The sequence below is a fragment of the Girardinichthys multiradiatus genome, chromosome 6 (genome assembly GCF_021462225.1).
Source record: "Girardinichthys multiradiatus isolate DD_20200921_A chromosome 6, DD_fGirMul_XY1, whole genome shotgun sequence".
Classification (NCBI taxonomy): domain Eukaryota; kingdom Metazoa; phylum Chordata; class Actinopteri; order Cyprinodontiformes; family Goodeidae; genus Girardinichthys; species Girardinichthys multiradiatus.
This window is the reverse complement of record NC_061799.1, coordinates 31,954,510-32,098,688: the sequence shown is the minus strand read 5'-3', so window position 1 is coordinate 32,098,688 and position 144,179 is coordinate 31,954,510. Positions and strand designations below refer to the sequence as shown.

At 38.3% G+C, this 144,179-nt stretch overlaps 2 protein-coding genes across 9 annotated transcripts in view; both read left to right on the top strand.

Moving 5' to 3' along the window:
* The first annotated feature begins 36,765 nt into the window (after positions 1–36,765).
* Positions 36,766–121,300, top strand: LOC124869290 (RNA-binding Raly-like protein). Of its 6 annotated transcripts, none has more exons than XM_047367059.1 (10): positions 36,767–36,915; positions 73,880–74,154; positions 104,335–104,410; positions 111,221–111,268; positions 111,822–112,015; positions 112,137–112,196; positions 114,139–114,252; positions 114,524–114,681; positions 116,743–116,780; positions 120,564–121,300. In XM_047367059.1, the coding sequence occupies exons 2-9, from the start codon at positions 73,899–73,901 to the stop codon at positions 116,773–116,775; spliced, it is 939 nt and encodes a 312-aa protein (XP_047223015.1). In that variant the 5' UTR covers positions 36,767–36,915; positions 73,880–73,898; the 3' UTR covers positions 116,776–116,780; positions 120,564–121,300. The 6 variants fall into 6 exon arrangements, with proteins under 6 accessions (XP_047223020.1, XP_047223015.1, XP_047223019.1 ...); XM_047367063.1 differs by having other exon boundaries at positions 120,561–121,300; XM_047367062.1 differs by having other exon boundaries at positions 36,786–36,915; positions 73,877–74,154.
* Positions 121,301–125,162: 3,862 nt separating this feature from the next.
* lrrcc1 (leucine rich repeat and coiled-coil centrosomal protein 1) overlaps positions 125,163–144,179 on the top strand; it is a 23,723-nt gene continuing 4,706 nt past the window's right edge. Inside the window, exons 1-12 of one of the 3 annotated variants that reach the window (XM_047369370.1) lie at positions 125,163–125,593; positions 126,788–126,993; positions 127,117–127,182; positions 127,284–127,451; positions 129,881–130,050; positions 131,040–131,261; positions 133,117–133,316; positions 133,900–134,074; positions 138,064–138,212; positions 140,261–140,465; positions 140,917–141,056; positions 142,387–142,588. In XM_047369370.1, the coding sequence (XP_047225326.1) occupies positions 125,550–125,593; positions 126,788–126,993; positions 127,117–127,182; positions 127,284–127,451; positions 129,881–130,050; positions 131,040–131,261; positions 133,117–133,316; positions 133,900–134,074; positions 138,064–138,212; positions 140,261–140,465; positions 140,917–141,056; positions 142,387–142,588 (1,947 nt within the window). In that variant the 5' untranslated portion in view covers positions 125,163–125,549. The remainder of the gene's footprint in view (positions 125,594–126,787; positions 126,994–127,116; positions 127,183–127,283; positions 127,452–129,880; positions 130,051–131,039; positions 131,262–133,116; positions 133,317–133,899; positions 134,075–138,063; positions 138,213–140,260; positions 140,466–140,916; positions 141,057–142,386; positions 142,589–144,179) is intronic. The other 2 variants (XM_047369369.1, XM_047369368.1) reach the window with 2 other exon arrangements.

The window sequence follows — 144,179 nt, the reverse complement described above, 5'->3', positions numbered from 1 at the left end:
AGAAATATCTTTCATGAATCCGGTATTTTGTCATATTTTACATTAGAATGCGATTTACCAGAATAATAAGCTAGACTCTCATCTCTTCAGGAAGCCTGACTTTTTGGGTCCAGCAGAGTGAGCATCCATTGTTTTATATCAGTGATAAAAAAAAAGTATAAATAAACACGACGTGTTTGGTGGCTGGCTGATGTCCGTCAGGTTAAAGTGAACATGACACAAGTTGGAAAAGACATGGATTCTTTCGCTGAAACAACATGAAGCTGTGCAAAAACAACCTCACAAGACCAGGTTCAATTTGTATTTATAAAAATTTTTGTCTAGGAGCTGTTGATTTAAAAAGTAAAGTAACAACCTTGACATGAATACGTTTCGTCGTTTTACCGACAAATCGATCAGAAAAGCTGTGAAGACGGTCAGAGTCCGCCTCTCTGGCTGCAGTGCGAGCTCCCGACACAGAGGGAACAGAATATTTCAGGGGAACAGAATTTCGCACAACACTGGAGTTTGGATGATTTCTGTGGACTTCACTGACTATCCGGTCCAACTCCTCATCAGATAAACTTGAATAAAGATCTGCATTTCTATGGGGACAAAACAACAACATTATATTAAACTTTACCAATAAACGTTGTGAATAAGTTTCCATTGACGCCAGCTAATAAAGAGCAGTGAATTAAAAATACCTCAGGCCGGTTTCCCTCAGTCGACGCCTGATGGTCCTCATTGAAACACCAAACCTCGCCGCTATTTCGGGAGCCCGAAGTCCAGAGAGCACATAATCCTCCAGAACAAAAGACGGAATATCAAGAGCTGTCCGTCCTGGACCGGGTGTGTGTTGTTGGGTTGTTTTTTTTACTAGAAACGAGTTGGAGAGCCTCTTGAAAAATGGCAATTACTCTCTGCTCAAAATCTTGGTCAAAAAGAGCAGAATTAACTCCAAGAGCATCTATAATTTCTTCAATTCTTCCTGCCACATAGTCTGGAAGAGCGTCACCCACTTCTAATTGTGTGGTGAGGTTCAAAATATCTCTTCAAATCATTAGAAACTTCACTCAATTCCTCCTCAATGGGCGCCGCCATGTTTCAACTTCAGACCAGAGCACCTATTCTTCCTCGATTGGCCTAAACTCTGCCGCTCTGACTTTGATGGGTGTGTGACAGTTTAAATTAATTAATGATGTTCTTCAGCACAGGAACATGAAATAATTTATTAAATCGTGAAATAATTGTTAATGCTTTTTAAAATTAAATCAATATAGTTATTGAGGCACATATAATTAATTCTATATTTAATAAATTATTGGTGTATTTATTTCCAGTTTTATTCAATTAACGAAACATTTAAGTAATTATTTCATGACTTATTTATTTATTGTGATTTGGCACTCTGAACCCTCCATAAATCAGGGACCATTATAGCAAATGTAATACGTACATCTAAGAGATAGATTTTAATTTATTTATTTATTCTAATTTAATCTAAGAGTTAAATAGTAGACATTCTCCTGGCGCCAAGAAGATATAGCGGGTAAAGGTAAGCCATTCATTGGCCTGTTCTGCTTAGATAAAATGGTGTCAAGTAAAGTTTTAACTTTTTCATCTGAAGTTTAGGAAAATTTCAAAATGTGTGGCACTGGTATTATAGGCCATTATATTCAGAAATTTTATCTTGGACCCCACACTATACACAGTAAAAAAAATAAAATAAAATAAACATTTCAGGAGGGCACTTTTTTGTCCATAGGATAAAAGGGCAGGTGCTCTAGCACCACCTTGTGTTTATCTGTGCACGTCCCTGAATACAAATCTAAAAAGGGTTGTGTGCATTTGAATAAAAATCTGATACCTTTAAGAAAATCTATTTGTCTACCTAATTGTCTTTCGAAGACTCCTAACTAATTAAGTCCACCTGTGGGTAATCTTATGTCAGTATAAGGCCTCAGAGGGTTGTCAGAGAGCGCTGGTGAAAAAACAGCATCTTAAAGATCAAGGAACACAGCAGACAAGTCAGTGATAAAGATGCGGAGAGGTTGACAGTAGGGTTAGGACATAAAACAATATCTCAAGCTTTGGACAACTCACTGTTCCAACCATCATGTGGAAATGGATTATAGCACAAGAAGCCAAGAGGCCCACTCCAACTCTAGAGGAGCTGCATGGATCCACATCTCAGGTGGCTCTCTACTAGTGTGGCTTTTATGAAAGAACTGCTAGAAGAAATTGTTTTGCAAGGCAGTGTAGGTCAGAAGCCATGCTTCTTTTGAATGTTCCACTGTCTGTAAACTGAAATACAAGAATAAAAGTGGAATAAACATCAGTCATTGTCATACAGCAGGGTTTCAAGCTGTGAGTAACAGGTTAGCTGGTACAGCTATTCAGTTGCTACTTGCCCCCAACATTTTTCTGAAGAAATTTTTAAAATCTTTTAATCTCTTAATTTTCTATATTATAAAAAGTATTCAATGACAAATCTATGAGTCAGTTTGCTCAATTAAACAAACAAAAATCTGAACACAAATCTAATTTTATTTAAAAATGTCCACATACTCCGGCACAATAGATGCAGTAAAAACTATGTGAGCAACTTCTGCTTGGGAATATATTTGTGCATTTTTTGCAGATCATGAGCCATTGTTGCGCAGTATTAACCTCTAAAAAGCATAGGTTTCCAGCACCCTCCTCTAGCACCCATACAAGCACCAGTTCTGAACTGTGTTCCTGCCAGATCATTTAGTCATCATAGTCAGTCAATCATCACCTGTCTGATTAGAGGACAGTTTTACTATGTTTTGGAAATACAATAAAAGAGGATAACATCTCCTCATGCAAAACTAAGACATTATATTCTGTATTGCAGCTGTTATCAAAAAAAAAACAACAGGTTTTGTTTCTTGTTTATCGGCCAGCGTTTTAGCAGCTCCTGCATACAGTAGGCAAACAGATCTGACAGTTTTAAAGAGAGAAAACCAACAACCACATGACAACATAAAGACGAGCAGACCAGAAAGCCCCATATGTTGCTAACTTCACCTGCCAGTCTAATAAAGCTTGAACTGGAGCTCTTCTGCTATAGCAAAATTAAAATTCTTTGAGCAAATGAGGTAAGGGTTATCCCTTTGTTACTTGTGGAGAGGGCGTTGTCTTTTCACAATCACAATTATTGTGTTTACAAATTGCTTTAGCTTTAGTTCTAAATGGCAGTTTTCAAAAGATTATGAGAAATAACCATTTTCTGTACATTTTTGATGCATTTTGCAGGAAAAAATTGTGAAATATTCTATAGCCTGTCACTGCAAGCCATTAAACTTTAATGACCCAAGAAATCCTGAAACTTTAGTGTTGTCCCAATAAATTATATTTACTGTGCCATTATTATGCTGCACCACGCAGATCTACCATTACAGTTTGCCATTTATGTCTGAATTATACCTCATTTAAATTTTATTTTTGCACTGTCTAAATAAAAAAAAATTATTGTAGTCTTCAGAATAGGGTGAAAAGTTACATTAAAGAAAAGTTTGAAGATAGTTTTCTACATATGTTTTTGACACAAAAGTCATTTTATTACAGAAGATACAATTAGTTAGTAAGAGTTTCTGTGACAAAATAAATAATAAATAGAAATATATTTTTTTTATTCAACAACACTTTGTTCCTTTGCCTTTTTGTAGAACTTTTATTTTGAAACAATTTTGATGTTGATGATTAAATCACTGAACAGAATTATGGTCATTGCAAATCAATGTATGTCCTAATTTGTTCCAGAGAAACAGATTAATTTAGAGGTAGGAACTGATATGACCTAAAAGGATGGATTATTCACGTAAACAGGGAAGCTAGTGCTGTCATTTTGTTTTTGATCATCCCAACCACTTCTGAGTTCAGATGGATGCAACAGCAATCAACAAAAATGTGGTTCTGCTTTGAAACCTATATCCTAATAATTTTATTCCAACTTTATACCCTCTGTCCCAGTGCTTTTTCCATTTTAACAGATTTTCACAACTCAAAAATGCTCACTATTAATGATATGGGAAGAAATGTATGCTCTTCCACTGACCATTGTCCTCTGGAATCAGCCAGATCTTCTCAACAGTCTCGGCTGGTTTAAAGACATGGAATTGTGGCCTCTGTGCTTGTGTCAACCTTGCACTGGCTTTCTGTTAAATAATAGTACTCAAAATGTAATCCCTTAATGGGCATTTCTCTATAATACAACTCAGATCTGTTGATCTCGTATCTATACCCACCAAATACTTTGGATTTGCCAACTCTTTCCAATATCAAAGAGAGACTGGGCCTTTTCTGTATTAACCTGAGGTGAATGGAACAATTTTTTAGCCGAATTCAAGCCCAACAATTCTCTGTCCGATTCAGATTACTTCGTTAATCTGTTTAAAAATATTTAGTACATTGAATATCAATTAGGAACTTTAAGGTTGTGTTTATGTCTCTTTTTGTGAAGCCCTTTTTAATAATGAAGTTTTTCATTTTGTTGAACAGCAACTTTTGCCAAGGTGATTTGTTCCTGACCTTGAAACAAATACACTGCTCAAAAAAATAAAGGGAACACTCAAATAACACATCCTAGATCTGAATGAATGAAATATTCTCATTGAATACTTTGTTCTGTGCGGCCCTCCAAAGAAATGCCACCCAACACCATTACTGACCCACTGGCAAACCGGTCATGCTGAAGGATGTTGCAGGCAGCAGATCTCTCTCCACGGTGTCTCCAGACTCTTTCACGTCTGTCACATGTGCTCAGTGTGAACCTGCTTTCATCTGTGAAGAGCACAGGGCGCCAGTGGCGAATTTGCCAAACCTGGTGTTCTCTGGCAAATGCCAAGCGTCCTGCAACCCCCATTTGTGGGCCCTCGTACCCTCCTCATGGTGTCGGTCTCTAACCGTTTGTGCAGACACGTGCATATTTGTGGCCTGCTGGAGGTCATTTTGCAGGGCTCTGGCAGTGCTCCTCCTGTTCCTCCTTGCACAAAGGCGGAGGTAGCAGTCCTGCTGCTGGGTTGTTGCCCTCCTACGGCCTCCTCCACATCTCCTGGTGTACTGGCCTGTCTCCTGGTATCACCACCAGGCTCTGGACACTATACTGACAGACACAGCAAACCGTCTTGCCACAGCTCACATTGATGTGCCATCCTGGATGAGCTGCACTACCTGATCCACTTGTGTGGGTTGTAGAGTCCGTCTCATGCTACCACGATTGTGAAAGCACCACCAACATTCAAAAGTGACCAAAACATCAGCCAGAAAGCATAGGTACTGAGAAGTGGTCTGTGGTCCCCACCTGCAGAACCACACCTTTATTGAGTGTCTTGCTAATCACCAAAGATTTCCTCCTGTTGTCTATTCCATTGCACAACAGCTGTGAAATTGATTGTCAATCAGTGCTGCTTCCTAAGTGGACAGTTTGATTTCACAGAAGTTTGATCCACTTGGAGTTATATTGTGTTGTTTAAGTGTTCCCTTTATTTTTTTGAGCAGTGTACAATCCAGTAATTCAATAATTGTGCAAAGGGAGAACTGATGCAACTAATGATCTTCTTAGTTCTTTTCATTTTAAATGCAAACACATAATTTATAATTTATCTGTCTTCTTAGGTTATAACTAGAAAATAATTCCACAGAAACAACGTAGATAATTATATCTGTGTTTTCAGTTCATTTTGGAGCTTCAGACTTCATGTTTCCATGCAGCTTCCAGCAGGTGGTGATCTCAGAGTTCATGCTCTCTTGTCTACCATCTGTGTAACTAAATGTGGCACACCTTCACACTCTGATTGTCATGTCTGTTTTAATAAAAAAGTAAATCAGTCGGTAAACATCTCTCTTTTAATCAAGTAATTTACCCAGTGCTGGCTGTATCACCAGAATGCCTCTTCAGTGATATGAGCGAAAAACACCTCATAATCCGAGCTGCACACAATAGTATTATTATAGATGAAACTCTGATATCTTTAGGTGAAAAATTGAATTTTTATTGAAGGTCGTCTTGGGGAGCAAAGATCAAACCGTGTGTGGAGGAGAAAAAGAAAATGTTTGGAATCAATTTCATGCCTCTGTGAAGAATAATTGCGGTGGATTTCAAGCGCTATCATATTAAGATAAGCGCCTTTCAGTCTGTCGCAGTGGAACGCATTTAGTCTAGTGGTTTATCACGGTTGTCTGCTTTGTGTTAATTACTGAATAAATGATGAACTTATCTGCCATGAAAACACCCTGCTACTGTTTGTTTTGATAGATAGATAGATAGATAGATAGATAGATAGATAGATAGATAGATAGATAGATAGATAGATAGATAGATAGATAGATAGATAGATAGATAGATAGATAGATAGATAGATAGATAGATAGATAGATAGATAGATAGATAGATAGATAGATAGATAGATAGATAGATAGATAGATAGATAGATAGATAGATAGATAGATAGATAGAAGAAATGTGTAAAAGGCCTAACACTTTTTTTTACAGCTCTGTACTTCAGCAGGTGAAGTCACATACTAACAGCAGCCGGAAAGCATGAGATAGAGTTCAGTTTGAAGGGAAGTATCTTGAGGTTTTAATATCATCATTTATGATGATTTAATATTAGAACTAGTGCCACAAGATCTCATTACACTATTAACGGTAACCAGGGAACCAACCTACCTGCTGGTGAATTTTTACAAAGATTACAACATGTAGTAAAAGGAAAGTTCTTGCATAATTGTCTCAATAGATTATGTTAATGAGAATTTAATGACTTCTCTTTGTTTGTTTACTGCTAATTTTAATTCTTCATAATTTTGTCCTTATGCAGTTTTGGGCTTTTTAAGCTGTTTGTCATGAGATGCTTCATACCAAGCATGCATCAGTTCATTTTCACCTTGGGGATATTTTGTGCCTAAATTAATTAATTATAACAAGTAGTAATTTCTGGTTTGGTGACCTTAACAAATAGTATTAACCAGCAGGTTTCTAGCTATTTTGTAGATATTTTTCATAGTTATTTTGGCTATATCAGGAGTCATAATGGGTTATAGTTGCCTGTTATGGGCAGGGACCAGAACCACAATCAGTGGAAATGCTGAGGTTAATAATGAAGGTAGAAATTGTCAAAAGGGAAACTGGGCTGTTTTTTTCTCCCTTTGCTCTAGTGGTAAAATATGGACAAAGGTATTTCATTCAGCAGTAGGGTAGAGTCCAAGGTCAGATTTAATATAAAGGACACAGTTTGTCTTCTACAAAGAGGCTTTACTGTCACAAAGCAAACAGTTCATCCTCTGTCTCAACTCCTCCTGAGATTTATATTCTGAAACCATCTTTTTTTATTCAGAGGTACGCTGACCAACCTAATGGACATACTTATTAATAACTCACTGGCAAATGCACTTTTCAGCTTACCAGATCTGAAGTGGTGTTTTAAGTGGGTTCCCGAGCTGAAGCAGAGATTGTGTTGGCTTTGCTGCAAGCTGTTTGAAGTTAGTGGCCTTTTTTGAGCTGAATTAAATAAAAAAAATGGACGCATGTAATGTGGGATTTCCTTTTATTTATTGTTTTTGCCACCATTTGCTGCTTGAATGAGAGGGGCAATAATTGAAAAGGTATAGTGTAGCTATAAACTGACGAGGGCTTGCATTTCAGCAGTCTGCTGGGACCGCCACACTTGTCCTACAGACTCGGATTATGTTTCATGGATCTCTCTGTTTTCTGCAGTGTAATGGCGTTTGGAAGGGCGATGGGAAATGCATGTTAGCAGTGTGGGAGACAAAACTGCATCTGAGAAAATGAGTGTGACAGGCCAGAGGAGTGAGTCATTTAAGAGGTCAGCACTGCTACAGTGGTGTGTTTTTGAATTAATTAACTTCCTGCATATAGATTTGTTTTATACTGCTGGCTGATTCAAATCAGTAACCAGTTGGCCAGAAAAAAATGTTGTCCAATTCTGATTAATTTATGGTTCCTAATTTATTTAAATGAAAATATGCCTGTACTGGTCTTAACTTTATTATTCTTGGAGGCAGACACATTTTCAGCAGTGTTTGGAAAATAATCTGATTGTTCTCTCAACACATGAGCTTTTTATGCCACTTTAAGTCCGCAGTAGGTTTCACAAAGAGATCCAAAAATGTTTGGCACAACTTCACCAACTTCAGAGGTGCATAAAGAGGGTCAACGAACTGGTAAGGTGAAAACCTTAGCAACACTTAAGTACTTGGAACAAACTTTATTAGCAGACCAACGCGTTTTGGCTTGTGGCCTTCTTCAGGGTCATTACAAATCACCACAGACGTTGTATTTAAATAAAAAGTACAATCCAGAAAAATTCCAATAAACCAGTCATATGTACACCATAAACCAAATGACCAATCATCATACTGACTGGTTAAACCAGTGCCCAATTCGGCTCTTGCTGAAAACACTTTGCCTTAAAAGGGGACATCCCACACTTACAACAGCACCACGTTCTCAGAAATGCACAGTAAATTCAAACAATCAAAAGCCACACATTGCACCCATAAGAACACTAAAAACAATAGTATTATGCTAAAAAAATGTCAACTTGATAACAGCACTAAGCAACACCATTATACGTTTATTTCTACATATAGATACTATTATATCAGAATAAGAAAATCTAAAAAATCAAACTAATAAAAAAACATATTTGTAACAATGGGGTCAGTCACAGAAGCTCATTAATAAATAGATCCTCATTCATTCCTGTGGAAGCTAACCTCTTTAGGTAAAATATCCAGAACGCTGCTCTCTTTTTCCTGATAAGATTAATAATACCCCCTCTTTTGCTGGGTTTGATGGCTTCGATGCCTATAAAAAATAGTAACAATGAAGGTGAGCTGCAATGTTTTTCATTACGGTAGTCCTTTGCATGATCAGATTTAATTCTTTTTTATAGAAGGTTGGAGTTTCTAATTGTCTTAAAATGTCCTTCTCATATTTACATGTATCCATTACCACGACAGCACCTCCTTTATCAGCTGCTTTAATGACAGTAGATTTATTATGCTGAAGTTCCACCAGTGCTTTCTGTTGATAATTTGTTACATTTTGTGAGGTAATTGTCTTCTGTTTAAAACAGTTCTCAAATTCAAGTTCTGTAAGTCTACAGTATGTGTCTATGAAATGATTTCTGTTCTTAGAGGGACAAAAATTACTTATTGAAGACATTTCTAAATTTCATGAAAAATTATTTGCGTCTTACCTCTGAACACGTTTTGCAAGTCTAAAAAGAGTTCAAATGGACTTACAGATGGAGTTGGTACAAAGGAAAGACCAAGTCCAAGCACCTCAAGTTGTGCAGGGGTCAAAGCAATGCTGCTCAGGTTGAGACTCAGGTTCACGGTCAGTTGAATGGATCTTTTCCTTTTTTCCCGTCGTGTGTGCTTACCTTTGGACCTCTCCTGGATTGGGGTTCCAAGGGAGGGAACTCTGTCTCCTCCAAAAAAGGACGTCCGGTGTAACTGGAGAATTTAGGTTGTGCCCTCTTTTTGTTCTGAGTGGTTGAGGGAAATCTTTGCCTTGAATGAGTGTCTCTGAACCGAACTTTTTGTTGTGTTAGGTGTGGCTCAGCGGTGGTTGAACTATTGGTGGTCCAGTTGTGAACGTCTTTAGACCAGGGATATATGAATCCCTTTTTATAGTCCTGCTTATCTCTTAGTATTTTTTTTTTTTAGGCTTTTTATTTCATTTTCATATTCTGTTAATCTAATATCAATTTTCTCCACTTGTTTTAGTACATCGTTGTTATCTCTTGTCAACACCTCCAGGTGCTGTTCATTCTTTAATGTCTCATTTTGGATCTTACTTTCTTCCTCATTCAGGTAGTGTATAATGATGGCCAGGTAAGTTTCATAAGCACAACAAATAAGGAAGAGAACACCCACTGAGACAATCTGGTGTTAAAAAAGTGCTGCTTCTGTACTGCAAAAACAACAAAGAAGATTTTGCTGAAAAATAGATTTTCACAGAAAAAGCAAACAACTTTGTAATGAAAATAAGATGCTGTAGAGTTTTTTCTTTATGAGACCAGGTTCCTGGGCCTGGTTTATCTTAGAAGAATTTTAAAAAGAGCTATTTTTTTGTTTTGATCCAATTAACAAAAATGTTTTTTTGTTGTTTCTACAGAACGAGAGAGAAAAATAAATAGGTGGTAGCTGCTGTCAGACATATTATTAGATCTTCAACATAGTGACATTCACAGTACCTTGTACTACAAACTTAAAAATTGATTTATTTGGAATTGTTATGATTTGGGGTTGTTTGGTTTTTGGCTGTGGGTTTTTCCTCATATGTTTCTCACAGTTAAGGCCTGAATCATGCTTCTGTTTATTATTTTCCTGGTCATGCTTTAGTTTTTATCTCCTAGTTCATGTTTTGTCAAGTTAGGATTTTTGGATCTGGTTATGCTTTAGTTTCATGTTTTTCTAGTTATATTTCTATTAGTTTGTATCCTTGATTTTCGTTCTGCTCTAGCCACGTTTTGTTTTCTCCTGTCAATTAACTTTATTCGGTTCACCTGCACCTAGCTAATCTGTCTCCTTGCTTCACCTGGTTCACCCTCCATAAATACACACTTGTTTTGTTACTCATCGCGGAAACATTTTTGGATCACCATCTCTGTTCATGTCTTGTTTTTCGGATTATGCCACCCTGGTTACGGCTCACGCTATGCATGTCTTGCCTGTTTATTTGTTTTGGTTCCTGCCTCCTCCTGTGAGTGAGTTTTTGTTTTTTGTTCATTAAATCTTTTTCACCTACCGTTATGCTACTTGCTCGTCTGCATTCTGGGGTCCGCCGTTACACCACACCTCACAGGAATTTATGTGACAGACTAACACAAAGTAGTGCATAAATTTAAAGTGGAAGGAAAATTACACATTTGTTTTTATTTTTTTTTTACAAAAATAAAAACAAACATCTGAAAAGAGTGGCATGCATTTGCATTCGGTCCTTTTACTCTGTTACCCTAAATTAAATTTAGTGTAACTAACTTCAGAAGTCACCTAGTTAGTAAATGTACTGCATGTGTGTATAATTTAACCTCATTGTAAAACTGTTTGTGAAGGCCTCATCGTTTTGTTAAAGAACATCAGTGAACGAACAGGATCATGAAGACTAAGGAACACAGTGTACAGGTCAGGGATAAGGTTGTGCAGGTTTTAAGCAGGTTTAGATTAAAGAACAATATCCCAAGTTTTGAACGTCTTGCAGAGCACTATTTACTTAAACTCAAAGTAAAACAGTAAACTATAAACCTACCAAGGCATGGCCATCCACCTAAACTCACCATTGTGTCAATGAGAGCTGCCAAGAGGCCTATGGCTGTGGAGGAGCTGCAGAGACAAAACAACTCTATTGGGAAACTCTGTCAATAGCACAACTAGCAGGGGTACCCAATCTAGCCTTTATGGAAGAGTGGTAAGTATAAAGCCACAACGATACAAAAGCTCCTGCATGCAGTTTCCCACAAGCCCTGTAGGAGACACAGCAAACATGTGGTAGAAGGTGCCGTGGTGAAAAAGCTGTGTGACAAAAAACTAACACTGCACATAATCCTGGACACACCATCGTAGACATATGGGGAAACATAGTGGTGGCAGCATCATGCTCTGGGGATGCTTTTCTTCAGCAGGGACAGGAGTTGATAAAAACATGGATGGGACAAAGAACACAAACATACAACCAGTGCTACAACATTTCATGTTTTCTCCCTTTTTTTAATAATAGTTCTCACTGTGGTTCTTAGAAATGCCTTTGTAACATGATTCAGACTAATAGCTTGCAATGATTTGGTTTCTCCTCTGTTCCTGAATCTCTGCAATGCATAATATGGTCCTCTTATAGACCTTTTAGCCTACTTCATGTTGTCATATAGGTTCGGATTAACCATTTTTTTTTATTCTGCAGGATTAGCAGTAATCAGACCTCAGTGGGGCTAGTGCAATCTAACTTCGTGTTCCAAAAGATGATATTAATCACAGTTAATGCATGATTTTGGGGGTAATTACTTTTTTACATAGGGCTGGTTGTTTTAGATAGCTTATACCTTTAAACTATGTTATTATTCTTTTAAAACTGCATTTGTGTTGAGCCAAGTCTGTGTCTGAAATCAAAACAAGTTTGATGGTATAAAACAAGGCAAAAAACAAGGCAGATAAAATCTGCATGAGGGCAAATGCCTTTCATAGCACTACTCAGCCCACTCCAAGAAGTCTTACACTCGTTGTTACCATGAAAAGAAAGCCTAACGAGAAATATGAGAAATAAACAGTTCAGATACCTTCATCTGTGAGGAAAAAAAGCTAAATAAATGTTACTTTTGGTATTTTTCACCTCAGTTGGCATTTTAGGGTCCAGTGCACATCCACAAATACAAATAATGGGAAAAAAACATAAAACTGTTGAATATCACACTAAATCCAACAATGGTACACACTGTAAGAAGGCACTGAGTGAAATAAATGCTAACAGATATACTGGGTTTCAATGTTTGTTGAACTATTTATACCTGAGATTACCCAGGAGTATAAAGTTAACTTTGATGTTCAGCATTCTAAGTCTGTGTGTGGCAACGGCTCCATGTAGACTCAACAGAAGTGCTTTGTTCCTGCATTAAACTTTTACTTTTAAAAGTATTTCAAGAGCAAAAGAAGTGTTTGAAAACACTGATATAGATTGATCTTCCAAGCTGCTTTTTAAACATCAAGAATGAAACTAAAAAGAAAGCATGTGTTTGATCTAATTTTATCTGCTCCTCAGGTGTGGAGGTGACGGAAATGATATAAATGAAATCAAGAGTAAAGGGGTCAACATAATTTCAACTAGGCAGTGATTAAATCTCTCAACAATCAGTTCATTTACTCCTGAATACTCATAAAAAAGGAAAATATTGCTTGTTGTCAGCTGCTCTGATCAATGTTGGCTGGCTGCGTCTTTAATCCATTAACCACATGGTGCACGGGCTTTCAGAGCCAATCTAGCTTTGAGTAACGGTGAGCTGCACTGACAGAATTTGTCATCGATATGTCGCAGCTCGCCGGACCTGCCAGGAGACATTGAATCTTTGGGTAAACCTGGAGACGCCAGCTGCTGGGGGGCATTGACTCACACTGAGAAGGACATGGATGGGAGGAATGGCTGAAGCTGAGGTTTATGTGGGGTATTTGCACAGAGATGCAGTCGGCAGAGAAAGTGGACTCTAGGGACACAGACAGACAAACACACATGGAGAGATGGAGACTTAAAGAAAAGCTGACAGAAATGAAACAGAAACTGAGAAATGGAAGTTGGCAGACGCACAGATAAGCAAACTGTAGTTGGGGTCAGAAGCAGCTTTGGGAGGACTGCTCCATTCTTGTAATTCAGCTGGCTTTTCTACAGGACTCGTAGACAGGGAGTTTAGCTGACTCGATACAAACACGGCTTCGTGCTAAGTCCTCGCCTTAGAGGACATGGTAGGAGTTTTCTCTACTGCAGGTTTCAGCACGGTCTGGGTGTTTGGTGACGGCGCCTCGGCAGAGTCTCAACAACACCCTCCTTTTGGGAGCAGGAGAATATCATTGCCTTCAATCAAGCCTGCAGCCTTTGGATGGAAATTAGGATGAAAAGAATGAAAAAAACTTCAATGACTAAGCCATTTGAAATTAGCCATGTCCCCACTCAGTATAGCAAGAATATATATGACTTTAGGAGGGGAAGATAATTGGAAATGTCGAAATTAAGCACAAACAAAATGCCCTGCAAAAGAGTTTTAACACCTGGAAGTTTTGTCATATTATAACCACAAACTTCAATGTATTTGATCTCGGATTTTGATTTGTAGACCAACAGAAATTTGTGCATGATTATAAATTGGAAGTAAAATCAATGCTGCTTATTCTTCTTTGCACAATATCCCAAGCTCAGTCAGGTTGGATGGAGAGCAAATGTGAACATCATCTTTCAAGTTTTTCCACAGATTTGAGATTGCAATTATGTCTGGTCTTTGACTAGGCCACATGAATATGCTTCAATCCAAGCATCCCATTGTAGCTTAGGCTAAATGTTTAGGCTATTGTCTTGCTGGAATGTGAATCCCCACCACGGTTTTAGATTTTTTGCCCCCTCAGGCTTTGACAGGATTTCCCCCAGGATTGTCCTGTATTTAGCTCCATCCATATTCACATCAACTCTGACCAACTTTTCTGTCTCCACTTAAGGAAAAAATTCTCACAGCATTTTTATTTTCTGAGAATGGACTGCAAACTACTCAGATATACAAAATGTACAATATTGTTTTGTAACCGAACTTGAAGTAAACTTCTCTGCATGCCACAACCCAAGTCAGAGGACTTTGTGGAGTTATGATTGTGTTTCTGGGGGACGGGCCTCCAATCCTGCCTTCGGAGTGACCTCAAGCCCCCCTTCATGGGTTCATCAGGCCTTCGTGCCCCATCTCCATAGCCTCATCGTAGATTCCTGCCACCAAAAAAACGTCTTCGTGGGTTCTCCATGCCACCAGGCCGACTTCTCGAACTGTTTTGTTTTTCAGGCCCTCCTATAAAGTCCCGCCAAGTTTCGATTTTTCTTTTTTGCCTCATTCTTTTGTCTGCCATTGTCCTGCTCCCATTTGGGTATTCATTAACAAACCACAATTATGACATTAACAGAATATCAGAATGTATAATAAAGTTAAATTGGGTGACTTCTGAAAGGCAATTGGCTGCACGGGATTTTATTTAGTGGTATAAAAGTAAATACAAATTCCCACCATGTTTTTCAGATTTTATTAGAAAAAAGTGTTTTCCTTCCACTTTACAATTACGCCCTACCTTCTGTTGGACGTTCAAATTAAACCCCAATAAAATTTGTTTAAGTTTGTGGTTGCAATGACAGAAAATATGAAAGGTTCAAGAGGTATGAATATTTTTTCATGCCACTATCCTTCTCTTTTAAAGTTGAGATTTAACCAGCCACACAACTTTAGCTGAATTTTACATGTACCAAGACAGAAAACAAAACCTGTGCAGAGTATCACTGTTTTTCTTAAATAGCTACGGAGTTATTAGCAACAACAGAGAGTTTGTTTTTTGACAAACACTTTTAAAAGACAGAAAAAGTTATAGTTTATCACGATAAACCAGACTGTACAGAAATCTACTTTATTTAAGAGAACAAGACTGTGGAGCCAGAAAGATTCATGCCTGTTGAGAGCAGCTGTCAAATTTTCCAGAAGGATTTGAAGGAAAATTCCCTCAGCAAAAGACATCAAACCCAGTCTTTCAAATTTTTAAACAAAATACAGATGAACATAACATGGCAACTTCAAATATTTTATGAAAAATGGGACACTTCTTTCAAGTCTCTTGAATGATTTCTGTTTTATTCTATCGTCAAAAACAAATGTTTATTTGTGTTGAAAAGCAGCCATGCTGCGGGTGTGCTCCTCTGCCTCACAGTTTATTCATTATTTAATATTTTCCCTACTTTAAACAATGGAATCTAAACTTCTAATTCTTCTTTTTTAATTCCACAGACACCAAAACAAACACAAAAGCCAGAGATTGTAATAAAATGTGAAAATTTGAAGGTGGGTTGCAAAAACAAATTTTCTGTTCTTTCTTAGTTTTTAGCTAGAGATGTTTTTTCTGACCTTTAATGTTTGTTTTATTACAGCTTCTCTTGTTCTTTTGTGCTTTAAGCATTTTAAAAGCATCTGAGGACCTAAACAGACTTGGAGTCCCTTGGAGATGAATAGGATTGACCACATTATGGATTAAAAACTAGACACAGTCACATTCACTCAGATATACAATGTTTGGGTTTTGCTTTGATTAGCTCTCAAGAGAAGTACAGGGGTTGGATAATGAAACTGAAACACCTGTCATTTTAGTGTGGGAGGTTTCATGGCTAAATTGGACCAGCCTGGTAGCCAGTCTTCATTGATTGCACATTGCACCAGTAAGAGCAGAGTGTGAAGGTTCAATTAGCAGGGTAAGAGCACAGTTTTGCTCAAAATATTGAAATGCACACAACATTATGGGTGACATACCAGAGTTCAAAAGAGGACAAATTGTTGGTGCAAATCTTGCTGGCACATCTGTGACCAAGACAGCAAGTCTTTGAGATGTATCAAGAGCCACGGTATCCAGGGTAATGTCAGCATACCACCAAGAAGGACGAACCACATCCAACAGGATTAACTGTGGACGCAAGAGGAAGCTGTCTGAAAGGGATGTTCGGGTGCTAACCCGGATTGTATCCAAAAAACATAAAACCACGGCTGCCCAAATCACGGCAGAATTAAATGTACACCTCAACTCTCCTGTTTCCACCAGAACTGTCCGTCGGGAGCTCCACAGGGTCAATATACACGGCCGGGCTGCTATAGCCAAACCTTTGGTCACTCATGCCAATGCCAAACGTCGGTTTCATTGGTGCAAGGAGCGCAAATCTTGGACAATGTGAAACATGTATTGTTCTCTGATTAGTCCACCTTTACTGTTTTCCCCACATCCAAGAGAGTTACAGTGTGGAGAAGCCCAGAAGAAGTGTACCACCCAGACTGTTGCATGCCCAGAGTGAAGCATGGGGGTGGATCAGTGATGGTTTGGGCTGCCATATCATGGCATTCCCTTGGCCCAATACTTGTGCTAGATGGGCGCGTCACTGCCAAGGACTACCGAACCATTCTTGAGGACCATGTGCATCCAATGGTTCAAACATTGTATCCTGAAGGCGGTGCCATGTATCAGGATGACAATGAACCAATACACACAGCAAGACTGGTGAAAGATTGGTTTGATGAACATGAAAGTTAAGTTGAACATCTCCCATGGCCTGCACAGTCACCAGATCTAAATATTATTGAGCCACTTTGGGGTGTTTTGGAGGAGCGAGTCAGGAAACGTTTTCCTCCACCAGTATCACGTAGTGACCTGGCCACTATCCTGCAAGAAAAATGGCTTAAAATCCCTCTGACCACTGTGCAGGACTTGTATATGTCATTCCCAAGATGAATTGACGCTGTATTGGCCGCAAAAGGAGGCCCTACACCATACTAATAAATTATTGTGGTGTAAAACCAGGTGTTTCAGTTTCATTGTCCAACTCCTGTACATGGTGGGACAAATTGCAACAATTTCACCACTATTTCAATTAGCTTTTCTTAAAGGCTTTCCTATTAAATATATTTGAAGTGTTACAGGAAAATAAAAAAAAGACAAAAATTTTAACTACATTTTAAAGGAACAATTCACATATTATTTCAGTCAGTATAAACACCTTGCATGTTATTGTTTTAATTCCAAATGCTTGTGAATGCGCAGCACTGGATAGCAAAAAAAACAAAAAAAAAACTTTCATGGACCACTGTGTGATCAGCACTGAGAAGAACCTTAAATAAAATATCTAATTTAAACAGCTTTTCTTTTCAGGTATTTTGATGAATAAACTATTTGAGATGATACATTCCCAGACTTCCCAGAAGTATTGGGATGGTGCCATTAAAAAAAAGTTCTATATCCGTATAGTTACTTACTTTATTGGCTTTCTTTGACTCTGGAGGGGGAATAAATCTGGTGGATAATTGCAATTTATTTTGGACAGGATGTGCTATTTTCTCAGGTGTAGAAAAGGACTCACTTGTTTGTGAAAATGATGGTGACCCCTTCTCAGAGGGTCTCTAAGCCTCATGAACAATGAATCTTCCATCCATCCATCCATCCATCCATCCATCCATCCATCCATCCATCCATCCATCGTCTTGTACCTGTCCAAGATTGGGTCACAGGGATAACAGGTCCATGAAGTACACCCAGACTCAACCACCTAAACTGAGTCCTTTTGATGTCAATCTCCAACATCCGTATGGCCATAGGTGAGGGTCCTAAATCTGGAGCGAGCAATCCACTATTTTCTAGTTAACAACCATAAACTCAGAATTAGCAAAGTTGACTATAATCCTGGCACCTTCACACTTGACTGTGCAGAAGTGCAGGCTGAAGATTATGGCCTAAGCACACCAGCAGAACAACATCATCTGCCGAAAGGAAAGATGAGACCCTCACACACAGGAGTTGATATTGGTGCTGTTAATTTAAAATCCATTCTACCTATACCTCTCCACAGAGTTTACAGTAGCAATCCATGGCTTTTGAACTATAATCACCAGGCTCTCTCATCCCTGAGAACTAAGAAGCATCCTTACTCCTGTACCATGTTGTTTAGAAAGGCTGTCAATAAAATCAACTAGCGAAGGTGGACAGTGCAGAAATTTCATTGGGGAAAGACTTTTAAAAAAAATTTTCACATTTTGAATATTGACTGGAAGGTATTTACCACAATTATTATTTTTTGGGGGTTTTAGAGGTTAGGACTAAAGATATGCCGGATTCATCACAACCCAAAAGCAAACCAATTATCTCCATTTCAGACTTTCAGAAGTGTCATTATTATCCTGTATCTTTTGAAATCGTATTAAAGATGGACAATGTATTTTACTGTGTGATGACATTCTTAAGCAGAAATATGTGAGTACTAACACATGTAACCTTTAAAGCGGGGCTTTTAAGAAGTTTTGTCATGGCTCATACTTTTCAAGCAGTTGCATTTTGTGGGAGACTTTGTAAACAAAAACACACAGATACACTTTTCATTAAGAATAAACAGTTATGTGCGTCATTATTTTTTATTTTTATTCTTTTCACAAATACCTCAGCTACACTGTGAAAGTACAAAATGGAAATTTCTACAACTGTGCAGAAAGTATTTTGCCATTCAGGAATATATTGCAGTATGCCTCTCGTTAGCAAAGAACAAAAGATAAAGTAGCTCATGGGGAACTGAATAAGTCATCCAGCTGTGAGTGAAAGAGAATGAAAACACACTGGGAGTCTGTTCCTCCAAGGCTACTGCCAGAGAGTTGTGGAAAGCAAGTTTGAACCATTTGGCCAGTTCTTCGTTCACAAAGCTGATAGTGTGTTGCTTTCACAGACAAAGAATGTGTCATCCTGCCTCTGGTCTCCTTTCTCTTCCAGTCTGCTGCAGCAAATGACTGACCTTCAATAAATATGCTGCTAACGTCACAAAGCAGAAGTAAAGGACATGAGGCTATATTAGGTCTTTGTTGCTGGCCTTAATCCTACACAGGAACGGTTTTTGTCTTATTCAAGTGTTTTGTCTTTTTTCATATTCAACAGAAAAGAAAGAAAAATAAACTCCCACAGTATTAAAATAAATTTTTTTTTGTAAAACTAAAGATAAAAAGAAATACCCTCTTTAACTTTTTTAACGGTTTTACTTATTGTTCTTTGCAAAATAGCTCTGGTGCACTCAAATTCGATGGGGCACATCTGCGAACAGTAATTTGCAGCAAAACACCCACACAACAGACTGCTTCCATCTCCGTGCTTCTGAGTGGGATGGTGTTCTCAGATATGCAAGATTGGCCCATTTCCCTCCAGATGTCATTATAGTCAAACACATTTGTGTTAGTTTCAGCAGACCACAGGACTAAAAAAATTAAGGGCTTTGTCCTTGAGTGCATTTGCAAACTGTAATTTGGATTTTTATGTTGCTTTTGAAGTAATTCTTCTTCGGTTCTGAGCAATTTTTCCAGCTATTGTCAGTCATTTTACTGTGAAAGATAACACTCTCTTATCATCTTCTCCCAAAATCTATCTTAGGTCTCTTGCTTTTGTTTTAGGGTTGATTCAAACCTTTGGCATCATAACATTTTCATCCCATCTTCTTTGGGCTTTCCCAAATAGTGCAAAGTTGTTGTAATCTTAGTGTGTGTACTGCTAAACTTGAAGAAAGTTTCTCAAACATTCTGTCATTATTTTGCCATTTAGCGAAATAGAAATCATTTTGATAATCCTAACTGACCCAAAACAGGAAATGTTTAGTCTAATTTAATGTCAGATATTGAGAAAAAATAGCTTATATGTATTTGTATTTGTATTTAGTGTATGAAAATATCTGGTTGCAACTGTACCCTGGGACATGTTCCCAGTAATATTTGTCTGACAGTACCTATGGTGTGGACCGGGCCTTAATAATAGGTTTGTCATTCCACATTCTCAAAAACAGTAACAAAATTGTTCTGTACCTTCTTGAAAATGCAAGGACAACACTGTAGTGCTCTCTATATTCAGTGAGAAAGCAATGTTCTCAATAATGTCTTCCAACAACTCAATTCAGTTAATCAGGTAATTGCAGAAAATACAAACTGTTCCTGTTATCAAGGTTAGTGACAAACAATCTTGATCATAGCCAGATATAACTGAACTTATAGCAGTGACAAACTACACGCATGTCAGAATCTGCAGGTGACAGCCAAAAGTTGTGATGTTCAAAAGAATATGTTCATAGTTCCTGGAGAGTTGAGAAACACTTGTTTTGAGTGGCCAAGAGGTGTTTTTCACCATCTTAAAAACAGTGCCTTTCTTCTTCATCATGGCTAGAAACAAAATAAGAAATTCAGGATAATCTGCTATTTCCACATTCTGCAGCTTCCTAATATCTTTTACTGCTTCAATGGAGTCACAGTGGAAATCACAGTGGAAGTTAGCATAACAGATGTTACCATTAACATATTAGCTAATGCTCTTGTAATACTTAGCATCAACATCTATGTTCACTGTTGTTATCTAAAATGCTATTAGCTACTGTTAGCATATTAGTGCATAATGTTAGCACATTAAATTATCCATCCATCCATCCATCCATCTGTCCATCCTATTTTCTATACCAGCTTGTGGCTGGCTGGTGCTTATCACCGGCAGTCATTGGGTGGGAGGTGCAGTCCATCTAATACTACCAGTTACCTTATACTAGCATATTAATTAATGAAAGCTTCTCTGGGGATTCAATAGGATTTAAATGTTTAAACTGGGCGGCAAGGTGGCGCAGTTGGTAGCACTGTTGCCTTGCAGCAAGAAGGTGCTGGGTTCAACTTCTGGCCAGGGGTCTTTCTGCATGGAGTTTGCATGTTCTCCCCGTGCATGTGTGGGTTCTCACCGGGTACTTAAGCTTCCTCTCACAGAAACGTGACGGTTAGGTAAATTGATCTCTCTAAATTGCCCTTAGGTGTGAATGAGTGTGTGCATAGTTGCTTGTCCTGTGTGTCTCTGTGTTGCCCTGCGATGGACTGGCGACCTGTCCAAGGTGTACCCCGCCTGTTGCCCGTAGACTGCTGGAGATAGGCACCAGATCCCCTGTGACCCATTATGGAATAAGTGGTATAGAAGATGAAGGAATGTTTAAACCTACACTAGTTGAACAGCATTTTAACAGATTTCTTTTCTCTCCTGATGTTTCCTCTGACTTGTACAATTCAACATTTGCTTCTACTTCATTTCAGCTCCCTTGGTAAAACAGTTCACACTTTCAGCTTACAGCTATTTTTTCTGGTTGAGTGCTATCAGTCTTCCTATGATACTTGTAAAGGTTTTCCCATTTGGTCAAAAAAGTACTTTTAAATCCAATGGGAGTGACATGACAAGCCATAAAAATTCTCAATCTTTTCTGTCAAGCAGAGAAACATCTTGACAGCTTTTCTAATGTATATCTGCTTAAATGCTAAAGCTTTCTTTTCTCCCTGCACGTTTTTCTTCCCATAACTCTAGTTTGCCTATTATTTATTCTTAAAAAATAAATTGATCATTATCACTGCAGCACAGCCTTTTACCTTGAAGGTTACGTGGTTTTTATGTATTCTGTCTCTAAAGCATATAACTGACCGGAGCTCGGTGCTCTGATGAAACAGATGCTTCGCAGATGTCAAGGTTAACACGTGCATGGAGGAATTCACTTTTTGTTTAACAAGCTGTTGAGAACATGCCTCAGAGCTGCTGCCTTTGGAAGTGTCTGTCTGTGTATTATACTGTAGACTTTAAATCCTTGCAGTCAGAGCCCCATAGTTTCTTTGGGTTTTAAGATTGAATTCAATGAGAAGTGTCTCGAGGAAACAGTGACAAAGTACACATGATCAAGAACCGATATGACTCTTGATGCTCTTGAGTTCAGATTGAAGGCAGCTGCCAGCCACGAAGAAGATGATTTCTCAAGATATAGTTAAAGAGTGAGCAGCAGGGGCGCCGCCAGAGATACTGGGCCCCATGAAAAGAAATCTTACTGGGCCCCCCATAGTCAGCCACCAGGCCAGCGGAAAATTTTGATACTGTTTTACATAAAACTATGCATTTGGCAGACGGTTGCTGCAGCTCTTGATGTGTCTGTTTGGAACATCCGTCATTTTAGAAGAGCAGTTTGCTTGTTTGCCTGCATTATTAAATTAACTAAAACAGCAGTAAAATGTATAAATCCAGAGTTTTCTTCAGAAATATGAGAAGAAACGTGAGCTAGCAACGGGTTAATGATCCAGAACTTACTATTAAATGAACCACTAACACACCCACCTTGGCTGTGACAGAATTGGGTGACTGTGAAAAGTTGTTTGCGACTTTCTGATGGATGACTAAACCATTTCTCTTTAACAGTGAGATGTGTGTGTAAATTTAAAGTTACCAATACATTGTAAATAAAATATATATGTAATTGTAAGTTTATTACTGAGTGCCATATTATTCCGTCAGTATTAAAATTGTATTAGGGGCCTCTCTGGGCCCCTAGAATCCATCCTTCTCCTTATTCTCCCCTTTCCGGCGCCCATGGGGAGCAGTACTGACTTTTGGGGCCGATAAAAAAGACACACCTCTTCTTTTTACAGTTAACTGGAGAGAAGCACAAAAAGGCAGTAAAGGAAAAGTAGATTACTTGCCGTAAAATGTCCGAAAACTACACTAGTGATCAAAAGTTTTAGAATGCCTTTCTTATTTATTGGTTTTCATACATTGTACATAGATCTCCACTGAAGACATCAAAACTGTGAAAGAACACATATGGAATTATGTAGCAGTATAAAATAACAATGAATATGGTTTTTATTTTAAATTCCTAGAAGTAGCCGCTCTTTACTGTGATAAAGACTTCCCAGAGTCTCTCAATGAGCCTCTGGGAAGTTTTTTTAAGACTCTTTTAAAAAACCATTTTAGGTGACCACCTCATGAAGCTCGTGGAGAGAATGCAAAGAGAGCAAAGCAGTAATCAAAGCAAAGGGTGGCTATTTTGGAGAATCTAAAATATAAAATAGTTTAGAGTTATTTCACGCTTGTTGTTTACTACATAACTCCATGTGTGTTCATCCACAGTTTTGTTGCCTTGGGTGAGAATATTCAATTTAAATAGTCTTGAAAATAAAGAGACACGTTAAGTGAGAAAGTGTATCTAAGAGCTTTGACCAGTAGTGTATTTAAATTATTTTCTCTGCTGCCATCTTCAGAACCAGGACTTAGGATATGCCTTTGTCTCTTTTATTTGGGAATGATGAACATCAGAAGGGATCAGAGTGATATTTGGTGTAATCATGAGGAAAAGACAGGACAAGCTTAAAGGAAATTCACTTTGGGAGAATCCTGTGAGTGATGCTTAAAGTTTTATGGCAGTGAGGAGACGAAGAGGAAGCAGCCGCTGCTTTTTCATATTTGACAGTAACAGCTTCTCAGCAGAACAGCCCTCCCATTAGAGACAGGCCTTCCATTGCCTCGAAGCTATTCTTGCATGTACATACTGGTCTGTTTGGAGGAGAGCAAGCAAGTCTGTTTGGGTTTGTACTACACCTTTATGTGAAAGCTGGCTTTTTAAATTATTCTCTGCATCTTTTGTAGCTTGATTCTTGTGCATACTCGAAGCTGCTTTATGAAATTTAACAAGGCTGCCTCTTTGTTATGGAGAGGCTGGAGTGGGTAGAAAATTACCTTGCTGAACACGGCACACACTAAGCGTTTGTTCTTTTGCTCTTTGGGCATTTGATAATCAGCTGCAGAAACAATAAGAATTGGAAACAAGATGCCATAGAAATGCATGCCTTTGAAATAAAAAAATACATATAATAATCTCTTCTTCTAACCCTGTGCATACACTACTCTGCTAAAAGTTAGATACAATGGATAATTAATAATGTGCTCTCGCTAATATCCCCGCAGTCCTGTCTTGTATTGTCTGGTCTGCAGGGAGAAAGCTTCAGTCACACTGCATCAGCTTCCTGCTACTTTGGGTCGCCGTCAGGTCAGTCCAACAGAACCTGTTCAATAATTCAAGAGCGGCACTGGAGGCCTGAGACCCACATATCGTGCACAATGAGAGAGCACATGACACTAAACTTCAGCCGGGTGCTCACAAATCATCATCAGCTGCTGACGCGTCATGAACCTAAATGACCTGAGATGAGCTTAGAGAGATAAATTAGGTCTGAGGGTGAGGGGAGTGAGAACCGAAGATATTTAGTTTGAGGATGGCAAAGCTATTTTTATCAAATGTTTAAGCAGTGTTCCAACAATCAAAGGAAAAGTTGGGAAAATTGGTCCATGAGAAATATTACTTCCAACACTGTTTTACTTATAATTTTTGTGTTGGTCTGAAATAACTGATGTTAGCAAAAAGTAAATAAATAATAGTCTAAATGCCGCACTTGCTGTGAGAAACACTTCACTGCTCATTATGGGGTCCAGCATTTCATACGCAGCAGCACACTTTCTTTAATCATTCTGTTGAGCACCCCATACAGGCCATGGGCACAAACAAATGCTGCTGTTTATGGAAAATTAATAATCATTTATAACAAGGCTGCTTATTTTATTTATTTTTTTGTTCTCTATTAAATATCAAGAGATGCCTGGTAAAAAGATCCTACCAAAACATTGTTGACCTTAGCAGATTTTCAGAAGATAATATATCTGCAAAAGCACAACACCTGAAAACAATGTATACAAACATCAGTTTAAAAAAAAAAATCCCCAAAAAGTTCAACGCAAACTCAAATACATGTTTTGTAAATGTAACGAAGCAGACACACCTCTGATGACTTTGACCTGTCACTGTCTTTTGCAGGTCACATCAGATGACTTTGTAGGACCATAGGTTATGTGAAAGCAAATGCTTATCCATGTAGGTGGCAGCCTGGTATGTGTCAAAGAGCTTGTTACGTTGTTAGTGTATGCCACTATATTCTAACCAAACCAAATGTTTACTCACACTGTACAGAAAGACACATAACCGCTTTTAGTAACTCTGACATTAAATTAATTAAATCAGAATTAAGTTTTCCTGTCTTATGTACATTTTCCATGGGACTCAAATCAGTGATTTGTTATGTCCTCTCCAAAACTTTGCCTTTGTTATTTTTAAGCCACTTGGTAGCTAGTTCAGTGGGATGCTTAGGGTCATTGTCCATTTGGAAGATCAATATGTGCACAAGAAGTTCCTGACTGGTGTCTTGCAATATTCCTGTAATATTTCTACGTTATGTCCTTGCCTACGATGTTACCTATTTTGTGCACCAGTCCTTCCTGAAGCAAAACACCCACCGCCATCCTTCACAGTTGTGTTGTTGTTGGTTTAAGGCTTGCGACTTTCTCCTCTTTTACTTGAAATGTAATGATGGTCATTATGCCAAACATATCAATAATAAATACTGAAGGTCATTGTCCCTGTGGACATTTGCAAACTGTAATCTGGTAATTATGTTCAATTCAGTTTAATTCAATTCAGTTTTATTCATATAGCGCCAATTCACAACACATACCGTCTCAAGGTACTTCACAAACTCGAATCATACAGATTTCAGGTCAGGTACATACATTCCAATTAATCCTAACTATCGAACAGTGGAGTCAGATTCAGTTATTTATTCAAATTGGTTAAAACGTTTTTCTATCTAAGGAAACCTCTTCATGGAGAGAATGCCAAGAGTGCAAAGCAGTAATTAAAGCAAAGGGTTGCTATTTTGAAGAATCTAAAATATACAAATGTTTAGAGTAATTTCACACTTTTTGTTTACTACATAACTCCATGTGTGTCATAGCTTTGTTTGGTGAGAATCTACAATGTAAATAGTCATAAAAATAAAGACACCCATGAAGTGAGAAAGTGTATGTAAAACCTTTGACTGGTAGTAAAAAAGTTTCAAACGTTTTAGGCAGGTGTGAAAAAAATCCTGTAAACAAAGAATGCTTTCAGAAATATAAATGATGATTGTTCATATATATACATATATATATATATGTCAGTCAGTCATTTTCTACCGCTTATTCCATAGTGGGTCACGGGGAAGATGGTGCCTATCTCCAGCAGTCTATGGGCGAGAGGCAGGGTACACCCTGGACAGGTCGCCAGTCCATCGCAGGGCAACACACAAACAACCATGCACACACTCATTCATACACCTAAGGGCAATTTAGAGTGGCCAATTAACCTAACAGTCATGTTTTTGGACTGTGGGAGGAAGCCGGAGTACCCGGTGAGAACATGCAAACTCCATGCAAAAAGACCCCAGGCTGGGAATCGGACATATGCATATATATACATTCTCTCGATGAAGAGGTTTCCTTAGATAGAAAAACTTTTTAACCAATTTGAATAAATAACTGAATCTGACTCCACTGTTCAATAATCAGGATTAATTGGAATGTATGTACCTGACTTGAAATCTGTATGATTCGATTGAATTGACTTTGTGAAGTACCTTGAGACGGTATGTGTTGTGAATGGGCGCTATATAAATAAAACTGAATTGAATTAAACTGAATTGAACATAATTACCAGATTACAGTTTGCAAGCTGGACCATCTTTTATCTGTAAAACAATAAATGACCTAATAAACTTACCAAAACCTGTAACTCAAGAGCTCAGTAAAGCAGTTAAAAAATATAATATTATGAGAGTTTCAAGAGGGCTGGGAGCTGATTTTAGTACCATAAAGCAGAACCACATGTCCTGCTTTCACATTTTGGCTATGCTAAACTAAGCTAAAAGCTAGCTGTTTAATGTGCAAACACCTTATTTTAGTGTCAGAACATTTTAACCCATCCAAACTCATAACATATTTCATTTAGCTACTTTTTGTACTCAGAGAGGAGAGTAAACAAGCATAGCTACTGAGGATATTTAGCTATGTCTTTTCCTTTCAATGCTTCTTGTAAGTGCTCATGAGTATGCGTTAAAAGGTTTTCACAACTTCTGAACGTTTTACAAACCTACGGGAGGCTTAATAATCCCCCTGTTGCTTTTTAATGGACATGGGAGGACAATGAACACAAGCATCTAACTCCTGCCTCATTTGAACTAATCAGGTGCATCAGAGTGCTTTTCAGCACACAGGCTAGCATAATATCTAATGAGTGAGAGTTAGAGAACACTATGTCCCTTCTTTAACTTTAAACACTTGAAAAACAGAAAGAGAGAGAAGGAAAAATAGCACTGTGTACTCTTCAGCGGAAGTTAAGGCTGGAGTCTTACAAAGAGATGAAGTCCCAGCGTAGCTAACATTGCAAATACAGTTTTTCACTGGAATGAGAGTGAGTATAAATATCCAAGATCCACAGATCAAATTATGTTTTAAGTGGATTTGCCGAGTCTCAGGTTTATTCTTCTAGAATGAACTTTGTCATTGCGCAGAAAGGCCTTGCGTTGTTCAGCAGGCAGTTATTCCCAGGTGCCCTTTAACACATCACACAGTTTGCAAAGTAGGCAAGTTCATAGGTCTGCATTTGCAATTCAAAGCGGCTTCCCTCACACGTCCGCTGCGGAGTAATAGACTGCTGTCACTGATGAGTCCCTGAGGTGCACACAGTGAATCCTCTCTCACATCCTTATTGATTGGCCTGAGAGTCCGACCTGATTTACATTGACAAGAGAATCGGAGCCCAAATGAAAGTAAGCATGTTTTCCAAGCTGGAAACACGAGGGAAACATCGCTTCTCAAACAGGCAGCTGGGAAGGTAAACACTGTGGATTGAACGCTGGTGAAGACAGCTGACTGAGCGTCTTTTGTTGACAATTTACTTAAAATATGTGCTCATTCTGTGAGTGCCTTTTTCCATGGGACGTCTTATAGTTCTGTATTTGCTTGCATTGTTCTTGTTTAACTTTATTGCAAAGTTGACAGTATTTTACGTGTTTTAAGTTTAATTGAAATACCTACACCAACAGATATCGGTTCAACATGAAATTGCATTAGGTTTTGTAAGCTCTTTTGTGGATTCTAAAGTTACTAATAAATATTTTCACTGTTCTGGTTTGTCTGTTGCTGAAAAAACAAGACTGTTTTGTCCCCTTGCAGTTTGGCTGTGTGCTACTGAAAAACTGCCCCCTGCTGGAAGTGTAAGAAACAGCAGAAGGTCAATAACAGTTGAAACATTAATTCAGTAAATTATGCATTGAGCACATTTTAAAGGCACCGCATGATCTTCCAGTGTCCCTCTGATCTGAGGAATAGATTATTCAGCAGAATTGGATGTAGATAACCCTATGAGGGTGATCCATACCAACTTTTCTTGTATTTAAAGCATGGAAAAATTTTTAAAAGCCGGCATGAGAATGGGACACTTCGCCTTATGGGATGGGGATGTTCTTTTGGTAAGGTTCAGTGTTCAGTGTCAAACCTACCTTTTGTAATTATGGCCAAATGTAGCAGTTTGGTTTCATAACACCAAACCACATACTACAACAATGTTTTACGAGATTTGCACATAATAACCAACCACATCGTTTGACCTTTCGACAGATTTGTTTGTTTTCAATTAGATAACAAAGGTTTTATGTCACATTAAAAGAGGAAAAAATAAATAAATAATTTATTCAGATCTTTTTTACGTCATAAATGCCTGACATTTTATATCCAATGTGTAGTCCACTTTAAAACATGTATAATTTTGATTTATATGAAGCATCTGGCTCTTATGCTAGATATGGCTAGATAATCCAAGGTTTGCTTTTTAGTCACAGTTTAATAAATAATTTAAACCTCACCTCAGAATAGGTTTATGGAACTTGTGTAGGCAGGAGCAATTCCCTCCAGTAAATGTTTTGTTACCAATTATATGTTTGCACAGATTATTAATACATAAAAGTGAATTGGTGATTTTGCCAGGTCAACTCACAATGTGAGGCCGAGACAGTCAACATGTGGTTGACCATGTTCAGAATCTAAATTAAACAGATGGATTAAAGCCACAGCCTTTTAGATGTCAGAGCTCATTTAGGAGTCAGTATCAAAAGTAATGGATGCTGCCTCTAAGGTTTAGGAAAATGCACCCGGAGAAGTTTGAGGAGTTTTTCAGAGCAAGATCTTGAACTTCACACAAAGACTTCAGGAAAGAAGAGTTCAAATATGCATAAAAGCAGAGGAACAATTTGTTTCCAGGCAGAAATATTAATGCAGAATTTGACAGAGGCAGATGAGGCACTGATGTAATTATGTCGTTGACGTTAGCCTTGCTTGGCATGAGCGCTGACAGAGCCGTCAGCTCGGGGAAATATGAGTCTGAAGAATGTCAAGGGTTTTAGTTTCAGCGCAGAATACAACAGATCTCTGGAAATGTCACTCTGTAAACACATTAAAAGGTTACGCTTCATCAGTCACATGAATGTTGACAAGAGGACGGGAAGGATCTGATGCTTGCTCGTAGACATACATACGAAAAATACACACAATTGTTGCTGCACACAGAAACATGCACAGAGGCTGCACCAGTAAATGACCTTTTCTTTAATCATTGCTTTATAGTAAACGGTGTTATCTTCTTGAATCCCATAGCAGACACCTAAATTACTTTCTTTGCATCATAATTTCTGTTAGAAATGGCAGCAAATGCAAAGCAAGGCTGCAGAAATGAGATGTGAGTAAAAAAAAACAACAACTGAGCAATAGAAAAAAAGAAGAGAGGAAAGCACTCAGTTTTTTCTCTCTCAGAGCTGTAATTTTAACTCCATTAAAATGCTTTTCTCCCCTCTAAAGAATCCAGAGTAATGCGGGCTGTATTACAACAGAACAAAGCTTATGTGGTGCACAAAGATGCATCACTCAGCCACCCGCTTCCACTTCCATTTCTGCATATCCTAAATTGTATTTAATAGCTTCAATCAGAATGAGGGGAGAGAATCCCCGCTGCTAATGCACTATTTGTGTTTGAAGAGGGGACATTGTGGGTGAACCATCAGTCCCTTTGCCATCAATGTTGCATTATATGTACTTTTACCCCATTATAATTACAGCTCAGCTCTGCCAGAGCTCAGACTCATGTCTCGACCTGATGCCAGGAACAAATCCAGTCTATCAGTCTATCAGGTGGTTGGGGACAGGACTGTCCAGCCATCCTCTCTTCCCTGTGCAGGATGGCTCAGCACTGGGAGAGCTAGCCAGTGTATCAGCTGCAGAAGATGAGCTGTGTGCCAGATATTGTTGGACCATCGGCTCAGGGTTCGGGTTGCCGGCCAGAGAATTACCATGCACCACGGGATAGAGGAGGGTGGAGGCAGATAAATGGGAGACAGAGCTGTTTGGTCAAACTGTGCCGGAGTGCCATTTGCTCTGAGGTTTATGTGTGGCACTTAGCAGATCAGAGTGGGGAGCTGTTTCCTTTGTGCTGAATACTCGGAACACTCAGATGTGTTGTTCTGGGAGCAGCAGACAACATGTTTTTATAATAGGAGGAGGATGATAAAATCAGCCTCAACTGTTCTTGTTGACATGTATAAAACTTTAGGTCATTAAAGAACAACCCATGAACCTTATTACAATCTGTGTCCACTTTTGAAGTCTTTAACGAGATCAAAAAATAAATCCTGCTGTTAATAAAATTTTATAGTAGGTAGAAAACAGTTGAATAAAAACATACAATAGTTTTTAAAAGTAAAGTTATGCTTAATTTCTGAAGAAGTTTAGTGCTCTATACAAAGGCTATTTTTGTTTTCAAGTAGTCAGATAATTATAGAATTAATCTAAAAAATTGTTTGGGCGACCATTCTTCTGGAAGCATTCTACGCATGCTCAGGTTAATTAATCTTCATCAGTATAGACAAAGAGTCTGCATAGCAGAGCATGGGACTGAGTAATGGCATTATCAGTACATTATCAGTGCTGTGTAGCATTTTGGTAAATTATGCAGCTGTGACGCTAACATGCTGAATATGTTAGTGTCACAGCTAGGAGCACTGTGATGCTCATGCAAGGCAAATTTTGACATGTCAAAACTCTGCGGCAGTCTGTCCTAGCTGAAGATTAAGTTATGTATGCTTGGGTATCAGATGCATAATAAAGGTGCTGTTGCTGACTTAGAATATTGTCATGTACCATTATAACATAAGGCAGATACACAATAGTCTTGTGGAGGTATAAGTGTCAAAGGGTCTTAAACGTTTCCTTATTATGCTGCTTTAGGAAGATAAACTTAAGTGAAGGTTTTGAAATGTCTTTTTTGAGCTCTTATGCCTTTTGAATGTGACTCAACTGAAATTATATTTATTGTCTGACCTATTGCACTCTGTAAAATACTGTTCTACATACCTCTTAGTTATTTTCATTACTTTAAGTTTGTTGTGTAAATCGTTAACTTTATATGTAAAACTGTGAAGATTTATTCCAGCAGAAAAGCTGTGCTGAAAGAATAGCAGCTTTTAGTTACTGACAACAGAGTTGTTACCACAGCAACTCATGCAGACAGGTAGGTGATTTCTGGTATTAGAGCTGAGGTCACCTTCATGTAACTGTGAGGACATTGTGTTATAAAGATTTGATCTGAGTAATTAATCAGAACTTAACAAAGATCTGTAGTCCCACTTTGCTCAGGGAGTAGCCTAAACCCATGGGTCATGGCTGTGCGGATGAGGATCAATAGTCTGTGAAGCTACTATTTTACATACCCCTGAAACCTTCAAAGAGCAGTCGTTTTTATACCGAATTTAAACTCCACATCTGATATTTCTTTTTTACTAATAAGGTGACTTCTGAAGGCAGTTGATTGCACCAAGTGAATATCAATGCATGGCACACTTTTCAGATTTTTGTTTGCAAATCAATAAAAGACCATTATTTGCCTTCCAGTTCATACTTATGCTATGCATTGTGTTAGGCAGTCACTTGAAATCCACCCAGAATATTGTGAAGTTTATAGTTGTAACATGACACAGTGTGGAAAAGTTAAAGTTGTGTGAATACTTGTGTAAGCTGCTGTAGATCCATATAAATTTTTAAAATGTAATTTGCGGCATTAAGTATTTGTAGCTTATTCCCAGGTAAACATTTGTTCTGAAGAAGAAGATTTCTAAATAAGATCAGTTTGCCAACTCAAACCTCCTTGCACTTTCTCATTAAAAACGACTTTAAGGATTAATCAAGTGAGCTTGCATTGGGTCTTATGAGAATATTGATGATCAATGAGGATGTCAACACCTGCCGTTCTCTAACAAAGTTTAAAGCTCGATTCATGTCTACAGCCCTCAGGTGAGACACAATATTGATTCAGCGTTTTCCAGATCATTAAGGTAGCTCCAGGACATGAAAAGGTGCTTCTTTGGTTTAAGCTAAAAAAAAAAAACTTTGGCTTCAGCCTGTCATCATGTTTCATTTGATCCGGCTCTGTAAGGTTGACAGCTCCTGGGATTCTACCCTTTCTTTGGAAACACAAGTGGTCATGCTGTCAGGGAGGAGCAGAAGTCCTTGTTGTTGCTGAAGCGTCTGCCAGGCATGAGAATAAAGGGTCTTTATGGATCAATTACTTCTCAAGGGGTTGATAAGCAGAAGCAGGCAGATGCAGGGGCAGTAAGATCTCTGTGTTTGGCTTTCCCAAAGTCAAATTATCTGATAGATTCTGACACAATATACAAGAGCAATTCTTCATCAGACAGTTTTGTGTGGGAATGTTTTTGGGTTGTTTGATTTGGGAAGTTGGTAAAATCTCAGCATTTGTTTTTTCCTGAGACAGACTAGTGACATGCTGCTTGGAAAAACAGTATATTGTAAAATGTCTTTCAAGACTGTCAAGCACTTAATACTTGGTAGCTGATAGGTTAAACCCTGACACTAACTTTAACTGGTAAAATACATTGCTGTGCCCCCCTTACAGATGTCTCCCGTTTTTACTCTTTTGTCAAACTTGACTGTTTCAGATTATCAACCTATTTTCATATTTGAAAAAGATAATTTGACTAAATACAAAATGCTATTTTCAAATAAAGAATTTATTTATTAGGGGGGAAAATCCAGGCCTAATTACTGTCGGACCTGTAGAATCAATAAATTACTTAAGCAGAACCTGTCTAGTAACATGATGTAGGCTAAAGGATCTAAGAGCAACATGTCATGCTCTGATCCCTGGGACACCAGCAAACAGCAGAAAGAGCAATTATCCACAACTGGAGAAAACATAGAAGATAGGTGAACATTTCGAGGTGAGGGTGACCAACCAAAATTAGTCTAAGAGGACATCAACAACTGTTCCAGGAGGTAACAAAGGACACTGCAGGCCTCAATTGCCTTGCTCAAGGTCTGTGTTCATTTTTCAACAATAGGAGGAGACTGGGAAAATGTCATTTGACTGAGAGTATGAAACCACTGCTGGCCAAATAAATCCCCAAAAATGCTCATCTTAACATTTGCCAAAAAAATCTTGATGATCCCCAAAGCCTATGGCAAAATATTACATGGGTTGACAAGACAAAAGCAGTACTTTTTGGAAGGTGTGCTCCCTGTTAGATCAGGAGTAAAACTAGCAGAAAAATAAAATCATACTTACTGTTAGATTTGGTGGTAGTAATATGGTGATCTGGGGTTTCGAGTGGCCTCATCAAAGTCTGGAATTCCAATTGAGATACTGAAACCTTTAGCAAAACTCTCCAGTTCACTTCCGAACCCTTCAATTCTGAAAAGAAGAGTGGGCTAAAATTCCTCAACAGCAAAGTGAAAGACTCATTATCATTTATTGCAAATACTTAACGGCAGCAGTGGGTGCCAAGGGTTGCAACTGGTCATTTGACTTAGAGGGCAATTACTTTTTATAAAGGGTCAGAAAGGTTTGGATTGCTTTTTCCCTTGATAAATGAAACCATCATTTGGAAGCTGGACTTTTTAATTATTCAGGTTATCTTTGTCTGAGATTTAAATTTGGTTGACAAACTGAAACATTTAGGAGTAAATAAAAATAGCAAAAACACAAGAAATATGTAAGGGGACAAAAAAATTTTATGCAGCACTGCAAATTAAGCACTACCAGTGATTCTAGGTTCTACAGAAATCATCAGGAGATGAAACATTTATTTTCACAGTCAGGAAAAGCCTTACATGTTGGTCTTTTTCTTTAGAGGAGAACTTCTTCTGTGCAGATATAATTAATGGATTTTTAAAACTTGCACTCACCTCTGCAGGAGCAGCTATTCTTGACTGTGATCACTTCTAAAGCCTGCTCTCAGGTACAGCTAAATCAGGCTCAATGGTCCTTACTTCTGATGCAACTGCTTGAAAATGTGGTTCTTTAGACTTGGTAATAAAACTTCTACTCACACAATTAAATTAATACCACATTGACTTCTCAGACTTCAAACTTTAATAAGAACTTTAATGAGACGTCAAACTTAATTCCCGAACCAAGGCTTTTTATTCAGCCTGATCATCTCTCCAGGTGTCTTACCCTCCATCACAATTTTTGTGATGTATTTTTTCAGAAGACCTGTAGCTTTGTCTATTAATAAAATAAATAATAAGAAAATTTATGAATTCCTTGTCTATTTGGCACCTAAATATACTGGTTTTGAATTTTATTTTTAAAAGCCAAGGCAGATGAAGCAAGCATTGAACAAAAAAGTTGTTGAGCTACAGCATTTTGGGGCACAATCTTCTTTTTAGTGGAGAAAAATGAATAAATAAATGAAACTCTGAAATACTTACACATATTCTTGCCTGTTAGGGGTTTATTGTTATTCCATCAATAATTTAGCATTTTGCAAAAACTGTCAGAAAAGCTGCAGAGCCTTTACTCGTTTTAAAATTATTCTTGTTCAGATAACCAAATCTTTACTTTTCCCACATGGGATTATTTCTCAAGTTACCGCAACTTTTAAATTAGTTTGCAGCTACAAAGTTTAGAAGTTAAACCATAAGTTAAGTAATAATATTGATAACATATTTTCATCAGGATTTTTGAGATACCAAGCGTGGTTCAAACTTGTGATATCAAGAATTAGTGATCAAACCCAAATTAAGGCATTTTCGAATTACTTATAATGTCGCTGACACTCAGCTCCTGACGTCTGTTGTTAGGCTGCTGAACTTTTATGTCACCCTTAAATTTTTGTTATAATAAATAGCACAGGAATGTGCCAACTTGATGCTCTAAAATCACAATCTATAGATTTTACATGGAGAAATAATGGATGGCTTTCCATGTTTTTTATTTCATAAAAAAATCTGAAGAGCCTTGTATGCCCTTGTATTCCTTCCCAAGTCAGTAGTTAAAAAAAGAAATAAAAACTATATTTCTCTTCAACTTTCTCTTTACAGCTACAATTTGTTTGTGGCAGGTCTCTACCAGCATCACACAGTTGAAGATGGATATTTCTTCTTAATCCTTTTTGCAAAATGCCTCAATCTCAGTCAGATTGGATAGAGAGCATCTGTTAAGAGCTATTTTCAACTTTTGCCACATATTCTGAATTGAATTTAGATCTGGAGTTTGACTAGGCCATTCCAACTCATGAATATGCTTTGATCCTAACCATTCTATTGTAGTTCTATGTTTAGAACTGTCTTCCGGGACGTTAATAGGCTTTTGTAGCATCTTACAAGTTTTCTTCCAGTACTACCCTTAATTCAGCTCCATCCAACATTCCTTCAACTCTGACCAGCTTCCCTGTTCCTGCTGAAGAATGACATCCCCACAGCATGATGCTACCACCCCCGTTTACCACAATGGGAATGGTGTGTTCAGGGCAATGTGAAGTGTTAGTTTTCTGCTCCATAGAGTTTTTATGTACACTATAATATTTAATTTCAGTCACACCTGACCAGAGCACATTTTTCCACATGTTTGCTATCCCCCTTAAATAGCTTGTGGCAATACATGAATTATTTTTCTTTCCCTTAACAATTTTTTTTCTTGCCACTTCTCCAAAAAGGCCAGGTTTTTTAATTCAGGACTAGTTGTCCTATTGAGAAAGTCTCCTAGCTTTGGACAATTAAATTCATGACTTTTTATTAGGCTTGCAACTGTGCAAGCATAATTTACCAATACACTTTAGGTTTCTGGGTGATGAATTGAGTATGGTTCTGTGATATGCTCAAAGCTTGTGACATTGTTTTAGAACTCCTGACTTCTCCACAACTTTATCTCTGACCTGCGGTGTGCCTTGGTCTCCATGATGCTTTTTGTTCTCTAATGTTCTCTTATAAATCTCTGGGGCCTTCACAGAAAAGCTGTATTTACATTGAAATCAAATTACTCAAAGGTGGGATCTCTTTACCAATTTGATGATTTCTAATAGGCAACTTGTGTTGAATTTTATTAAGAGGTTTTAGAGTAAAGAGGGATAAAAACAAATGCAAGCCACACTTTTCAGATTGATGAAAAATGTTGAATAATGTGGTGGTCTATCCCTTTATAAGATACATGAAGGCTTATGACTGTAAAGTGACTAAACGTAAAAACAAAACAAAAACAAAAAAACCTCAGGGGATCTGTGTAGGTTGGACACATTAACAAATTAGTAATGAAAAATACGAAAGAATGAAACAATATCCTCACAGATCGATGCTCCACAGGCACCATATGATATTCCCTAAAAGATTTGAAAGGGAAATAGCTGAATGAGTGACCCCACAGGAAAAAGCCCAGTTTCTTCCGACTGGGACCGACTGAGAAACTCCGGCCAAGCCCGCGTCACGTGACTCAGCCACCGGCAGCGAGGAGCGAGAGCGCAGCCGGAGAGCCGCAGATCCTCGGTGCTCACACGCCTGCTAACACCAGCAGACCCTTCACCGACCAGTTTCTTTTTAACTCAACCCTTTTACTCCCTCCCGGTGAGTACATTTTCCGCTGACCTTTTTATTAAGCAAATTTTTACCTCCTTTTTTAGTCCTCCTCCTTGCCTCGGTGTTCCGCCAACATTGAGGTTAAGAAAAAAAAAAAAAAACAAAAAAAAAAAAACAACAATGTTTTCTGGCTCTCTGCATGCAGTCACTGAGATCTTGGATGCTGAGTGTTGCTGCTCCGGCAACATCCGCTGAGAAATATAAGCCCTACGTACTCGCACACGCTCTTGATATTTTTGCGGCTCTTTTCTATTCTCCCTCTTCTTTTTTTTAATACAGCTTCCTAAAACATGTTGATATAATTCCAACATTTTGCTTATTTTCTGCCTTTTTTCCTTCACTCACCTTTATCATCATGGCTTATTTTGGTGCGATTTTATCTGATTTTGAAGTGTTTCTCTGCTGTTGGAGCCTGTACCTGTGCCATGTCGCAAAAATGACTCTTTTGATTTTCCCGTTAAGGATTTTGCTTTTCTAATAGGTGAGAATTTCAACTTTTGTCATTTGTTTTGGTATTTTCATTGTGCTTCTGTTTGCTTTTTGACTGAGCTGGATTTGCACTCAACTGTCAAGAGGTTTCAGACCTTTGCAATGAAGAAAAACACAACTGAAGCATACATTATTTAGCCTGCAACAGTTTGATCTTTATTCCATGTTGCATTTTTCAATAGAGAAAATGTTTCTTTTTCTATATAACTTACAATTTCAAAAATGTACACCAATAAATACATGACAATTAATTCAATTCAAATTCAAACATACTTTATTAATCCCAATGGGAAATTAAATGTAGCTTTTAATTACCGTTCAGATAAGCAAAAAAACAATAATATGCAGTTAAACATGCTGTGAAAATCTCATGAACATTTAGGAAAAACACTTCAGATTAACTGTATCACAGTGCTTGCATAAAACCAATCTAGATTTATTGGTAATTTCCAAGTGGTTACTTGGCTGAATATTAAACCTTTTTGTTTAGTTTTTTTCTTTCTAGAATACACTGATAAGACAAGCTGGTATTAGCTGGTTACTTAGTCAGGTTTTTCTGTTCAAGTAGCCAGCCTGCAGTCTGCTGCTTAACAGACATGGCTCTCCACCATGTAGTAACCTTAATTAAATGTGATGAGTGGCGTTTTTTTCCTCCCATGCCATCGGTGTCGACATTTTCCGGGACCAGAGATGTTTCAAAACAGACAAATTTGTCTTTTCTGTAAGTATGAGGGAAACGTAACCCAACAGATGATGGTAGAAGAGATTTCACTCTTCCCAACAGACTTCTAGAAGATCTGCAGCATCTTGCTGCCCACACTGAAAGACGTACATTTTCTCAAAAACTGCATTCCCCTCCTCCCTTCTGCCTGCCTAAACCTTCACATTTGGCTCGTTTAGCACGCTATTTACAAAACAACACATTTTGGAATTGAAAAATTAAAAATTGTTTTATTGTTTTTTAATTATGTCTGCGTAATCATTCATAAATTAACCGTCTTCAGTCAGAATAAGTGAACCTATGATGTTAAAAATTTGTTTTTTTTTATTGTTTTCATTTTCCTTTTCACCTATATTTATTTCAATAACTCACCAGTTGGTCTAGGATACACTATGGTGAATAGATGGGTAAAATAATTTTAACATGATGGTCCGACATGACAGAAATGTGGGTACAAAGTGGTTTATGGGTATGAAATGTAGGTATTGAATGGATAAAAGTACAATCGCTGGTTGGCAAAGGGGCAAATTGAGCTGAAGCTGCATAAACATTATTTAGCATTCCAGAAAAAATATTTAAAATATGTTTGACAATGTTTATATGCTAATAAGGAAGTTAGAAGGTAAATATTCTGGAGATTTAAGATAGTTGCTAAAAAGTGCTATAATAATACTTTTTTATTGTCGTAGTTTATTTGTTAGGGATGATGTAATAAGAACACTGTAACAGGCTAGCGTATATTACCAATGTGTTGCATACAGGATTTCTAGCCAGTGACTAACATAGAATCCTGGCTTTGGTTAGGCACTCTACTCACAACTACAATCATAGCAGATAATTATGAAATAGCTTGATCAAGCAAACACAAATATTTACGCATGGGCCAGTAAATGGTATTAAGGTACGGCAAACTTGCAAGATGGTACGATCTGAAAATCACAAAAATTCTTCCTTAATGCTATCCCAACAGCCCTGAAGTGATACCTGGGATCAGGATCAGTCCCGATCCTGCAACCTTTTCATAATCGGTATCAGGAGTCTCTGACAAAAGGGAACTTAAACACTTTTAATCAAGTTTTACAACTTACAAGATAAAGCTTTAAGTTTCTGAAGCAGGAGAGCCGAGGTTATGTTATAAACTTTAATGAAGTATCGGACTGGGACTAATGCTTGTTCCTTCTCTGAAATGATGATGATCTTACGGTCATGAAAGTGTACAGACAAAGTGTAGAAGCCAGATATTATTACTCATCAAGGTCTTGAGCATAAATGGGCCAGTAGCTAATATCAAGGTATACTTCAACTTTAAAAAGCCATGATTTCAAAACCGTCATACAGTTCCCATGGGTTAAAATCCTTTTAATGGGATGTCAGAGAAATTTCCAAAGGGAGGGAAGTTTTCTCCAGCTGTATGAAGCATTGACTAACACAGTGGTTCCCCTCCCCCACCAACTGTTGCGTGCTGCCGATCTGCTTGCTGAAGAAGGTACAATAGTCCCGGCGCAGGTTTAGAGTCAAAATTAGTAAGTCTACATTTAATGTCACTGTTTAGGTTCATATATGTCTATTTATGGATTTGGCTGTCAATCAAAATTTATTTGACTCGAAAAACGTAATGTTACTGTGAAATATTGCTAATTAATTAATTGAGATTAATTCATCAAAAAGCTTCTAATTCTTATTATTTTTTTAGTCACGTCCCAAAACAAATTGTCACCCAAGTCCATCATATTATGTTAGTCTCTGACTGCCCCTGTCTATTGTAACACTGTGTTACGTAAGGTGTCTGCACCAGCTAATAGATCTTGTAACAGGAGAGGGAATATTCAAGGCAAATTCTGCTGCAATTCATTATTCAAATTTTGCTGTCAGATTTGATTAATAGTTTGACCTCGACTTACTGCCTGAACTCACCCATAAAACCTACAGGCGACAACTCCCCCAACAAAAAACAAAAAAGACAAACTTTAAACACACACACACAAAATGTTCTAGAATTTGTGAACCAAGTCCTTGAAGTGACCACTGGGATCACTTCTTTAAAATCCTTGACAGAAGTTTTGTTTCTGGAAGCAGCTTGAGACGAGGCACTTTTCAATCACGCTCCAGAGATACCCGAGCAGGGGACGTTCGACAGCTTCTCCCGCCTTCAGACTTTGCAGGTCAGGGGAAACAGGTGCGGGAAGCCGAGCATGAAATATGCTGCTATGCAAACAATACTTATCTCTCACTGGGGATGAAGTGGGAGGCTGACTCTAGAAAGCATATGCACTGAATCCCTATATGAGCTCAGAACGGTGGTGGGGATAAGGCAGGGGAGGAAGTGTATCCAGACGTTGGTGGACCCAGTCAGTAATCTGTCACTGTCCAGTTCAGACACGTCCTGTAGCACCCGCAGGTTGATTGGTGACCCTTAGCAGGTGCAGATACAGACGAAAATCATTTTTGAGCAGCTTCAGATAGGTCAAGGAACGGATTAGAGGAGCAGCTTCTTCTTGTCTCTTTTATGTCCCTGCCTCGGGGAGATAAGCAAAGAAAAAACAGATGAAAGACTCAGACAACAGGAAAGAAAGATGATGGTATGCTAATGTAGGTGTTTTACACACATGTATGATATCTTATTCACAATAAGGCAACACCCTCTGCTCCTTATTACATCCTCTGCTGCTGAATGCCTATATTCGCCCTATTCAGGACAGGGTCTGTGTGTTTTGCTATTGCAAGACAGCAGTTTAAGCCAGTGCATGCATCTGATACTTGTTTTTTTTCTGAGGCATGCCATTTGCCTCGCAGCATCGGTATCTCAGCTCCGCGGCCAGTCGCTTTATATTCCCGCTCAAAGAGATTGAGGCTGATTTCAGCACCGGGGACAGCTGCCAGCACTTCATTACTCTGGCAGCTGGAGCTAGCTGATTCCTGCCTGAAAGTCTGGAGTGGTTATAGTCACTAACCCTGCGCCCTCTCCGCCGCACATGTCTCTTTCCAAACTATTCCACCTCCTATTCACAAAAGCTGGGAATGAAGTCTCACCCCAGATAAGAAGCAGAATGATAATACTCCTTCAGAAAGGTTCAAACAGGGTTTACAAATGCTGAAGTTTATTTTTTTTCTTTAAAGACTCAACATTTTTAATCCAAAAGAAAGCATATTCTCAAAGAGCAAAATTAGATAGAAGCAACGCCCGCATACAGCGAGTTATATAGAGCTGTTTCCAAGTGAGCATTAAATACTGAAACGTTTTAAGATTTTGCTATATTGAGAAACAATGACAGCATGACTGTAGAACCGTGGGAAAACAAAATGAAAGATTTTATCCTTCGAAAATGATTCAGCGGAGCAGAAGCGAAATGGATTTAAAACAAAAGCTGTTTTCAGAAACAAACTATTGACTTTACAATAATTCAGGTTTATTTAAGTTAAAGCTCTTACACTTTTTCTGGAGTCATTTTAATCCAGACTATTTGTTTTGTATTTATGCAATGCTACTCAACCTGTCAGCTGTAAGGGAACCCAGTTGCAGTTTACCAAAAGCTGTGAAATATACACAGCAAACATGCAAAAGAAGGCGCTCAGGTCAGATGAGACCAAAATTTAACTCTTTGGCCTGCAGGCAAAATGCTACTTGAGGCAGAAAATTAACTTTATACATCACCCTGCACTCAAGATCCCAACAATGAAACGTGGTGGCAGCATCTTTCTACGGGAATGTTTTTACAAACTTGGGTAAAGATTTAAGTTTCATCAAACAGCTACCCTAAACATGCAGTCAGCGCTACAATGAAATCAAAAATATGTCATATTTTGAAATGGCCCAGTCAAAGTCCAGACCTAAGTCAATTGAGAATGTGTGGCAAGACTTGGAAATCCAATCTAATTGAAATTAAGGCATTGTAAAAAAAAGAATTCCCCCCCCCTAAATGTGCAAAGCTGGAGGAGACATACAACAAAAAAACTTGCAACACAAAGTGGTTTTACAAAATATTGACTCAGGAGGGCTGAATACAAATAAACACCCCACTTTTCAGATATTCATTTGCAAAATATGTTGAGAACTTTGTATCCTTTTTGTCTCATTCCAGAACAGGGCGTTGTTGATCTAATTGTTTCAATTTCAACAATTGCTACATGTATGGGACAATGCTAAAATTGCTGAGAGACAAATATATTTTCCTTTTTAAAAACAAAGACAACAATGAAATAATCATCAAAAGAACCAACTAGTTTAAACTAGTGGTTCTCCAACATTTGTGACAAGTTCCACTTCAGTAAATTAAACTTAAGTCTGCCAAGTACCACCAGGGCTTTAATTATTTCAGTTGGTTTTAGAACATAAAAACCAAACAAAAAACAAGAAACTATCCACTGGCACTGCTTGATTGGTTGAAGGCTGTGTTGTAGCTATGCATTCCATTTTTACCCAAAAAGCTCAAGTTTTCAAGTTGAAGAAATTAATTGAAACCTTCTTGGAAGTCATTATAAAGTGGGAAATTTGAAGGTTTCTCCCCTACCCTGCCCTCAGAATCCAATATGGCTGCCCTGCATATAAAACTTAGTGATAGCCACAATAAGAATAATCTTTATTCTGATGAATTGCATCTCATTAATTCCTTTACACCCACTGTACCATACACTGTCACATAGTGAACATGTCTGTAGAGTTTGAAAGTCCAAAACAGAGAGAAATACACTCTTCCAAGTAAGGCTGCATGATATTAGAAAATCTTGCAATGGTGGTGATATTGGTAAATATTGTCATGGCAATATAAGTTGCGACAAAAGCTATTTGTTCTTCTTACCTCTCTTTCTCATCTGTGCTTCCATCGGATTTTGGTCAATGTCATTTCTATCCTGTGTGAGCATCTGCTATTGTGAGACTCCAACTGGCTAAATATTACATCATCATATAAAATGCAAGGAAATACGACTTGGAATATATTTACCAACATTTATTGCATTCTGTACAGTCCTTTGCATTATTAATATTCCGCACACTGATATTGCGATGACAATATATTCGCAGTATGTTGTGTAGCACTACTCCTAAGGTTGTATTGCTCACAGTAGTTAGCCAGGTTACAGAATATATCTGGAACATGGTTTGATGTAATTTCCAGATTTCCATAGTATGACTTAAGGTGAAAGAAACACAGCATAATAAGCCACCAGCAATTTCTCCTGGTTCCCTGTCATCATTTAATTTTGTACAGGGCGTCCTTTAGATTTTCTCCACTATACCTCTCTTTGGAGAACTTTCTGGTGATGCAAAAAGATCAGTGTGTCCTAAAGAAGTTATGTTCTCTGCTGTTGATTTTCAAACTTATTTGTTTGTATTTTGCAAATCATTAATACCACTAAAAGCAACCCATATACCTTCAGAGTTGCCTGGAGCACAGTATGAGAACCCAGGGTGCAAACAGGTTCAAGCCTTCATCACACTATTCTTGAATTAACTCAAAATTACCAAATACATTGTAACATGCAATAGTTAATGCACTGAACTTGACACCAAATGTACTGATTTCTTATGATCCCATATGGATATGATGACCTTTTTTTTACTTTTATGCTTCACATTGTACAAGAAAGAAATAAAAAATAGGAGTGAAAATCATAGGTGTGAAAACAGTACTCCTGATTCTGGAGTATGAGCTCTTTTTCTAAAAGCATGAAAAGATTAGGGGTTAGAAATAAAGAGCTTTTGTCTTTAAAAAAAAGTAAAAGGACATAAAGTCTGTTTCTATTAAAGTGTTGGAAGTTGAAAGATTCTTTGCTACGTTTTCTAATTCAGCAATTATGTAGACAAAATATAATTTAGATATTTACCTGAAGTATTTTAATCTCAGGTCATATTAAGGCCACTGATCTTTTCAAATCTTGTGCTTACTACTGTATATAAATATTGTATTGAATTGCATAGTTAGGTTTCAAACTGTTACAGTGAACATTCCAATTTAAATATAATACAACATGTTGTGTTCTGTGAATTGGGTTTTTGTTGCACTGCTGTTTAAAGTAGGGCACACTTTAAATAATTAATGTAGATTTGGAGCTGACCTCTGGATAAAATGCATTAATTTCTTTATAAGAGCACATGTGCCCAGTTTATTCTCTTATTGGGCCACATAGACACATTTAGCTGATGGGTCATATTTGCTTTTAGGGCTATGAACAGTTAATGTGGGCTGCTTGTAGAGAAGTTCATCTTATTAACAAAAAGACATGAGAAAAAAATTATTTGATCAGCAGATTACAATACAAATGCACAGGACAGCTTTCGTTTCTGCATAACCTAACTATACATACTCACCTGAACTGCAAATTTGGAAGCTTTTATCAAAAAATAAAGCTGCTGTGTTGTTCTGTTTGAAAGTCATTAATGGCCCACTCCTACTGTGAATGTACTTAGCCTAATAAAGAGGAGTTGTTCCATATTGGCACTCCTGTGGGTTTGGTCACAAGTGCTCCTCTGCAACCTCTTGGTGAGTAAGTGGTCCAAACTAATCAATTAATAGAAAACAGCACAAACACAAACTAAATAACTCTGCAATAAACACAGGGCAAATGTTTTAAGTCATTGCAGTTTCTTTATGCTTCTCTTACAAAACCAAACTTCAAAAAATTTTGTTTAAGTCTTAAAAACAAGGATGACTAACTGTTGTTCCCTGGAGAAAAGACTCTGCAGCTATACAGTAATGACATATTACAGCCAACTGGGCGTCCTGTAGGAGGTGGCGAAGGTCACCTTCTGGTCCACTGGGGAATAAAAACAAACTATAATGGCCATTTATTGGACTTTTTACTTTCACATAGGAAGGCGCTCAACTACTCCTTTAAAACATCAATTAGACTAGTTATGGGATTATGAGTGTAGGATTACTTTAAGAAAAATGCTAAGGTTTTATGTTTTTTATGCCAAATTATCAATCAACATGAGATGGCATGATGCAATGGCTTTTATTTTAAAAAGGAAAACAAATGTTCTTTCTGCTACTAAAATAATAAAAAGATTTTATGTTATCTAAACTATTTATTATTATTTAAATTCATAGACTTAAGCAAATATAGAAGATATGCTTGCTAAATTTATAAGCAGTTTTTAATTTAGTGATAATTAGTCAGGCTATCTGCTCAGGTAGCTAGCCTGTAGTCAGCGGCTCAACAGAGTTTGCCATCTTTTAAATAAAATAGGTGTTATAGATGGTGCTTTTGTTTCACACCATGACTGTGTGTGTTTTTGTAATGGGAAATATTTCTAATCAGGCAAAGGTGTGTTTTATATAAGCAATGGAAAACTGTTGTAGCCTTCTTTCAGCCCGTTGACCAGGTGAGGGACACCTGCTCAATGTCACACTTTTTCTGACATCTCATTACAGATGCTGGAAAATATTAGTGATTTTAAAGCTTTAACGTTGTAAACCCTCCGTATACATTGATACAAGTTACTGGCCCATGCCTAGAAAATACAGCTCTTTTTTTATCTCAACCATAAATGTGCTCAGTACAAACCTCTCCTACTGAGCATATAAACCATCCTTAAGGCAGAACTTGAATGTTTTCTTCAGGCATGGGCAGTATCAGTTCTTCTCAAGATGCTCATGTGTACATGCTTATATATTTTTTAATATTTTGCTCCTGATTTTACAATTTACAATATCAGCTTGCTGTCTTCTTCTAATTTTTTATTCTTGTGCTTTTAAGTTTTTTTGATTTTTGATTTATACTAGATTTTTCTATACTCTTTCATATGTCTGTGGATCACTTTTATTTTTGTTTATTTTTATTCTGATGCACCATCATTTCTCACATAAACAATTTCCTTATTTTATTCTGTAGCAATTACTGTCTTCTGCAGTACACTTCAGTCTTCTTAACCCAAAAGAAACATTGGTTCATTGTAAAGTTATTTAGATTGGGATTCTGCTGTTTTCTGTTAATTGATGAGTTTGGCTCACTTACTCACCAAGAGGTTGCACTCTTAAAATAGTCCCCCACAGAGCTACTAGTTAATCTCTAAAGTAGTGCATAATGGCACAGTTGTAGAAGAGTATTTTTATATTTTTGTCATGTGCATGGTTTCTGCTACATGTAATTGATTGTGACACCACTGACATAAGCAATTGTTTTATCGGGTACTCATGTGCCACCCTTTCTAATGCCGCTCTGGGCAACTGGCCAAATGGCCAATATGTAAAACCACCCATTGCCACCCAAACTGACGGGCAGGGCGAAGAAAGCATTATTATCCAGAGAGGCAGCCAAGAGACTCCATAGTAATTCTGGAGGAGCTACATAGAATGACAGCTTAGGTATGAGAATTGGTTGACACAACAACTGCAAGTCATGCACATCACTCTAAACACACTGTCCCCACTGTGAAACATGGTTGTGGCATGGGGGGGATACTTCAACATGGACAGGAAAGCTGCTGAGAGCTAATAGGGAGACGCATGGAGGCAAATGGAGGGCAGACGGGGATGAAAACCTGTAAGAAGCTGCGCAAAGCTTGAGACAGGGGTGGATGTTCAGCTTCGAGCTGAACAGCAACCCTAAACATACAGCCAGAACTACAGTGGTTTAGATTGACGCCTGTGTTAGAATGGCCTAGTCAAAGTCTAAGCAACCCAAATGACAAACAGTGACAAGACTTGAAAATGTTTGTTCACAGACACTCTTTATCTAATCTGACTGAGCTTTAGCCTTTTGTGCAGTAAAGAATGGTCAAAGATGTTAGTCTCTAGATGTGCAAAGCTGAAAGAAAATATACTAAAAAACTTGCAGGTGTAATTGCAACAGTAAGGTAGTTCTACAAAGTGTTGACTCAGGGAGGCCTAATACAGATGCATGCCCCATTCTCCAGTTTTATTTGAGGAAACAAAACTACTTTTTAAACCATGCATCATTTGATTTCAAAGTTATTTACTTACTTTTTGTTGGCAAAACCCTTTGCGTTACAAAAATCCCAATATATACGTTGACATTTATTGCTGCAGAAGAGACATAAATACTTTTGCAAGGTTCAGTGTAAGGCATGTAAAATTCTAATTTAGAATCAGGGTATTGGGAGCCAAATTCAAATTTCCTTTTTTATTTTGAGCTTGTTTCAGTGCTTAACAGTTATGAAATTACAGAGTAAGTCTACATCAACAAACTTTCCCTTTTCTTTTCAGCATTTTATCCTTTACTTTAGCTCATGAATCTAGCAAAAAGAAACACAAGGAGCTCTACAAGTGGATAATTTATTGTTTGATTGCTGCGTTTGAGTTCACCGTTGGGAGCTGTTTATTAAAGGAAGAAGGCCAATGCATCATCTGGAGTGGAAACTATTTTTCCTTTCCTTTACGTTTTTGCTGTTCTTTATTGGTTTCATCTCAGGAGGCATTAAAATCGGCAATATTGAGAATTTCAAGTCGTAACTTTTAGTCTTCCTGTTATTGCTCTGCCTCAAAAACCTGTTTTTTATACAATAACTGAAAACACTGGCAGTCTGTAATATTTAACAGCAGACTGGGGCTAATTTTTTCATTTAAATTTCAAATTGTTCCTCAAATTGAATCATAATAAGCTCTTTGTCATGTTGTTTTTCTTATTCACACTGCGGAGGCTACATGTTACACACAACCATCTCACCCTTGTACACATTTTGTATTTATTTGATACATTTTCCACAGATTACCCAGATTCTTCTCTACACATTGACCTGGTTTCACCTCTGACCTTTCAGACCCTGCTGCTAATCATTCCTGAGACTTACTCAGCCTGGTTTCACACAAAAAACATGTTTTATTATCTGCTAATTAATCGCAGCTCAAGTGACCCAGGTACACGAAAAGGGAAATTAGGGAAATCAAGAAATGTGTCCATGCCAAGAGATCTGGGAAAGCACAGGTTCACACACCCTTGAGCAAATGGGGGAGTCTCTAAGAAAGACTTAGAGATGTGAGGGCAATTCTATTTCAAGTGAATTCCTCAGTGTAAATGTAGGAATGTCTTCAGTAGAAATAGAAATATAACTTTTGAGTATACTGAGAAGGCAACAGTGTGGTTCATTGGGATGAATCTGGGACTTTTTGGAATCAAACTCCTGGAAACACAATATTGTTTTAAAAACAATGCAATGATCCTTCTGGCATCAAAGTTACCACGTTGGAAAAAAAGAGCTAATGCTGCAAAAAGATCGTAAACTGACCTCAGGTATGCAATCAAAACACTCAGATTTCAAAGATAATCAGCCTTTCTATTATTGTTCAATGCAAGATAAAACATCTTGCAGGGATATGACTTCATCCAGCTGCGCCGCGTGCAAGTCCTGCAGTGTTTTATCTCCCGCAGCGTTTTATCTCCCTGCAGTCGTTGTCGCTGGCCGGGTCTATAGGTCGCCCCAATCCGATTATGGCGCAGCTATAGTTTTAGGCGACTGATCGTCTGCCCTCAGTCTTCATGCTTCAGGGGCCTCTATAATTTTTTTCCCCAAGCAGGGAGAGGGAATGAAAGGAGGGAGGAGGGGAGATAAAGCTGATGGAAATTGGAGTGTATTTTCCCTACAGAAGCCTTGTGTGACCATGCACAAGCGAGGCCTTTAAGTTAAAAAAGTCTCATCATTAAATGTATGAGAAATATGTAAATGATTGCAAAACGTTGTAATGGTAATATGAAAGGACAGAGTGACAGTAATAATTTAAAAGGCAGCATACTACCTACCACATCATGTATGCCTGCATATTCAATCTTTGATATTCTGCTCTGAAGCCCAGTTGAAAGATGATTGGCATTGCAAATGTCTGATATTTGTCACAGAGGTTTCTCATTCCCTCAGTCTTTACCTTCTTTTCTCTTTTTCCTTCGTACTGGCAGTTTCTCCTCTGGCTGTGTTATTAATCAAATTTGCATTTTGGGGTTGGTATTGGCTTCAAACAATAAGAACAATATTGCAATTGTCCATAAATAAATATTATTCAATCTATTTTGCCACATTCTGATTTACCTCTGATTTACGTAACGTAGAAAATGCAGATGAAGGAATGCACTGTAAAATTGGAATATAGTTTTAATAAGCGGATGTAGAGCTGCACAATATGTCAAATTGCAATTATCATGGCAATATCAATGTGTACAATATTGCATTAAAAATGTTTTTAATGCAATATTTCATTACATCCAGCCAGCCATATTTGACGTGCTGGACAGCGCTTGATGCCTACACTTGCTGAATATATATTTTCAGTGGCCAAGAAGCTATAGCTCTCAGTGTGGTGGGTCTTCTTAGTTTCAGGCAGTCCTGTGTGGATGGGATCTTACAAATTTAGGATGCATAATTACCTAATTAACAGGCTGTGAGCTGCTGTTACAATGCCTCCTATCTTGCCATATATGCTGGCATATCGAAAAACTTAGTAAGCAAGTCTAAGGGCACATTCAAACTGCAGGTCTGGTCCAAGGATCGGTATAAGTGAGAAAATTTAGCAGTTGGCCTGGTTTGCTTTCGCACAGAGATCTTTAGATCAGACCAAACAACGTCATGCAGCTGTAACGGATTGTTCTGATCAAGAAGAAAAAAAGGAACAAAGAAGAAAGTCTGTCTCACCTGGGTTTCTGTTGCTACTTTGATTTTCAAATGTAGTTGTGCGCCTGCACCTCTTCACTTCTGCCGAGTTGTAACCGTGCCGGAGAAAGGTTCTCTGGTCCGTTTCAGGGTCTGGGATGGGTTCACACAGGCGTGATATGTTCCAGAAACAGGATTCTTGCAAGGTACAAAGTGTTCTAAAGGTTTGGTGTGAAGGCACTGTAAACTTGAGCAAATGAAGGGAAGTTTAAGTGCCCCGGGAGTATGGAATCGGGGGTCCTTTATTAGGGGCCATCCGGTCCCTGTACGAGCGGAGCAGGAGTTTGGTCCGCATTGCCGGCACTAAGTCGGACCTGTTCCCGGTGCATGTTGGACTCCGGCAGGGCTGCCCTTTGTCACCAGTCCTGTTCATAACTTTTATGGACAGGACTTTTAAACAGAGCCAAGGGCCGGAGGGGGTCTGGTTTGGGGACCAGTGGATTTTGTCTCTTCTTTTTGCAGATGACGTGGTCCTGCTGGTCCCCTCTAGCCAAGACCTACAGCATGCGCTGGGGCGGTTCGCAGCCGAGTGTGAAGCGGCTGGGATGAGGATCAGCTCCTCCAAGTCCGAGGCCATGGTACTCGACCGGAAAAGGGTGGCTTGTCCTCTTCAGGTTGGAGGGGAGGTCCTGCCTCAAGTGGAGGAGTTTAAGTATCTCGGGGTCTTGTTCACGAGTGAGGGAAGAATGGAGCGGGAGATCAACAGACGGATCGGTGCGGCTGCCACAGTAATGGGGGCACTGTGCCGGTCTGTTGTGGTGAAGAGAGAGCTGAGCCGAAAAGCAAAGCTCTCAATTTACCGGTCGGTCTACGTTCCTACCCTCACCTATGGCCATGAACTTTGGGTCATGACCGAAAGAACGAGATCCCGGATACAAGCGGCTGAAATGAGTTTCCTCCGTAGGGTGGCCGGGCACTCCCTTAAAGATAGGGTGAGGAGCTCGGCCATCCGGGAGGGGCTCGGAGTAGAGCCGCTGCTCCTCCACATCGAGAGGAGCCAGTTGAGGTGGCTCGGCATCTATACCGGATGCCTCCTGGACGCCTTCCTTGGGTGGTGTTCCAGGCACGTCCCACCGGGAGGAGGCCTAGGGGACGGCCCAGGACACGCTGGAGGGACTATGTCTCTCGGCTGGCCTGGGAACGCCTTGGGCTCCCCCTGGAGGAGCTGGAGGAGGTGTCTGGGGAGAGGGACGTCTGGGCGTCTCTGCTGAGTCTGCTGCCCCCGCAACCCGGTCCCGGATAAGCGGAAGACGACGAGTACGAGTACGAGTAATTTCATGTCTTAGAAGTATGTGTGTCGCTTCTGATGCGCTTGCATTGTGAATGGTGCATGTGGGTTGGGATCTGGGATCTAGTCATTTTTGCCATTAGGTTACTATCTTGTTTATAACCCTTTTTGATGGGTTAGTTTGACTTTTTTAAGTCAGATTCTGTGAATTTACTATCACTAATAGCCTCCTAATTTGTAATAGAAATATGTCATATCATCATGAGCTTGTCAGCTAAAGTCAGATATTGTACGTCTGACTGCTGTTAGCCTTCCACCGCTCTTCGGATTTCTTTACTTTTCAACAAGTTTCAGTGATTTAACATCTTTCTACTACAGTTAAGGGAACTGTTACTAATGATAACTTAACAGAAGCTCACTTCGAAAATTTAAGCTAACCCTTTAAGGATCAACTAACTGTCTGAGAATGAAATTTTAATAGTTGATGAGTGCACCTAAGTGGTCAGAAAATTTGTCGACTTAATCAGACAGTAAACAATGTCATCAAATACACTGTCAGTTTTAAGGATCCAGCTAGCGGATGTAGTGGTGCATCCACTCTTCCTGCTTTTGGTACACTGGCCAGGCATGCATTCATACTGCAAGCAAACCGCTTCAGGATTCGGATAAACCGTGCCGAGACCAACAGTTGTAACCGTGCCGGGGTACGGTTCTCTGGTCCATTTCAGGTTCATAGCATCTGCTATGTAAATATTGCATAGCATCTGCAATATTTGAGTCACAGCTGCGTTGACCTTGTAGTAGTGAAGCACTTGTGTGGTATACATTGATTGTGAGGGCTGTGGTGCTGACACTGCTGAAGTTTTTAACATGTCCAAAAACATCTGTGGCAGTCTGTGGCAGTCTGACAAATTATGTGTGCTACAATTTTAAAAGCATAATAAAGTGACGCCGGAGTGTTATGGTCCTGTATCATCATGTCTTCCTACACTAATTTAAAATGAAAGACATGCAAAAGTGGGATTGGGGTATTACTGTGACGGTCACATTGAAAGAACAGTGATGGTGAGACTGTATTATATATTACACAACCCTGCAGCTCCCTGTTTGTCTGTGTGATATAACAATTTGTAGCTGTTTTCATTTAAATTTATATATATATATATATATATATATATGCATAACTCTCCATTGTGGCACAGGAGAAGTCCTGGTTCTTCCACTTTTTTTTCAGGTATTATTTAGGAGGTATTGGGATGGAACAGTCTTAACTGTCATGTTGCCTTGTTTAGATTCACTGCTTTAATCAGCAGCTTTAACACTACTGCTACACTCTGGCTTCTCATTATATCCATGCAATCAGCTTTTCTATGTGTTATCCACGCTGATAACCAGTTGTTACTGCTCATGTCCTGCAGGACAGATTAGATTCCAGCGGGCTCCCTTGGGCTGGAAGTGAAATGGCCCTGCATGGACCACTATTCATTAAGTCCTTAATTGCTAATTGAGGTCTTTGAATGATTCAGCATTAGCTGCTGCAGTTGGGGTATTAGCTGAGTAATTTATGGCAGCCAGAAGGCCTGGAAAAAAATAATAAGAGTGAGAGAGGACTATTAAAAAAGGTGGCACTGGTTCCTGCATGATGCTGTTAATACACATATCTCTAAATCTATACATTGCGTTTTTATGGCCAATTCTCTCCATCTGCCTGAGTTCAATTCATCATGTTTTACACTCACATTTAATTAAACGCTGTTTCAATTAAACTGTACACTCCACTTTCTAAATTAATCCTTTTTGATTAAGCATATTATGTTGTGGTTGTGGCAGTTCTGCAGTTTCAATTATAATGTTTTTTTTTAAGTGACATCTTAGTTGAAATCATTATTCCTGCATCAAATTCCCTCAGAAAAAAAGCTTGAGGTGATTTTTTTTAGTCCTCACACTTCCTGCTGGGTGTGTTTTCCTGAAGGAGCTGAAAGAAGGGGAAAAAAATATCTCTACCTGGATTCTGTTGTATTTTCAAAATGTATTTAAGCTTCTATCGTTTTCCCTCATTTAAAAAGAAAAACTAAACACCCTCGATATAAATAGCACTTCTATATCTGTGAAATATGAAGTGAGAGCTGGAGAAGTAGCTCTTTAGGTAAACAAGTGATCTATAAAGTGCAACTGAACCGATCATTCTGCCAGAGATCAGAATTGGCGACTTTTCCCTTGATCAGCTCTGATATTCAATATTTGACCTCCTCAGGTCAAATATCGAATATCTGAATCCCCCATCAACACCCCTTTTATTAAATGGATCAGAATATTTAAATTGAAATGCTCTCCTATCAATTTTTTTGTAGTCTGCTTCCAGGGTGGAAGTAGACCATAAATTGGTGGTTGCTTTAAAAGTCCTCCACTTGTAGACTAGTTTCCATGGAATGGCTGATTTCAAATCCTTTTGAGATGTCTGTAAATTCTTCACTGGGCTCACAAGCTGCTAAAATCTTTTTTTGATTTGAGTGTGGTGTTTACTTTTACTTCAACAGTCAGGATCACACCAAACTAAATGTTTGAGGTTTAAACAGGACAAAACCCAGAAAGCTCTTTCATTATTTACAGCAAATTTGTAAAAAAGTATTTTCTTCAGTTTCATTTGTTATTGTTTATTTGTCTTATTTAATGTTTTTCAGTTTTGTTAAAACCGATATAAAATATCTAAATATGTTAGGAAAACCACAGGCTGTCATAGGGCTTCCTAAATTTTTCACATGGCTGTATATATATAATGTATGATAACATGAATGCAATGTAAATGGAAATGACTAAAACCAAGAATCAAATGTATTATCAACTAGTATGTCCAAACTACTGATTTGCTAAAATAAAAGAAACAAAGCGAACATTAACTAACAAATAAACCAAACAAATTTAAATTAACACCCAGAATTCTAACTCTACTAGAACTCCCAAGTCCGACAATTTGACGGCGAGCAATGAGAGGGCGGTGATGACGTCATCGCATTACATTGGTCAAAATGCTAAAGGTTTTCTTGCACGCTATAAAATTATGGTTTTGACAAGAATTAATAATAGTATTTGATCAAAACCTATTATATTTTATTATGATTTATAAATCTTATGGAAAAATAATACAGAGTAAAAAAGCTTTACTAATCTGACCAAAAGCTGGACAGCTCCATGTTACGCCCCCCTTTCACCTCACGGACATAAACTAGTGCTAAAAATACCTTCAGCTCATCCACACTCATGTCCGAGGAGGAATCATCTCCTAAAACTGCAGCCCTGAACGTGGATGAGCATTTCGGCATCCGCCAAGCAGAAGAATGCGGTCTGGGCATCTTGGATCTGTCAAAGCGTTCTGGCTCTGACGCCTCCCTCTACTTTCTTCCTCCCCTACCACTGTCCACACAGTGCCATCCTTTCCCATTTCCTCCTCCTTCCCAGGTGTGCGCTCATCTTGTGATACCTATCTATGACCGAACTTATTGTTTATTTCTTTGTCCATTGTCAGTACCTTGATTTGTAGTTTGTGAGCTGGATTGCTGGGTTTGTAGCTGGGCACTGGGGACCAGGCTCGTCTCCCTATCTCTGAACCTGCGCTGATTGTGGGACTGTTGCTATATAAATAGTTTATATATTATTAGTTTACTAATCTGTAAACTATAGCCTAAAATTATAAAATCGTTACATAGGCTAGTCTTTTACTACCTTGAAATAATGCGTCACAACCTCCTGCTTACGAGACGACTCGTGTTTTTTTTAGCCGAGGGAGGCTCACTCTCTGACCCGCTGTCACTGTAACTGAATGCTGACCAAGAGCCGTCAGAATCCCTCTCGACCCCAGATCACGATCATCTAATTATTGAAGCATTTCCAATGTCTCTTGAGCAGAAAATATCCTTCTAGAAGCCATTTGTAGGATGCTAACAATCTCCTTCCCAGACAGTGTTCTGGCTGTTGCTAGGCAATGCTCCCGCGTATTCTCCGGGAAAAAAAATATCAATGTAAATAATAGGGTTGTCAAAAAAGCGGCTGTGGTAGTTAGAGTTAAAAATACTTAGATCTTTTATTTACTTTGTTATTTTTTTTAAATAGAGACATAGGAATACACAAGACACAGGTTTAAAAAAAGTCAGGATGCCAGGAAGATAAGAGTTTAATAAACCAGAGTTATGGCATGTCAAACTTTCAAAACCGTCAAATTGATGGCCCTGGGAGTTCTGGTGTTAAAGACAGAACTGTTGTCTAGGAAACAAACACTAACCAAAAACTGAGCAATAATTGAATAAAAACTTTAAAATTGCTTGGAGTTTATCAGTTTCTAAGAAACTAGAAGAAAAACAAGTTTAAGACCTATTTTTGAAACCTAACACCTGACTTTAATCAAAACGTGGAAGGAAAGGAAAGGGAGATGGATTTAAAAGTTTCTGGGCCAATTTTGAGGTCACCAGATTTCGTCAGCACCAGAAAGCAGCTACAGTAGAAAGAATGGTGCTCTACCTGAGGTCCAGTTTGTTGCCATTTCCAATCTGGGTCTCTGTGAATATGTTGTTATGGCATTCATCGCTCAGCTTGGCTGAAAGCTGGGTCTTGGCACCAGAGATTGTTTTTGTTGTGTGTTTTTTTGCTAATAGGTCAGTGGTGATTTACAGTGGTTCCCAAAGTTCCCAAAGTTGAAGTTGGGATCCCACTGGTAAAAAAAAACAAGTGGTCTGATACCTAGCGTGTTAAACTGATTGTTGCTGAAATATTTTTTACTAATTGTTATATCATGAAAACCAACATTAATACATGTTAGCAAATGTAAGAGTTTGAGGGTGTTTTTCCTTGTTTTTGTTCCCTTCTTTAAATGGATCAGTGTTAGTATGTGACTGAATAAATGTCTGTTTCCTTCAGTATGTGATGCCAACAGTTAGCGTCTGTCACTGTTTCCCACTTGACTGGAAACCTGAAAGCATAAAAATGACTGATTGACAGATAAATATTTGACACAAGTCATGCATCAGTCAGTCATTAAAAGCCAGGCAGTTTTTCCTTGATAGGCTTTAAACTCTGATGAAATAAAGGTTAAATACAGAAGGAACATCAAATATTGGTGTTGGCCAGTAAAAAAATAAAAAAAGACAAAAGTATGATTGCATTGTGTTCAAACATCTGCAACTCAAGTTTTTGCAGCATTTAAAAAGATTAAATTATGGCCTTTAAAATAACATTAAAATACATTTTGTAGTTTCAGTAAGTATCCCATTTTTCATTTTTTTTAGATTTGTATGATCACATAAGAAATATTAAGAATTTCTTAGTGAACCTGAGAGAAAAAACGTAAAAATAAGCAACATTCCTTAATGGTTCATATGATCAGGGCCTAATGATGAAGTGGTATGCAGCATTTAACCCATGTTTCATAGCTTCTTGTGAAGGTGGCTTGTGCTGCACTTAATTAAATCTAAACATTAGAATTAGACCTCCAAATTCTAACTTCCTTAGTCTTGGTTCGAGTGACAACAGCATGATGGGAAGATGAAGCTGGGTGCAGATAAAGATGGTGGGACTGAATCATTTTGCTGGCAGTGTGAAGTGTAATGTAGAAATGTTCTGCAAATCCCTGAGGGTCATTGTGTCATCTAATGATGTAGCGGAGGACCCAAATGCAGAGAGGGCGCAGGAGACAGGCAGGTGAAAATAAACAGTGCTTACTGAAAGAGGAAAATCAAAAACGTACAAAAAAATAAATCCAGGGAAAATCTGCAACAAATAAATTGGCTAGTGGCAACAACAGGAGGATGTTAATGGTAGAAAATGGCTGATAAACAGAAAAAACAGGGAACCAGGTAAGCAGGAAAAAAGAAACCAGTAACACAACACATCATAAGAAATAATCAAGATTAATACCAAAGGTGACAAAGAGACTCGGAAACAGGAACAACTATCACTAAAAGATGCAATAAACCGAACACAGAAGTCTAAGAAATAAAGCAAAACACAAAAGCAAGGTCCCACCGATCATGACACTCTGTAAGTCAGATGTTTTGGTTGATTGAGGCCCTAAACCAAAATGCCAGAGTAGTGTTAATTGGTTGAAATGACACCCAAAGCCTTTACTGATCTTGAGCGAAGGAACAGCTAGAGTTTTAAAATCTTTCATATTTGTTTTGTTGCATGCTATTTTTAGGTTGTGGACACTATAACACGTTGCCTCCTGCTTCTGCCTTCTATGAAATTTCACCAAAGACATGTTTTACATTTATTGCTGTATGAGGGCCTGAGTATTACAGCAGGTAGGTACTGCAGGTTAGCGCTGAGCCCTAACAGAGATTATTCCACACTCTCTGAATCTACTTTAAAGGTTCAATTATTCCAGTTGACTGCAGAAAGAAATTCTATTTTTGGTGATTTCTTTACCCACATGTTTTTTCTTTATCTGAAATACTCTCTTTACCCTCGGTTTACAAGCAGTCATGTAAGATGCTGCCAACTGAAGCTGCATGTTCTTGTGTTTAGTTTTGATGTCAGACTCAGACTAAATAAGCCTAAACAAAAAGGGGTATAACTTGTAACATTTAGGTTACTTGTACTGTTCTGCAGTAAGCTGTCATGATCCTTAGGTATTTGTGTTTTGTATTTCTGTAGATTTCTGCTTCTTTCATTGTTTATGATGTGAGTGTTACTACTTTAGTTCCTGCCATGGTTTACCTATTTCTTAGTATATTCCAGTACATTTAGATTTGGTTAGATTCCTTCCAGTGTTTCTGTGTCTCTGTCTGTCTGCTCCTGCCCATGTTCTCTCCTCCTTCAGCTCTTGCCCTTCACTGGTCTCAGCTGTGTCTCGTCTCCTCCACTCGTCCCCGTGTATTTATACCATCTGATTGTCATTGTTGATGACTGGATTCTTTCGTTGTCTGTTTGTTGTTTGTTCCGTGCCCTACATCACTGTGTAAGTTATCCGTTCTGTTATTATTAAAAATGTCAACTTACCTCGCTCCTGTTTGCACATTGGTCCTGCGAGAAGGCATTTTATGACATAAGCAGTCATTGCCAGTCATTACATGTTGTTTTCATTTACAAATTTACTTTGTAAAGAAGTTGCACCAGACAGTTCATTAGTAATAACAATAACAACGAATGTTTTTTTTTTTAGAGTTTTATTATTGTTCTTCAGTTTTATAGTTGTATTTTGGTTTGTTCTGACATTTTTAATGAAATGTATTATTTATAGAAACAGTGCCAGCTGAAAAAACACAGGTACTGGTGAAAAAAAGTTTCCAAACTACCTTCACCCTTTCTGCTTCCATAGAATTTAAAGGGGAAAGCAGTTATGAGATGCCACTGAATCAAATGCAATTCATTAGATGAAGATCAGCTAATGTGACCACCTCTAATATAGCAGATGTTGACTGTTTGCTGGTCTTACCAATGACCTTAAAGTAACATACTGCTGATCAATCTGCAAAGAGTGACAACCATTTAAGGCCATTTCCAAAATCTAAAGTCCATCCATCTACATAGAAGAAGAATATCAAGTTGAAAAAACTTCAAACAACTGCTAATCTTCCAGAGAGTGCACATCCAGGCTAGTTCACTTTACGTGGAGGGCTCTGAGAAAATTGCAAAAAAGCTTAAGATCTCCATCTCAGACCCTGATATATTTGGTGAAAACAATGCCCCAGTCAAAGTTCGGACCCCAAACTGACTAAGATGCCGTGGCGTGATCTTAATAGAGAAGTGTAGGCATGAATGTCTTAATGAACTGAGGGAAGGGTCTTAAAGAAGACTTGACCACAATTCCTCCTCAACAATGTTAGAGATTAATGAAATCACACAGAAGAATTCTTGATACTGAAATAGTTTCCCATGACTGTACATTTATGTAACATAAAACACGTAGAATGCAGTCATTCAAAAAAGTCAGACAAACAAAGAAAAAAGACATTTTTAAAGACCCTCCAAATTTGGGACATAGTTCAGGGAGATGTGTGTAGTCTAAGAGGACAAGTGTGAAAAGATAAAAATGAAACACTGTCTTATTTTCCTCTCTTGTGGGTTGGAAGTCTGTTGGTTTTCTGTGTGCATGCTGTCAAGACGCTACAGATAAATTGCTGCACTGCAACATTTCAGCAGTGGAGGGTGAGTGTAGCCTGAATGCAAGTGTTTGTCAGCATGTATGAGCAGCTTTTTTCTTCCTCAGACAGACTCAGTCAAGATAGGTCAGGGGGAGAGGAAACGCTAAAATGATTACTTTCACCGGTTCTTAGCTTCTTTATCTCCTGAGGATTCCCACTCTGAAACCTCTGACAGTCGATGTGAGAAAACCAAAGAGGATCCATGAAATACTTAAACTTGGAACCTTTGTGGTGCATGCACGATGCTGTAGAAGTATCATAGAGAAAAAAAAACACATCACTGTCAAGCGCTTGCCACTGGGGTTGTAAGAAAGACTTTCTGAGGAAAACAGGGCATGTGCAGCGGACAATGTGCCAGTGATGAGCTAGGATGTACTCACAGCTCCACTGATGCATGAAGTTGTGATTTAGCATTCATTTCTGGAGAATTAAGCATTCCCATATGAATCAGGCCCCATCTCCATCTTCCCTGATGTTTTTCCGACCAGGCTGCTTTGAATTCTGGGTTTTCGGGTTTGGGATGTTTCTACCAAGTCTTTGCTGGCAGTTATGAAAGGCTTTGAGGGTCTTACAGACTCATGAATCTTGCAAAATAATAATGTTTGAAGATTGTTTCAGTTGCTTGAGAAACAGCACATTTTACTTTAATTATTTAATCATTCATTCAAACAATTAAAAACTTAGTAATTAATAATAACTAACGAGTTAATGTAAATCATACATGGGGAAAAGAGAGAGTGAAGGTTTTTAAATGCCTCCTCCTTAAACACCCTGTAGTTATTTTCTACCACCTGCAGCCTGTGGTTATGTAAAGCTCCACTGCAGCAGTGTCTTGGAGACCAGTCAGAGGTATCTGCTGCCTAAAAATGTTGGACATTTATTCAGACTTTAGAAACTACAAACCATTTGTTGAGCTAATGTTCTGTCCACATGTAAATAGCAACCAACTTGAAGTTCACAGTCTCAACAAGAATCTTGTGTGTCTTTTCACCAGAACTCCCCATAGTTCTCATCCACACAGCTGGATTTGCTTACTCTACATATGTAAGGTTACAGGGTGCAGAGGAAATTATATTTTACAGTAAAATAGATGCAAACTTATACCATTACCTGTCTACATTTACAGTGCATTGCAAAATTATTATCACCCTTCATTCTTTTTCCATTTTTATCACCTGACAGCCTAAAACATGATTAGGATTTTATGTGACAAAGCAAAACAAGGTAGTGTATTGTGGTATCTGGAGGTTACATAAATCATCCCAAGTTCAACCCAATTAGGAGGTAGGGAGTTTGGGTTTGCAGAAAAACCAGCTGATGGGCCTGTGTCTGGGAGACATAACACTTTCCATTAACACAGTAACTCTTAAAGCCCCGTGTCAAGATAGTGTCTATCCAAGCAAGGACCAGAGAACACCTGGTCCTTTTCGATAAGACTGTCTTCCTGGCAATTGAGGCTGACTGAAGCACATTCCAAAGTTGAAGCCATATGCTAGGGGAAAACCAAATATGGAAAACGGTTTCTGTGTTGTCTGAAACCCTCATAAAAAGAGGCTGTGATTATTGTCAGTTGGGAATTCTCCTACACTTCTGTTAGGATTCCCCAAAGTCTGATGTATTGATCTGTAATTTTGTTATGGGCCCAGTTGAAATAAAAATCCTCATGTGCTGAACTATGTCTGTGTCAGAACAAAGATCCTTCCGAGACATTCACATATCGGCGAGAGTTCATAAATTCCAATTATTAATATTAATATTGGACATGTCTTGCGCTGAGGAGAGTACTGTGCCCCAATTTCGTTGTGCTTGTGTACACTGTTCGCCTGTTTAATGACAATAAAGACTCTTCTTCTTCAATATACAACAGTATATTTGTTTAGCCACCCTTGAATCAATACTTTGTACAACCATCTTTCACTGCAATTATAGCTGCAAGTCTTGGGGTATGTTTGCTAGCTTTGCACATCTAGAGACTTGATGTGCAGAGCCCATTTTTGCCTATTCTTCGCGAAATACAGTAGCTCTAGCACAGTCAGATTAGATGGAGAGAGCCTTCAGACATTAGTTTTCAACTCTTGCCACAGATTCTGAATAGGATTTACCAATGGACTTTGACTTAGCCATTCTAACACATTATTATGCTTTGATCTAAATAAGTTGTGTCCATGGGTTTTGCCACAGGGGACAAAATCGACAAGTTAAAAGTACTTGGAGGGCCTCAATTTTTATTTCCAATTCAAATTGGAAAAGATATAGTGATTTCTTTGTGATTGTTTTTTATTATTTGCTCAGCCATAAATGTAAAATTCAATATTGCATTGAAACAAAGTAGTTTAAATTTGGTAGAAAAATTATCTTTATACAATAGAGAGAATAAAAAGGATCTTGTACATTTGTTTTATTAAAAGAAAAGCTTACAGTTTCCCAATTTTTTGAGGGGATCAACAACTAAATGGTCCACAACAAAATGTGAGAGAATTCAAGGGGTGTAAATATTTTGCTAGGTAGCTAGGTATTCCATATTTCCCTTGTGTTTTAGTATGTGAGTATGCAGCAAACCTCTGAACAGAGTAGTGTTGTTATATGCAGAAGTAAAATCTGGCTATGGCTCATTAAAGCTCAGTTCTGACATTATCGTACTGTGGAAAGGTTAAACCACCCATAATTTCTTTCTGCTTATCGTATTTTTAAAGTGGTTTTAATCAACTGACCTCCAGGCTTTCTGAATGGTTTTCTCTGGACTTTGCCGCTTTTCTTAAATGCTAATTTTCAGTCCAGTACTCGAACATTTTCTGCGCACACATTGTGAGGACTTTGCCTTTGCATTGCCTCACAAAGAAATTTTATTACATTTAGTAATACTTTTTTCTATTCTCTACTTCAGGTAGTTTTAAAATCTGAGAGCTGCATGTAGACTCGAATGCAGGATAGAGAGGGACACAAAGAGGCTTCTTCCAAATGCACATCAGAGATGTTCTTTTGTGTTGGAGAGGTTTTTTTCAGACTGTGAGGATGTGGTGACTGAAATTTTATAAGAAACCACTGGAGAGTAGAAATGTGTATCCTGTAATGTAATGAGATGCCTGTGAAATTGCAGTTCAATGCGCCTATTTAAACTGTTGTTAATAGTTATTTTAATAATATCTTTGTTATTTGAGGAAAATATACTTATTGTAGTTATTGTTATAGAAAGACATTTTTATTACACATTTATTCATTCATTCATCTTCTATACCACTTATTCCATAGTGGGTCACGGGGGAGCCGGACGAGCGAGAGGCATTTTTATTACACCTTTTTTACTAAAATATTTCATGTCTTGCCCTTTTTATCCTCAAAACTGTGTTTTTGTGGCAACTTCATGTCTGCCCCTTTACCACTGACCTCTGACATCAACCAGGCCTTTTCATCCAAACAGTTGCTGCTCACTAGAAATGTCCTCTTTTCTTGCACCATTCTCTGTAAACCAAAGAGATTCTTGTAGGTGAAAATCCCTGTAGAGATGCAGTTTCCGAAATAGTCCACCCAGCTTGTTTGGGCACCAACAACCGTGCTATTTAAGAAGTCAAGGAAATCTCTGATTATTCAGCTCATCCATGTTTTAGAGGCAACAAAGCAACCTCAGATGATATAATAATGCAACCTCCACTATGCTAGAAGGGTCGCCTAAGGTCATTTGATGTTCTATAAATATACAAATTGCTACACTGGCTTCATAAAATGACTGCTTTGTTCAGGAAAATTAAAAGTATCATTTTTTTGTGTTGGGAGGCTACTTTCTTTTTTAAAGTCTGTTCCCTTTGCCTATGTAAATCTTGCAGTGTTTTGTATGCAGTGCCTGATAGAGACCATTTTAAAAATATTTTCACAGTAAAACGTTGATAATTCCACAAAAAACTGAAACAACCTTCCAACATGATTAGAAACTGACTTTTGAAGGAGGTTATATTCTGTAACAGAAACTGAATTTGAAACTATTTCAAATTAAAATTAATCGAGAAGATGGCAAAAATGTTTAGCATATTTCTGTATTTTTTTTATGTCATTACTCAAAAGCTTGATATGTTTGTATTTAAATAACTTGAAACTATTCTGATTCATTTGGATTTCTTCCTGAAGCTATTTACACAATCCTAATGGTAAATAAACAGAATAAAATGATCACATATGTTGGCAGGGGAATAAGGAACATAATGACTGATTGCTGATGAGTCTGTTCAGAAACCAACTCTTGTACAACCGGTCAGAAAATAGAAGAGATGTTTCATTTAATACCCAGAATATAAAGCCCTAGGTATTCTGACTGGATAAACTTCATGGCCATCTATTCAGTGATGTTGATGGTATTCTTCAGTTTTGGTCAGACTTGAGTAGTTTTTGTAATGTTATGAATGAATTGTGGGGCAGATGTGGGTGAATTCTCTGATTGCCCACTCCTGTTTTAGACTCAATATATTTTCTGAATGCTTGGGACTCATTTGCTGCAAGAAGGATCATTTGTCACTATCACCAGACAATATTTCTGTCCTTATCTTTAAATGTACCCTGGATAGTAATCATGTGCAGTGGTCACAAATTATAAAGGTTTAAAATCTGATGGAAAATTAAGACAACTAGCAAGTGGAAAAAAAACACTGCGTATTTTGGTCCACACTTCTCTGCTTCCAGCAATTACAGTGCCTTGCAGATGTATTCATACCCCCAGGTTTTTCACATGTCACGTTACAACCATAAAGCTCAATTTATTTTAATTTCAATTTATGTGATAGACCAACATAAAATAATGTGTGACTGTGTTAAAGTGTGCTGAGCATTTCTGTTGAACCCACCTGAGTCAACACTTTGTGGAATCACCCTATTATGTAGGTGCAGCTGCAGATCTTTTGGGGTACCGGCTTTGCACATGTTGAGATAAAGGTTTTGCCTGTTTCTTCTGCAGCTCTTGCTCAGACAGATTAGAAGATGTCTCACTGTGAACATCAAGCTTATAGTCTTGCCACAGATTTTCAGTTCAGTTTAGGTTTGGGCTTTTACTTGGAGATTTTACACATGAAAATCCTTTAATCTAAACCATTTCATTGTAGCTCTGGCATTATGTTTGAGGTTCTTGTTCTGCTGGAAGGTCAGCCTCTGCCCCACTCTCATGTCTTTTTCTGCCTGGAATACATTTTCTTTCAGTACCGACTTGCGTTTAGCTCCATCAGTCTTTCCATGAACTCCCTTGACTATCCTCCCTGTACTTGCTGAAGAAACAGCATGAAGCTACCACCACCACGTTTCATTATGGGGATTGTGTGTTCAGGGTTATGTGCCGTGTTGTTTTTCCACCAAGCAGCACTCTGCATGTTAGCCAAAAGGTTTTGTTTTGTCTTGACTTGCCATGTTTCCCCAAACGAGCCTCATCAGAACACATTTTCCGAATTACTGCGATGCACCTGTATTTTGGCCATTCTGCCGAGCATAAGCAGACCCATGTCTACAAATCAGGGAGTCCAAGAAATCTGAGAAGTTAGAAACAAGATAAACAGACAAATAAGAACATCCTTAAGATGGCAAACGTCAGGCCCAAAGTTACCTTCTTTTGTATTAGTTGTTAGGGAGATGATGGCAACTGGAAGCAGAGGAGTAGTCATGTTTAAATGCGCATGTAATGAAAACAAAAACATTTTCATAACTTTTTCCTCTCCTGGTATAATAATGATGATTAATAAAATCAATCTTCAAAAAAGTGATAAAATAAACACTGAATTTGCTGAAGAATTGCAGGACCTTATGGATTAATAATGGCACTTTCTCAACTAGCAATATATTGATGTACAAATCCTGTTTTCAGTAAAAAGTTTAAATACTTTTGAGTACAACCAGAAAATGATGCTTATCAAGTTCACAATAGGTTCACTCAAATAACGGTGAGCCCACACACTGCCTGTTGAATTTTAAAACCTACCTTTAATCAATATTATCAGCATTTGATGTGTTTCGAGATAAATTGTTGAAATTGTTTTATTGGCCAATGCAAAATTCTGGTTCTCTTTGCTAGCTGAAACGCTCCAGTGTTACGGAGCATATGAGGCGATGCATTCTAAACTTCTGGTTTGCAAGTTTTTCATTATGCATTTATCACGTATGTTTTTATTGGCAATTTCACTTTAAAATGGTTTAACTAACCATAGGAAATGTTATCACACTAATCCTTAAAACCAGTAATCAGTTTATCCATGCTCTGTTTACTAATTAGGTGACTTTTTAAGGTTATATTAGTTTCACTGGATTTAATTTAAGGTTATTAAGGTAAAGGAGTTTGAATACATATGCACACTGCACTTTTCAGTTTTTTCCTTTAACTTAACAATTATGCTCTATTTTCTGTTGGTCTTCTATGCAAAATCTTGATAAAGTCCAAATAAGTTTTGGTTCTAACCTTATGAAACGTCAAACGTTTCAGGCGGTATGACTATCACAAAGCCACACAAATACACATCAAACAGCAGCTGTTGGATTACATCAGTCTTTCAGGCACATTTTAAATCATATTTAATGAACAAAAGCGAGTATTTTTGTTCGGCCAGCTCTGCACACATGTGATTGGGGGACAACTTACATGATCTCACATTAGATCAACTTAAATCTTTCTCTTGCTTCCTTAATCAGCCATATACCTAATGGCCTTTCTTATTCAGTTCATTTCACATCCATCAGTCACTAGGAGGGTCGGGCCTAGTCTTGAGGCTGCTGAGGCCGTTCAGAGACAGAGATGTAGTGAATGCATTGGAGGTTTGATTGGATTGACTAGTAGTCCTTTTGAACGCTGATTCTCCTTTCTGCTCTGCTGATAATTAGAGGAATTAACTCCTGAAAACTTAATAACAGCATTGCTGCATTGTGAGACTTTCAGTAGAGTTAAATCATCTTCCCTTCAGGGATGTGAAAAGGTTGTTTTTTGGGGTTTCTTTTTTTCCAACAGCATTGGGGGATTTAGGAAGGATTATGTGTGGGTGGAGGCAAATGATGGAGGTAAAGAAGAGGTAGGATGGGGAAAATTGTGAAGTGAATGGAGCCCCGGAGGAGACTGACTGCAGAGAGTGTGTTATTGTGTGTGAGGGATGACATTTAAGGTAAATACGATTCTGCACGCTTTCTCCTTCATCTTAAGAAGATACAATGTGGAGATGTATTTTTAGAAAATACTTTGATATAATTTGGACTATAAACTCCTTTTTTACATGCAGTTGATGGTGCCTCTTAAGCTTTGGACTTATAGCATTTAGATTAATCCTTATATGTTCTTAAAATAAATGAACATTCAATAAATATTTGAATCTCTAGAGAAATGTATGGCAACTAAGAACCTTTAGCCAGCTTTAAGGATAAAACGAAAAAATTCTGACATTTTTTGCTTTTTGCTAAGTGATTTACTTGGTTCTTGGTTTTGACATTAGTTGCTTTCATCAGAACTCAAATAGGATGCTTAAATAAAATGCTTTGGCTTTAAATGTATCCCAGGATTCAATTAGAACTTGACCTTTTGGCTAAACAGGTTTTCTTTTGTGTTCTTGCATTTGAGCCCAACATTAAACTAAAATCTTAGTAGTAAAAACCAGCTTCTCTAAAACTGGCTTGGCAACCTAAAAAAGGGGAAACAGTCTGTTTTAAAAGATAAAAAACACAGGCACCTCCAGAGTTTAGTTTAATAATAATAAAGAACATGGGCATGAAATCATGGCTTCAGGTTGTGTCTGCAATTAGACACATGGAACAGCTACTGTATATTTACCTCTGAAAAGGTAAATAAGGATGTACTTTCATTAAAAAAGGGTTTATGGTCAATTTAGTCATGGGATAAATAAACCAAGTAAACCCCATGATTTAATAGTCAATCAGCCTTCATTGAGAACCGTTTTATGGTCAGATGACACAAAGACTGAACTATTTGGTCACAATGACAAGTAGAAAGTGATGCTGTCAAGCCTCAAAACAGTGTATCAGCTAACAAGCATTGTGGTGGTAGCATCATGTTTGGGGACTGTTTTGCTTCTGGTGGTGTTAGTGCAAGAAAGAATAAAGAAGGATTATCTACTTAATCTTCTAGTTTACTTCTCATTAGCAGCTAGATGTGTTGGTTAGACTGAATGGAGGACCCAAATGCAGGCACCCAGGAGGCAGAGTCAATGCAAGAATAAAAAAAATAATACTTAACTGATTCCAGAAGAGAGACTTAACTTTGCTTTTGGAACATCTTGATTCTCTTCTTTTCAGATACTCTGTTATAGTTCAAGCTGTTGAACAGGTGACCTTACATTTGACTGTATAAAACAGAGGAGTTGACTCATTGATTGCAAGGTGCCTAGGTTCTATAGCTTCAAAACAAGCCCAAATCATCATTCATCGACGACTATGCTTTAAAGTTTCCATGTAGTATTTGCCTCATATTGTTAACCTCATATCATAGCCTAACTCATGTGTGCTAAGATATGACTTTGGCAATTATGCTATGAGACTATGAAGCTCTGTTTGGGCTTCTCCTGACATGATGCTGTGCATTATTGCTAGACATCTCTTCTTTGATCTCATTCATTCAGGATATTTCTCCAGATGTCATGTGATTCATTCAGATGCAGCTTTGCAAACCTTTGTCATACTGCCATATTCCTAGGAGAGGAAAAAGGCTTTCTTCTGGCAACTGTTCGAAACAAGACATAACTATTTAACGTTAACATTAAACAATCTAAATGAGGCCTGTACAGCTTAACATGACCTCTTGGGGATTTAGCAATTTATCCGAGCAAACCTTGACCTTGGGGCAAATTTCTGGTAGCTGTTTTGGTGTTTACCACCTAATAATCTTTTTTACTATAGAAGGATGGCCTTATAAATATACCCAGGTTGCTTGGAAGCAATATTAGCTTCTTTGTGGTCAGTGCTGATGTCAGTTATAATATCAAAGATATTTATTTATTAATTATTTAACAGATAGCCATTAAACTTATTTGATAAGATGAAACTAGATTACTAGATGCAAACTTGTTTCTGAATCATTGTCCAGTATTCTTCACCCTTTTATTGTTAGCTAAGAGAGTTAAAAACTCAGATGTTTTCACAGCATCATGGGAGCTTCTCTTTGAAAACATCAGGTTTTAAAAAAGCCTTATTATAAAAGTGTCCTCACACACACAGTCAAACAAACAAAAACACAAAGATTATGACCAACAGGGAATTCCTAGAAGCAACCAAACTGAGAGTTTTTGCTTTCATCTTCATGTGCAGCATTCGTCTGATAACACTAGATGATCGTCCCCCGGGGGACCAAAGTGTGACAGGAGGAGATGGAGTACTCTTCAGAGGATGTGAAAAGTTCACGAAGGAAGGCTGATGTTGAAAAACAGACAGCTTTAGGATTCATATAAGACTCTACGTTCAGTCCTCTTTCTTCTCTAACTCCTCACATCCACACATTAGGTCAGGACCCTTTTGATTTTCTTGAGTGTGTTTTAACTGTTTCTATGCTGCTTATTATGTTCTTTAGGTTTTGCTCAACTTATTTCCATATGCTTATTATTGTTAGGTGTTTTCCCTATTAGTTCATTATTTTGTGTTTTAGTGTTCTTTTATACATCTAGCGTTCTACAGTTGTGCTCCTGTTAGATCTCTCTTAGGTATGTTTTCTTGGGTTTTCTTATGTTTCTGCTCAGCTCTTCTGTGTTAATTTACCTCCCTCCTTCAGCTGATCTGCATTCCTTCTGTCACAGCTGCTCCAAATCTCCTCTGATTACTACTCCGGGTAGCTTGTCATTTCTCCTCCCCTGCTTCTGGATTTAAGCTCTCAGGTTCCCATTGTTCTCTACTGGATCCTTGTGTTTCTATGCCCGTTTTTTCCCTCACTATTTATTCAGTTCTATGTCCGTGCTCCATGATCTATTCTCCTCATGACTGTTTGTAAGAATTTTTGTTCATTCATTCATCTTCTATACCCCTTATTCCATAGTGGGTCACGGGTGAGCTGGTGCCTATCTCCAGCGGTCTACGGCCGAGAGGCAGAGCACACCCTGGACAGGTCTCCAATCCATCGCAGGGCAAAGATTTTTTGTATTTTTATTAAATCGTTTAATCATCGTGCTGCTTCCATGATCCTGACTGTGTTTTGGTCCAACTCCTGCTTCACAAAACATGACACTGAGACCCTGACTTCCAAATTGAATGTAAAACTTACGTAGGACTTCAGACCACCAATCAACAGTGCAGCCTGTTTTCTCCATTGGCCATCATAAAACATTTATGACGTTTCTAGTTCAGAAGGAGACAGTTTTCTACCAGTTTTTTCTCTCCACTCAACTTTTCATTAATATACAGCACTCTCTAAACAGCAGGCTTCTACAACTGTCCACTCAGCAGTCTTCCCTATGATTGTGTAGACCATAACATGACCGTCATGTAACTTTTATGTATTAAACATCATACCAGTCTAAATATAATAAATCAGTTATATGACTTTCACTTTTTAAAAATAAAGTACTGAAATAAATTAACTTCTAATGAAATTCTAATTTATGGCGTTGAGCTTGTAGTTAGTATTGTCCTTGGGAATTTAGCCATCTCCTTTGCCTGAGGATTGGAGCTGTTGCATGCTCTTGTTCTTAATTCGATGAAAAAATGTTTTTCACCATAAGGTATCCTGCATCCACAGTCTCCACACACAGTAGCTCAGACAGATGAGTGAGCTGAGTTTTCAGCTATTTATGTGACTTCCATTATCATTATCATTATCATCATCATACTCTCCTAGTTGAGTTAAGATTTGGACTGCAGGTCCAGAACAGCACCAGAGCTTTCTGCCTGGCACTCTCCATGGAAACAGCTTAACTTGTCCAGTTGGGTGCTTACAATCAGAGAAGCTGATATAGAGTCGGGTTTCAGTCAAAACAGTATTTAACTAAGATTTTCTGCATCTGTAAATAATCTAAGTTGGGTAAAACTATGTGAGAAGTTTAAGGTTGACATTCATAATAAACAGTTCACATTTTTAACATATCTGTCTTAAATAATCTGAAAGGACAGAAAAATAAACATTGAGAAGTGAAGTGAATTGTGAAAGTGGAAGAATGAAAAAAAGGTGACAAGATTATTGTGATATCGGTGTGATGTGGTATTTTCAAACATGTGAATACAGTTTACATACAGAGAAAGGCGTATCTGACTCACACATCTGAATCACAGTTGCTTCCATGTCAGAGTTCCTCTCACCTCCCACTGACAGCAATCTGTCGCCATCTGCACAGGCACTGAAGAATGTGCTTCATTAATCAGACATGTCACAAAACAAATGGGTTACCTAATACATTGCCTGCCACATTTATTGTCATACATGACAACTATTGCTGCTGGTCACTTCAAGCATCTGGAAGCTCTAAAAGTGTTGTTTTGGCTTTGGGCAGCTAATGCACGTTTAAAAGACTAGGTTGTTTTCTCTTAACTGTATCAAAGTCATGCAACTAGGTGACTGGTCACATGCCTGCACCAGTGGTAGGATATGTTTGCCTCAAACTGGTAGAAAAGAAATCAGGTGAAATACCTTAATTAACAGATATTACTGAAAGATTTTGTATATATTTTGTGTATCTGTTAGACTTAAACAAACCACAAAGGAAGTGTGCTTCATTATAGTCATTCCAACAGAAAAAGAAGCAAGTGACTGTGACAATGACTCCTCAGACAGAGTATCAAGATGAAACAAGTCATTTGCCTGCTCCTAAATGGTGAAGCAGAGATGAACTCATCTAAAGAACGAAAAAGATGTTACTCTGATAGGTCCAGACCTTTATGCATCTAAAAAAAAATCTCATCACACTTGTAACAATGCCTATTTATAATATGCTATAAAGATAAGTGGGGCCCACTTCCAGTTCATAAAGTGAAACTCATTCTGTAGATTTACAGTTTCACAAAAATGTGAGTACACCCCTCATATTTTTGTAAATAGTTTATTATATTTTTTCATGGGACATCACTGAAGATATGACACTTTGATTCGATGTAAAGTAGTCAGTGAATAGCTTATGTAACAGTGTTATGCATTTGCTGTCCTCTCAAACTAACTCAACACCAGGGAAACTGAAAATGGCATTGTGCAAAAGTATTTGGCCACCCTGAGTCAATACTTTGTGGAACCATCTTTTGATGCAATTACAGCTGCAAGTCTTTTAGGGTATGTTTCTACCACCTTTGCACATCTAGTGACTAAACTTGTTGCCCATTATTCTTTGCAAAACAGCTCAAGCTCAGTCAGATTAGATGGAGAGCATTTGTGAACAGCAGTTTTCAGATCTTGCCACAGATTCGCGATTGGGTTTAGGTCTGGACTTTGACTGGGCCATTTCAACACATTAATATGTTTTGTTTTAAACCATTCCATTGTAGCCCTGGCTTTATGCTTAGGGTTGTTGTCCTGCTGGAAGGTGAACCTCCACCCCAGTCTCAAGTCTTTTGCAGACTCCAACAGGTTTTCTTCAAAGATTGCCCTGAATTTGGCTCCATCCATCTTCCTATCAAATCTGATCACCTTCCCTGTCCCTGCTGAAGAGAAGCACCCCCAGAACATGGTGCTGCCACCACCATATTTGGTGTTCAGAGTGATGTGCAGTGTTAGTTCTTCGCCACACATAGCGTTTGGCATTTTGGCCAGAAAGTTCAATTTTAGTTTCATCTGACCAAAGCACCTTCTTCGATATGTTTACTGTGTCCTCAACATGGCTTCTGACAAACTGCAAACGGGACTTCTTATGGTTTTCTATTAACAGTGGCTTTTTTCTTGCCACTCTTCTATAAAGACCACATGCAGTGCACGATTAGTAGTTGTCCAGTGGACAGATTCCTGCACCTGAGCTGTGGATCCCTGCAGTTCATCCAAAGTCACCATGGGCCTCTTGGCTGCCTCTCAGATCAGTGGTCTCCTTGTTCGACCTGTAAGTTTAGGTGGACGGCCTTGTCTTGGTAGGTTTACAGTCGTGCCATACTCTTTCCATTTCCGGATGATGGATTGAACAGTGCTCCGTTAGATGTGCTTGGGAAATCTTTTTATAGCCTAAGCCTGCTTTTAAACTTCTTCACAACTTTGTCCCTGACCTGCCTGGTGTGTTCCTGGGACTTCATTATACTGTTTGCTCCCCAATATTCTCTTAACCAACCTCTGAGGCCTTCATAGAGCAGCTGTATTTGTACAGAGATTAGATTACACACAGGTGGACTCTATTTAGTCTATTTAGTCACTTTTCATACACCAGGGAGGGAAAACGGCTCATTGGACACAATTTATACATTTTCACAAAGGGGTATACTCACTTTGTTGCCAGCTGTTTAGATATTAATGGCTGAGTGTTGAGTTATTTTCTAGGGACAGCAAATGCACACTGTTATACAAGCTTTACCTTGTATCAAAGTGTCACAGTCATGGGTAAACTGCTGAGTTTATTGTTGTCCAGCAGACAATCACTGAAACCCTTCACAAAGAAGGTAAAGCACAAAGAGTAATTTCTAAAGAAACTGGAAGTTAGCGAAGGGCTGTATTAAAGCATATTAATGGAAAGTTTGGCAGGAGGAAAATGTCTGGTAGTAAAAGGTGCAAAAGCATCAGCAATAATTGCAGCCCTCTTTAGTTGGGGTTATCTAATGCTCAAATTTTCTGAGACAAGGAACACAAAATCATAGGGGTTTTGCTCTTTTAGTTAAAATACTGAAATTTATTAACTTTTTAAAGACATTCAAATTTACATCAATATCCCTGTTTATGTGTATGACTAGCACATTTGTCAACATGTCCTTCAGATTAAGATTTAAAACTAGTGCCCTCATGGTGTTCATTGGGTCCTAAGGAGTCAAAAAAGTTTCCTAATACCTCAGCTCATGCCTGCATGTTTGTGCAATTCTTATTCTCTTGATCTGAGTATTTTTATTTAATGGAGGAAAACATACAACACTGAGAAATACTTGTTTTTGGCAACAACACCAATGCAACAATGTACAGCTTAAAATAAATGCAACTGAAGCATTTTTAATGTATGTAATGTGTAACGTGACACAGTAGCCAATTTTTCCAAGCCACTTTTCAAAATGGGAAAGTCAAGAGAACATGTCATTGAACCAATTAGAAAGTTTAAAACAACTGTAACCATGACGAACAAGACTGGATGAGGACCCATATTTATCTGGTAAGGGAGGTAAAAATGTCTCCAAAGGTCACTGTGAATGAACTGCTGCATTTTATAGGATTATAGAACAATCATATAGGAGTATAGTATCCTCCGTGGCTATTTTATTAGGAAATATGTAAACAGAGTAATACATAAATATTTTGTTGCATGCTTTTAATTAGGAAAGTTTGACTCAATTTGGCTTTGTCTTTGTTATTTGGATATGTAATTCTGAACCAATTTCATATATATATATATATATATATATATATGTATATATATATATATATATATATGTATATATATATATATAAGCCAAAACACACGCCGAAGTGTTAAGATAAATAAACCAATTATTAAAGCCAGTTCACTTAAATTTGGCTTCCCAAAAAGGTGAAATATTATCCCTCACAAGAAGGCCATTTTTGTATTTTATTTGGAGTATCCAAAGTGGTCAAGAGTTTTTTTTTCTCATTTCTCATATATAAAGCAAAGCCTTGCAGCATTTATACCTCTGTGCGGTGTTTAAATCCTGCTGTTTGGCTTTCTGACCTGATCTATGCAGTGTTTCTAAGTCACTCGCTCATCTGTTTGTCCCAGCAGGCAGAGCTCCAGGAATAGGATGACTGGGAAGACCCAGACCAGCAACGTGACCAACAAGAATGACCCGCGCTCCCTGAACTCCCGCGTCTTTATCGGCAACCTCAACACGGCCGTGGTCACCAAAGCCGACATAGAGGCCATCTTCGCCAAATACGGCAAGATAGTGGGCTGCTCCGTTCACAAGGGCTACGCCTTCGTTCAGTACGCCAGTGAGAGGAACGCTCGGGCAGCTGTGGCCGGGGAGAACAGCAGAGTTATCGCCGGGCAGTCTCTAGGTAAGAAGATATCTGTTTCATGGTATAAGTTTGCATTGTGTTGAACCCAAGAGCTCCTCTACACTGTGAGTAAAAGCAAAAGGCTACCTCATGTACTGTTCACGTCCTCTTAACATGCGCTAGAGTAAAACTTGCTTCTCCCAGAGTGTCAGTGGTGCTATGATGGGAGTGTTATTGAATGAAACTCCATGAAATTTGTTTATATTATCGTCTGACATCATTATTACTTGTTATACTGAATATGAAGATATTTAAATACCGCAAATCATCTTGTTATATATTCGGAGACTGAAAAGACAGAAAAACATATTTGCGCCTCAATATCTTTGCTTGTTATGAATCACCTTAAACATCAAATCGTGTGTAGTTTTGTAGTTGCATTTTTCATCAATGCAGATAGAGCATCTGTAGAGCAGAGCATGAGACATTAATTAATGTGATTATTGGGTAAATGATTATCATTACAACAATTGAGCTACATCGACTCGTTTTAGCAGAGCAGGCGTCAGTATTTGTGGCATCTCTGAAAATGTTGGGGAAGCCGCAGATTTTTTTCAACATGTAAAAAAACACACTTTGACTTATTGCAGATGAAATTACACACAGGGAAAACCAAATGGTCACCAATAGCATACTGTATATAAAACACATAACCTTTTCACCTTATTCTCTGACATCAAATCAGACTAAACTTTTCCTGCTTTAGGTCACGATTACCAAAATTGTTTGAATTTGAATAGTGCTTTATCACGTCTGAGAACTCCAAAGAGCTTTAAACTATAACCAGTCATTCACCCATTAATCCACCCATTCACACCCTGACAGTGGTAAGCTAAATTGTAGCTACAGCTGCCCTGGGGCAGACTGACAGAAGTGAGGCTGCTATACAATTGGCGCCACCAAGCCCTCTGACCACCATCACCAGGCAAGGTGGGTGAAGTGTCTTGTCCAAAGACACAACGACTGAAATGGACCGGCAACCCACAGGATGAACCCTAACACCATCGCCCAAGAATAATGAGACTGAAGTTTTTGGGGTTTTTTTTAAAGATATTTTTTCAGCACTAGTGGCCTTTATTTTTGACAGTAGGTAGACAGGAAACAGGGGTAGAGAGAGGGGGAGACATTCGGTAAATGTCGCCGGGTCCGGGACTCGAACGCGGGACAGCCGCTTCAAGGACTGTAGCCTCTGCATTTGGCGCTTAACCCCTACACCATCAGCGCCGCACCCTGAAGTTGTTTTTTAGAGTTCTTTTTAACTTTATTTACATTAAAAAGTTTACAGACATTTACTTAGTATTTGGTAGAATTGACTTTTTAATGTTTTGGGTATCCTTTCAGAAGTTTGCTGGAATTCTGGCCCATTTCGCCTGAAAGAATCAGTGTAACTGGGTCAGTTTTGTACGTCGCCTTGCTCACACACACCTTTTTAGCTCTGCCCACAAATTTTCTGTGAGGCTGAGATCAGGGCTTTGTGATGGCCAATCCAATACATTGACTTGTCCGTAAGACACTGTAAATAATCTGGTTAGTGTCCGTTTAGAAGACCTATCTGAGGCCAAGCTTTAACTTCCTGGCTGGTGTCTTGAGATGTTGCTTGAATATCTTTGACATAATGCTCTTTTACTATGATCTATTCTGTGAAGTTCACCTGTGCCTCCTGCAGCAAAACACCCCTGTAAATTTGAGTATATTATTCTATCAATCTGCGCCTTTGGCATTAAAGAAAAAATTTGTATAGTAAATCACAAGATTTTCACATCATAACAACCACACTTGAATAAAGGATTTCAATTGCTCCATATAACTTTGATAATAAACAATACAATATATGATACATGTTATTTGTAATATTTAATAGAAATTGAAAAACACACTATTAGTGTTTTTCTTTCACAAATAAAAAGCATTTATTTATTGGTTGTTATTTACAGCTTTACAACTGAACATATATCTCTCATCAATAAATTCATAAAAAAAAAAAAAAGAGTACATTCTGAATACATTCTCATGATATTATTTTTCCATAGCTTTGTACAAAACCTCATTACAGATAATAAATCAAATTTTATACAAAAGCAATAACATTTAATGTGTTTATATAAAAACAAGGCAAGAGTCATAAAACTGGGGTCAGTACCAATAATAAAGATTTCATATATCTGTATAATATAAACTTTAAAGTTGGAGATTCAGGTCACATTCAGTCAGTATGAGACCTTCACACTTCTTGATGGAAACTTCTCCAGTCAGAGTTTTAATATTTGGATCTGGCTCATACTGTGTATGGTGAAAACAAAACTGCAACATATGTGTTTGGCAAAATTAAATTGGTCAGTTAAACTTTGGAAAAGATTCCATAAGATTGGCATATTCACAGAAAAGTAAACACAAAAGCAACACATAAAAGCAGGAGATGAGAAGAAAGTGGTCAGCGGCAGGGAGAGAGAGCATTCAGAGCATAATCCATATGGGAGTTTGGTAGATCCCTGTAAATCTTCCCCATATTACTTATTGATTTGTTCACAGCGTCAACCAAGGAAAATAAAAGCCCATCCTGCTCCCTCATTAAAAATGAATAAAAGTCTAGCAGGGTCACTTCTGTAACCCCACCTTGGATGTGTCCAGTTTTATACCGTTTTGGCTGTGAAGTTGCATGTGGAGGTGGATAACACTCCATGGCTGGCGTACTAATAATTACACGCCTCGAGATGCAAAAGTAAGGAACTTTATGAGTTCTTGAATTTCACAAATCTCTCACCAAACGCTGACTGATTTTTACAAAACTAGGCAGGACCCTCTGTAATTCATTCATCCTCGTTGTGATACTGCCAGTTACCTGCTGGCATCATATAACACTGTCCCATCAAATTTATACTTCTTTGACGTAATTCTTGATTACAGTTCATTAAAAATATAGCCTAATGAGTTTTAGTGCTAATTTATGGTTAAAACTGGGAAATGAATACAAAGTGAAGACTAATTATGGGCTGGCATGATAAACTTTGGTAAAACAGGGTTTCACAGTATTTACAAGCCACATAGCTAAATATACCAGTGCCTGTTAACTCAAATAATAGACTTGCTGAAGATCAAACCCAGAACAGGAAGGAAAGGAAATTTAAGTGTTTCAGAAACTGCTAATCTATGATGGTTTTCATCCAAAACCATTTCTATGGTTTAAAGAGAATGGACCAAAAAACACACAACATTTTTACCATTGAAGCATAGTAGCTTAAGCATTAGAAGAAAACACCGGTAAGCTAAGAACAGAGGTTGAGGCCTTAATTCACTTAGGCTGACCAGAACTGATAGATGGGAACAGGTTGCCTGGTCCTGGTCAGATTATTCTCAATTTCAGCTGCTAGAGTAAAACATTATCATAAAAAGATCAAACATGGATCCATTTTGCCTCGTATCAATGCTTCAGGCTGGTGGTGGTAGTGTAATGGTGTGGGGGATGTTTGTGTGGCCTGCTTTGGATCCCTTATTGCTAATTGAATGCTGTTTATATGCCACAGCTGACCATGTCCACCTCTTTATGAACACAGTGTAATAAGATCATTGTACACCAATGCCCTCCACAGTCACTGAATCTCAACCCAACAGAACACCTTTTGGACGTTATGGGACCGGAGATTTGCATTTTAGATGTGCAGCTGATAAATCAGCAGCAAGTGGGTGAACTATATAGACAATATTGATCAGTGCACCTAATAAAGTGGCCAGTGAGTATTTATGGAGTTATGTCTGTAATTATGCGTAGCCCTGGCAGATCTAGATGTTTTCATTTTACTAACATGTTTCTTCTAACTGAAAGTAATTTTAACATTTTGGAGCCCCAATCTGAATCTGTGTAGTGAGCTAAACATTAGGGTGATGGCTAGGAGGCTTTCCAACCAGAATTAAAAAAAATGAAATCATAAAAAAGATTTATAGATGTTTGGGTTTTGTTCTTCTTTTGGGCCAGCATCTCTGTATTATTTTTCAGGTCTTGCCTATGATCATTATTGTTTATGTTCTCCAGGTGGTACTTTATTACTTTATTCCTTTAGGTTTAGTTTCTTACTTTTCTTGTATTCTGTTCATGGTGCATTTTTACTTCTGTTATATCTGTAAGTCATTTCTTTTGGTTAGATTGTGTCCTTGTATTTCTGTTTTGTCATGTTTTGGTTCTGATTCTCAGCCTTTGCCACCATATCAGCTCCATTCATTCCACCTGTATCATGCCAATCAGTACTTCTGTTTCACTGTGTTTCTGTTTTCTTGACAGTGTTGGGCTATATTAATGTAGATGGGAAATTATAGTAATTATAGTCCACAGCAAGCATTATGTATACAAAACAGCCCTAGAAAAGGTGCATGATGTGAATAAAATCTGGTAGCAAGTTGTTACTTTTTCTACCTCAAAAACTTAAGTATGAAAACACAAAAACAAAATGGTGTAAGAGGGAAACAACCAAAAGCCTTTTAGTTAACAGGTTCCAGTATTTTTTTGTGGGTCTATATTTTCAGCTTGATTTCCTTTTTGGAAGATGTCTTGGCTGTTATGTCAGTCAGTCATTTTCTACCACTTCTTCCGTAGTGGGTCACGGGGAAGCTGGTGCCTATCTCCAGCAGTCTATGGCGAGAGGCAGGGTACAACCTGGACAGGTCGCCAGTCCATCACAGGGCAACACACAAACAACCATGCACACACATACCTAAGGGCAATTTAGAGAGACCAATTAACCTAACAGGCATGTCTTTGGACTGTGGGAGGAAGCCGGAGTACCCGGTGAGAACCCACGCATGCACGGGGAGAACATGCAAACTCCATGCAGAAAGACCCCCAGACGGGAATCAAACCAAGGACCTTCTTGCTGTAAGGCAACAGTGCTACCAACTACGCCACCGTGCAGCCTTGGCTGTTATGTATTGCACACTTTTTCATTTTCTGTTATAATATTTGCTTAAAATTTCTGGGTTTTCTGTATATTTTTTTGAAATGCTATATTTTTTGTTTTATTGTTTGATTCCCTGAAATATGTTTAATGTACCTGTGGGTTTCGTTGGATCTTTTGGGTTGTCTTGCTGTTTAAAGTGTGCAAACTGAAAAGATTGACATTCTGGCACAGAAAATGAGCTGATTTTAATCAATTTTCAGGCTTGTTTGTTGCAACTAAAGTGGAATCTATTAAAGTAACTTTCTATACCTGTTTCCTTAGCATTTACTATCAACAGTAAGAGGTTTTCTCAGACACAGGGAAGAGTTTTGACATTTTAGTAGCACTTTCTGTCAGTTTTACGAGCACAAAGTTTAGAATATTGTCACAAAAATGTGTGGTTCTTTATCTCCAGGTCTTGATGAAGCAGCAACGCCATGTTCAAACTTTTTATTTAAATGAGTGCAGTGTTATAATACCGGGGGGGTTGCCAACACTCTTTAGTCTGGGGCTGGAGCCAGAAAGTGATTCACTTAGCTTAGCATAAATATTGGCAGTAGCTAATGTGTTCAGTGAAGGTGGTTCAAAAATATGTCTGCTGTAGCTGGTTGTAAGGCTGCTAATGGAAATGTTCTGTCTATGAACTGTTTCCCTTTTGATAAGTGGCAGCTGTGGGGATAGCAGGAAAACAGCAGTGCCTCAAGGGAGTCAGTTTATCTTACAGCTAAGAACTGAGACTGGCTGTTTTAACTTATGTGTGCAAAGTGTCTGAATAAGATATGATGGATTAATTAGTGAGCATCAAAGGTAGTGGTTTTGTAAATAACAGAGTCTAGCTAATTGTTTCCCTTTGTATTTTAGTTTTTAGGCCACGCTAAGCAACAGCTCCTTGCAATTGTATTAATGCCCTCTGAACTGTTGCACATTTTGTCACATTACAACCAGAAACACTGTGAGTATTGCACAACTACAGATCTACCAAGACATGGCTGTCCATCTAAACTGAGGCTGGATAGAGATTTAACAAGGGAAACAGACCAGAGGCATACAGAAACTTTGGAGGAGCTGCAGAAATACACTGCTTAGGCGGGAGGATCTGTTAAGAAAAAAAAAAGATCAGTACTCCACTGTACACATCCGTCCTTTATTGAAGAGTGTCTGTAGGCAATTGGTTGCATTGTATTTTATTTAAGGGTGTCAGATTAAAGTGTAATGGGTGTCACACGTTTTACATTTGAATCACTTTTCTTCCACTTCACAATTATGAATTGATCTGTGTTGGTCTATCACACACAATCCTAGTTAAACACAGGAAAAGAAAACCTTAAGATGTCCAGTTTAGCAGTTTACTACAAGCTATCTAAAGGACACAGTTTACATGTCTGTTGACATGAAGGACAGACTGGGACTCAAAAACAGCCCTGGACCTTCTCTCAAATAGGCCCATTATCATATAAAAGTGCACACATTGAACCTGGAACACTCTTAAAGGGGCTTGGTCCCCAGCTGCTGTTTGCTGTTAGAGTCACTCTTTTTAGCTCATGAAACAGGCAGGCCAACGGCCCAGGATTGCATGCTTGTTCTAGACTTCTACAGAATGGAGAATGCCACTGGTTTTTAATATGCATGCAAAATGCTGTGTGGGGGAGAGCCTACACTGAATAAAACCTTTAACACATAATCCCCACAGTGAAACATGGTGGTGGTGCCATCATGCTGTGGGGATGTGTGTGTTCAGAAACAGGGAAACTACTTAGAGTTGATAGGAATATGAATAGAGCTAAATACAGGGAAGTCCTGGAAGAAAACCAACTAGAGACTGCAAAAAGACTTGAGACTGTGACAGAGGTCCACCTCCCAGCGACACCAACCTTAAACATACAACCAGAGCTACAAGGGGATGGTTAAAGATTTAACTGGAACAAAAAGTGGTTTTACAAAGTATTGACTCAGGAGGATTCAAAACAAATGCAAGGCACACTTTCAAAGGCAATTATGCACTTCTTTTGTCATAATACCAATAAATACCATAAATTCAATGGAGATTTATGGTTGTAACATGACAAAATGTAAAAAACGTCATGGGGTATGAATAGTTTTGGAAGGCACTGCAATGGCTGGAAGCAGAGAAATATAGACCCAAATAAGCAGTCAACCATACTAAGCAAGAAAAAGTTATGCTGACATTATTGAAACACACATTCTGTGTTTCTAGCAATAATTTGAAAGCAGACTTTTTCCATTTTTTCCACTTGGTAGTTGTGCCATCTTTCCTTCAAATCTGAAACCATTTCAATCTGTAAACCTAACAACTATCCAGGGTATGTTTAGAGATGAGGACAGAAATCTTTTCTGGTGATAGTGACAAATGACCCTTCTTGCAGCAAATGAGTCCCAAAACTCAAGACTCAAGAAAATCAATCAAGTCTACAAAAGAAGCGGGCAGTCAGAGAACTCACCCACATCTGCCTGGCTATTCATTCATAACATTTCAAAAACTACTCAAGTCTGATCCACACTAAAACATCTTATCAACATCACTAAATGGATGGCCATGACATTTACAGACACAGTCAGGGTGCCTAGGGCTTAATATTTTGAGTTTTAAAGAAAATTTTTAATTATAATGTTGAGCATTATTTGTAGCCTTTTTAAGAATTCATGGAAACATCTTTATTATTACAACAGTAAAACTCTATATATATATATATATATAAATATATATATATATATGTATATATAGCGTCAAGCTTTTAACATGTTTCTACTGCTATTTGGTGATTTATTTTTGGGCATGAGCTCCAAATCTTCTAGGTTGGAAGTCCAAGTCCCAGATAAATGATCACTCTAATGTCAGCACAAATTCACACGTCCAATCTGCATGCACTTAAAGAGGCTGCCCCTCATTGTTATGCATGCTGACAAACCACATGTGTTCAGAACAACACACCTACAAGCTTGTATTTGTCCAGACAGAAGTGAGAATAAAGTAAATGATCAAACTCTTGGGTGAGCTTTTGTTTTTTCCTATAGCAGCCAAAGAGAAATATTCCTTTGCTTAGCGTGGCACAGTGCATCTCCACTCTGCCCTTGTAAACACACAGACACAAACACACACAATAAATCCAGCATATTAACAATGCACCATAAGTGCCAGAGGTATAGTGCACGTGCCTGCAGTAATTCCTCCCTCTGCTCTGGAAATCATCTCTTCTGTTTTTATTCTGCTGCCTCGGTGAAATTTAACCCTCCATGCCTTATCTTTTATACATGAACTTGATATCTGATTAGGCTCCAGCGATGCGCTCATCCTGCACCCTATGAGATTCCTTGATATTTTCCTCAGGACTTTTAAATTACACTCAGCGAGGAGCAGCAGCAGAGAGTTGGGGGGGGGGGCTGTTTGATGGCATAACATGACATGTGACAGGAAGGTCAGAATCAAACCTGTGACGTCCTGAACGCACTCAGCCCTCCGAGTGTACCTCGGTGCCCCACGCTTGAGTGGATTTAATAGCCAGAAGACACCTAAAGCTCCAACGACTTCTTTACACACTTTAATTTCTCTGGACATGACTGGATTGCAATGTCTTTATGTGGCTCCAGCATAAAAAAGGAACATTCAATCCAACTGGTGGTGGCTGTCCTCAGGCAGCAGCTATTTAAGTCACTGATTGAATAACTTAACGTTCCTCCTACTAATTTCTCCTTCTGCAGCTACAGTCTGGACGTAGCTGTATCAGTGTATCCACACTAATGTTTTTAGAATTAAGCATCTGTGCGATCATATCTGCTTTGGGTCAGCTGGTGTCAGAGATGGTGTGTGTGGCCTCTCTCTGGTAGTGTGTGAGCACCACTCTGTGGTTACAATACATACTGCAGAACATCCTGGAAAAGCTATAGGTTTACAACAGAGGAGGCAATATACACTGCTCAAAAAAAAAAAAAAAAGGGAACACTCAAATAACACATCCTCGATCTGAATGAATGAAATATTCTCATTGAATACTTTGTTCTGTACAAAGTTGAATCTGCTGACAACAAAATCACACAAACATCATCAATGGAAATCAAATTTATTAACCAATGGAGGCCTGGATTTAGAGTCACACACAAAATTAAAGCGGAAAAACACACTAGAGGCTGATCCAACTTTGATGTAATGTCCTTAAAACAAGTCAAAATGAGGCTCAGTATTGTGTGTGGCCTCCACGTGTCTGTATGACCTCCCTACAACGCCTGGACATGCTCCTGATGAGATGGCGGATGGTCTCCTGAGGGATCTCCTCCCAGACCTGGACTAAAGCATCCACCAACTCCTGGACAGTCTGTGGTGCAACGTGACGTTGGTGGATGGAGCGAGACATGATGTCCCAGATGTGCCCGGTCGGATTCAGGTCCGGGGAACGGGCGAGCCAGTCCATAGCTTTAATGTCTTCATCTTGCAGGAACTGCTGTCTCACAAGGGGTCTGAGGATCTCATCTCGGTACCTAATGGCAGTCAGGCTACCTCTGGCGAGCACATGGAGCGCCATCCGGCCCTCCAAAGAAATGCCACCCCACACCATTACTGACCCACTGCCAAACCGGTCATGCTGAAGGATGTTGCAGGCAGCAGATCGCTCTCCATGGTGTCTCCAGACTCTGTCACATCTGTCACATGTGCTCAGTGTGAACCTGCTTTCATCTGTGAAGAGCACAGGGCGCCAGTGGCTAATTTGCCAATCCTGGTGTTCTCTGGCAAATGCCAAGCGTCCTGCATGATGTTGGGCTGTGAGCATGACCCCCATTTGTGGATGTCGGGCCCTCATACCATCCTCATGGAGTCTGTTTCTAACCATTTGTGAGACACATGCACATTTGTGGCCTGCTGGAGGTCATTTTGCAGGGCTCTGGCAGTGCTCCTCCTGTTCCTCCTTGCACAAAGGCGGAGGTAACGGTCCTGCTGCTGGGTTGTTGCCCTCCTACGGCCTCCTCCACATCTCCTGGTGTACTGGTCTGTCTCCTGGTAGCGCCTCCAGGCTCTGGACACTATACTGACAGCAAACCTTCTTGCCACAGCTCGCATTGATGTGCCATCCTGGATGAGCTGCACTACCTGAGCCACTTGTGTGGCTTGTAGAGTACGTCTCATGCTACCACGAGTGTGAAAGCACCACCAACATTCAAAAGTGACCAAAACATCAGCCAGAAAGCAGAGGTACTGAGAAGTGGTCTGTGGTCCCCACCTGCAGAACCACTCCTTTATTGAGTGTCTTGCTAATTGCCAAAGATTTCCCCCTGTTGTCTATTCCATTGCACAACAGCTGTGAAATTGATTGTCAATCAGTGCTGCTTCCTAAGTGGACAGTTTGATTTCACAGAAGTTTGATTTACTTGGAGTTATATTGTGTTGTTTAAGTGTTCCCTTTATTTTTTGAGCAGTGTATAAGGCTGGTGTTCTGCATATTTGACTGGATCATTAGCAGGCTCCTGCTGAATCTGGGGAAGGTAATTCGCCTAAAAAAACTAATAGTAAATAAATTAGATTTTATAAATATATATATATATTATAAAAAAGATCAATACAGTATACATAATAATAATAATAATAATAACTATGTTTGACCTGAAGTATAAAACCATCTTGGGAAAAAGTGTACATGTGTGTGCACTCTACATACAAATGAAAACAATTTGCAATGTAATAAAATGAGACCATGATAATCTTTTCTGTTCTTTTCCTATCTATTCTGCACAATGCAACTAAAAACATATAAGTCTAAGTCAAATCATATAAATTTAAAATAATACATATTACTTTACAGTAAAGCTTTAAAGTAATACGATGTTAAAGTACATTTTCATTCATTGTCAGCATGCCAGATCTTGAGTTGTTCTCCAAATGTATTAGATAGTCAAGACAATCTCTTGTTCTACACTCATTTCAGGTGGTGTACAAATGTTCTCACAGACTAGGCTAGGCCATTCCTAAACTTACATTTACCTTCACTGAATCCTTCTTTTGTTAATTTGGGAGAAACTTTTTACACCACAAAAACTCAGTTGTGTGAGACCAGTTTTACTGTATATATTTTAAAATAAAAATATATATCCAATATATATTCTTTCGCTTTTGTATTTACTTCTATATACACCTCTTTAATAATTTGATTTTGGGTTTATTCTTGAAATTCCTTGACATTTTTATTTTCTCAGTACTGTTGTGGGCTCGTGACAGTTTAGGTTAAGAACTACTAGTTCTTACTTATTCCTGTTGAGACACTACGACTCAACTGGGTCCTTTTAACCACTTTGAATTTCCGTAGTCAATAGTTTTAGCTGTGTCCATGCTAATGGCATGGGATTTTCCAAAGGTTAATTGTTTGGATATAGATCAAATCACCAAACTCACTACTCATCACACCTTCACAGATTAATACACACAATAGGGCCTTTTCCCCAAATAGGTCTGCATTGATGGCCTTTTAAACATCATTTTTTGATTGACCATGTTGCCATCACATAATGTGACACCTGTAACCTATGTGAAGCTGTGGATTGAAGTTTGATATTTTTTCACTAAATTCCATGTTTAACCACTAGGTAATGTAAGGATCTAAACTAAGCACCACTGGTGTATTTTGTTGTAATATTGCACTGAAATAAATGATGTTATCGCACAATATAGTCTGAATAAACCAAACGAACACACCCCAAAGATTCACTTACATTTTGTGTTTTCTAGATTAATCATGTTTTTGGTTTTGTAGGGATATTGTAACAATAAAATAGCATAACATTTTAACAAAATGTTTTTTAGCAAATGAACAAAAACATTTACAGTCTTCCTAGTGCTGAAGCAGATGAAAAGATTTTAGCTATAAAAGTAAAAAAAAAATTTTTTTTTTATCATTTATTATTGCATTATTTTGCAGTGACCTGTTTTTCTGAGGGTCGACAGTGGGTTAAAATTGGGAAATACTCAAGAATCTCACTGAGAATGCCTCAGCCTAATTTGATTTTGTTTATTTGTTCAGCACTATAGTACATTAACCTGTTCGTATTGAAAACAAGAAAACTAATTCAACAGCATTATATTGAAATGACATGAAAACTAGAAAATGTTGCCAACCTTGCTTACGTTATCAGATGAGCCTTGCTTTGGTTCACTTTTTATGCGTTCCCCCATTTTCAGAAATTTTATGGTAAAAAATAAATTACACGGGACATCACCTACGATAGCGGAGCTGTTTGCTTGTAGAACATGAGGCTCCTACATGCATGAACACTAGATGGCGCTGTGGGCGCACCGGTGTAACTAAGCCTTTCTATCCCTGCATGGATCCTTTACAGAATGTCCAATCACCTTTTAAAATTTATGAAGTTACCATACATCTTCTCAAAAATGTTTAAATAATGCATATTAATAGACAAGCTTCAGAAGCCAGTCATGTTTGTTGCAAATGCAGGATTTTAAAATAAATTTTCGGTTCTATAAAAGAACCTTTGCTTTTATATCGGATGGCTGCATTTTCATATTTTTGCAAAGGTAACAGTTGCATTGCATTCAAGTGACCGGCCTTGATGCCTTGTGTGTGTCCACATTCAGCTTTCATTTGCTTTCAGTTTCTCATCTTCTGTAAAATATCCTGCTGGACTTTTGAAAACATCAGACAGAAACACAGTAACTGCAACCCTCATGTCATTTTAATTAAATATCACAATTAGAAGACTTCATCTTCCACCAAGTGCCAATGCTGCAGCAGCTGGATGGCTTCGCCTATTTGTTTATGTCTATTCAGTCCACAGCCAACCATCTTTGAAAGACATGAAAAAAGCTTACAGAATGATAACAGATAACAGTAGCTATGGAGTGATGAACTGCTTGATGATTTGAGAATATTGCTGAAAGCTTATAGGTCTAAAAAAAAGTATTTTCTGAGTTGAACCTTGAATACCGAATAACTGATTTATGCACGAATCTTATGGTTTTATTTCCTACAAAGAATAGCTTAATTGCATTTGAAGTTTAACAAGTGTATATTTAATCAAAAGAGGAAAAATGCACCATATGCTTCTCCTTTGCTTTTCTCATAATGTATGTTTTTTTCACATTCATTTTATTTCAGCATGTCACATTTTATTTTTCAATTATCTGTGAGAATAACAAATGCAAGTTTAATGCAGGAAAAATCTCTACTCTTTTTATATTCATTTATTCGCTTTTTCTGAATGTATTTGTTGTTTTTTTATCATCAAACCATTAGTCTAATGGAGCTCTGCAGAGAGCAAAACATGTCATCCTTTATAAAGAATTACATTGCTCCTGAAATAATGAAGCAGTGTGTACATTAAGCCAGGGCTCAATTTAAAAAACACAAACAGCAAAGAAAATATTAGCATTTTCTGCGTCTGAATAAAGAAACGATTCATGTGAAAATGCATGTAAAATATTTAAGCTCTATCTCCAGTTGAAATAAATTCAGAAACCCAAACAGTCCAAAAGATGTTTGAACACTTTCATCTATGGCTCAAATTGATAGTACTCAAAAAGGAAGAGCATTGAAGAATATTTTGAGAAACTCCAAGAAGAAATGCTGGTACCTATTTACATTGCATTTAGTAAATTATTTTCATTACAATTTTTTTTTTTTTTTCGCTTGTTTGTCACATTTAAATGTTGAAGATCATCAAATAAATGTTATTAGACAAGATAACCAGAGAAAGTTCAAAATTGTCCTCCTGTTTTTCAAGATTGGGTCATGTGGGTAACAGCTTCAGAAGAAAATCCCAGAAATCCTTCTGCCCAGCAACACTTTCTAGGTCATTCTTGAGGATCATAACAATTCCTGGGTTACAAGGGACATATATCTCTTAAGAAGGGTCCTATTGATCCTAAGGGGGTCAGAAGAATAAACAATCCCTCCTTCTTGTTCTGAGTGATCCCAGTGTATTCCCAGACCAGAAAGTGTTGTGGTTAAAGGCAGATGTTGAGGGAGAGTTTTTTTTGGTACAAGAAGTCAATTTTGTGCCAGTGGATATGGCAAGTATATATGGTGGGATGAAAGATTACAGGTCTTACTATTACGCAGGTAGAGGTGAGGCTCTGGGAGAATTGGAAGGTAAGTATGGAAGCGCTAACTTGAGCAACAGCGATGGAGAAGAAGCAATTTAGCTGTAATGTAGAGTTCAGAAGCCCAAACATTCCAAAAGATGAGTAGTCAGGCACACTGATCTTTGGTTCAAACAAAAACTGCTCGAAAGAGAAGAGTATTGGAGAAAATTGCAAGAACCAATGCTGGTAGCTGCAATCAATGCGTGTCCCCTTGCATTTTTGTTGCTTGTTTGTTACTCTTAAATGTTCAACATTATCAAATAAATGTGATCAGACAAAGATAACCAGGGAAAGTACAAAATGCAATTTTCAAACGATATTTTTCAAGGGAAAAACCCTATCTAAACCAAATAAAAAACATTGGAAGGTGGGTACATCTTGAGCACACATCCTCCATTACTGCTCCGTTCCGCTCAAGTCCGTTTACGTACGTCCGACGGAGCAACTCCTAATGAGAACGGTTCCACATAGGTTTGCTTTTCACGGACTGACGGAGGTGGTCTGAAACGGAACGGACACGTACAGGATGTGGAATCTGAGTGTTTTAGGGGTAACAGCATCTCAGAAAAAAAGAACATAATGTCTACAGTCACACAGGTGGTGGTAGTGTGATGGTCTGGGGTTGTTTTGCTGTTTCAGGACCAGTCTTTTAATCTCAAGCACACCCTGGTTTGCACCAGGAGAATGATCTGACGCACACCAACACATCTACCTCTGAATGGTTTAAAAAAATGAAGGTTTTAAGGCGACCTAGTCAAAGTCCTAACTTAAATCCAATCTTACATTACTTTAAACAAGCCATTAATTCTTGTAAACTCTTTAATTGGGCTGAATTAAAATAATTCTGCAAAGAAGAGTTAACTAAAAAAATTTCACAGTGGTATAAAATATTCACTACTGGTTATCACAAATACTCAGTAACAGTTGTTGCTACCAAGGGAGGCGAACCTCAAAATTAGGGTTAGCAGGCAATTACTTTTTCACATAAGCTCAGACTGGTTTGGATAGCGTTTTTTTTTTTTTTCCTTTAAAAAATGAAATCATAATTTGCGAACTGCGATTTTATTTAGTTGAGTTGTCTTAGTCTGATATTAAAAGTGGTTTGATGATGTGAAACATTTAAGCGTGAAAAGTGTTTCATTAACATCTGAAATCGTAATTTTGATGTGGGAAAAACCTCAGAACCAGCTTAATCATGTTCTAGTTGCATGTTTCCAGCTCACTGTTATTAATGTCTGTGCATCGTATGCATTTGTATTGCGTTACTTTAATACTAAATTAACTCAAAATTATCCCTGTCCGATGAAAACGCAACTCCTTCTGGGCTGGGCTACATCCTCAAAGTTTCAGAATCCTAACAACGCCCCTGTACAACAGCAAAATTACAAGAAAAACATGTCCTTTAGCCAACTAAGAAAAACTGGAGGTTTTAGCTGAACTTTAGCGGCTGCTGTACTGAGAGCTCCGCGTCCCTGGTTCCCCCCGTTGCAGACCGACAGATGGTACAGTCCGCAGCGGCTCTGCTGGGAGTCTGGAGGCGCTGATGTTCCGCCGGCACCAGTCCGCTGACAGAGAAGGCGGCTCGGCTGCAGCGCAGAACCACCGGGGTTTCTTTGGATCGGCAGGACCATGTACAAAGGCAGGCGTCGCAACCAGAGATGTGAGTTGTTTTTTTAAAAGCGTTCGCTTGTGGGTTTTATGGTCGCTCAAGTTCATGTTGGTACATTAGTTTTTATTGTTCAATTTGTAAATTTGACAAAAAGATTAAAAGTTCATTAACCACGGTTCACCTGTATTTGTATATGTTGGATACTTTCAAGTGTTGGTGATAATTTCCGGATTGAAATTTGAGCCTGATCTGCGCCTTTTAGTCTGATTTGAATATTTTAACACGCAAGAGCAAAGCTAATTTTAATCTTAAACTGTATCAGGAGCTTTTAAGTATTTCCGCACAAGAAGGCTTACAGGCAAACATGAAAATCTTGCATCAACAATACCCTAGCAGCAATTTATCCAATATAAAAAAAAAACCCACTTCATTTTTCCCCTGTTCACACAGATGTTATTTTGGTAGTCTGCATGAGTATCAGTGAGTCCTGCCTAACTGTAGGTTTTATTTTATTTTATGTGTTTCTGTTGGCTGCAGCCTGAGTCTGCTTGTTCTGTGAGTGAAATGAACATTCAGGTTGTCACCCTTTCAGAAAGGGGGAGTTGTTCGGAGGGTTGGATGCACATGGCAGCCCCAGGTGTGTGCTTCTCAGTGCATGGGCAATAAAGGTATGATTAAATGAATAATGTATAATATTAATGAATCTCGTGTGCCCTGCCTTTCGGCTGTCAAGCTCTTTAGGGTTTTCCTGGCCTCTGTTCTAATGTAAGGGTGCAGAATATTTACATGAACTTTGCATACATTTTGCTCAAAGTAATCACTTATTTTTTTTTAATGGATATGAGTAGATATACTTTGATCACAATGCTGAATACGCCACTGTAACTTCTACAGCGGAAGAAAAAAATCCCTATTAGAGTTTAATCACAGACTGGTTATTTATTAAAACCTCAGAACAGATTTAAGACTTAAATTTGAGGTGATAGATTTTGTGTGATTGACCAACACAAAGTAGAGCATAATTGTAAAGTGTAGGACATTTTTTTTTTTTTGGGAGGGGGTAACCAATACAAACACTTAAAGGAGACATATGTGTTCACTTCTAATAACAACAATATATCAAATAATTGTTTTAATCAATGGGCTGCATGGTGGCACAGTTGGTAGCACTGTTGCCTCGCAGCAAGAAGACCCTGTGATCAGCTCCTGGCCGGGGGTCTTTCTGCATGGAGTTTGCATGTTCTTTGAAGACATGGGTCCTCTCCAGGTATTCTGGCTTCCTCCCACAGTCCAAAAATGTGACTAATTGTCAGATAATTGGTCTCTCATAACTGCCCTGAGGTGTGAATGGGCTGTGCATGGTTGTTTGTCCTGTGTGTCTCTGTGTTGCCATGTGATGGACTGGCGACCTGTCCAGGTTGTACCCCGCCTCTCGCCCGTAGACCAGTGGAGACAGTCACCAGCTCCCCTGCGAACCTGTATGGAAGATGTGGGTGTAGAAAATAGATGTTTTAATACAATTTCTACATATTTGGTATTTAATATGATTTATGTCCTCTTTTCATCTTCTTTCTGTCTATTTCTCTACATGTTTTTATCTTTATCTGTTATATGTATATACAAACTTAGATGCCTAGATTAGTCTTGTACAGCCAGGGGACGTATTTCCCGGGTCAAAACCTTCACCTGGTGATGTTTTAATTTTTTGCAGCTTGTAAGGGGCGGGGCCTGAAGCACTGCTGCTCCATATCCAACAATTTTCTATAGTTGGAAACGGAGTACAAGGATGCATGTGTCCTGTGTGTCTGCGCGAATGGTTCTGAATCATCATGAAAATCATTTTATAGTCCATAGCCAACTTGTGGAAGGTAATAGAAGATTTATATCCTCATCAGTATTTCTGTGTTGTTTGGTTCACCTTCTGTGAACAGCAGTTTATTCCAAAAATCTTTTGAGTTTGACCAGTGACAGTTCAGCGAGGATCCGATTAGCTTGAAACCTTTACAAAACTCTTCTTATGTTAACAGTTTTTTTAAAATTATTCCTTCTTCTTTAAGGAATAAAGAGATTCATTTAGATTCCAGCACAATAATTTTCCTTAAAGGTGTGAGTTACATTAACATAACTCAGAAAATGACAAAAAAAAACTCAGAAAAAATCCTAGTCCACACTCAGAGCCAATGAAAACTGTAATATAAAAAAGAATATCTAACCAAAACAAGTTCCAAAAGATCATGACATCCTTGATCTGTTTTATTCCATCTTTCAAAAAACTCAGTCTCTTTGTGTAGCAATTAAAACCGGATCTTTCCATAAATATGACCTTCAGCAAAGTTAGTTATTTTATTTTAAAGTTATTTTAATTAAAAAAACAACTTTGAATTTCCTGAAACTCTTTAACTAGTCCCTAAGATAAATAAAAACTGAAAAGAATGCTGAAGTCTGCTTAAAGATTGTGGCAGTTTTTCAAATATTCGGCAAGGCTCTCTCTACTTGTCAGGTTTAATTTGGACTGTTGTTGGGGCTTTTGTTTCACGCAGTTAAATATTTTTACTTTGGTTCTTTCAGGTTTGAGTGATCTAATTATTAAACAACCCTTATCATTTAATTAGGGAGTCTTGCCGTCGAAGAGTCTGTTTATGATTCCCATAGTTCCTAAACAGCTGGAAACCCATGGAATTTCAGTATATTAAGATTGAATAGGAACCCTTCCTGTCTGCCTGCCTGCCTGGTCACTGCAGAAATATCTGCCATAAATTCATAATAATGGCTAATGAGGACTGAGAACCCTGGAAATTTGAGTCTGGAAAGTATCGAAGTTTGGAATAAAACATGCGTAGGAACCTGGAATATATAAAATTTGTGTGATATTGAGCTCCAAAGATGCCTATCAAATATTCAAATATTCACCTCGCAAGTGAGACAGCTGACTTTTTGGAGCGGATGTACAGGTGGTTTCAAGCAGGTGGCAGCTGGCAGTTTGTTTTACGGCTGCTTGCAGAGATTAATGAGCATGCAGACAGGTGGAAGTGTTGGACCAGCTCTGGGGCTCCATGTGTTTCACTGCATTGCACATAAAAACCATGTCATTGCATCATAATAAAAATATGACAAAATGGAAAAAGAAGGAAGAGCTTTAGCAGCTCAGAGGAGATGAAAGTCTAAATCAAGGGTTGGAAACCCGCGGTTCCGGAGCTGCATGCAGCTCTTCAGACTCCTTTTTGTGGCTCCTTTGGCTTTGACAAAAGAAAAAAAGTAATAGTAATAATTTATTTATTTAATCTTTATTTACATATATATAAAATTATATATATTTTAGTATTTTGATTTATAGTTATGTTGGAGTTCAAGGTGATATATTAATGTTGAATTTTTTTACAAAAGGTTTTATAAACTGTCAATTAAAATGTGAGTCGCTTCCACGTCTATGGCCCTCGCCTTTACCTGCAGGTGGCTTCTTGAGGTTGCAACCAGCACCGTAAGCTTACCATGAATACATCCCAAACAAGAAAGATCTCAGAAGAAAACAGAGAGTTTAATTCTGCATGGACAGATTCCTTTACCTCCACTGCCAACAACGCTGGTTTACTTGTGTGCTTGATACTTCTTCTAACTAAAATACAAATACGAGAAAAGGACTTAAAAAGGACTGTGTAGTTCATTGTTTAATTTATTGTTTAAGTCTTATTCAGTGTTTATTATTTAAGTAGGCCTACACACACACTGCACTTCTGTTTGTTAAATTCTGTTGTTGTAAAAAGTAAAAATAATTTTAGACAAATAATAAAAACTATTAAAAAAAGCACGCTGTGTTTCTTTTGCAGCTCCAGACTAATTTTCTTAAGTGAAGGGGGAACAAAATGAGCTCTATTGGTAATAAAGGTTGCCGACCCCTGGTCTAAATCACCTAAATCCCCATTCTATGACAATACAATCATTATGATTTAAACCAAAGGTCAACAATGACTGTGTGTTGAAAGAAAGCATCGAAGTATAAAACATTTGTCATGTGTTCAAAGCCCAACACAACATATCGATCCCCGTTTCAAGAGGTTTTGAATGCGGTCATCAGATTCTACCTAAAATCCATAGTGTTGGAATTTCTTTGATGCTGTGAGACTTCAACGTTTTACACAGCAAACCAACCTTTAAGAAAACCTGAATAAGTGATTTCTGGTTATCCGTCTGCTTGTTATTCACAACTAAAGCTGCGCAATATATCAAATTGCAGTCGACATTGCAGTATCATTGTGTGCAATATTGCAATGCAAGAGGTTGATTTGATGCAATATTTGGCAGGATATTATATTTTTTATTTATATATTTTTTTTCTTCTTTGAATATCACGTGGTCTATGTGAACATTTCAGTTCTGTGGGATGCCCATTTTGAAACATTTGCTCATAATTTCAATAGATGATGAAGTTTCCGACAATGCTTCCACTCCAAACATGGGTTGTCCATGCACATTATTTTGTACCTGCAAACAAACCATTTTATGAACTTTAATTTAGTTTGATCATTACATATCAGTTTAAGGAAGTTTTTATTGTATTTTTTTTTTATTACATATTTATGTTGGGGTTAAAGGAAGGACAGCTCTATGTAAAAATGGTACAAAATAAAAACCCTGGTCTTCCAATGAGACATAATGTTGTCAATGTTGATTGGAAAGATAATAGTAAATTTAAATATAATTTGTTTTTATAGTCAGAGATAACTAAAGTATCAATTTCTGTATATTGATTCAGTTATCATTTAGAAACAAGTAAGAGAAAAGAGTGTTAAACCAATCCAAACTGAATGTGCTTCCACAAAAATAAGAATCTAGGTTTGAAGTTCAAAACCCATCAGGAAATGGACAACAAGCATACTATGGTACTGCTGAGGATACTTCAGCCTATGATACACAGAAGCAAGCTAAGCAGATATGAGGTTTCTCCAGAAACTGAAATATTTAAAGCTTAAATCCCTATTAATTTATGGTTTTGGGAAAAACTGCTGACCTGTGCAACCAAAGAAAACTACTTTGTGTTGGTCAATCACACAGAAAACTATTGCTTAACAGTTCATCTTTATTAAAATAGATTGATGCAGCCAAGGTAGGTGAAAGTTACTGCATTATGTATATCGAAATGGGCTGTAAAACACATCAGCATGTCCAAGGATACGTCCTGAGCCTGACTGATGAATTAGCAGAAACACAAACAACTGCTTGATTAAGAAGAAACATCACAGCTCAGATTTTAGGAGGGTAAATTTTACACCAAATGGGCTGTAGAGTTGCAGACTAGTTCTAGTATCGATTTAAAGAAAAAAGCTAATCTTGTTTAAATGTTTTTAAAAACCTAAATAATGCCATTCATAGATTAAAATATTCATTATATCTGCATGCCTGTTAATGTAAAATAGTGTGCCAGTTGTTGTTTTGCTTTTAAAGACCAAGGTATAATTTCAGTGTGACTTTAAATGTGTAAATCTGACTCCACTCATCCTGATTGGTTTTTAAAGTTACATTTGATATGCATCAGAAGTCCCTATGCTCACATACACTTAAAATGATCCTTGCCTGCTCTCACTTGCTGCACCGTCTCCTCTGAGCCGTCAGTCTCTGTGCCCTGAGTGGAATGATACAGTCACAGGTGCAATAAAAGAGACCTCTGCCCTTGAGCCGTGATGGGAGATTATTACAAGTCCCGGCTGTCAGATTTACAGGCTGTAGATGGAATCTGTGAAGCGGTGTCATGCTGAATGTCTCTGAGATGCACATTTGTATTCATCCAGGTACCTGGGATGAACTCCTAATCAAACACCGCTCACCTGCTCTAAGGATGCATGTCATCGAGGCAATGGAGTTTGCTCAGTGCCAGGAATGATGCATTTTTTGCCAAAAGATTGTGTTTAGCCAAAAGCGGAGGAAGAAAAACATCCTCCCCTGTTTTATTGGCCAAACAACATTTACCACAACACTCAAGGTGGCTTGTTTGTTAAACGTTTAGTCAGCAAACTGCTGCATCACTTCGCCTGAACAACACAAGGAGAAAGATAGGGAGAGAAGGCCTAAAGTGTGGAAGTAGTGCTTGGCTCAACAGAAACGGCTACAGTGCCTTCAGTGTTTCTTTGTTTCTCACATAGGAGAAATTTGTGCCACAACAGAATGAATCAACATAACAAAACCAGCAACATTAGTTGCAACAATAAATAAATAAACAAAAGTTTATATTAAACTTTTTAAAAAAGATAATGAGACCCTTAACCGTTTCCACATTTGTCAAGTTACTAAAGTACCAGGTATAGCATGATTGCCAAGTGAAAGAAAAATTATACGTGGTCTTCCAAATGTTTCCTGAATACACCATCCTTACAATGAAACATGGTGGTGGCAGCATCATGCTGTGTGTTTCTTCAGCAAGGACAGGGAAGGTGGTCAGAGTGCAGGGAATGCTGGAAGAAAATCTGGGTGCAAACCAGGTTTACATCTTGGCCAAAAATAATTCACCATAAAAGAGAAAATGTGAGAAAATCTCTGGTTGTGAGCTTAAATCCATTGTCTTTGGTTGCTCAGTGTAACAGAAGCACTGACTTCTGTCACACTGAGCAACCTAAGACGACTAGAGGTTGCTTAAGTAGCCAAAGATTGTACTCATGTAAGAATAGCTTTACTTCAAAAACAATATTAAGCAGATGTAAAAAGTGGGGTGCAGTAAAACCACTCTCAGACGTATAGTTTTTTTTGTAAGAGCTTCTCAGGTAACCGTAAGTAATTACTATACCCGCCTCTGAAGCTTACCTACAACAAAAATAAAGCAGTGTATGGTATTTTCTGGCAAATTGATCTTCTCTGCTGTCTCATTTCCCTCCTCTTTCTCTCCCCTTTTTTAGCCTCGGACTCTAATAAAAAGCTCAATAATTCCTGTAACTTGCTGTCCCGTTTTTTATTGGACTGGAATCCTGGAGGGATGTGCTGGGGTGGTTTGTATGCAGCAACAAGTCCTGCAGTCTAGAATCTTTTATCATTCAGAGGGATACGGGTTACCATTAAGATTTAATGATGTCGAGCTCCCTCAGTGTTATACTCTAGTCCGGTACGATTTTTGAAACTGCACATTGGGTGCCGGCCGGGCTTTAGAGTCTGTAAAAGTTGTGAGATTAGGGTGGAAGTTCACCGTCAAGCAGTGGCCCGAACTTGTAGCTACGGGCCCGAACTTGCAGCTACGGGCAGCAGCATCGACAATAAATGCGGAGAACATGGTCCACTTGGACTCTATGTCTCCAACATCCCTTGGAATCTGGCCAAAGCTCTCCCGGAGGTGAGAGTTGAATACATCCCTGGCCAAGGGCTCCGCCAGACGTTCCCAGCAGACCCTCACTATGCGCTTGGGCCTGCCAAGTCTGTCCGGCTTTCTTCTCCTCCAGCGGATCCAACTCACCACCAGGTGGTGATCAGTGGACAGCTCAGCCCCTCTCTTCACCCGAGTGTCCAAAACATGCGGCCGAAGGTCTGATGATACGACAACAAAGTCGATCATTGACCTCCTTCCTTTGTAACTGTAATTGAGGCAAAATGTGGTTCCAGAAAATATTTCTTCAGAGGTGCTCGTTACAAATGCACACCAAATGTTTCAGATTTTAATTTGTAAAATGTTTGAAAACTATGTGTCGTTTTCCTTCCATTTCATGCACTACTTTATGTTGGTCTATTAAACAAAATTGCAAGAAAATACATAGGCGTTATCGGTTATAATGTGACAACATTTGAAAAAGACCATGGAGTATGAATACCGCTACACCTCTGAAATTTTGGTGCATTTTTCTTTTAAACTGCTGTACCCAGTCCATCTAATGATCACTGCTCTGGAGTGCCCAGGGACTTGTGGAGCAGTATCTCCAGTTAACTGAAACAGACACACATGCCTGCACTAACATAGTAATGTACTCATAGGCACAGTCTCATTAGTATGAATGAGTCCTAAATGACCCAGGGGTCTTGAGGTGGAGATACACTGAGGTCTCATACACTTGCAGATGGTCCTATAAAAAAACTGTACGACTCATAAAACAACAAACATTCAAGACAGACTGTAAAAGAATAAAGGAAATATGAACAGCAATAGTATTAACCTGCCTATTAAGAGGAAACTAAAAGGAAAAATCCAGGTAGGGACTGTATAGAAAGTTACAACGGGACATAAAAAATAACTTTGGCATTGATACAATCGGTATTATTGCCAGTTAGGTTTAATATATTTCCCCTCCTTAATAATACTTTTCATCTATCCATTGTTGTCCATCCACCCACGTGTCCCTTCGCCAGGGAGCTGATGACTATCTTTACCGGACATGGACAAACAACCATTAATGCGAACACTTACTCCTAAGGGTAGTTTAGAGTAACCAGTTGACCTAACAGTCATCTTTGGACTGTGGGAGGAAGCCAGATCACCCAATACCCAGGCATGAACATTCAACATGCAGGCCAGGATTCGAACCTAGGACCTTCAAAGTCAAACTCTCTTTATTTGTCTCCTTTGGGAGAAATCTGCCTTGGACAGAGGGGTTACATTGCACCTACACATTGCACTGTTCCATAACATGACATAGATAATAAATACATAAATAAATCAATAAAATTGTTGCCATGCAGCCCTAATACTTTCCCATAATTTGATAACTGCTATTATGAATACAACACTTCAGGGAAATACTGAGAATTCAAAAGAATATTATTAGAAATTAAAAATTAGCAGAAAAAAAGATCAAGTTAAACAAAATCTTAGTTGTTAAATCAGTAAAACTGACAACCAATTATCCCTATTACTAGAACTATAGAGATGGAGACTGTCAATATTTCCCCCAATGTATGTACAACATAATTCCACGCTATTTATTTTCAGAAAGCCTGGATTGAAAAACAAAAACAATTGTGTTTGAAGAATAAAATTACTCCCCAAACTAAAAAGAGACAAAGACCTTTTGTACACTTGACAGATGTTTTTTTTTTTTCTTGAAATAAACATTAAGTGCAAAATGGAATAAAAGATGAAAAGATTCAGTAGCTGTGTGGTGCACTGATTTGCAACATGCTTTGGAAGGAAATTTAGTCCAGCTTGACGGATGCTTAGAGATGCTTTTAATAGGAATGACACAGCTAAATTCTCATCGTAGTTGTATATCTTGTGAAGGTCTTGCATGCTTCAGTGTGATTTACTGTAAAAGAAAAATGTCTAGGAAAATCACAAGAAGGGTTTTTTTCAGTGGAGGAGAGGCTTGAAGGAAAAAATGTGGGGAATTACTGCTCTGGAGCATGAGGTTCAAATGTCCACGGCCCATTGTGTTTTCCCACCAAGTCTTCTGGTCTGTCAATTCTCTGTTTAAGATTTGATGTGAAAAAAAAAATGGTATCACCTTCTGTTCATTTCATAAAACAAGCTTTGAATAGTTGCTTAAGACAAGCAACTTAATTAAGTTTTTAGATTCACCTAAAAATGAGGTGGAATTTACTTTTCACCTGGATGAAGAATCGGTTAATCAAGGCTTTAAGCTTCTGTCTTTGATGTCTACAATTCTGTCATCCCAATCAGAATAGATGTATTTGTCAAGAGTCAAACGATCAGGATTAAATGAAAAAGCAACCACGAGAGAGAAAAAAATCTAATCTAGCATTGCCACAAAGATCTAGGATTCTGTTTACTAATTAATAACTCTGCTTTCTGACCCTTTTGAGGCTTATTAAAATGACTGACAACACTACGACCTTAAGAAAGGAGATTTAAAATCTTAACTTACTACTCTGTATCTGTGAACGAGAGGCACTTGAACCTTGCAGACACGCACTCTCCCCTAAATTACACACTTTTATAACTTTAGGTACGTAAGATAAGAACATTGTTTCTCAACTGTTTAAATGTAAGACATTTAGTTTCCTGTGCTCCTGACTGTTGAAGTGAGGTAAGAAACTGCAGTGTTCATAATGAGCACTGTAGTTGCTTATGAGGCTCATAAGAGATTTAAAAGAATCCAAAGAATTTGAAATTAGTCATTCCACGGTAGTAGATGGTCTACAAGTGGACGAAATTCAAAACAACTACAAACATAACCAGATCTGGCTGTCCAATCAAGTTAACCCTGACAGCAGACAGCAAAATGCTAAAAGTAGCTCTGTTCTAACACTTATCAAAGGGTGCTTTAGAAACATGTGAGACCATCTTTAAAAAAATGGAAGCTGAACTGGACCCTGCAACATAACTTTGACCTAAAACATACCAGTAAGTCCACCAAGGACTGACTAAAAAACTGAGAAATGAAAACCCTGGGCCGAGTCAAAGCCCAGATCTTAATTTCATTGAGATATTGTGAGTTGACCTCAAGATAGCTGAAAATACAAGAATCTCCTCAAACTTCTTCCAGATGAAACTGAGGATTGAAGCAAACTTACCCCAGACCGATGTTAGAGACTATTAGATGTGTTCAATAAGTGTCTCACTAAAATTATTTCAGCTAAAGGGGATAAGATGAGCTATAAGGGGGTAGGGTGTCTTAACTTTTCCCTCAGCTAGAAAATACATTGTTTGATATCTTTTGTTTAATGAGTAAAACTAATGCAATTAAATTACATTCTTTTCCATAGATCAGTATTTCCTAATAAAGAATTCAATATTTATTTAATAAGGTGTCCTTATCTTTTCCAGTTAAAACTAATATTTTTTTAAAATCTTGAGAGGACTTCAGAGGACTTCTGCTGTTTTGCGCTACCATTATGTCAGAGCTGTTCAAGTCAGTTATGCACAGAGTAAATGATTTTTGAGCTGAGTCCTGAACAAGGGAACGCCTCAGGAGTCAATCGTTTTTGCAGCACTTGACTTTCTTGTACCGGTACTTTTCTTTTATACCTTGAGTTAGTTGCCACGAGGACCTGCTGTAGCCAACCAGTTCATAATGGTTCAATCATAAATAACTTTCTAACTCCCCCCTCAATGTGATACCCTATCAGTTTATAGTATGCATCAAATCCTAATTTGCTATTGCTTAGCAACACAGGCTCTATGTGCTCTTCATCTAGTCTGAACTTTTATGGATATTTGGACAAACAAGTCTGTCTGCACGCATATTCATGCCAGTTCAGGCACACATATTCATGCCACTTTGGTATATGATTAGAATAATGACTGTAATTAATCAGAGGCTTGGTGTGTGTGTGTGTCAGTGTATGTGTCTGTCAGGGGGTGGAGGAGCAGGGTTGTTCATCATAGAATGCATTTTAGTGCTCCGCTCGCTCTTTAATAATCGTAGCAGGGGATCAGGGGAAAGGACACTTTAACAATGTGAAGCCTGCTCATGTCGTCCTCTCTCCTAATGATAATGATACAGCTGTCCCCAAGCACCTCGGAGCCACCGACACGTCCCCACTCCACTTGTCCATTAGGGACAGGAAGAGGAAATACAGGCAATCTAATGGAAGAGAGCGGATGAAGAAGGATGCACTGTGGTGAATCTACAAAAAGTGTTGGAAAGATCTAGATGCAGATGCAGCAGCAGGTGTGTTTTGATGTGAGCCTGAAAGAAAAGAAGTGTCAGAGGAAGATGGAAACCTATGTGAAAGGCTGTCTAATTCATCAGTTGAGTCTGTTTAACATTGCAGCTCAGGAGTCATAATCTCTTGCACCACCGTCGGGTACATTGACGTAGCATCAGATACCATTGTGACATGTTTCTACAGCCCAATCTCCAGAGCTGCTAATGTTTTTTTTAATTTTGTTTGTGTTTTTGTATATGTCCTTGAGCAACACTCAAATAATATTGAGCTGATGTTGAGCAGAGGCGCTCACAGCAAGCTTGACAGAGTGAATGCAATGATACGCGTTGACTTTAATGCAGCACAGTTCTTGGCAGGTAGAGAGGCGATGTCAGTCAAGACAGGAGCTGTGAGCAGCGTACAGATCAGTTGCAGTACTCTCGCTAATGCACTGAAGGAGATTTTTTTGTTGTTGATTTTTCCACTCTGTCCTAACACTGACTTTGAGCTTTCTTTCTGTTTTGCATAATCAGTGTCTTTTCCCTATTGAATAAACACATTCATCTCAAAGTTTGCTTTCTTTCCTGTTGTGACGAGTACATATTTGAACAGCTTTGTAAACAGAAAATTTTCCGGTTTTGGGTTGTTATGTGGACCAGTTGAAATTATGTGTAAATCACAAATATTATTTTTGTAAATATATTTTCTGCCTAAAATATAAAACAAAGTGTACTTTTTAGAAGCATTCAGTTATAGGTTAATGGCTATTTTAGGAAATTTTAAATGCAACCTAATACCTGGTTGTGTCACACTTGGCAGCAACAACTGCCATCAAGCACTTGAGATAACTGGCAATGAGTCTTTTACATCAATGTTGAGGAATGTTGGTTTACTCTTCCACACAGAATTATTTTAATTGAGCCAGATGGAGAGGGGGTGAGCCTAACTGACCTGTTTCAGGTCATTCCACTGATTTTTGAGTTCAGACTTTGACTAGGCCACTCCAAACCCTTTTCTTTTTTTGAGCTATTCAGAAGTCGACCTGCTTGTGAGCTTCAATCGTTGTCCTGTTGCTTAACTCTATTGAGAGTTATGCAACAGGCTTCTGTTGCATAGGCCAACAGTATTCATGTTGGCCTTCACATTTTCGCTACCTACTGTATGACAGAAGCGGCAAATATCTGTCCGCAACTGGAGACACATTGACCTTACCACGTTGACCACTAACCTCCAATTTACCCTCCATCCCATTCCTGCAATAGTGGATGAACTAGTGATGCACTATAACTCCACCCTGAGCACTATTTTTGACCTCCATGCCCCTATCAGGTCACGTGAGGTCAATTTTGAATGTTCTGCACCCTGTTTTACTAAGGAGCTGCGCCAGATGAAAAATGCCAGCCGAGTCCTAGAACGTTGTTGTAGACAGTCCACAATCTTGCTTTCTGTGATCATCTGAAGGATGTGCGCTCTAAATTCTACTCCAACCTTATTAATAAAAATGCTGGAAACCCCAAACAGCTTTTCTCAACAATAAACTCTTTTGAAGGCACAGGTGCCTCCTACCAGTACAACAACTGAGGAGCAATGCAACCATCTTATTAAGTTTTTCAGAGTAAAAGTAAGCAAGATCCGCTCCTACCTAACAGGTTCCTCTTCTGTCTCCCCCTGCCTTGGAGCATTCATCTGGGACTCTGCCAGCTTTCTCAATGTTCATTGAGGTCCGACGCAACCACATTGAGGAAATCCTGCAGGCAATGAAAGCTTCATCAGGCATCTTTGACCCCATTCCAATGGCTTTGTTAAAAATAAATACTCACTTCCATTGTTAGTCCATTTATCACCAATTTGTTAATCTCTATCTTCAATTTGCACGAGTTCAACTGTGCTGAAAGCAACCGTCATCCGCCCTGTACTCAAAGAACCTAGTCTGGATCCAGATGACCTTGCGAACTATAGGCCATTTCCAACTTTGCTTTTTTGTCCAAGGTCCTCGAGAAAGTTGTTTCCTCCCAGCTCCATTTCGATCTGAAGAACAACAACTTATATGAAACGTTCCAGTCTGGCTAACATTCAGGAAATAATACAGAGACAACTGATGGCAGCTGATGTTGGGTCAGCATCACTCCTCATTCTTCTTGATCTGTCAGCTGCTTTTGACACAGTGGGCCATGCTCTCCTCCTGGACCGCCTCCGTGACACTGCCGGACTGTTGGGCAGCACCTTAGCTTTGTTCAAATCATACCGCTCTGACAGAACCGAATATGTTTTGTCCAGACCCCTCCCTGTTACGTGTGGTGTCCCCCTGGGATCAGTCTCGGGCCCCCTTGTTTTTTGTCACCTACATGCTTCCACTCGCCTGTGTCGACACACAATTATACATCAGAGATGCTCCCAACCCTTCCATAGCCCTGTCATGTGTTGCTGCCTGTCTTGAGGAGATTAAGGCCTGGATGAACAGCAACTTTCTTCAGCTCAACAGTCGCAAAAACAAGGCACTGCTTGTTGGCACAACTCACCAGGTCACCAACTCCTCAATATCGCAGGTCTTCTTTGATGCCCAGGTCATTGCTGTCTTCCCCTCAGGAACTAACCTAGGTGTCAGGTTTGTTTAACAACTCACCTATGGTGACCACATAAAGACCTCGTTCCACCACCTTCATAACATCTCCAAGATTCGTCCACTACTTTCCTGCTTTGACACAGAAAAACGTATCCATTCTTTTGTGTCCTCTAGACTGGATTACTGCAATGTACGTTTTATGGGGATTTCCTCCAAAACCATTTAAAAATTACAGTATATTCAGAACAATGCCGCAAGAGTCCTCATGTAAGTACATAAATGCATCAGCAGCCATGGTCCATCTTATCTACAAGAAGTCATTCCACTTCCAGGCCCCTCTATCACGAGACCTGAAAAAATTGACATGACATTCCTGTCGATGATGAGTGCATGCACATTTCTGACCATAACTGTATATGTTTCGTCTTCTTTATTAGGTGCCACTAATAAATGTTGACTGTGCTTTCACTTCCAGATATCAACATGGCAGGAGAACCAAAACCATACAGGCCGAAGATTGTCTCCAAGAGACCCCTCTCATCCCTCTACAGGTCTGTGTGAGGGGTTGATATTACAGGTCCTTCTCAAAAAATTAGCATATTGTGATAAAGTTCATTATTTTCTATAATGTAATGATGAAAATTTTACATTCATATATTTTAGATTCATTGCACACTAACTGAAATATTTCAGGTCTTTTATTGTCTTAATACGGATGATTTTGGCATACAGCTCATGAAAACCCAAAATTCCTATCTCACAAAATTAGCATATTTCATCCAACCAATAAAAGAAAAGTGTTTTTAATACAAACGTCAACCTTCAAATAATCATGTACAGTTATGCACTCAATACTTGGTCGGGAATCCTTTTGCAGAAATGACTGCTTCAGTGCGGCGTGGCATGGAGGCAATCAGCCTGTGGCACTGCTGAGGTCTTATGGAGGCCCAGGATGCTTCGATAGCGGCCTTTAGCTCATCCAGAGTGTTGGGTCTTGAGTCTCTCAATGTTCTCTTCACAATATCCCACAGATTCTCTATGGGGTTCAGGTCAGGAGAGTTGGCAGGCCAATTGAGCACAGTGATACCATGGTCAGTAAACCATTTACCAGTGGTTTTGGCACTGTGAGCAGGTGCCAGGTCGTGCTGAAAAACGAAATCTTCATCTCCATAAAGCTTTTCAGCAGATGGAAGCATGAAGTGCTCCAAAATCTCCTGATAGCTAGCTGCATTGACCCTGTCCTTGATAAAACACAGTGGACCAACACCAGCAGCTGACACGGCACCCCAGACCATCACTGACTGTGGGTACTTGACACTGGACTTCTGGCATTTTGGCATTTCCTTCTCCCCAGTCTTCCTCCAGACTCTGGCACCTTGATTTCCGAATGACATGCAGAATTTGCTTTCATCCGAAAAAAGTACTTTGGACCACTGAGCAACAGTCCAGTGCTGCTTCTCTGTAGCCCAGGTCTGGGGAATGCGGCACCTGTAGCCCATTTCCTGCACACGCCTGTGCACGGTGGCTCTGGATGTTTCTACTCCAGACTCAGTCCACTGCTTCCGCAGGTCCCCCAAGGTCTGGAATCGGCCCTTCTCCACAATCTTCCTCAGGGTCCGGTCACCTCTTCTCGTTGTGCAGCGTTTTCTGCCACACTTTTTCCTTCCCACAGACTTCCCACTGAGGTGCCTTGATACAGCACTCTGGGAACAGCCTATTTGTTCAGAAATGTCTTTCTGTGTCTTACCCTCTTGCTTGAGGGTGTCAATAGTGGCCTTCTGGACAGCAGTCAGGTCGGCAGTCTTACCCATGATTGGGGTTTTGAGTGATAAACCAGGCTGGGAGTTTTAAAGGCCTCAGGAATCTTTTGCAGGTGTTTAGAGTTAACTCGTTGATTCAGATGATTAGGTTCATAGCTCGTTTAGAGACCCTTTTAATGATATGCTAATTTTGTGAGATAGGAATTTTGGGTTTTCATGAGCTGTATGCCAAAATCATCCGTATTAAGACAATAAAAGACCTGAAATATTTCAGTTAGTGTGCAATGAATCTAAAATATATGAATGTTAAATTTTCATCATGACATTATGGAAAATAATGAACTTTATCACAATATGCTAATTTTTTGAGAAGGACCTGTATTTCAAGGTTTCAAATGCACTTCATCTTTTGTTCTCAAGTGGGATATCTGTCAACATTTCTTTCCATGGTCCTTGCTTAGCAGTCAAGAAGAATGTTGAGGAACAGACAAGTCAATGTTGGTGCAGTTAAATCTTCTCTGTCTATTACACATCTTTCTTTTTCTTCATAACTTGGGAGCAAAAAGAAAAAAAGCACAAAAAAGAATATAAATCACCTTTTATTATAGCTTTATAGTAACAGTTTTGAAAAATTTCCATTTTCTTGTAGAGTTTGAATATGGCTTAGTTTAGTACAGAAGATACGGGGGACTTTTAGGAGGTTCAGATCCTTGTTCTATGCATTACTTCTGCCTAAATCATGCATTAAATATTGAAACATAACACAATGGGGATAACATCTCCAGGACAGAGGTGAAAAGCAACTACTCTGACTGGCTGCACATTTCTGAGTTGTGACACCTGCAGTGCCTTGCAACAATATTCATACCACTTAAAATGTTTCACATTTTGTGTACAAGCTTTACTATATTTCATTTTGAGTGTGTAAATGTGAACTGGAAGGAAAAGGATGCATGATTTTTAAATCATTGTAGAAATACAAAGTGTGGCATGCATTTGTAGTCATTAACCTTTACTCCAATGCCTCTTAATAAAGTGAAAACCAAATATTTACCTGAGTATAACAACAGCTGAGCTGTTAAGGCCTCAGAGGTCTGTTAGCAAACATTAATGAACAAACAGCATCATGAAGACCAAGGCACACAGCAGTCTTCACACAGCAGTATGTCTTTATAGGGTGGCAGACATACACTCACCAGCCACTTTATTAGGTACACCTGTCCAATTGCTCGTTAACACAAATTTCTAATCAGCCAATCACATGGCAGCAACTAAATGCATTTAGGCATGTCGACATGGTCAAGACGATCTGCTGCAGTTCAAACCCAGCATCAGAATGGGAACGAAAGGTGATTTAAGTGGCGTGGTTGTTGGTGCCAGACGGGCTGGTCTGAGTATTTCAGAAACTGCTGATCTAGGATTTTCACACACTACCATTTCTAGGGTTTACAGAGAATGGTCTGAAAAAGAGAAAATATCCAGCGAGCGGCAGTTCTGTGGCCGCAATTGCCTTGTTGATGTCAGAGGTCAGAGGAGAATGGCCAGACTGGTTTGAGCTGATAGAAAGGCAACAGTAACTCAAAAAACCACTCGTTACAACCAAGGCATGCAGAAGAGCATCTCTGAAAGCACAACACGTCGAACCTTGAGGCGGATGGGCTACAGCAGCAGAAGACCACACCAGGTGCCACTCCTGTCAGCTAAGAACAGGAAACTGAGGCTACAATTCACAGAGGCTCACCAAAATTGGACAATAGAAGATTAGAAAAACGTTGCCTGGTCTGATGAGTCTCGATTTCTGCTGCGACATTCGGATGGTAGGGTCAGAATTTGGCATCAACAACATAAAAGCATGGATCCATCCTGCCTTGTATCAACGGATCAGGCTGGTGGTGGTCGTGTAATGGTGTGGGGAATATTTTCCCGGCACACTTTGGGGCCCTTAGTACCAATTGAGCATCGTGTCAACACCACAGCCTACCTGAGTATTGTTGCTGACCATGTCCATCCCTTTATGACCACAGTGTACCCATCTTCTGAGCAGGATAACGCTCCATGTCATAAAGCACAAATCATCTCAAACTGGTTTCTTGAACATGACAATGAGTTCACTGGACTCAAATGGCCTCCACAGTCACCAGATCTCAATCCAATAGAGCACCTTTGGGATGTGGTGGAACGGGAAATTCGCATCATGGATGTGCAGCCGACAAATCTGCTGCATCTGTGTGATGCTATCATGTCAGTGTGGACCAAACTCTGAGGAATGTTTCCAGTACCTTGTTGAATCTATGCCACGAAGGATTAAGGCAGTTCTGAAGGCAAAATGGGGTCCAACCCAGTACTAGCAAGGTGTACCTAAAAAAGTGGCCGGTGAGTGTACGTGGTTTAGAGTATTTTCTACTATTTGTTTGTGCAGATCCTCTCAAGGTTATTCAGATTTGGAAGGCATCATCAGCAGACAGCCATTAGCTTTGAGTGTGAGCTCTGCCTTAGTCACTAAAGGACATTTACAGACTGCTCCTGAAGTCACTCCTTTGGTATTTGGACTGTTTGCTTCAGGTCATTTCTGTGTTGAAATTTGAATCATCTTCTTAGCCTGAGGTCCAGAAGATGCTGGAGCAGATTTGTTTTATATATCTGGCTGCCGTCATCTTATCCTTTATATGGACGGGTCAATCAATTGCTGCTGCAGAAAAAAAACAAAGCATGATGCTGCCACCACCATGCTTCAAAGGAGGGATAGTGTTAGCCATGTGATGAGTTTTGTCTGTTTTTTAGATAAGATGCTTGGAGTTTAGGCCAAAAAGTGCTATTTAGGTTTTATCAGACCTTAAAATGCTGTTTCTCATGATCTGACAGTCTCTAAGCTGTTTTTCTGTAAAATTCAAGCCGGCTACCATGACTGTCTGGCCACTCTACCATAAAGGCCGGATTAGTAGAATCGGTTGACCTTCTTGATTGTTCCCCTATCTCTACAACTGGAGTTATGTCTTTGTGACCATTGGGTTCTTTGTCACATTTCTGACCTAGGTTCTTCTTCCCTGAATACTAACAAATTGTCTGTTATATTTAGTTGAATTCACCATTTACTAAAGAACATTTAAGTCAAACCTTTATTTTGTACTGATTTCAAAATTATGAATCTGCACTATTTATTCGTATTGTGTTATGTTTTCTTTCACAAACATTTACATGTTGTTCATTTTAAATTAGAGATACACCAATCGGGCTTTTAATGATTGATACTGATTCCAATTTGTTTTGAGGTCTGACTTGTTGATACTGACATTGATTCCAATTGTTTCTTTGATAGAGAAATAAATTATGAGTCTAACAGAAATTGAACAAATTACAAGAACATCCCTATTTGTGCATCAAAGAATACGTCTCTAACCTTTATCTGAGTTTTATTAACTAAATAAATTAAATTAACTAAATAAAGTGCATCAAAATATGAGCGATTGGTTGATACCTTTATTGACGGAAATGGTAAGTTTTGTTGCATTTAATAAAGAGGATAATAAACTTCTTAGTTTTATCTATTTGACCTTTCAATCCCGAATCAGAGCTGATCAAGAGAAATTTTTTGTAATAGTGGATGAACTAGTGCATCTGGTATCTCCAATTAAAGTGAAGCCCAAATTTATTCATACCCCAAGCAGATTTATATTTGAAATTTATTTCATTCATCCAAGAAGTCTAATTCTAATAGGAAATGAGATGGGCATCTCTCAATAGTAATACTTTAATAAATAATTTAAAAGAGTTATCAATTTGGAAAATAAATATTTATCTATTTGTTTAGATTTTATTGGATAATGGCATGTTAAAAAAATATTCATACTATTCTCAATAATAAATTGGAAAAAATCTTTTTCGACATTACAGAATTTAAATCATTCTTAAAGTTGCCAAAATGCTATAGTCATGTTTCTACTAGTATTTTAATGATTTATACTATAATGCCAAAAGTATTCGCTCACTCATCCAAATAACTCATATCAGGTGTTCCAAGCACTTTCATGGCCACAGGTGTATTAAGTCAAGGACTGAGTTATGCAGACTCTTTATACAAATATTTGTGAAGAAAACATTGCTCTAAGGAGCTCAGTGAATTCCAGTGTGGTTTTGTGATAGGATGCCACCTGTGCAACAAGTCCAGTCCTTGCTCCTAAATATTCCACTGTCAACTGTCAGGAGTATTATAAGAAATTGGAAGGGATGGGGAATGACAGAAACTCACCCACAAAGTGGTAGGCCATGTAAACTGACGGAGCAGGGGCAGTGGATGCTGATACACGTAGTGCGCAGAGGTCGCCAACTTTCTGCAGAGTCAATCGCTACAGACCTCCAAACTTCATGTGGCCTTCAGATTAGCTCAAGAACAGTGCAAAGATAGCTTCATGAAATGGGTTTTCATCTCCAAGAAGCTGCATCCAAGCCATAGATTACCAATTGCCATGTAAAGCATGGGATGCAGTAGTGTAAAGCACTCCGCCACTGGACTCTAGAGCAGTAGAGACTCTAGACTGTGTTCTCTGAAGTGACGAATCATACTTCTCCATCTGGCAATCTGATGGACTGGGTTTGGTGGTTGCCAGGAGAACGGTTCTTGTCTGACCAGATTGTGCTAAGTGTAAAGTTTGGTGGAGGGGGGTTGTTTTTCAGAAACTTTGCTTGGCCCCTTAGTTCCAGTAAAAATAACTCTAAATGCTTCAGCATTCCAAGGTAATTTGTACAATTCGAAGTTCCCAACTTTGTGGGAACATTTTGGAAATGGCCCCTTCCTCTTTCAACTTGACTGCAACAGTGCACAATAAAGGTCCATAAAGACCTGGATCAGAGAGTTTGGTGTGGCTGAGCATGACTGGCCTGCACAGAGTCCTGACCTCCACCCGATAGACCACTTTGGGATGAGCTAGTGCAGAGAATCAGGCCTTCTTATCCAACATCAGTCTATGATCTCACAAATGTGCTTCTAGAAGAATGGTGAAATATTCCCATGAACATGCTCCTAAACCTTGAGGGCAGCCTTCCCAGAAGAGTTGAAGCTGTTATAGCTGCAAAGGGAGGACCAATGTCATATTAAAATCCATCGGTTAAGAATGGATTGTCACATAAAATTCATATGCGAATCAAGGCAGGTGACCGCATACTTTTGGCAATGTAGTGCATGATAGGTGATGAACTCCAAGTCTTTGAGGTTGGAAGGCCTCCTTGCCATCTCCTTAATCTTTAGCTTCATCAACAAAATAGTTTATGGCTTAGCTAAAAGTTTTGCCAAGGTTATTACTGCATTTGATAGCCTATTTATTCTAAATCACAAAAGAACCGATCGACATGTACATTAATAGAGTAACATCTCATGCTTTGAAAACCATTTTAAGTGACAGAACATCTCATATAGACTAAAAGTGCTTTCTCTAATATATACTTTAATAAGACAATTTTCCAAAATGTCAGTGCCTTCCTTTAAAAAGACCACTGAATACACTATTCAGCCTAAATGCCACTGTTCCAGATTTGAACTCCTTCTTTTTGTTGTTCTTAATGTATGCATGCAACACAGCAAAAACAATACCTATTTTGTGTCCACAGTGGCTATGAGTTTGACTATGACTACTACAGAGATGATTTCTACAGCAGGTATGTAAAAAGCTTTGTCACATCACATCTTTGTCCCTTGTGATATTTTGCCCTTTGGTAAACAAATCTTTATTGCTCATTTTCCATTGTAGTGCAAAATAACCTTAATTTCCATCTGAGTAGCAAGTGCATTATCACAGCCTTAATGAATGTCATATTGAGGTGTTTGTTTTGGGGTTTTTTTCCTCACTGTTGGGTTTTCTAATGATGCTTTTAGCCGCTGAATGTCAGATAGTCCCTTGGCTGATCATTTGCGCCAGCAAGGGAGAGAATGTTCTTTACTTTTGACATTTTCAGCAGTTTGTTTCAGCAGTTGTTTACTTCCCCTTAAATCTCGGAGAGTTGAAACCTGCAGCTTTAAGTGAAATTTTGCATGTCTTTGGCATCATCAGCTGGATTTTATTGAACATTGTGGCAGTCTTCTAGTCTGTTTTGATGCTTTGCTCATCTTTCTTTCTGCTCAGTCTAACTGACTGAATCAAAGAAATGTTTCTGCTTACAATCAGCCAGGTGTGACTTTTCTCTATGGATGTCCGTTTTTTTGTGTCTTCAGACTCTTTGAATACCACGGCCGTGTTGTGCCCCCGACCCGAGCTGTCATCCCCATCAAACGTTCCCGGCTTGTTGTCCCATCCACTCGCAGAGCCAAATCCTCCTTTCCAGTCAGGGCTTGTTCTTCCTCCTCTTCCTCCTCCTCTTCCTCCTCCCGAGCAATCAACATAGGCTCGTCCATTACTGGCCCTAAACGTATGTTTACATTTTTTCCCTTTTCCTTTCCACTAATTAATTTTCCCTGCTCTGCTTAGAGAGAGCTAATTATTATTGCTTGCTACAACTTTGGTGTTGTTTGTGTTGTTTTCCTTAAAAGAATGTACTCGCCAAAGCAAATGCTGTGACCAGGGAACAAAGGCTTTGCAAATGAAAAAAAGTAAGTAAATAAGCATTTAAGTATAAAATTACCTATAACCTATTTATAGCTGCATTTGACCATTTTCAAAATTTCTTTACTCGTTATTTTTATATATAGTTTCCTTGAAATAATTGTTTCAACATCATGCCGACAAAAATAGAGATAAAACCCACCTTTCCTGTGATAAAATCTGATTCGAATATTTCTACCTTCTATCTTAGACCTCTGTCTAAACCTAAACTATGGGGTATAAATTGCTATTGACACGGTTTTATCCCTTTACCTGCTTTAGAATTTTCACAGATTTATATTTCTGGGTGATAAATGTCACAAAAAAGGAAAAGCTGTTTTCCTTTACCCAGCTGCCCTAAAAACTACAAAGCTGCCTGCAAAGAACTAGAATGACATTTTTAGAATAAAACTGTAATGTTCAAGCTGAATAAAGAACACAGGTATGTAGCCAATTGTAAAAACAGGTCACTGGAGCTATGTAGAAAAGGCAATACACATAAATTGCAACAGCCAAAGATGTTTATGCTTGCGTCTGTGAGATATAGGTCGGTGGAATAGCATTTACCCCCTTATGGATATCTCTGGTGTTTGCTTTTTTGTCAAACGTAAATGTTTTAGATCATTTCCCACATTTTAATATCAGATGACCTCCATAAAAATAAAACAAGCTGCTTTTAAAAGAGGATTTTATTTATTGAAGGAATAAAAGTGATCCTGAAAAATTTGCCCTATTGGACAATATATTCACCCCTCATATTAAATCATGAATTAACTTTAACCACCTGTCTTTTGGAAACCTGAGTTAATTTAATCCTGATTACTGCCAGATCTGTAGCATCCAGAAATCACTTAATAAGAACCTGTCTGACAACATGAAGTAGGCAAATAAATATCAACAACTAACATATCATCTCAAAATACATTCAAAACCAGATGGAAAACAAACAGTTTAAAAAGGTAAGAAAGAGGCTGGGCAAATATGTCATCTATTGGTGAGGTCCAAGGCCATAACCACGCTGAGTAAAAAGAACACAAATCACACATCTTTCAGAAAACATCTTGATGATCTACAAAAAATTGGGGGAAATATTTGGTGCTCTGATGAGACAAAAGTGTAACTTCTTGGAAGTTCCTGTTTCATCTGACATAAAACTAACTGCTTTGTTTTGTTTTTAGTCAGGATGTTTTTGTCTGATCCTAAAATCTATTTGGAAAAAAGCAAGAACAATGAGACTGGGCCATATCCAGGATGGCTTAGAAGCTAAGGCGGTGGTCTTTAAATAACGAGCTGCTCTGCTGAAGGAAATCACAAACAGAGGGAAAACTTTAAATCCAAATTCTCCAAGAAAATTGCACTCAATTAGTTTATTGAATGAATAGATTAGATTTTTTAATCTGTCTCTCTCTTTGCTCCACTTTTTTTTCTCCAAAATGAGGTTGATTTAAATGCTTTTTATTGCAGGTAAGATGTTAAATGCTGATACAGCTCCACAGAACTCAACTTTAAAATAAATAAAATATTGAAAGCAGTCACACAGCAAATCTAATAATTCTAGAAGCTGACACAACTAAATATCTTTTTTTTTTCTCTCAAAATAGCGTATTATAGAAATGTTTAAAACTCGTTAAAACTAACCAAAGGTTGTTAAATTGAAAGTTGGCACCAAACGTTGATAATAATTCAAACTGTGATACATTAAGCAGGAAGCTGAAGAGTTGCATTACTACTTTGTTAAATGGCACTTGTATGGAATATTCAGGTTCATACAGTGGATATTCATATGACGTTTGTTGAATTTTGCCTCCAGCTTTCCTTATTATGCCTTTCCGCCTGGACACGTTTTTCAGAAAAATACAGCCATCATGAAACATCTGAGCTGTGCAGTCACTGAAGTTAAAGTGCCTCACATTAATTATGCTATTTAACTTTATGTATGTATGCTCACAGTGAAGACAGACCAGCTCCTAACAATCAAGAAGGAGCTCTCGCATATCAAGACAAAGATCGACTCGCTGCTGGGAAGGTTGGAGAAGATTGAGAGGCAACATCGCTCTGAGACCGGTAACAGATGACAGAGAGAGAGGGCACTATCTGTCTGCTGGAGGAGCGGCCCTGAATATATTAACTGTATCCACATGTGGAAGAGATAAAACGTGTTTGCATATTATAAAATATACAACAAAGAAAGGAATGAAAGCAACAACATAAAAACTAATTAGGGAACATGTAGTAGCTTGCATGAAAAGCAGATTCTTCGTGTTATTGAAAAAAAAGTCTGTTTTGTTCTGGCATCAACTGTCAGTCATTCTCTGTCTGCCTTGTCTTTTGCCAGAGATGCAGAGGAAACAGGAGGAGCTGTGTGAGCGTCTCCATGGTGATGCTGAAGACCACTCTGGAGGAGAGGAGGTGGAGGGAACAGTCGAGGTGGAGGCAGGAGAGATGACGGACGGAGGTGAGGATGACTTTGAAGATGAAGGAACCAACGACATGGTGAGTAGCCCGAGCACACAGTCTCTCTCTTTGCAAGGAATGAGTGGGTTGTTCACTCTCTGAAATGAAAGCAATGTACCGTCTTTGACCATCAAACCAATTTTGCACCCTGAGTAGAGTCTGCACCCAATCACTCGTGTTTAAGACAAACGAAGTGGTACAAAAGGCCGGTCTGGAAAAATGGTGACTAACCAACACCTGTTTGTAAATGAGCATTTCACGGACGAAATTGTTTTATATTAAATTAATTCAAATTACCTTTTGTGTTTCTGTCTGGTTTGAATAGGTTTAAACAAAATTTATTTGTTAAAGACACATCATCACATTTTAGAGCTAGAAAAACTAAAAATATTTAATGAAGAATAAATAAAATTGACCTTTCCACTGTTGTAAGAGAGAGTAAACCAAATAAAACTCATTTGCCCACTAAAACATGGAGGTGCTGTCATTTATGGAAGAAAATTGGGCAAAGGCAATTGTAGATGTAGTGTAACAGAGAACCTAGTCAAGATGCCTGCAAGATGCAGATCTGGATCCTGCTGAGGATAACTAGGGAGGTGGAAATCTTCGAGCAGGGGAGAGGGACTGGCATGATGTGGTGACGACATAATAAATCATAACGGCTTTTAACCTTCGGATCACAAAATCAACTGCCTGTGTCAACCTCTGTTGATGCATACAGAGAAATACATAATGTATAACAGATTTTTATTCATAAATCCTAACATGAGTCTCTGAAGAGAGAAAAGCTAGTTTAAAAGTTATCGGTTAGCTTTTGAAGAAAATGCTTTAAATAGTTTTGCAATATATTTTTTTTCTTCTGTCAACGATACTGCATGATAAATAACATTAGAAATAAACGTGGCCAATCATTTCTCTAAATCATTGTCGTGGGCTGCATTCCCTGAGAGATTGGCCACTGTTGAGTTAATTAGCTTTAGTAAATTATGGCAAAACTGAATGCAAACTCTTTATACAACACCAGTTTGTTTGTGACTTTAACAGGCAGAAATATTGTTCTGTTTTCTATCCATTTCCTAAACTTTATTTTCTTTTTCTGGCTAGAAAAATCATTAAAGATGCCCTGAGTGGCAGTATTTTGGATATTTGGTTCATTATATTAAAAACAAGGAGTAGTAACAGAGTGATGGACAAGATACAAACAATTTGTAATCACTATAAGGACACAACATTCAGCTAACCATTAGCTGCTACTGACGCTAAAGTTAGCATCTGCTGCCAATGTGCCTCTTGGCGTAAAATTAAAAAGCTACTCCACAAAGTTTTTAACAAGTCCAGATTTCATATGATGATCTCTAGCTTAAGATCTAAAATACTTAGCCTGTTAAAACCTGAACTGGTCAACTCTTTACTAAATATAGATTTTTTATTTTTTGGATTTATGAAACCTTGTGAAAACACAATGATTGTGATGACAGTTCCAAACCTTCGAATAAAAAAAAAACATGCCTGATCTTAGCTACAACCTCAGGCCACCTAGTTTTATAAATCCGAAGCATAAGTACAAGTTTCTTGTTTTATTTTCCTTTTATCCTTTATGGTAATATTTTCCATTAAATTACAGAGTTTGATCATTAAAAGCTATATTAGAGAGACATACTCTCTGTCAATGCTCATTCAAATTCTTGTTTTAGGATTTTTATTTAACTGGGACTTTTCTGCACTTAATGAATTATTTATGTTTCCTTTGAATTTTCAGGGCATCATGGTGATCCATGATCCAGTCCAGCCTAATTTTAAAAAGTGCTTTCACAACTAGACAGGATGTTCTCTACGTTTTTTAGAACCTTGCTTCATTTTTTTAAATAAAAGTAATTTCCTGATTAAAACTAAAACCTGATTAACCTCAAGTTGCCTCTGTATACAACTCATTTGAAACCTCATACTTTTTTTTCTAAATTATCAAAGCAACTCAGTACAAATTTGGTATGTTAGAATGTTAATTTCTATAATTAAGAAAAAAAAATTACAGAAGATAGAATACCTTGTTGCACTGATTCCTCCATTAATCTTCAATTCTGTTTCTTGCTTGTTTTGCAGATAGAGAACCACATATCGGACATTGACAACTGAGTAAGGTCAGTATTTACCCTCCTGTCTTACTTATCTTGGTATTTTGGAAAGTACCTGTAGATTACCTCAAATGATGTCAGCCACAGAAGCAGTCCAAAGTTTTCAACGTTAAAGTTATCATAAAGGAGGCAAAGAGATTGAATAGAAACACTTATGACTCTACTCTCTGTTCTTCTTATTTTTCCAAACTTTGTTTATTTGGTTTTTAAGAGATTGTGTAGTCATACAAGTCTACTACAACATTGGACATAGAAAAAAACTTGGCCCTTTAAGGCATTAAATACAAACTCAAAACATACAGCCTCCATTTACTTCAAAATTGTATGAAAATATTTGGTATCATGTTATTTAGGTAAAACAGGTCAATTTTGTATCAAGTATGCATATGCACATACTTACACAAAGGAAAATGAGGAATTTCCATAAGAAAGACAATAAATTAATAAATAATGAAAAACTAATTCAGGACAAAGGCAAAATTAGTTTGTCTAACCAATTATTGTATCTGTGTAAATTTGTCTTAAGGAGTACCGTAGTGACATCCTAATTTTCTAACGTTTGAGAAGGTAAAGACTATCCTTGAGTTCGTGTAAGACAGAAGGGGATTGAGGTAATTTCCATTTGGGTAAGATTACCCTCCTTGCAACAATGGTCATAAAATATAGAGAGTTTTCCTGGGAGAAAAACCACTCCGAACAGTGCACTCGGAGGCTTCGGGTCAAATATCCCCTCGACATACTAGCAAATACCTCAGTCCAAAAACCATTAAGCCAAGGGCACAGCCAGAACACAGGCATACGGTTTGCAGAGGATTGTTGGCATCTATCACTGGCTGAAGAAACAGTGTTGCATATTTTAGATAATCAAGCTTATAACATAATACACAGTGTACAGGTTTACATTGGATTAGACAATGCCTTGCACATATGGAGGAGTTATGTACCTGCGTTAAGAAATTACTGCGAACAAAACTGCAAACTTTAAAATACCTGAAAAAATGTTGCAGTGGAAGAGAGAATCTGTCAGAGTTGTGGAAAGGTGGCAAAAACAGTGTAAATAAATAAATCTTTAAGCTTTGTAGCCTGGTCGTTAGTTAGACCAAGCTACATAAAAGTTTTGTCTGGGAGAGAGGGAAGGAAAAAATGATATGCTGCACTAGGCGCATGAGGAGATAAAAGCTGTAGACATGGGCGGTTCTAGACAGGGGCCAACAGGGGCTAGTATCCCTGTAGAACTAGTTCTGGCCTGTTAGTCCTGGGGCCTGTTATGGCCCCTGTACTGAAGCCATTATACTAAATCAGTGTGTCAATGGGTGGATGACTGATTGTAGTGTAAAGTGCTTTGGGGTCTCTGGGGACTTGATAAAGCGCTGTACAAGTGCAGGCCATTTACCATTAAAATTAATTTCTTATGATGATATGCACAGAAACAGGAACTGATTAGTCACTTGGACCAATTTTATTTTTTACCTTCGCAGTTTTACTTTAACAATGAATATAAAATTAATGTGTTACACTTTTAGCTTCAGCTGTGTTGAGACTGGATCACAGTTTTCATCTGCTAGATCAGGAGTATGGAACCTGCAAATTTGGTCTAGAACTGCCAATGACTGTGGACCAAAGTTTTATTTTATTCTTTGTATATGCAACAGTGGAATATTGAATTGGTGAATATAGAAGACCATGAGAGACACTGAATTTGTCTCTATAACTAGCCAGTCAGAAGTAGAGGGAGTTCCACATTTTAGCCAGGCCATAAAAACTCTAATATTGGAGGCCCAATAGTAGTATCTCTCTCTGTATATCTAAATGACCCTTCATTTTCTCCTTTTGGGAGAAAAATTAAAGGCTGTTTTTGTGCAGCTATCACTGATGGCTGTCTAGGAATAAGGACAGATATGACCCCCCTAACATCTGCACTTTTCATCAAATGACATTTAAATATCCCCCGATTTTCTTTATAGAGACAATTGGTTATAAGAGGTAATTTCCCCTTGCTTGACATTTTGTTATCGTTGCCTGAGAACAGAAATATTTTTGTCTTAGGAGTCTCTTAATGTAATAGATTTATATGCTCAGATCTGTTTTCCTTTTTTTGTAAAGGGAGTTCTGATCTGATCTTGATTTCTGAATTTAATTATCTGCCAATATATATATTTTCTCATTCAAACATTTAATCCTGTTTTTGGGCTTTTAACCTGATATCAATAAACCATAGGTCCTGTCAGTTGTGTAGCGAAATTTGTTGGCTGTATCTTCAGTTGCATTTATATTTTTTTAAAAGTCATAATTGCGTGATAAGCATCAGAATTCTTCCATGTCTATATTTACATGCTTATCAGATGCACTTGTTAAATCTGAACTACAGCCTGTAGGGAGTGAGGGTGTGGGGAGGCATATTGGACTTCAGAACCTAACAGCGGTGTTTTTTGTTTTAAAGCTACTTCTGTTACTTCTGTGGAGGAGAAAAACATTTGAACATCAGCTATAGTCAACCACAAAACTACTTGATTAAGGTATAGGTTGGTGAGCATTTCTGGTGTGATCAATCAGTAATTCATAGGAAGAGTTAACGTTACACTGTGCGTAAACATTTCCCACCCGGTTTATTAGGTGCACCTTGCCTGGTACCACCTAGTAGGTTGGAAAACATTTGCCTTCAGAACTACCTTGATTCTTCGTGGCATAGATTCAAAAGCTGTCAGAAACATTCCTTTAGAGTTTGGTTCATATTGACCAAATAACATCACGCAGTTGCTTCATAATGAAAATCTTCTCTTCCACAGCATCCCAAATGTGTTGTAACTAAGAAATTGTTCTTAACCTGTCCTGACTGGTTAAATTTAATTAAAATCTAGCCTTAATGTTTTTTCTCTCAGAACTTACACTTGTGCAGTCTCTTTCTGATCACACAGGCATCCACTTTCATGTCAACATTAGCAAGAGTCAGCTGTAGGGCCCTTGCTGACATTTTAGGTTTTTGGGAGACTTCTTTTAGCATCTTGAAGTCTGCCCTCAGGGTGAACTTGCTGAAACAGCCAGACATGGGCATGTTTTAAGTTTAAGACTATTTTCTATTCAGTAAATGGGTGATTTCAAATTCTTTTGAGGCCTCCCTTACGCGACTCCTCAGCAGGTGAAATCTTTCTGAAGGCCTCAGTCAGCTCTTTGGATGTTACCATGAAATTCCCTCTCAATTCAGCAATCAGGTGCACCCCAAACTAAATGTCCAAAGCTTAAAGAGGGCAAAACCCCTTCAAAACGCTAAGTAATGGTATCCTTATTATATACACCTAATGTGATACACATGTTTGTAATTTTATTCACTTTAAATGGGAACAATTTAATTACTTGCCAGAAATTCCTTTTTTAAAATATTGTTTAGGTATATTACTTACATTTTTAAACCTATATTGAGTTATTAATTAAATGTATCAATTTAAATTAAATATTTCTATGTCCAAACATATTGGAACAATAAACAGGGTTAAATGGATGCATGGGTGAAGGGAATGAATTTTGTCCTTTTCTACTTTGTAGATTAGTATTCAGGATGATTGGAGAATCTGTGAACTTGAACTGTCTATTTAAGGTCATGCCACAGTAGTTCAATTACATTTAAGTCCTGACTTTGACTAAGAAAATGATCAGAATGATCAGGGCATTCTTTATTGGTAAAATATAAAATGTTTGTTACATGAATGTCCTACAAAGTAGCCACCATTATTATGTGACTCAAGAAATACATTTGAAGGCAGCTTGTCAATTTTCTTTTCCTTTTCCAAGCAGCAAAGAAGTTGTGACAATGGATACCAGCAAAATCCTCCTGATCACAGAGGTGTGTTGAAAGGAAACAATGTGGGAAGTGACTGACAGCAGAATAAGATGTTTTCAGATGTGGTGCTGCTTGTTTGCCTCATCCAAACTTCACACTCCTAAAGTGTGTATTGTCAAAAAGTGGGATACAAATATTTTCCTGACTACTCCAAAATGCAAAGAGTATTGAATATTCTCACGTCAGTATGGTTGCTTTTCTGAAAGATTCAGACAAAAACAGTATATTGTGTGTTTATCATTATTTGTTCTGTATTGTGCATATAAATACAGTCATGTGAACAGAAGAACATGAAATGGTATTTTTTTGTTGTATTTTGCTGTTTTGTTCATGTTTCTGTGAGCCAGCCACACTGCAGGGAGAGATCTGAATATGAATGTAAGTTAAACTCCTATTCTTTGGCACCTGATGATAATGTGATTTGTTTTAACTGTACATTTGGGTGAAATCTACACATAGTAGGGTTTCTGCTGTGTGTCACTCTGTATTGGATGCATACCATGTTTCTCATTTGTTCACAATAAGAAGCATTTTTTATTTATTTCAATCTTTTTCATAGTGATCTAAAGATGACTAATTCTTTTTGGCATGTTTAAAGTGTGACTATTATGGATAATTTGTATTCACTACATCTGTTGTACAGTCATGGATGACAAGAATTTTCAAAATAAACCTGCCTCCATCTTGAAAATGTGTTGTGACTTATATTTTCAAAACGTGTCAGGGAAACATATTCAGATTGTACCATTTTGTGGACTGTTTTTTTTTTTTTTGGAACAACTGTGTTGGCATTGTTCCCTAAAAACACAGAGAGAAAATGACCAAAGGAATAGACTCAAACTGGGGTTGCTGTTGCTGTTACAAAAGAGCCAGAAAGCACTTCATGACATTCTGTGATATTTAGAACACATTTTGTAATTTTGAATTTAAAAATATGTAAGATCATAAGTTTGTAAAACAATTCTTTGCTAAAAGGTGCATTTACAGCACCTTCCACACTTATTTATGTTGTTCCTGTGGTCCTGAAATAGCTTAAGCTAACAAACAGAAAGCAAACAGTATGAGGGACCGAAGACCTATCTGGAGTGCAAATTAGAGTCTGTTTTATCCTCACAACTGAAGCAAATTATTAGATACATTGGATTTTCAACATTACATACCACCAAACGTTCTTAAGAGACTATATAAAGGAAGCAAAACAAAAACAAAGGTCCAAGAACAGAACCTTGAGAAATACTAACAAAAGTACTTCTAAGCAGTAAATAAGAAAACCAATCCACTGCTGTATCACATATGCTCACTCAACATGTTTAATGTCCAAAGCAGCAGTAAATGACAGTAGTTACAAAAACTGAACTCTAACCAAGATGACCAAATCTGCAGATTATCCTGCTGTCTACTTTAGCAGCAAATCATTAGAGACTGAGCGGAAATCGTAATTGAAATTCTTCCAATATGGTAAATGTATTGAGTGCATCTCAAACCTTCTTAGGAATATTAGTAATAAAAGAGAAAACAGGTAGCAGCAACTTAAAATTACAAAGTTAAACTCAAAGCCAAACACTAGCATCATCATGTACAGTGAAGAGTGGACAGCTGCAACCATGATACAAATTTAAAGTGGGGCTAGTTATTCAAAAGATATCATTATTCAGTGTGTAATTTGACAAGCAGACTTAATGTTATATTTATAACAGTAATGCCATTTATGATGGAATTGGTGCTACTTCATTAATCAATGCTTCATTCTTCTAAAAACAGAAAAAGTAAATTAATACATAGACACAAAATTAAAGTGTAGTTACTCAAATGCATATTTAATGAAAAAAACTGCAATAGCAGGATATTGCTTATATATTTCTTCAGTTATGTTACACTTAACTACAAAAATGCCAAAAAAAAAAAAGGTTTGATCTTATTTATCAGTCGTATGCAAACTTGTGTCTAAATTACTGTTGTTCTGCAGGAATTTCTTTAACCAAGCCATTTTCCAACTATTGGGAATACCAATCTGAAAGAAAGACCCATCGCTCTGCTAAAGGTACACATTTTCAGCTAAAGATAAATAACAGGACTCCTTCACATTAGAACTGTTACCTAATTGGACTTGAGAGTATCACTTTATTTTTAACATTGGGCTCTTGCAAATTGTAGCTGTTGAGAAATGTGTTGGCCTGACAGCAACAGATGGCATTTCTAATTTAGTCACTTCATTAGCACTGCATCACCATTTTCACAGGTCAAGGAGGGGCACTAGCTGGTTTGCAGGTTTAATTGGTTCTATCACAGCTGGCTAGGAGCCAGTGAGTACAGTGATCAGTCATGCAGCTCCTATAATATGGACGATGTTCGGGTGCGATGAATTAAATCTCTCACTGGCATGCAGAGCTGCAGGAGGAATTATGAGCATAATAGGGGTCATGATCTTTATGATTCAGCTGTGATTAACTGAAACTCATGCAAACAAGGCAAAGCTTGCTGCAAGCATAGTGTCATAGCTCTCAAATTTCAGCTGTATGAATTTTATTTGAGGAAAACAAAGCAGAAAATAATCCATCTATGTTTAATTTGTTAAAGCTCCATGGATCATTGCGGATTTTCAGTCTTGTATAGTTTTTTATGCTGTTGTTTTATGTAGTCAAAGCAGATTTGTTTCATTCTGTCAAGTTCAATTCAGTGCCTCTGTTACACATTTATTATATCTACAAGACAAAGTATTTAGTCACGCATCATACTGAGAGCAGGAAAAATAGATGCTGCACATGACAAAACTCGAGTTTTTGGTCCTTTTTGCTCATTTATTCTTTTTTGAAAAAGTTGAATAAATAAAGGTATCCTTTCATTACTTTTGTCCTATTTTTACCCCCAAAAGATGAGAGTTAAATCACTGAAGTGAGGTATATTCCTATCCTAAACACACCTTAAGATTTTTTGAACTACCTTTGATACCTATTAGGAAGTTGCTTGTTTAGCATTTATTTAAACCCTGTAGGTTTTTTTCTTAGACTGACATTAACACAATTGACATGATTACGTTTTATCAAGGACTGAAATGCAGAAAGGAACTGAGTTGAAGCAGAATGCTTTAATAGTAAAAATGAAGAGAAATTACAAAAATGGTTTGCATATTGAGAACACACATAAAGCTTAGGAAATGGACCGGGCATGGCACAGGCAGGCAAACCATCGAATCCAGCAAAGAACCAGTGATCTTATATACTGAGACAGGGTGGAGAAATTACAGGCAAACCAGATGAGCTATTCTAAAGAAATGGGTTGCAGCTGAGGCAGAAAGAAAGGCGAAGCAGCTTTTGAAGGTAGACTAATTAACCAGGAACCGAAGTACAAAAAACCCAGTGTGGAATCTAACGGGAATCTAACAGGAAAAATCTAAATGTAAAAACAACACTAGAATAAAACACAAGAATGAACTAAAAAGGAAAACACCTTACAAAAATAAAACATATGTACATAAACTTATAAAAGCAAAACCAAAAGAATAAATGGTCAAAAGAAATGGTCAAAATACATACAAAAAAACACCCAGGATCATGACAGCAATGGGCAAACTAGCAATTAAACCATTTTATATTTTATAAATTAACATTTTCTGCAAACTGATCTTGAAAAAATTTTCTTCAGGTCTATATTTTAGTTGTTTAAATAAATGTAAAAGTCTATATTAGAAAATAAGATGACATCATCTACCGGGTGTTGTCAACAGTTTCCAAAGTGTAGATTAATAAATTTAAAAATAATGTAGCTGCAGTATATACTGAATGCACAACTAGTAATCAAGTTTTATTTTTTAGGATTAATTATAGGATCAAACAACTACAGTGCTGACAGTCAATCCAACTGTTAATAAGCATTAGAATGGAAAATTAAAAGTGAGGTTCTGACTTGCGTAGGAGAATATACGTGTGCACAATTACTGGGCAGCTATTATTGTGCAGAAAGATTGTGGAACTAAATGTAAATTTGACCTTTTTTTTTAATCTTACTTGTTTTTGTTTGAAAGTCTGAATAATAAGGAAATGTAGAATTTACAAATAAACATTACTGACATTTCAAAAAAATAATCTGTGACCAATAAATGCACCCTTCTTTTCAATATTAATCACAAGCCTTCTGTTGATGTCTATCAGCAAAGTCAATCATCAATATGGAAGAAAATGCCTTGGCTTCCTTAGATAGAAAGGTTTTTTATCAATTGGCATAAGAAAATGTGATAGTACTGAATTATAACTATGACTGAATCTAAATGCATATTGAATGAAAATCGTTCTTTGTGACTGGGTTAATTTGATTATATATTTCTGTAGATAAACTGCATTTGTTTGTCTTGTAAAGGGTCTTGAGATTACATTTTACTGTGAATTGGTGAAATATAAATAAACTCAAACGAATTACAGTTAAGTAGCTTTATGTTTGCCATGTAAACTGTTGTGTTAAAACGCCTGCTACAACTACATCTCTGGGACTTGAACCATGCCTATAGGACAATGGCTTGTGGGTGAAGCGCAGGAAACGTACCCGGATGTTACGTTAGCAACGTCATGTAAACAGGAAGTGTGTAAACGCAGAGGCGGCGAGTTCAAGTTTGCTTAGCTGATGCCATAAATTCAGAGCGTGTTGTTTCAACATATTTTAAATGAACATATCAGTGACCTTTCGGGTCGTTGTAGCAGTTTTGACTGCTGTGTGTGGATTTGCCTGTCTTAATTTCACCTCTTTTAGCCCAGGGGTGCTGGTGGAAGCTACATTTCGGCTAGGCTAGGTTACTCGGTGACTGGCCTGAATACTTTGGAAATGTCGCAGATTTCCATACAGGTTTCTGCACAATTCGTGGAGTTTGAGACCTGCGGGTTGTTATTCCTGTTAGCTGAATTGATATTGAACAGTTCGACAGCTTGAACAACTAGTTAAATACTGTCGCTATGGGAGACAATGAGCTCAGCCTTATTGACAAGCAGTTAACAAGGTAACGTCCTGTCACAGCTCTTAATATATTTCTCTTGAAACATTTTTCATCCATGACTTCTGTAATACCTTCAACTTGCGGAACTTAGATTATTCTTAAGCGCAAAATCTTCTGTATCTGTGGAGAAAATATTGAAAAACTATATAAAAACTCAAGAAGTACCAATGAAAAGAATATATGCTTCTGTAATACCTCAAGTAACTATATGTTTTCTTTTTAATTATGCATTTTAGCATTTAGTGCGGAGAAAATGTAATGTCTGTTCTGTATTTTTTTTATTAGTTTGTATTTTAAATTTGAACTAAAAGTAAGTTAATTTGATTAAATATCAGTTTTGGTTGAGTAATAGTACAGAATATTTTGATGAAATGGATATGGAAATGGCTACCAAAATTTGTCTGGTTATATTAACCTTCAAATGTCCCTTTTTCACATTAAGGTTGTAAACCCACATTTTTTTAAAGTGGATTCCATTTAGCCATGCTTTACCATAAGCATTCATTAATAAATGTGTTTTATTTTTCCTTAAGGGTTTGCAAAATTTCATCAAGCAGAAATATTATACATTTGGTACCATATTAATGACTCTGGGTTTGCATAAGATTATTTTGTGGAGCTTTATTAGCTATTAATTAATTAGAGATGCACCAATAAGTCGTCCAGTTTTCCTTTGTGATTGGCAGGTTAAATGCTGAAAGAGCTGGATGTTTTCACTGTGTAATAAATGCAATAAAACTAAGAATTCTCACCTTTTTTCAAATATTAGAATGTACTTTAATGGACATTTTTTTGAGTTTTGAAAAGCAAACTTTTGGAACATATGCTTTGATGCGGAAATGGGGATAACCTTGTATTTTGTGTTGGATTTGAAAATTCCACCTCTGCATCACACTTTCCTCTTTTATGTGTTATAGTCTTTAGAAAATAAAATTGGAATGAGTAAAGATTGAAATTGGCAGATTAGACCTCAAGAAAAATGGAAATCAATGGGCAGGAACGGCCTGATTGGTGCATCTCTAATTTTAAATGACATTATTCACAATTGTTTGGAACGGTTGGTAAAAAAAAAATAAAAATAAAGTAATTAATTAAATAGCAATCTTTAATTTGTTCAAGTTGCCGTGCAGAGCAGATGCTTGGATTAAAGTGTTGTTATTCTGTGCTACAACTCTGACTGTGTTGCCTTCTGTTTAGTTTGCAAGGTCTTCCTCTGAGTCCTGCTGTTACATCACTTAATCTGCACTGCAATCACATCTCAAGGATCGAGGGTCTCTCCTCTGCTTGGCATCTGCGCCACTTAGACCTCTCTTCCAATCGCATTTCTAAGATTGAGGGTCTGAGTTCTCTCACCTCCCTCAGGACTCTGAACTTATCATCCAATTTAATCACAAAGATTGAAGGTGAATGTTTAGTCACAATTTTCACTGGTATAAAATGAAATGTTTCAGCTCCTTAAACGTTCTCCAATTAATATTTCTTTATTGAAATCAACCAGATTTTAATATCCTTCATTTTTACACTAGGATTGAATGGCCTTGTAAACTTGACGAAATTAAACTTGTCCTACAATCAGATAAATAACGTCACAGGTGAGTCAAGTACTGCCCTGAAAAGACTTGTGTTTTTATCTACACTGAGTGAGACATTTAACAAGTTAACGATGCTTCAATAATTCTCAACTTTTTTTCAGGTCTGCTGTATCTTCATGGCACTGAGTATAAGCTGAAGCACCTCAGTCTTAATAGCAACCTCATAGACAGCATGGATCATCTCCTGCAGTGCCTGCTGGGGTTACAAGGTTTACGTAGCGTCACTTTAAGCAAGGATGGTGGAGACAACCCTGTGTGCAGTGCACCAGGTTGGAATGGAAACACTACCTTTTTACATCATTACACTGACGAATATCCAGTATGGGGAATATAATGGTTAGAGCAGTCTGAACAAAAAACAGAAACCCATAAACAAAATAAGGCTGGTAATCGTTGGTAGACTAGTTATTAGGAGAGATCTGACCAGACGAGTTCTCTTGCCATCCTGGCTTGGTCTGTATTTCATGCAGTAATTTAATCAAAGATAAATATTTAAAATAGTTTTTTTTCTTTTTGTGATAGCTGTCTTTAAATACATATAGCCAATATATGAAGAATGACTTCTTCCTTTTAAGGTTCTTCTGACTAAAATTTTAAACACATCACTAGTGCTGAAAATAGCTAATGGTGAGTCTTCTTCCCTCAGTAACAACTTCCACATTGAAGAGTGTTTTAGTTGGAACTTTGTAGGGCTTCACAATCTTAGAAAGTCTTGTGCTAAAAATATCAGTTGCTATTAATTCACCTTGTCCTCATTCCTGTATTGTTTGCGTGTTTCAAACACTCTCTGTGACCTTTAACATCTCAGGCACTGTGTTCTGTGTCAGGTGTGGGCATTTACTGCTTGAGAATCCATCTAACAGGCTCAACATTTATTTGGCATGCAAAAGGTGCATTCATGACAATAGCCAACACATACTGCGTTCCATCCGTCTCTCCCGCCATCAGAGAACCCATGTATGCACTGTGAGAACATGCAAATTCTATACAGGTAGAACTCAGGCTGGGATTCTAACCTGGGATGTTTTGGCTGCAAGGCAGTTCTAACCGCTGCACCACTGTGCAGCTCTTACAATATTAATATTGTGCACACTGATACTGTGATGACGATATATTTTCCATATATTGTGAAGCCCTAGCACTTGGATATAGTGTCCCTATTGAGTGTAAAGAAAACTGGACTTTTGGTCTTTGACTGACAGCTTAGGACCTCTCAAATGTAAAATAGTCCAATTCTGTTAACCAACCTATGTCTCTATGGGTTTTTAGAATAAATACCTGTGATTTCAAAGCACAGCAGACAAATTTGTTGTTTCTGCAGAAAACACAAAACCATATTGAGTTAAATGGCCTGAAGTTTAATTTAGAAAAGTGTCATTATTATCCTCAGTTGTATTTAGTAATTGTCAGCAGTTCGTAGATTACTAAGGTTTTATTCACATTGGGTTGAACAGAAGTACGCTGCTGGTGAAATGCTCTTAGGGTCCAATTGGAAGAAGAAAAAATATGATTCACAACATAAGTGTTGCAACATCCCACAGCATGCATAGGAATTACTGACTGGGGAGGATCATATAGAATGTACAAATTATTAAGGGGAAGTGGTGGAAAAATATTATCCCGTGATGGGAGCTAGACAGTAAAAGTTGGTGTTTTTGCAACGTTTGTAGTGCTGTAAGTTTAATTTAAAGCCTTACAGAAAATGCTTTTTGTGAACCTGCTGGATGTTTGTGTGCTGGTTCCTGGAAAAAACAAGAGAAGTTCAGCCTTAGGGTCAGATGATTTCTTTTCTCCCTTCTCTGACCTCCCAGCTGTTTTGGTAAATGTTCTTGAAGGTTTGAACTTGCACTGCTACCAAAAATAACTTTGATTTGGATATTGTACTATTTCGAAACAAGTTTATCTATGCAAAACTAGGAAGTATTTCCAGTGAATTGTGAGAATTTTCTTTTACCGGATTACTAAAAAAAAATAAACAGTATAATACAAATGTTCTTTCTATTTATTAGTCATCTAAGCCTGCACAGAAAAAAGAGGCAATGACTTTGCTGATGTACCCTAATTTATGTAAATTAAATTTCCTATATTAGCCATAAATACGCTTTCTGTTCTTGGTCTCCCCAGTGCATTAAAATGTTCTGTATAACCAGGAATTAACATTATTTTTCCCACGTCACCAGTACAAAATTGTTCAGATGGTTAAAATAGCCATTAGCTGTAAACATAAGAGTATTTACCTGTTTTTTTTTTGTTTAGTTAAACCTCACAGTGATTTTAAAATAGTCATAATAAAACTGTCAGCCTTAATAACTGTAATCTGTTGAGTTTCTGTTCCTCTATCTTTGTTATTTAGATTGACTGATGACTGATGGATTAATATTGAAGACATTCATTTTTCCCATATCTTGTCCTTTCTGCATGTGATTAATTTACAGCCTGTTTTTATCTATAAAAAGATGTTCGTTACTTGGAACCTTAGCTGTCTTTGTAGGCAGATGTTGTTCTTAAAGACGTTCTCAGCTCCCGTTACACAAGCCACATCAACCAAATCAGGGTATGAAATAGATAAAAGATATTTTGATAGAGTTTGATATTATTCAACATATTCATGACAATAACCGATGTTTTATGTAGTTTTATGATTATGTGTTACTTGTGTATAGTTTTTTTCTAATGCGGTTGTGTTTCTGTTTTACTGGAGGATACTGGGAAATCGTTATGGAGTCGTTGCCACAGATTTCTGTCCTGGATGGTCTGGACCGGCTGAGACATCCATCCTCTCCAGGTATAAGCAGCCTTTGTGACATCCCCTGCCTGGAGGACTACGCGGACTTTTTGGTTTCCTCTGATGCTAGCCACAGTGAAGCGGTAATTTGTCATGCTATTCCACTCCACTTCATTCGATTATTCTTTAGTCCATTGCAGATCTGCACACTATATTGAATTGCAGTCGCAACTGCAATATTGCATATATAGCAATGGCAAAGGACCGCTTTGATGCAATATTTGGCTGGTTATTACATTTTGGTTGCTTTTGGATTTTAAACTCTGATTGCCAATAAAATATTTGACCAGTTGGATGGACTGTTTAAAGTCTTGTATGATCACATATAGTTTACAGTGACCCAGGTGCTAAAGCTTAAGGACAGTTTGGGTCATGGTGAAGATGGAAAAGAGAGAAAAGTGAGAAAGATGTGCGTTAATCGCAACCAGTGTTGTTACCATGATATTCAATGATAATAATAATAATATTAGGCAGCCCAAGTCTGCTGTTATACTGGTGACTTTTAATACGACCAGAAATTGTTCACCCTGCCAAAGTTTTAGTATAAAAGGTAATTTATTGCCATTACAATGGGTGCCTCACCTGATAAAACTGTCCACCCAGGGTCACAACTACACCAATTCACCATAATTGTGTGGAGATTATTTTATCAGAATTATTTAGCACTTCACGGAAATTCACATGTTGACCTGTTTGAAAGATTGTAAGACCCCAACATTAGCAATTCTTTATATGAAAGAATGCAGAGCTGCGATTGCCTGAAGGTTCCATAGGTGAACCTGTTTCACCCACAACCATCACCCATTCTTCATATTTAACAGCCTTCACACAGAGCAAACAGCAGTGTCTGCAAAACACTTGGGGCACCCCCTTCCTATATATTTGGCTCAGGCCACCCCTGATGAGATGTTGAGATGGGAGGTCAGTGATATGGACTACGACTGTGGACAGATAAGACTGTAGGGTCACTGGCAAGGCCTACTGCCATAGACACATCTACTCTTGTGTCTTGAAAGGCCATAAAAATGAAGCTGGTGCCTAAAACAAACATGAAAAATAAATGTATTTGTAGGTTAAGGGTGCTGCCACCACGCTGCGCATCAACAAGGTGCTTACCCAGTTTCGAGAGCAGATCGCCTTAGAAAAAACAACTGAGCAAGCCACAGATCCAGTCACACAACCAGTCCGCCAGAGCTCTCAGCCAGTTTGTCCCACTGTGACTGAGCCGCCAAACCCCATCGACGAAGAGCGCATCAAGAAGCTGGAGCACCAGGTGTCACAGCTCATCCAGCAGGTAACATATCAACACTTAAAACTAACACTCATTATTGACGTATTTGTGCAAATTAGAGTTTAATGGTGATCCAAGACTTGCTGTAACCATACAGAAGGTCACTGACGGGCTGCATCCCGGCTTTATATACTTTACAGTACTGTGGAAAGGTTTTAGGAATTTACCTGTTACCTCATCCATCACACCCTGCATTGCAAAAGTATTCATGCCTTTCAGTTTTGGAATTTATGTGTTAGATACCATCACTAAGTAGGGCTTGATTAGTGAAAGGAACATGATAAATGGTTTTCTGGAGGCAGACATTTTTGCCCTTTCTTTGGAAATTAGCTGAAGCTGAAGCACATTGTTTTGAATATTGGGCAAAAAAATTCACCGGTCGACCGGAAAAGGGTGGCTTGTCCTCTTCAGGTTGGAGGGGAGTTCCTGCCTCAAGTGGAGGAGTTTAAGTATCTCGGGGTCTTGTTCACGAGTGAGGGAAGAATGGAGCGGGAGATCGACAGATGGATCGGTGCAGCTGCCACAGTAATGGGGGCGCTGTACCAGTCCGTCATGGTGAAGAGAGACCTGAGCCGAAAAGCAAAGCTCTCGATTTACTGGTCGGTTTACGTTCCTACCCTCACCTATGGCCATGAACTTTGGATCATGACTGATAGAACGAGATCCCGGATACAAGCGGCTGAAATGAACTTCCTCCGTAGGGTGACCGGGCACTCCCTTAGAGATAGGGTGAGGAGCTCAGAGTAGAGCCGCTGCTCCTCCACATCGAGAGGAGCCAGTTGAGGTGGCTTGGGCATCTATACTGGATGCCTCCTGGACGCCTTCCTCGGGAGGTGTTTCAGGCACATCCCACCGGGAGGAGGCCCAGGGGACGGCCCAGGACACGCTGGAGGGACTATGTCTCTCGGCTGGCCTGGGAACGCCTTGGACTCCACCCGGAGGAGCTGGAGGAGGTGTCTGGGGAGAGGGACGTCTGGGCGTCTCTGCGGAGTCTGCTGCCCCCGTGACCCGGTCCCGGATAAAGCGGAAGACGACGAGTATGAACAAAAAAATTCAGTTTTCTTATTACCTGCCCAGAACCTACGGGCTGCTTCTCTAATTAATGCTGTTCTTGCACAGCCAGCTTAGGTGGACAGCCATGTCTTGGTAGTTTTGCAGTTGTGCCAAACTCTTTCATTTTTTGGATGATGGATTGAACAGTCCTCTGTAAGCTATCCAAAGCTTCAACTTCTCTAGAGCTTTATCCCTTACCTGTCTACCAAGTTTATTGGTCTTCATGGTGTTTTTTGTTCACTCGTGTCCTCTGTCAAACCTCTGAGTCCTTGACAGAACAGTTTTTATGCTGACATTATATAACACACAAGTAGCTGCTTTTTTCCAATTAGGTTTCTTTTGAAGGTCTGTTGCTCTGGCTTTTATCTGGCGGTTTTGGAGAATAGTGGGCAGAACACAGATGCAGACTCCGCTTTCAGATTTTAAAAACATAATAATCTTAAAAGCTATATATTATTTTCTTCCTCCTAACAGTTATGCACTACTTTGTCTCATAAAATCTCAATATAATACATTGGAAAAATGAAAAAATGTCATTGGGTGTGATTACTTTTCTGATGTCCTGTAATCCACTGAGGAAAATATCAGATCAGCTCCAGTCTCTGTTTGAGCTAGAAACTGAAATTAACTTCAAGGAAAATCTAGTCCCTCTCCAGCCTCATAAAAAGTCATCTGCTGAGTCCTGCTTTAAATGTTTAAACAGTTCCTTCTGTCTTTAATTCGAAATCCATTGTGTGTGTGTGTGTGTGTGTGTGTGTTTTACAGTTCCTTACATACCATGTATATTTCGGTTATATTTGCTAAGGTCCCTGCAGGTGAAAAACCAAGTATCGCCACTCAGGCCGTGGCAAAGTTACGGAAAGCCAAGAGAGATATAGACCGGACATCAGAAAGCGAATGTGACAGCGGGAAAGAAAACAAGAAACACACAAGAACTACCAGATTTAGTAACACAATGATGACAAGCACAACCACCCAGGAGAGCAAGAGCACCAGATCAGACAGGTGGGGTTGTGCTTTAAAAGATTCTCGGATTATGGATTTTAATTGGTTGAGATATTTTATGTATTTCTGAGGTTTAAATAGATATTCTGGGATTTTGTTGTAGCAACTAACACTTAAAAAAGCCTGAAATGCCTAGACTGTATGAAGACAGCTTAATCTTACTTTATAAATTTGCATCTATTATAGCCATATATAATGCAGCAGAGAGTATTACCATTTTGTTTTAGTTTTGATTTCAATTATTGGATATCTTGATAATAGAGGAAATTCTTTTACAACTAAGATGGGGGAGAAAAGTGCATTTTCTTTTATGTTTCACTACCTCACTTCCATGATTAATGATGAGGCTTTCAGGCTCTACTCCTTCATCTCTCTTCATCAGCCACCGATGACATGCTCCAGATTTTGCAAGCATAGATCTGTCCAGTCTGTAGCTCCAATTTACATTGTATTTTTGCATTTGTTTTACGTATGCTAGGGTTTTATGCTTCAACTTTTGTGAAACCAAACATTCCCTGACAAGCTGCTCTTCTTAGACTTGGTTTTACGACCAGTTTAATATCTTTGTTTTTGTTTTTTGTAGCGATCAGGAGAATCATAAACTGAGGATGTCAAAGTCTGCTGTGGGGCCCCGGAGAAGGGCTGTTGGAGCCGGAGCTGTACAGTCCATATCTCAAACCAGGAAAGGACCTTTGAGAGCAGCTAAGGCCTCAGGCAGTGCAGTGGCAAAGTCCTCAGTAGAAGAAGAAACCTACAGGGTATGTTCTGGATGTTTCATCTGTTTGGATGAATGGTCAAATTTCTTTAGTAAGTGAATATAGTATGAACAAAGTTACCTCTGATACAAAAGGAAATAAGGATAGAATGTGTCTCTTGTAGAAAAAAACCCACATTGTACTATTTTTGTTCTTACTGTTGCTCAAAAAACCTAATATAAATAGGGCTATCTTTGTGGCATCAAAGTTCAATATCTGCTTGGTTATTACATTTAAAAAAATGATCTCAGCAAACAATCCAAACATATTTGTGACTTCTGTTGCCAAAGAGTCGTATCTTTAGGTTGTCTGTGCAGAGCACAATATTGCAAAGTCCTGATCAGATTTCATTAGTGTGCTAGCTGTCATTTATCAGATGGTTGCTTCGAGCCACTGAAGAAATGTTTACGAACTTCTGTGAACTTCTAACTTTTAAACCCAGGGAAAGTGCACCCACACTTTGAAAAGCTGCAGTTATCAATCTGCTAGATTTAAGTCTAATTAGTCAGGTCAGTAATTGAGTTCAGCATATACATCTTTGTAAATCAGAATATCATTGAAAAGTTAACTTCTTTCAGTAATTCAATTTAAGAGAGATGTTTTTGCAAAATATGAAAGGCCAGAATCCGGTTTTTAGAAATATTATGGAGTAAGAAATATTAAAATAAATGTGCTGTACAGTAGATTGACTCAATGGTTGGTTGTGGTTCCTTTTGCATGAATTACTGCATCAATGTGATGGCTCTTAAATCCTTGCTATGAAAATGTATCTTATTCTGTATGAAGTTTTATTCTTAACCGACTTCTCTCAAACTTCTCTGCTTGTTTTATGTCTGAGTGGATTCTCTGGCTGCAGGGCACACTTTTAAAACTCCCTCCAACACTTCGGTGGGCTTTTCTTCACTTTCCTCTCAAGGCATTTTTTTCTCCCACTCAACTTTCCAATAACATCCTAGGGCAGCACTCTGTGAACTGGTAGCTTCTTTAGCAATGCATCTGTGTAGCTTACACTCCTCGTGTCAGTAAATGTGTGCTGGAAAACCATCTATTCAGCATTCTTCCCCATGATTGTAGAGGCCATAAGATGACCTTAACATAATATTTCTGTATTAAAACAAATATGGGCCTCAAGTGATATTCAGAATTTCTGAGACATTGAATTTGGGATTTTTATTAGCTGTAAGCTATAATCATAAATCTAAACTAACAGGAAAAAATGCTTGAAGTGCACGTTATCTCCAAAGGTATTGGGTCTTCCATTCAAATAATTGAATTCAGGTTCTCCAACCACTTCTATGCTTGCAGGCAGGTTTATACAATAATATCCCTATGCATGCAAACTCTTTTTATAAACAGCTGTGAAAGAATGTGCTGCTCTCAGGAGTTCAGTTAATTCCAGCTTGGTATTGTGACAGGTGGCCACCTGTGCAAAAAGTGTAGTCGGGAAAATTTCTTGCCACTAAGTATTCCAAAATGAACTGTTAGTGGTGTTATAGCAAAGTGGGAGCGTTTGGGAATGACAGCCACCCAGCTATGAAGTGGTAGGCCATGCAATATCAGAGAGTAGAATCAGAGAATGCTGAGGTGCATAGTGCTCAAGGTTGTCAACTTTCTGCAGAGTGAATAGCTACAGAGGTACACACTTCAGGAGCCTTTAGATTCGTTTAAAACAGTGTATAGAGAGATTCCTGGAATGGGTATACATGGCTGAGCAACTGCTGCTAAGCCTTAGGTCATACAGTCTAGTGCAAAGTGTTGGATGCAGTGGTGTAAAAGCAACCCGCCACTGGGCTCTAGAGCACTGGAGAGAAGCAACAAATCATATCTCTCTGTCTGGTAATCCAATGGTCAGGTCTGGGTTTGGCAGTTACCAGGACACTTAACTTGCAAAAGGGATTATGGTGCGGTACTGATCTAAGAGTTTGGCTCAGATTCTTAATTCCAGTGAAAGAAACTCAGCATACCAAGATTTTTCAAACAGTTTCATGCTTCAAACTTTGTGGGGGATGGCTGCTTCCTGTCCCAACATGACTTGCAAATCAGTGAATAAAGCAAGGCCCATTTTAATACTATCGGGTGGAAGAACTTGGCTGGCCTGCACAGTGTCCTGACCTGAACCCGACAGAACACCTTTGGGATGAATTAGAGCAGAGACTGAGAGCCAGGTCTTCTCATCCAGTATGAGTGTCTGACCTCACAAATGGAAGAATGGTAAAAATATTCCAATAAACACACACCAACACCTTGTGGAAGGCCTTCCCAGATCAACTAAAGGTGTTATAGCTGCAAAGGTCATCATCAAATTAAAGTCAATTGCCTAAGACTGGGATGTCACTATACTTTTGGCTTGTTTTTTTGTGTCTTAGGGGGGCAATTAACAATCCAAAATTTTGGTCCCTTTTTTGTTTCAATGTCTTCTTTCTCCTCCATATTTGCTGTTGTTTTGGACAAAAATGTGATGGAAACAAAAGCAAAAATTGTAAAAATCACATGATGTGATTTTTAAGTAATTAATTTGCATTTTATTGCATGACATAAGTATTTTATCACCTAACAACCAGTAAGAATCTCACAGGCCTGTTAGTTCTTTTTTAATAAGCCCTCCTGTTCTCCACTCATTACCTGTATTTATTGCACCTGTTTGAATTCGTTATCTGTATAAAAGACACCTGTCCGTGCACTCAATCAAACAAATTCCAACCTTTCCACAATGGCCGAGACCAGAGAGCTGTGTGAGGACATCAGGGATAAAATAATAGACCTACACAAGGCTGGGATGGGCTACAGGAAAATAGCCAAGCAGTTTGGTGAGAAGACAACAATAATTAGCGCAATTATAAGAAAATAGAAAAAGTTCAAGATGATGGTCAATCTCCAACGGTCTGGGGCTCCATGCAAGATCTCACCTCGTATGGCATCAGTGATCATGAGGAAGGTGAGGGATCAGCCCAGAACTACACGGCAGGACCTAGTCAATGACCTGACGAGAGCTAGAAGCATAATCTCAAAGAACACCATTAGTAACACACTATGCCGCCATGGATTAAAATCCTGCAGCACACACAAGGTCCCCCTGCTCAAGCCAGCGCATGTCCAGGCCCGTCTGAAGTTTGCACATAGCCATCTGGATGATCCAGAGGAGGAATGGGAGAAGGTCATGTGGTCTGATGGGACAAAAATTTTGCTTTTTGGTCTAAACTCCACTCGTCGTGTTTGGAGGAAGAAGAAGGATAAGTACAACCCCAAGAACACCGTCCCTACCGTGAAGCATGGAGGTGGAAACATCATTCTTTGGGGATGCTTTTCTGCAAAGGTGACAGGATGACTGCACCATATTGAGGGGAGGATGGATGGGGCCATGTATCGAGAGATCTTAGCCAACAACCTCCTTCCCTCAGTAAGAGCACTGAAGATGGGTCGTGGCTGGGTCTTCCAGCATGACGACGACCCGAACCACACAGCCAGGGCAAATAAGGAGTGGCTGTGTAATAAGCAAATCAAGGTCGTAGATTGGCCCAGCCAGCCTCCAGATGGAAAATCTTTGGAGGGAGCTGAAAGTCAGTATTCCCCAGCAACGGCCCCGAAACCTGAAGGATCTGGAGATCTGTATGGAGGAGTGGTCCAAAATCCCTGCTGCAGTGTGTGCAAACCTCATCAAGAACTACAGGAGACGTCTGATATCTGTAATTGCAAACAAAGGTTTTTGCACCAAATATTGTTTTGTTTTTCTGATTATATAAAATACTTATGTAATGCAATAAAATGCAAATTAATTGCTTAAAAATCACATAATGTGATTTTTCTGGATGTTTGTTTTAGATTCCATCACAGTTGAACAGTACCTTTGATGAAAATTAAAGGTGTGTTCTCACATGCTTTGCAAGTGAGAAAACCCGCAAAACCGGCAGTGTATCAAATACTCCCCACTGCAAGCATATTATTCGTCGTTTTTAGGAGATTGTTTTCCCCTTTTCTTTAATTATGTTGCTAAGACGATCGTGGAGGAGCGCGATCAGGAGAGAGAGAGGCGATGGAAGGCAGAACAGGCTGTGCGGAAGCTGACAGAGGAGCTGAAGTGCCTGCAGACAAAAGTCAGCGAGGAAAAAGACATTCAGAGCCTGGCTCTGCACACCACTGACAGGTAAGAGGGAGGCAATGTTGGATATGTATGCTCCGCACACAAACAGCAGCACGAAAGCAGATTTTAAGCTGAAAATAGGAAAACTGAGCAGAACTAGCATTGTGACCTTATAATTAGTCTAAATATAATATACTTATCCAGCCATCCAGATTATCTTGCCTATATTTATAGTGCTGTAAAAAAGTGTTTGTCCCTCTACAGATTTCTTCCGTTTTTGCCTTTTTGTCACACTTAAATGTATCAGATCATCAGACTTATTTTAATATTGGACAAAGATTAACAGAGTAAAAACAAAAAGCCGTTTTCAAATGATGGTTTCATTCATTAAGAGAACCAAGCTATCCAGATCAACCTGGCCCTATGTGAAAAGAACATTTTTCCTAAACCTAATAACTTCTCATGTCATCATTAGCAGCAACAACTGACATCAAGCGCTGGAGGGATTTCAGGTATGAACTAGGTGTTGAAAGTCATACTACAGTATCTGAATTGAATTTAAGTCCAGATTTTGACTAAGCCACTCTAAAACTTAGCGGTTTTTTTTTTTTTTTTGTCAATCAAAGCTGCCCTTGCAACTGTGCTTTGGATCACTGTCATGCTGCAGAACCAAGGTGTGATTGGTCTTGAGGTCCTGTACTCATGGCTAGACATTCTCCTGCAGGATGTTCTGGTAGAGAGTAAAATTCATGATTCCATCAATTATGGCAAGCGGTCCAGGTCTTAAGGAAGCAAAACCGCCCCAAACCCCCACACTACCACCACCATGTTTTTTTCAGTATGGTGATCTGCTGCTCAAATGCTTAGTTAGTTTTAGGTAAGATGTAACATATCCCACACCTTTCCGGAGGTTCCAGTTTTGTCTCGCCAGTCCACAGAATATTTTCCTAAAAGTCTTGGGAATTATCAAGAGGTGTTTTGGTAACTATGAGAAGGACCTGTTTGAACTCGTTATCTGTATAAAAGTCCATGGACTCATGGTGCATGGAGAGGTAGACAGTGCATGTTTTTCCTTTGGTCGGCAGCTTCTTTCTTATTAACTCTTGAACACTGACCTTAACTGAGACAAGTGAGGCCTGCAGTGCTTTAGACGTTGTTCTGCGTGTTTTTGTGACTTCCTCATTGAATCGCAGATGTGCTCTTGAAGTAATTTAGGTTAATGATGTTTTTAGATGATTTGCTGCTTTTTCACATCTTACAACCGTCAGAGGTTCTATTTAAATAATTTATTATATCTACAGGTAATAATCAGGCCTGGATTTGGCTTGTGAAATTGAGCATAGCTTTTTAAAAGAGTAGCTCAGTCACACTTAAATAATGATCCAACAAAGGGAGGCGATTACTTTTTCCCTTAGGGTCAGGTTGGTTTCGATAGCTTTTTTCCCTTAGAGAATTAAATTATTGAAATCAATTAAATGAAAGCTGCTTTTTGTATTTACTCAGTTTATCTAATATTAAAATTAGTTTGTGAATCTGAAACAGTTAAGTTTGACAAAATAACTAAAGCAGAAGAAGTCTCTAAGGGGGCAAATATTATTTGCCAGCACTGTAAATTCTTCAGGCAGTGTTTATCCAAGAGGGAACCATATCTAACTTCTGTTGCACATGAGGCTGTGTTGTGTCTATGCTCTGTAGAAATGGGTATCACTGTCTGGTGCATTTTACTTGTTTGCATCGTATTCCCATTTAGATGAATTTACAAGATGGTGTAAGTTTGGGTTTGTGGCACGCATATCAGCAGTATAACGCAAATCAGCCTCAGTTGTCACTATGTAGCAGCAAACACAGTTGTTCCTGTCACCATTTCTTTAGCAGACAGATTACTGGGAGGTGACTCATCAGTCCTGGGATTTGTCTGCTGTGTATCAGATATTGCAGTTTAGAGGTGTCTTATTAACATGTAATTTTTTTTTTCCTCAGTGATCTACAGTTTACATTCAGCTCTATTATATTGTTCTTGTTAATTTACAGCTTTTGAACTACAGTGTTTAAGTTGGTTACAGTTAAATTAGAAATTCACATTGTGACTCTTGGTGTTCTGCACTAACCAGACTGAAGGAGCTGCTGCTGAAAGAGCGGTCAGGACGTTCTGAGCTGCAGGCTCGTGTTGAGGAGCTGGAGAGGAGGTGTCAGTCGCTAACCCAGCAGCTGGAGCGGGCCCGGAGCAGTGAAGAACAACACAGGGCTGCGCTGCATAGACTGGAGGAAGCCGTCTCCCATAGAGATGCTCTCAGGGCTTGCCAACAGGCTGAAGAGGTACGCATTCTGACTCATTTCCATATGCAAACAGTAGTTTGCAGGTTGTGTGTAGGATATCTTGTCAACTGATTATAGCATCATTTAGAGAGATTTTAGTTCACAGACCAATATTGGATAATTAAGCGGAAGTAAAATGATAAATTAAAAGGAGACATTTTGCCGACAACCAAAAATTTTGAAAGCGAGTATCATTTTCATTTCACGTAATTATGCTCTACTTTGTATTGGTCTTAGTAAAATACACTGAGGTTTGTGGTTGTAGTATAAGAAAATATAAATTACTTCAATTGATATGAATACTTCTGCACAATCCTGAAGATTAAACTGTACAATTTTGATTATACAAGTGAGGTATTTAATTAAATCAGCCCACAGAGTGAATGAAAATGTAGAAGATAAGATAATACTTCAGCGAGGGTCACAGGGTGCTACTAAACATGTTCCTCAGATGAAACATCAGCAGGAGCTGGAGAACAAGGCAGCAGCTCTGAAGAGAGAGCTGGACATCCAGAGAGTCTCAGTTCGACAACACAAAGACAAACTGCAGCAGCTACATGAACTGTTGGCATCCAGGGAGCAGGAGCACAGGTACACCTTATGAAAGTATTACATCATGTCTCACTGTTGAATAGCCTTATAAACATTTTTAAATCATTCATTTTAAACACAAAACAATGTTTTTTCTTCTTTTTAAATCTCTCTAGAAAAACACCCCTGCTAAAATAAGCTTTGTCTTTTGTTTGTATCCATTTTTATTTAGAACTTTGTCAGGGAAAAGTCATAAAACAATGTTATGTTTATTTAAAAAGCAACTGTTCCCTCTGGAGACCCCCTAGCCAAAGGCGAATTCACAGGCCAGTTCCTGTTTAGAATTTTAAACTTTAACTTTTCAAACTACAGATATAGTGAAACCTATTTGACACTAGCAGTAAATTAACACTAAACACACAAACATGCATACAGTTAAAGAAGTGGAATTAAAATGCAGCTGCATAGAACAAAAAATGGTACATAAAAGTGGTGAGCAGTGTCAGCTGTGCAAGCTCATATGCTTTAGTGTCTCTTCAGTCTCTCTGTCCTCACTCCTTTGATTGGCTTTAAAACCATTTGAATGGGACCTCCGGGACTTCGCCATTAACACATTTGAAGGTCACCTTTATGAAAGACAAATTTATAAAACTCAATACATAAATGATTATACTTTCTTCTGGATTTTACAATTATGCCACTTCATTGGCTTTTAAACTTAAAAGTTCAGAGCTTGTTTGCAAAAGGAGGCCATAAGATCACGCATCCCCAATTTTACAGTTTAACTTCTCCTTAAATAGGTTTGAAATTTAAGCATGGATTCCAAAACAACACCCAAATAGTGGAACTCGTCTACTATCGGAATTTACTTCTGATCGACGGTAAAATGACAGATTTTTGCATCTTTTTGGGAAACGCTGTGCAACCAATTCTGCCGATTGTGTTTAAATCAAAGACAAATGATACTTAAACCCCCGTGAGGCTCACAGCATATACTTTTTCAAAACCTCTGTGGCCTGCTGTTCATTTTTTCCATTTGCATACATAACAGCATCATCTGCTTAAAACTGAACGTTCAGGTAATTCATTAGTATATATGCTTAAGAGTAGAGGTCCTAAAATAGATCCTTGTGGTGCACCTATTTTACAATGTTGAACAGATGATCTTTCACACATTGCTCTTTTTAAAAAAGGAATGAAGCCAATGAAGGATGATAACAGTTAAAAATGTATATGGTAACCCATTCAATTTCATTTTAATTTTACAATTAGGTTTTATGTTGTTTATGTCAAAAGTAAAGAACACAGGTTAATATTCTTCTGTTAAGGATGTTGCAGTGATGTGTACATCTCAGTGCTCTGTTGTCTTCCGATTGTCATCTTCCATCAGAAAGCAGCTTGAGCTGCGGTTACAGCCTGGCGGGGTAGACTTCCAGCGGGCAGTGTCAAAGGAAGCAGCAGCAGTGGAGCAGAGACATCAAGAGAAGGAAGCGGAGCTGCAGGAGAAGCTGTCAGAGGGCAGGAAACAGTATGCTGCCCTGGAGGACGAGTTCCGCATGGCGCTAACCATTGAGGCGTCGCGCTTCTCTGAGGTCGGGCCTTACCGAGATGCCATCATGCATACAGCATTTTCTGATCAACATAAGCTGGCTATTTTCAACCTACAGTTGTAACTTTTTCCAAAAAGTAATACAGGAATGAGCAGTGTTTTTAAATATCAAGAAATTATAAAAGGCTGGTTTGACCAGGCTCACGATCTGATTTTATGTAACATCTGCATAGAGTTGTCAAGAACAGAATGACATGAATTGCAGTAACATTTTTTCCTGCCATTCTAAAGTCATTTGGCTGCAAACTGCTTGCTTTATTTAATTAAAAATGGTACCTAATATTATTTTCTTTCAATTTGTACTGAGTACGGAAAGGAATTATTTGATTTTATTCTACTCAGGAAAGTGTTTTCTCTCCCTCATTACAAAAGTATGATGGAAATAAGTTTTTCTTTCCTCTAAAAGAGAAATAAGATAAACTGTGCATTCTTGATTCACAATAAAACAAGTTCCAAATGGTTTACATGGTTGAAACCAGATATTTATGCACACTGTTCAAATAATACAAATTAGCTGATTTTTTTCAATGTCTCATAATAAATCTGACTAAACATTTCCTGTTCTAGGTTTGTTGGGATTGCCAAAAAGTTTGATATTTTTTAAATTCCTCCTCCAAATTCTAAAGTTTACATACACGAAGAATGTGAGAAGAGCCCTTATGATGTTGTCATGGCTTTGTAAGCTTTTGATTGGTTATTTCCAGCTTTGAAAGAAACCAGACAAAATATCAAGAAGAGAACTGTGGTCCTCAACAATTCTGGTTCATCTTTGTTTACAATGTCTAGATACCAGAAGGTCCCAAGTTCATTGAATCAAACAATGAAATGTCTAGCCATCATTGCACTAAGGAAGGAGATATGTTCCATGACTGTGTTTTGGTGCAGAATGTATCAACGCTTTTATTGTCCACAATAAAATGAGTCATGTACAAGCATGGGCTTAAAGGCCACTCTGCAAAGTAGCCTGATCTCAGTCCCATGGAAAATATGTGAGCAGAGCAGAAAAGGTGGCCCCAAACCTGACTCAGTTGCAGCAGTTATATCCGGAGAAATGGAGCAAAATTCTGTTATTTTTAAGCTATTATGAGAGGCTTGAGGAAGGAAACTCAAAACATTTGGCCCAACTAATAATGTTTGAAAGGATATTCTACCATTGAGTGATTCAATGTCACACCTGGACAAGTTATAATGTGGGTCTGCACTGGTATGGCTCAATAAATCCTTTACAAAAAGGGCATAAACCTTTTTTCTCTTTCAAGTCAGTCTTTCCCTCAAGTAGAGGAGTTTAAGGAACCTGTCTTGTTTACTAGTGGTGTTAGGATGGAGCGTCTTCAGTGGTGTCTTGTTCTGGTGAACAACCTACTATCACTGGTGAAAAAGACACCAAAATACTTGTACCGCTCCGCCTGAACCAGAGACTGATCCCCAAAATTTGTATGATTTGGAAGTAATTAATGTAACAGCATTATGGAAATATTCTCTTGTATAAAAAAGGGAACATGGGTTAAGTAAAGAAAATGTTGGAATATTGCTAGAGCCTTTCTAACATTCTGAATTTTAGACTACAATTTCAT

Bases quoted from the DNA above. Each gene is read 5' to 3' on its own strand.
- LOC124869290 (XM_047367059.1), top strand. From the start codon at position 73,899: ATGACTGGGAAGACCCAGACCAGCAACGTGACCAACAAGAATGACCCG. The intron at 104,411-111,220 runs GTCTGTGTGAGG...TTGTGTCCACAG, and splicing joins CCCCTCTCATCCCTCTACAG to TGGCTATGAGTTTGACTATG. The intron at 112,197-114,138 runs GTAAGTAAATAA...GTATGCTCACAG, and splicing joins GGCTTTGCAAATGAAAAAAA to TGAAGACAGACCAGCTCCTA.